General features: G+C 49.0%; 1 protein-coding gene across 1 annotated transcript; it reads right to left on the bottom strand.

Annotated features, from left to right (window-relative positions):
* Positions 1–41,569: 41,569 nt before the first annotated feature.
* On the bottom strand, positions 41,570–88,268 carry TMEM154 (transmembrane protein 154). Its single transcript, XM_055144960.1, has 7 exons — positions 88,164–88,268; positions 71,716–71,958; positions 71,593–71,631; positions 63,779–63,806; positions 62,182–62,261; positions 60,234–60,291; positions 41,570–44,911 (listed from the first exon to the last, which is right to left on the bottom strand). Exons 1-7 carry the CDS (start codon positions 88,231–88,233, stop codon positions 44,902–44,904), a joined length of 528 nt encoding a protein of 175 aa, XP_055000935.1. The 5' UTR covers positions 88,234–88,268; the 3' UTR covers positions 41,570–44,901.
* Between the last annotated feature and the right edge of the window lie 21,328 nt (positions 88,269–109,596).

Below are 109,596 nucleotides of genomic sequence, written 5' to 3'. Positions count from 1 at the left end.
GCAATTATTTTTTTTTCTGACTACCAATTACCCTATCTTGGCTAATGAGAGTCTCTTCAGATTGTTGAATCCTTGAATCCTCTGACATGGCCTCAGTACCTTGAATTTCTTCACTGTTCTCTGGGATGACAAGGAGCTCTTGCCCCAGATCTGTAATCAACATATATTCCAAGGAGCCCTAGTTCTTTTATTGGCTGTTCAGGTTGACTACCCTATTGCCTCATGGCCAGTTTTCCCAATTCAGTTCAACTTTTCCCCTGCCCTGCTTACTCCACAAAAAAGCTAGGATAGTTTTCAAACGGACATCCAGAATTGTGATTTCTACGTACCATTTCCCTATAAAGGGCTCCTTGGAGACAAGATAAACTCAAGAACAACTTTTTCATTTTGGGTTAAGATTGATTAGGAAATATCAGAATAATGCACATTCTGGGAAATATTTGATGTGGGGTATTCAAGTTATTATTTCACAATACCAGTGGTCCAAATTTTATTTCGAAGATGTTGTATAAATAATGTTTCCCCCAAATCCCACATACTCAGTAACTGTTTACATTTCTCTTTCAGTCCTTGTTTACTAAATATGTAATTTTAAAGTTGCAAACAAAGCACTTATTCATTTTTATGGCTTGCATTTTTCCATGTAGATAATTTGAAGCTTTATCATTTTAAAAGTTAACCTACCAGGCTATTATATAATAATCAATCATTTTCTTGTTTGGGGTTATTCTAGTTGCTTCTGGTTGCTATTATGTCTTACCAAAGCATAAAAAGTACTTTAAACTGAAAAGTATAATTTATTATAAAGACAGGAATAAAGATAGGTATGAAGTTGAATATGTGGAAAAAGCCAACAGTTTGCCCATCTATTAATTGCCTATTTCTGGGTCTATTGATGAATCTGCTTCCATCTTCTTTTTCTTCCCCTGACTGTCTCTGCTTATAGAGGGAAAAGAGTTTCCCAGTAGGCTAAGATAACTTTAACACCCTGACCATATGCAGAAGCAAACTTGTAAGTTTCTGGCCCAGTTCCATTTTCTAGCTTGCTTTAGATTCATTCCTGGTTGAATTGTAGGTCAGGAAGTAGAATTATCTAATATAGACATGGCTGCCAAAGCATGTGTGTGTGTGTGTGTGTGTGTGTGTGTGTTTATAGATGTTTATATATGTAGGTGGGATGGAGGAATTCCTAGAGAAGGCAGGATGGCTTATTGGCTAGGCTTAAACCTAAAAGATATCCCTGCAATTTAAGTATTGCTGCAGTGAAGAACCTGGCAGAAGTACACATTTTCTTTGTCCTTGGAGAAGGTTCTTCAAAGTGGAATGACCAGGTAGCAGAGGAGGAAAAGTTCATGACATTTCTTAGACAACATGAACTGGCCATGCTGGTAGCAGGAGAGGAAAAGGCTATTGGGTAATAGTGGTCTGGTAACTCTCAAGAAACCCTTCCTTAACTCCATGAGATTCCCTGACAGTCATTGTCTGTTTCACCCTTGGTAAACACTAAAGTGAGTACAAGCTCTGCATATTGCACATTTTTTTTGTTACGGTAGTAGTGCTTATTAATCAGAAGAGATGAGAGATTGGTAGAGCCTGATGTTTGTATAGTAATAGCATCATCTTCTTGGGAAGGGGCAAACCCTGCCAAGCCCAGGGACTATTCCTGGCGCTGTGCTCAGGAGTGACCCCTGGTGGTGCTTGGGGTGCCATATGCGGTGTCAGGGATTCAAAGCTGGGCCATGTGCCAGGCAAGCTCCTTAGCCTCTGGACTAAATCTGTCACTGAAATGTCACATTCTGAAAGAAAATTAGGAAGTTGTGAATTAAGTTCTCCCCCACAGACAAAACCCCTTCTAACCTCTCTCATTCTTCGCCTGGATCCAGTTTTCCAAGATTTGTGCTTTTTGTTGTTGTTATTGTTGCTTATTTTTTATTTGGGGCTACAATCAGTGATGCTCAGGGCTCACTGCTGGCTCTGAACTCAGGAATCACTCCTGGCAGGACTAATGGAACCAACTCTGGTGCTGGGAATCTAAGTGAGGTTGGTCACGTGTAAGGAAAAACGCCCTACCAGCTGAACTATCTCTCCGACCCCAGATTTATGTATTTTTTGTGCATTCCCTTCCTTACTCTCCTTTCTCCCTTTTCTGAAGATCTGAACGCATTCCCTCCAGATACAATAGTAGAAATACTCAGCGGCTTTAACTATTAAACCCTTGGAGTGCATGATGGCTTTCAAGGATATTGCTTACCTAAGTACAATTGCCTACAAAATTACATTGTTCTTTTTCAGTGGAGGCCCTTTCATCTACATTTCAATTCTTTAATTTGTGCCCTTGGGAAGTGGGCACAGTCAGAGTAGGTTGCAGGGCCCATCAGGACTCATGCTCTCCTGGCAGACGTGGCTTAGTAGCTACTGAAAGAGGCGGCAGAGAGAAGGATCGAGAGGTAGGAAACAGCTGACACAAGGCAGAGGCCCTGATGGGCCTGGAGGACATGACCGATGTGGTCCTTGAGCTGGCAAAGGGACCAAGGACTGTGTGAGAAGCCCTCCATCTCATAGGGACCAAAGGATTAAGAGAGAGATTCGGTGCTAAATCCAACACAGAGGGAAAAATGTGCCATGGGTTCTCAACACGCTATAGTCCCAGCTGTCTTTTTATCCTTTTTCACGTGTGGCATGTTTGTTTAATTCTTAAAATTTCATGCTGTATGGGTGCTTGTGGGGGCCGGGAGGCACACCAACAGTGCTCAGGGGCCACTCCTGGCAATGCTCAGGCAATATGCAGTGCTGGGATCAAACCCAGGTCAACTGCAGAGCAAGCACCTTACCCCCTGCACTATCTATTGGGCCCTTGTGGTTTATTTACATTTTACAATTCACCAAGGCGTAGTCCAAGTCTGAGCCCTGGTTTTGCAACAGACATCTTTCTGTCTGTCTTATCTGCTTGTTTTTATTTTTGTTTGAACTGGACTTCCCAAGCTGTGCTCAGGAGGTGGAGCGGGTCGTGGGGGTTTCTTAGCTCACTGGAAAGGCAGCTGGATGTGAGGGCAGGAGGATGAGGTGCTACAGGGAGACCCCAGTCACCTGAGGGTGCTCAGGGCTTCAGGGCTGCACCCAGCAATTCTGGAAGGCCCGTATGGTACTGGGATGAAGCCTCCACCCTCACGGCCATGCTATTTCCCAGCCTTTGAAGCACAAGAGCCTGCACACACTGCCTGGCAGCTGGAGACTGGCGGGGCCAAGGCAGTGAGAGCTGGAGGGTCCCTATGTCCTCATAAATGTCTTCCCTAGGGACAGCGGGAGGGAGGCCCTGTCCATTTCTCATTCACTGCTCCTACCCGCCTCTTCTGAAAGTGTACAAAAGAGAAAGGCTACTGCCGCCTGTGTCCACAGGGGAACACGCTACTAGCAGACACGCAGCTGGGAAACTGTCTAGAATGTCCACAGGAAGGGCGGCCACACACATGTCACTGCTCTGGGACATGTGACCAGCATGCTGAGAGATGGCTGGCCCTTCGCTTTACAGAATTCAAAGACCAGATGCTAGAAAGATGGTACAAGGGCTAAGGGGCCGGCCCTGGCTCAATCGCGGGCACCATAAGGTCCCTGAGCAGTGCTGGGGTGGTGGAGGTAATCCTCAGAATCCAGGGACCTGAGCACCACTGCATCCTGGGACCCCACCATTGAAGCGTCCTCGCCAGGAGGGGCCATGAACCCTGAGCACTGCCGGGACAGGGGCCTCTCAGGAAAAGAACATTCAAGGACTAGTGAAAAGCTCCGTAACCAGTTTGTGGGGGGAGTGGGTGGGGAGGCTGGGGGGTGGGAGTGGGGGAATAGGTGGTTCTGTGCGGTTAAAACCACAAAAAAGAAAATAATTCTGTGGTCCACACTTGGTTCACTGAGCAGCTGTTAGGGAGTATTTAATTTAGCAAAAAGAAGCATGCATTCACCCTAGAACAGTCACTGCAGCATTTTTATCCCTGTGTCTTACATTGCTGTTCTCAAAATTAGCTAGAATGTAAGCTGCAAAACCAATATGAAGCTTGGATAGAAAACAACTTGATCCAATTCATTAGGTTGAGGGAAGTATTTTGCATGTGGTTTCAATACATTATAATTTCTTCAAATCGCCTCTTTGCTTCACCCTATTGTAATTTCAACACCCCCTCCTCAGGTTGCGTTATTTAATATGGTATAGTTCATCAGAGATGAAGGCTTGCTCCAAGAAGATGGATGCATGAATTTCTCATTTGACATACCATCACATGTGCTCCCAGTGTGTTGCTGACTAACCCCCTCAGGGCACTTAATTTTTAATCAATATTAAGTGATGTATTTGCTTTTATGTTCTCGACTAGAAATTAAATGACCAAGCATACGCTCAATGTTTGAGCCTTTTTGGGTAATGTGCTTTTAGTAATAATGAATCCAAATGGATTTGTATTCAAACGGCCTTTGAATTCTAAGCAAACAGAACGGATTCAAGGAACTTCAAAACACTAGGGAAATCAGGCTCCACAATGGAATTGTGTCTGGCGAAACCTTCCAGATAAACCAAGGAATGTTCTGTTTACCACGTACTCGGGAAGTCGAAAGAGACTTTTTAAAAAGAGGACTATCTCAAATGAGATGCGATTAATAATTATCACAATTATTTCCATTATTTCAGGCAATGCATAATGACCCTTGAACCTAATGGACTCTGATTTAACTGGCCCAGAATGTGGTTTTTCAAAGCACTGAGCTCCGACTTGTAGTTAGCTGAATTTTTTTCACTATGCTGCTGACCTAGTTTCAGATGTGGACTCATGAATCGCAGGCCTCTATGAGAGTAGAAAGCAAAGTTACGTGCTTATATTCTGCAATTTATTACACTAATTTATGGTCCTTCAAGTCTGGGCAAGGGATGGGCTGTTCTTGTTTTATAGAAGAACCTTTTTGTCCTTTGTTGGGGATGTTTCCAGCAATTTAACAATCGACTCTAATAGAATCTTATGAATAAAACTAATGAAAACATGAAGAAATGAACTCTAGAGACCAAACATACAGTAGCTTATTGTTCACTCTCTGGAGAATAGAAATACCTTCTCTAACAAGGTACAATGATGCAAACAGGAACTAACACTCAGGTTTCAATGAACAAGGCATTCAGGGTCAGGACAAGGCCAGTATTGCTGACCTTAATCTGGAAGAACAAACTCCATAAACGGGCATAAGCCAAAAGGTAAGGGAGTTTCAGCTTCTAGATATGCTCAGATGGTTCTTAAACTTCTTTGAAGACTGTAATAAATTACAAAATCTAGTTGTTTGTCTTTTGATCCATTTCAATGTGTTCTGAAAGAGTCATTGATATAGTAACTAGTTGGGTTTTTTTTTCTCATAAAAGCCAATCCTTATTTTTTCCTATGCTCTTGGATCTTGGGCACGGGGTGAGGCATAGGCAAACAAGGAAAAGAAGAGGGGGTCCAACTGAAATACCTAGATGGATTTTTAATTACCAAATTCTTCAAAGGATCAAGCCTCTTATTAGAGTGGCAATCAAAGGAAGTTAGGGCAAATCACTTTACTTCCTTGGCGTTGCGTGTCCTTGTTTAGCAAACAAGGGCTGTCTGTGACCAGTGCTTTTCCGGGTGCGCTAATGACTGGTGGTCCAGAAGACGACTTTAGGTAGTACTTAGATAATTACTTCGTTATTTACTTTTCTAGCCTATCAAACATGTGGTATTTATGGAAAATGCTGCTTAAAAGTAACATGGTTGTTAAGCTCTTTTAAAATAGTCAATGTTTAGCACATGATATGAGGATATCACAAAATAGTGATTCTGCTTCTAAATGTGTAACATATGTAAGGTATCTAACATTCCAATAAATATGCTAGATTGACTATTCCCTAAAGTATGTGTCACCTCTAAGTCTAATACGGGGGAGGGGACTTGAGTCATGCCATGGAGTGCATCAGTGATCAGGGGACCATGCGGAGCTCCAGGGACCGTGTTGTTCCAGGGATCAAACCTGGAGCTTGCAAGACATAGCTCCTTAAGATTTCTCCCAAGATGTCAATAATTTTTAAGCCATTGTTGCCAATCTTATTTTCTCATTAAAATTAATAGAGAAGCCAAAATTCTAATAAAACAGACACAGTTTAAATAGCAGAAGTAGAAAAGGAGAAAAGTGTTGGGGTAATGCTTAGATGTAATGCATGCACACTTGATGCATGCCCAAGAACTGGAAGGAGATATATTTCCTTGGGTTTGAACTAGAATTTTCATAAAGCTGTCAAAGCAACCTTATGCAGCACTTTGATAATAGCTCTGAAAAGATTCCAGGTTGAGTTGTAAATTCTGTCAATATGCAGCCAGATAGTAGCTATTTCTCCCAGAAGCAGTGCTGGGGATTCAGGAAGACTGGCTAGTTCTCCCCCACCTGCTTCTTGGTGTAGAAAGCTAATGCTGCACAGACTCCTTTAGTTGTAGAATGCCTGGCCGTGACCTTGCGCTGTATAAACTTTACCTTACGTGAGCCTCGCTTACGCACAAAAGCAGTGTATTCCCCCTATTTTCAGGTGAAGAAACTGCAGCTCTGAGCTTTCTGATGTGTTAACCACTTTCCCCAAGGGCTCACAGCTAGTCTGTGGTGAGCCCTAAAACAACATGCTGCTGCGGTCTGCTTCAGTGCTAAACACACACTTTTTCTGACAACATTTTGAGGAGGGGTGTTTGGTTTCAGCACCACACCCTGCGGTGCTTGAGGGCAACTCCTGGCTCAGTGCTTGGAAGACCTGCTGGTGCTGGGCGTGGGGGGTGAGGGGGAAGCACAGGGTGACCCAACCAGCACGCAGAGCATATGCTCAGCCCCTTGAGCTACCTCCCTGGGTTCCGCGACAGCCGTTTATGTCAAAGGGGCTGGAGTGAGAGTATAGTAGTGAGGAAGGCATGGCTGACCCGCATCGCTGGCAGCCTATGGGGTCCCTGACCCCTACCAGGAGTCAGCTCTGAACACAGAGCCAGGAGAAAGGCCTGAGCACTGCCAGGTGTGGCCCAAAGACCAAAAAAAAAAAAAAGTTATGTCAGGGTTTTAAAGAAACTTCTCTCTCTCTCTACATGTGAAATAAAGAGACCTTTGAACTTGAGTAGAAGGATTCTCTTCCTGAGGGAGATCAGAGACTTCATTACTACTTCTACTACTACTACCACTATTATTATGACTTCCCAAGCAGTGCTCAGGAGTCCCCAGGCCCCTGCTGACAACCTCGGCCAACCGGACCAGAGATTCAGTACAAGGCCACGAGGATGCCATGTTGCTTGGTGCCCTGCGATGCCAGGGAGACCCAGGTTTCCCAGTGGTGCTGGAGCCTCCAGGACTATACCCTCGCCATGCTGGGAACATGTGGCACCAGGAATTCACACCTGGGTCGGGAGCATGCTGGGCCATGCACCCTAACCACTGTGCTATCCCCAGACTTAGGCTAAGTGGTGAGGCTGAGGACATTCCCAGGATGCGGTGTGTTACCTCAGAACCTGTGATGTCTCTTCCCAAAGTTGGCTCCATCCTGAGCTCTTGGTATTGAGACCAACAGACACGCTCCCTGGGCCAAGAAGAGAGTCGGCCTCATTCATCCCTGCCACAGCTCCCTGCACCCAGCTCACTCTCTGCATCCCCGGCGAGGACGCCCTGCACATGCCACCCACTTTCACTCATAGTGACCACACTCCCGCCAAGCTGTACAGTCTCCCTGGACCTTCCTCCCTCTCTGAGCATCAAGGAATCCCACTGCACTTCCAGAACCCTGCCAATCCCAGCTCTTCATTGCCCTCTCCTTCCAATTTCTTGCTGTCCTCCAGAAACAACACAGGAAGTGTGAAGTTAGAAATTTCATCCAGGAGCCGGAGAGACAGCACAGGAGCACTTGCCCGGTGTGGGGCTGCGGCCACTACCCTGGCTCAAATCCCCATCACCACAAACGGTTCCCTGAGCTTTACCAGGGGTCACTCCTGAGCACAGTGCCCGGAACAGCCTCTGAGTGCCTCCAGGTGAGGCACAAGTCTCCCCCCCCACTCCACGAAAGGAGAAAATTATGTCTACACATAAAAGACAACCTCCCTGGCAGGGAGCTAGCTCAGGGGCATGAGCGCCATCTGGGTTCAATCTCCAGACTCCTCGAGCACTGCACTTCTCAGGGGGTGGCCCCCACTGACCCCTGAGCCCCACAGAACCCAGACAGCACTGCACCCTCGGGTCCTAGTATCCATGTCTGGTTGGCCCAGTATCACCTAGAGTGGCCCGACGTGCCCTGGGCACCACTGTCAAGTTCCTTCTCTAAAAACATATTAACATTTTAATATTTTTGAGAGGAGAAAAATTCCAATAAATTAAATCATTTTGATTGAGGGAACGTAGTGCTTTATCAAGTGGCTCAAAAGAACCCACACAATAAAATGGAAGACTCCTGCAGTATTTGGAAATGGCTCCATCCTAAAGGAGCTGAGGAGAGAAGGAAGTTCCCTCACTGAGTGTTTTATTTTCAAACAACAATGCAATGACCTCAGCTACCACAGCTGGTAGGTGCCAGTTCATTTGCTCCAGGGCAAAGAGCCCAGCCGAGCAAACAGGCTGCGAGCCCTGGGTTTGATTCCGCCTGCAATTGTGTCTGTTATCAGCTCCTTCCCACCCACCAGTGACACGTTCACAGCAGCCTCTCCAAGGCAGCGACCCACCTGGGAGTTTCAATATGATGTGGCCATTTTTCTAGTCAGACAGGACCAAAGAGGAGCAACTCCCCTTTGTGTGGAGTTACAAGTGGCTGCTTGGCCGTGTTTATCCTCTTGGCCCTGCGCCTTCCCTGAGGGGCTGTTTCCCTGCAGTGCCAGCTCATCGTCCTCACTGATCCCCAACTGCGGTACAGGGGCAGGTGGGCTTTACCTGGAGATCTTATCTCTGGCCAATTTGCTGAGGGACCGGGCTTTAACCATAAAAGGAAACAACCTGAGAACACAGAGGGCCTGGGATGCTCCTCAGGGCGTTTCCCTTTGGAACAGGCTCTGGACTCCCCATCACTCAGAATTCGTGTCAATGCCCAAACACAGGTGATCTCATCCTACTTAGATAATGCATATGGGTCTTTTATCTTTTCTTTTTTCTGTTTTGTTTAAAAATGCTGGTGGGGGACTAGAGACAGTACGGGGGAAGAGGCTTCTTGCATCGCACACACCAGTCCAGGTTCAATCTCTGGCATCCAATAGGGTCTCCTCAGCCCTTCCAGAAGTGATTCTGAGCACTAAGCTCGAAGTGAGTCCTGGGCACAGTTAAGTGTAGCCCCAAATCCAGAAATTAACAATAAAACTGCTGTTGGACTTCAAATGACCTACCATAAAGTTAGAGTGACCAAAACAGTGATATTAAAGTTAGATGGACACAAATCAATGGAATAGAATTGAGAACCCAGAATTAAATCCACCCAAAAGTCTGCACACCAAAATAAATAATCCTTAAGGTGTAGACAGGGTTCAAGTCCCAGTACCTCTTGGCCCCTTGCCCCTAAACACTGCTGGGAGTGCCCCCACAATAAACAAAACAAAATAGAACAAAAACAGAGGCCTCTTACTAAATGGGAGAAAATGTGTGCACACCACATATCTGACAAAGGACTAACATCACATATATATGGAATTCATGAAACTCAGCAACAAAAATACAAATAACACTCCTAAAAGTGGAAAGAGCTGAGAGCTGAACAGATGCTTCTCCAAAGAAGACAGACAGATGGCAAATTGGCACATGAGCAAAATGCTTAGTCTCACTATCTGAGAGCTGCGAATCTAAACAACACAGAGGTATCTCCTCAGACCAGAGAGAATGGCCTGTAGCAAAAGGCCACAACAACCAGGGCTGTCATGGGTGCAATGAAGAAGAATGAAAAAGGACCCCTCATTCACTGTTAGTGGGTTTTAAACTGGTTCAGTCTCTGTGGAAATGGTATTGTGCCTTCTCACAAAATTGAACATAGATCTGCCATATGATTCGGTAATGCCTCTCCTTGGCATATACCCCCAAACACAAAATAATCAATTCAGAGTAATATATGCATGTCTGTGTTCATTGCAACACTCTTTTCTTTTTTGGCTAGGCATTTCATTTTGCCATAATTTCTTTTTCTTTTCTTTTTAATGAATCACTGTGAGGTACAGTTATAGACTTGCAAACATTCATGCTTATACTTCAGTCATACAATAATCGAGTAATCATCCCTCCACCAATGCCCATTCTCCACCACCAATGTTCCCAGTATCCCTCCCATCACCCCCTCCCCATCCTCTCCAACCCCCCGCCTCTGTGGCAGGCACATTCCCTTTTACTCTCTCTCTCCCTTTGGGTGTTGTGGTTTGCAATACAGGCATTAAGTGCATCGTGTTCAGTCTGTAATCTACCTTCAGCACACATCTCCCATCCCTATCGGGCCCTCCAAGCATCCTTTACTTGGTGGTCTTCTTCTCTATCTGAGCTGCCTGTTCCCCCAGCATGTGAGGCCAACTTCCAAGCTGTGGAGCAATCCTCTTGCTCCTTATCTCTTCTATCCTTGGGTGTTAGTCTCCTATTCTGTTATTTTATATTCCACAAATGAGTACAGTCTTTGTATGTCTGTCCTCTTTCTCACTCATTTCACTTAGCATTGTACTCTCCATGTTGATCCACTTATATGCAAATTTCCTGGCTTCCTTTTTTTCTAATAGCTGCGTAGTATTCCATTGTGTAGATGTACCAAAGTTTCTTTAACCAGTCATCTGTTCTCGGGCACTAGGTTTTTTTTTTTTTCCAGATTCTGGCTATTGTAAACAGTGCTGCAATGAACATACAAATGCAGATGTCATTTCTACTATACTCTTCTCATTGCAGTACTCTTTATAACAGTCAAGATCTGGAAATAAACCAGTGTCCTCTCACAGATGAGGTGATAAAAATCGAAAAATGTTGTTCTATAAGCTCAATGGAATACCAACTCAGTTATAATAAAAGTGAAGCCTTGTCTTTTACTATAACCTGGATGAAACTGGAGGAAGACATGATAGTTGAAATAAGTCAGAAGGACAAAGATACAGTATGATCTCATTCAAATGTGTAATATAAAGAAATACAGCAAGGACATATACAAAATCAAATGAATACAAACTGAGGTTACCAGAGAGAGCAAGGAAAGGGAAATAAAAGGATATTGGGATTTTGATGGTGGGAGTGGGGTGGTAACATTCACTTTGAATAGATGTGAGATTGTACCTCAAAAACATATACAGTCCTGGGGCTGGAGTGATAGCACAGTGGGTAGGGCTTTTGCCTTGCACTCGATCGACCCGGGTTTGATTCCCAGCATCCCATATGGTCCCCTGAGCACGGCCAGGGGTAAGTCCTGAGTGCAGAGCCAGGAGTTACCCCTGAGCATTGCTGGGTGTGACCCAAAAAAGAAAAAAAAACATATACAGTCCTTCCTTCATTCCAATGTTGCCTCGATCAATTAAATAATTAATTAGCAGTAATAATAATAACTAGTTTTAAAATACTGGTTTTGGAGAGATAGTACTGCAGGCCTTGCACACAGCTGATCTGGGTTCTATCCCTGGATCCCCATACGGTCTCTCGAGCCCACCAGGAGTGCACTCTGGGCACAGAGCCAGGAGTAAGACCTGAATACCACTGATTGTGGCCCCAAAACCAAAAATAAAATAAAATTTTGATAGGTGTTTACCAAATTTAATTTGTGATCCATGAGTGACCAATAATCTGAAAAATATTTCTCCATAAGGAAGAAGGGGAAGAATGCCCTCTAGATAGATAAATTCTCTTGATATGAAGTGGACCCCACAGGGGCCAGATTTTCTGGGTGCCATGAACTGTTTGTTCATACGTCTCCCTCTGGCTCCAACTCTGACCTACTTTGCACAAAGTGTCTGCAAGAAGAAAGTGGGATTCAGAGGAGCAAGTTTTCTGAATTTTACAAAAGAAGCAACAATTTCCATTGCATTCCTGAGCCATCTGCCATCCTTAAGAACATCAGGAGTTTACTGAGGATGGACTATTGGCCTCTTCCACATTCCTCCTGCCCCTTTGCTCAATCGTATCTTTGATTTTCAGAAGTGAATTGAGACTTTTTCGCTGGCTCATGTGGGAAAGTACCAATAATCAAGTGTTAGCTGATAACATTATGGTCACTTGCCTCTTGATTTCTTACAACACCTTGTACACTTGGGGCTCCGATAGCAGGCAGGAAAGCCATGGAGGAACACTCCACGATGGGGACAAGAGGGGGGAAAAGACCCTGGAAACAAGTTTAGGTGTTTACATTATTATGGAAAATGACTCAAATAAAGCATGTTGCTTTCAGTGCCAATTTTAATCTTGTCACTGGAAGAAAAGGAATCACAGATCATAGTATTTTGGGGATTGAGTAGTTTGTAATCCTAAAGGAACAGTGGAGTAGAGAATTACAGGGAGAGATTTTAGAATAGGAAGACTGGGTTCCCATTTCCACATGTTGCCTTTCTCTGCGGCCTGGGATCATTTCAGGTGAGTGCTCACTGTCAGGAAAAAAAAATGTTTGTGTGTAAAACAGCAACTACAGTAACGAGGATTCCTATCTCTCGATGGCACATGAAATACAGCTTTTCTTTACATACTATTTAGTAAAGATACTATAGGTGCAATATGAGCATAACTTTAAAAAATATGTTGAGATCACAACTCTCAGAAAACTTCATTCTTGCATGCTTCCACCCACGCGTGTGGATCAAATATAGTAGCACTCAAATGTACATATACTTTCCACGGAAATGTTTAACAGTAAATAAATCCACCCACTTGAACAGAAACCTGTTCTTTGATCTGTTTACTGAAATTCACTGAATACATTGCCACGTCTCTCATGCTACACATTCTGCACAACTACTTCGGTTGCTCCTTGCATCCAGGAATGAAGCATCTTGCAGACCTTAGATGTTCTGCTTGTCTTTTGTGCTGTGGAGTTGGACTCCAAACTACTCTTTACATACAGTTGCTCTCAACGTAGCATTTAAAGCTCTTGTGACCTCTGGGGCTCTCCTGAGTGTCCCTGCGGCTTCAGCCTCTCCCATTCCACTGAAACTTATTCTCCATTAACAAATGTGGGTTGCCCTATTCTCAAACACTCCCTCACCCCCCCCCCCCCCACTTTCTGGACCACACTGTCCTGGCCACCCTCTGGCTTCGATGGCACCCTCTCAGGCTTCTGTGCTGACTCCTCCTTTTCTACAGTCGCTAAGTCTGCAGGTTGGGTTTTTCAGGGAACCTCCTTCTTGTTTTTTCCCAAGGGCAATCCATCTATTTCCATTATCGTAAATACCTCTGCAAGCTTCTCCAAGGTCCTATACCGCATATTTTCACTCCATTCTCAAACTGCCTCCTGACCACTTCCCATGTTCAGCTGGAGACTGAGAGGCCGGTGGACAAGAGCATAGTTGAGTGAGTGCTTGCCCGTCCTGGGGCCTAGGGATAGTACAGGGGCTGAGGTGTTTGCCTTGTATCAACTGACCCCAGTTCCATCCCGGGCACCATATGCTTCCCCAAGCACCATCCAAACTGACCCCCAAGCACAGACTGGGAGTAGCCCTTGAGTGTGACCCAAAGCCCCCAACCCCAGTTCAGAATCTACTCACAGGCACCTCGAATTCATTCTCTCCAAAACGCTGGTCCTATCCGGATTTTCATCCCAGAACATCCTTCTCTTACTGTCCCTCCATCCTATGAGTGGGACCATCCTTTTCTCCCCCTTATGGCATCAAGAGCCCAGTCATAACCCCTCCCTCCCTCTTTCCTCTCACTTCCCATCACTTCTGCCATTTCTGTGTCCTCCAAGGTATCTCCTCTCCCACCATTTGTGGTCCTGCAGGAAGCCATTGTCCCTCTGTCCTGCATCATTCAGGGACAGGCTGCTCTGACTCTAACCTGCGAAAGAAAGCAGAGTGATGCAGAGCAAAGCACAGATGACGATGCACCAGTGCCTGACAACCTTAAGTGGATTGTGCTTCCAGTAAAACCTAAACTTCTTTAATGGCTTTCAAGATCTGGCCTCTGCCCCCTTTCCCAACTTTTCTCATCTGTTCCTCTACTCTTTACATCTTGCCTCATTGAAATCCTATCTCCAACTGAATGTCACAACCCCTTTTCTGCTTCGAGCTCTTGTACCTCCATTTCCTTTGGCTTGAGCCCCTGCTCCCCTCACCTTTGCTTGTCTGTTGTCTGAACTTTCTGTTCATTCTTCAGGTCTCCTTTTCAATGGACTTTACTCTCCCCAACTACACACACATAACAGGTAATGTATGCTACACCATACAGAGCACATACAATATATATGCATATATATTGCATGCAACATGCACAATACATGTCCTTTCACTTAGAATGTTTATTACATATTTGTTTATTTTTCTTTATCTGTTTACTGACCATGAGCTACTTCTGCCATTTACCTGTCTTCCAATCAGCTGATAATATTAATATTTGTTGAGTGAATAATTTACAAACGGTGGGCACAAAAGATAATTAGCTTTATTTTATTGCTTTTGAGTCACACTCGGTGATGCTCAGGGGTTCTTCCTGGCTCTGCACTCAGGAATTACTCCTGGCGGTGCTCTGGGGACCATATGGGATGCTGGGAATTGAACCCGGGTCGGCCGTGTGCAAGACAAACACCTTACCTGCTGTGCTATCACTCCAGCCCCAAGATAATTAGCTTTAAAATCAGGTAAGAACTCTAAAATTTCAGGATTGAAAAAATTTTTAGTTGCTTAGAAATCTTCCGTTTTATCATCATTTAAACACAGAAGCCAATAGAAAAATTTGAAATAACAGTACTCTTCACAAACTAGCCTTGAGGAAAGAAAGGTGTTAATTTATGTGTTTATTTGTTAGGAATGTTCAAATGGAGATTAAACATACCGGAGGATATAATTCTAGAACAGCCATGGGACATGGTCCTCCTAACGGATTCAGAACTTTACTCTGCTCGTATTCATGGGAAAGGATCAATGTCAATACCAGTGTGAGCCAATTGTTCTTGCTCAATTATCAGGGAAAATAAAGAGGTCATTTGAACTGACAAAATGAGTCACAAGAGGGTTTTTATCATGCTGGAGCTGGTGCAGATTAAACTTGCAAACATCTGGAACTCCCTTAGACTTTGGGCTTCGTTCCTGGTCTGGGAAGAATGCATTTTCCTGCAAACATCTGGTTTGAATTCCTTCCATCTTGTTAATTTGGTAAGACATTAAAAATATCGCAGAGTGCAAATTAGCCAGTCTTCACAAATATTGAGCAGCAGAGGGAGAGGGTGGCTTGGGAGGGGGGGAGGAAGCTTTAGAGAGTGACACTATGGAACTAGAAAGCAAGGGGATTTTACAGTATCCTCCCATTGATCTTTGTCTGTAACAGTAAGTGAGCCAACTTCTGATGATCTGTCGTGCCGGTACAGATGGACAAGAACATTTATGACTTTGCTTAGCTGCAACTTTTAGGTGATAGCATTATATTAGCATATATCAGTGGATCAAGAAAGAAATAAATTTGGTTACAAAATCAGGGCTAAAGAGACCTGAGGCCAACCATCCCTTCTCAGAGCCATACCCTCCCTTTTCCTTAACACAGAATCATTTTCTTTTTTTTTTCAATTATGATACTTTACTCATGTATGTTTATGTTTATGAAAAATATTGCATTATGACATTTTGAAATCTGTGCTTCTCAAATTTGTTTTAAATTTAATCTTACTAGTATTGAGGTAAGAAGGTTTATGATTTTTGAGTAATACTTAATTTTTTAGGCACTGTGATTGACAAAGCTCTTGACAATAGAGTTTCAGATGTACAATGTTCCAACTTCATCCCACCACCAGTGTCCACATAACAGAATCATTTTCATACAGAAGTGTGTGTGTGTGTGTGTGTGTGTGTGTGTGTGTGTGTGAGAGAGAGAGAGAGAGGGTGGGGGAGCCTTGCTAAGATGCACTCTGGCTAAGCACAGCCAATGTGAGAAGGTGGACTGGGAGACCGGGGTGTTTCTTGGAAGGACAGGGGATTTTTCAAAGGTCATTGTAAGATGGCAAGTTGTAAACATTCTCTTTACTTCACAGAGAGCCTATGGGACAGCTCAAGGTGAGCAAAGATACCCTGGATACCCTGAGAGCAAGGGGCAGAGGGGAGTTCCCCAGGTGACAGTGGTGTTTGGGTGTGGATAGAAGCATCTCTTTGGTACCCTACATATGCACAGGGTCTCCTGCCCCAGCCCCCAAACAGTCCATGAAGATGCTGATCTTCAAGGGAGCACTTTGGACAACAGCAGATGGGAAACAGAAATGAACGAAAAGTGTTCACGCAAGGAAATAGCCATTTTGAAAGCAACAAGCATAGACACAGGACAGCATGAAGACTAGGAGAGGACTGTCTTATTTTGGGGGGTGTGGAAGCCACACCTGGTGCTGCTCAGAGCCTACTCATGGCTTTGTACTCAGGCATCACTCCTGGTAGTGCCGGGGATCAAACTTGAGTCAGCTACATACAAAGCAAGTGCCTTAGCCTCTGAACAATCTCCCCAGTTCCAAGGGACAGAGTTCTTTCTGTTTTATTTTGGTTTGGGGGGCCAACCTGGCTGTGCTAAGGGCTTACTACTGCCTCTGTGCTCAGAGATCACACCTGGTAGGCTTGGGGAACTATTTGGGGTGCTAAGGATTGAACTGGGGTTGACCATGAGCAAAGCAAATGCCCTACCCACTGAATTATCATTTCGGCCCCAGAGAAAAATTCTCAATGAAAATATCTGGAGAAAGACAAAAATCCTGGTAGGTGACAAAGATATTATGACCTCAGTGAAATACGGTTTAAACATCACACAAATGCTCAATGAAGAGAAAGTAAAATGGACATTGAAATGGTTTGTGTGTGTGTGTGTGTGTGTGTGTGTGTGTGTGTGTGTGTGTGTATAGTCCCTGAGCAGCATCACCCTGGATGACCCTGAACATTGCCAGATTAGTCTGGCTGATCCCTAACACCATATGGCCTGACAAACATGTCATCCTCAGGCCTTACATTGGGCCAAGTCAGCCAAGAATTACAAGGAGGGGGCCCTGGACAACTTCCACTATACCCCTTAGGAGGGGCTTCTCTGATGCTTTAGATGAGACGTAATCCGAGTGTTACATACTTGACAATTCCACCTTTATAGTCTCAGGCTTGTGCTACAATCACTACATTCTCCTTTTTAGAACTTGTGTCACTCCCAAGAGAAATTTTGTCTACATAAACAGTCATTCCAACCGCCTACTCCCTCCATCCCTGGCCACTGGGATGTACTTTCTTTCTCTGTAGACTTGTCTCTTGACATTTTATGTAAGCTGAGTCAAGCAATCTGTGGCTTTTTGTGATCTCAGCTTTATGCATTTGCAACATTCAGACATTTTTCTTTCTTAGGGTTTTGGAGCCACACCTGGTGTGCTTGGGAGCCACTCTTCCCAGTGCTCAGCAGATCAGGGATTCAACCAAGAGCCTCTGCATGCAACCAACGCACATCAGCTCTTTGAACTATCTCTCCAACCAAAAAGATCTTTCTATGGAAAAGGTTGTCTGGGGGTTGGGGAGATAATACAGGAGTAGGGCAATGCACACTTGAGCCCGGTTCCATCCCCAGCACCACACAACCTCCTACACATCACTGGATGCAGCCCTGAGATCCCTAAGCATCACCAAGTGGTCCTGGTGCTCCCTGGAGTGGTCCAAGTGGCCCAGCAGCATCTCACTCAACTAACTGAAGGGCTGGTTAGCTGAGAATCTCCAGCAGTGGCCCCCGGCCTTCTTAAGCATTGCTTGGAAGGCCCCAGCACCCCCAGACTTAAATAAGTAAACATACAAAAGGATGTATTCTTTAAATAAACCTTCCACAAACTCTCCTCCAGAAAAGAGAGATCATTAATAAAGCCACAAGTAGCGAATGAGCACAGTGAAGACTCTGGTCGATGTCAAACATGGGGCAGTTTCCTGGGCCTCTCAGAGGCTGACTCTCATCTGCGGAGCCTTCCCTGGAGGCACTGTCGGCTTCTTCGAAAAGGCCAGCATTTCCCACAGCAGTTTGTCACTGCAAGGGAGAGGTGCAATTTTTCAATCATTCTTGGAAGTTTTCCTGAGACTTAAGCCCATCCTCTGAACAAAAGAAATAGGAACCTTTATGACCAATTTCAGGGGTGCTAAGAGGCACCATTTTGACATTTAACCTTGAATCCCATCAGCACGTAGCTTACAGTTGCCCCTGGCCGGCCGGCATTCAAGAACAACTTGTCATTGCTGTCCACAGGGCATTACTGTTGATGTGTGTGTGTGTGTGTGTGTGTGTGAGTGTGTGTATTGTGCATGTGAGTGTGTGCATGCATGTGTGTGTATTGTGTGTGTATGTGAGTGTGTGTGTGTGTGTGTGTGTGTGTGTGTGTGTGTGTGTGTGTGTGTGGTACCGCCTGTGTTGAGTCCCTAGGGCCATTTGCAGTGTCTGCAGAAAGCTGATGTCCCCAACATTAACATTCTAGGTACTCGTGCTCCTGACAATGCAGGAAGTGTGACCTCCTAAAGGAACATGGATATTGTCGACCAGAGGCTGCAGAGGGAGGCAAGGCAGAGGGTTCATACTCTCTTGCATGCCAAAAAGCTGTTGGAGGGTCTGGAGAGATAGCTCTGGGGTTGTTGTGCAGGCCTTGCCTTTGGGAGGCCAGGCCTCGGCTTGGGCACTGCCGGGGATTGGGGGGTGGGTGGGAAGGGACCAGCACTGTGTTGAGAACAGAACCTGAGCAACCCAAACCCAAAACAAAGTTTTAGAAAGAACTTCCTTTCCATCTTTGCATAAAGGCAGCCTGTGATGCTTCAAATCTCAGCCAAGGAGCTGGGGGTGTAGCGCAGTAGCGGGAATGGAAGAGGCAGGCTTCACATGGACGAGGCCCTGGGTCCGCACCACCCTCCAAAGCCAAACCAAAATCTCTGTTAAAGTATGACGGAACATTTTTGAAACTCTGATATTTTAAGTTTGTATTCGAGTTTAATTCACGGGTATATGTTTCTTCCTTACGTACAGTCATGACACGTTTTTCTTGCTTACATTCTGCATTTTCAACTTGGCTTCTCCCTGGCATCGGTGCATTGTGCAACCCCTTGGGAATTGGGAAAGGAGCTGAGGAACAGCCGGATTCTCAGAGATTCCAGCCGGAGGGCCAAGGAAAGGAATCTTGCACAAAGAACTTTGGACATTTGTTCTGGGACCTCAAGCGCTTGTGCAGAGGACAACAATCGCACTAGAGAAGATTCCAGAGCTTAGTGCTGACCAGTCACCTGGAGCTCTGCTATAAGCGCCTGGACCCCCCAAGGACCTCAGAGCTCCATAAACTTGAGGCTGATGTCATTGCTGTCTGGGCAAGGGCAGGACCGCAGTCACCCAAGAAAGGCCTTTCAGAATCCCTAACGAATTACTCACCAGCGGCCAGAGCCAGAGAGCGAAGAAGCACTCGGGCCTCAGTCAGCTCTGCCAGGAGCTCCCTCCTTCCCCGCCCCCCAACACACGCACACACCACTCACCAATTAACTTTACAGTTGCATCTGCCTTCCCTGCCAAGCTCGCCCATAAAGGAATTTATCACCTTCTGTTCGGCTTTTCTTCCCAAATGTGAATCAGAAACCAACAGAACCGTTGGAAAAGGCACTTTCAGTCAAGCCCGCGACTCGGCTCTCTCTGCACCTTCCCGGGGCCTGACTGGAGTCCTGTGTCTCCTTTTGTGGCCTTGTCGCCATGCTGTTCCAGGAGCGCCTGGGCACGCTGGGGCCAACAATAATAAGAATCTGGGGCCCGTGCCAGGCACTGTTCTCAGGGCCTCGTCCCCATGATCTCATCTAATCCGCACGAGACACCCGGGAGGCAAGCCCCAAGGTTCCATCCCCGCTCTGGGACAGGAAACTGAGGCACTTGGCTCACTGAGATGCTAAGACAAGAGAACACAGCCCAGGAGAATGCAGCTCTGGACAGACGTGATGGGGGCTGAGCCCAGGCCAGCTGGCTGGAGAGCCCAAGCCCCCCCCTCCCACAACTCTCCCCCAGTTCTGCCGTGCCAGGAAGAGGAGCAGCCTTTCACAGGTGATGACCAGCTAGCCCTATGGGCCACCCACCTTTAGAGTCAGTCTTGCTAAACAGCATCAGTCAGCAGTGCCTGTTTGGAAGGAGGAGGGTGTCACCCCTTCCAGGGTCTCCTGGGGACCACCTACCCTACGCATGGCTTGGGGACCTCCTGGAACCTCTCCTAAAACACCCCTTCTCATGAACCTGTGACTCCAGGTCTCAGGAGAGCAGCAGCGTCCCTTGGGCCTGGGCAATCTGGGCTCTGGTGATCCGCCCCCCTGGCTCGCTGGCCCTGCCCCAGCACGCCGCCTCTGCTGGGCAGACCGTCAGTGCCTGCTCAGGCTCTTAATAAACAAATGCGCTCATCGTGGGGAGCTCAAGTGTGGATGATGTGATGGCTCTGGCCCTGCTTGGCCATCCTTCCTCGGGGAAGATCCCCGACAGATGTTGCAGATGCCTCCAGGATCTCCTCGCCCCGCCGCGGCCGGCCTGCTGGCCGAGAAGGCCTCCAGACTGGAATCCATGGGCGTGCGTGGCCCCATGTCCTGTGTCCGCCTGCCTGGGGTTTCTGGTGCTGGATTGGCCAGCCTGCTCACCCGGCCCCCGCAAGAGAGCTGCAGGAACCCTACGCCACCTGCGCAAGCGGAAAGGGCTCCTTCCCGTTGGTGACCTCGTCCTGGGAGGACCATGCCTGGCTTCTCTTGGAGGGATGGCTTTGTGCTTGAGACACGAGCCCACAAAGCCGCCTTGTCTCCCAGAGATGGGCCTCTTGGAAATGAACCTGTGTGTCCTTTGCTCCGTTGCAGCCGCTACCAACTCCTCCTCTGAGAGCTCAAACGGTGTGGGGGGGGTGTTGGGGGGCGGACGGTGAATGGCAACAAAGCCGTAGGCTCAAACAATCAGCTCTGTGTGTAGGAGTTAATAAAGAAATGATTCTTTGATTGCAACATTCTCCTCGGTGCGAATGGAACTTTTACTACCTGATAGAGTCATTTCACAACTTTTTCAGAGCCCTGGTCACAGGCACCAAAAGTTAAAACAAAACAAAACAGAGCATAGTACAGTGGGAGGGCTCTTCTCTTCCATGTAGCCAACCCAGGTTCCATCCCCGGCATCCCATATGGTCCCCTAAGCCCACCAGGAGTGACCCCTGAGTGCAGAGCCAGGAGTAAGATCTGAGCACCAAAACAAAAGCAAATAAACCCGTCTCACTCCACCCTTGTCTGAACATTTTCATGACTCCCCCAAGAGTGTGAGATGTGATATAAGGTAGAAGAAAAGGGGAGGGGTAGGCAGAGCACATTTTTGTACAATACCAAGTGTTTCAGAAGTGCCACCCTCTTGTATGGGAAGAGCCAGTTCAACCAATGGCAGGGATCCACCCGACAGCTCCTGCAGCCCCCTACTGCCTGCTTCCATCTTTCACACACTCGAACAAGGTAAGTATGTATTTGTCTATACATTTATTTGGCTTGGGGGCCACACCAGTGGTCTTCAGGGGCTACTCCTGGCTCTGTGCTCAGGGCTAATCTCTGGTGATGGTTGGGGCTGTGGCAGGAGGGAGGGAGAGGACCGTATGCTATGCTAGGGATTTGAACCAGGGTTGGCGTGATGCAAGGCAAGTGCCTTAACCCGTGTACTCTCTCTCTGTTGGCCAAGGTATTTATTCAGGCTGCTGCTTCATTTTGCTCTAGACATGAGGCTGTGGGAGCCAATGAGAGAGATGCAGTCTACCTATTCCTGGCTTGAAATCAGGGAGTCCTCAGCTGCAGCTTGCAAGGGTGCGAGGGAAGCGAGCTGCTCCATTTTGATAGACATTCATGTGCAAGGATAATCCTGCTCAGCTAAGGTGGCTCTCCCTCAAATCTTCACCTGCAGGAAGAATAAGCAATGGGCAGCCGTCTTCTTGTCTGGCCGAAATCAAGTATAAGAGAAAAATGATCTGTGCCATTCTTCAGAAGACAAGCTGTGAGCAGTAAGTGCAGTCGGACCAGCCTCATTCCTCCCAGTAACTTTTCTCACGTGATATCTCCTTGGGGCAGCCTTTCTCCACACAGGTCTCCAGCCTCTCCCCAAGACCCACGAGGTCAAAATCTTGGGGGTGAGACCCACCCACTATGTTGCAAAGTCTTTCCTGCTGTCCTGCTGTTCCCACCCTCCTTGGTGATGAGTGATTTCCTGCAATGGTTCAATTTTGAATTCTAATGTTTGGGTGGGGGGGGCTCCTAAGCAGAGCTTGAGATGACTGTGGGGACAAGCCAAATTATACTTGGACACTTTGGCCCTGGTTGGTGGCTAGGACCCAAAGAGGGAAGAGGCCTATGTGTCTGCACACTGCTGGCATTGCAGTCAGCCGAGGACTACCGGAAATCAGGGCCCCGGTGGGGCCAGGAGAGATTCACAAAGACAGAGATCCAAGGTCAGGGGGAGGGAGATGGTGTAGAGGATAAGGTATTTGCCTGGCATCCTGCCGATCCTAGTTCAAATCCCACACGGACAGCCAGGGGCTGCTCCTGAGCACAGAGCAAAGAGAGCTCCTGAGCACTGCTAGGGGTGATCCGCCACTCCCCACCCCCCAAACAAAAGACAGAGAAGGCAGGAAAGTTGGTGGCAAGCTCAGACGCCTGGAGAGTCCCTCTCCTATGTATAGGAAGTCTCTTCCCCAAAGAGCGTTTTTCTTTTCAAAATAGCCAGAGGTAAAATAGGAAAAACTCACGCTAGTTTAAATCTGCTTTGAGCTCTGGATTTCTCTGTGCAGATGCCCATCGTGAGTAGCTTGTAAAATCAGCTAGTGTGACTGCTGGCACATCAGCTCTGCTGATTTCACAAATACGAGCACTGCTACTGCCTCTCCCAGGGCAGGCTCCAGCCTGACGTTTGCACAGCCAGCAGAAATCATTTCTTGCAGGAGATAGAATTTCATTGTTTGGCAAAATTCTATCCAAGGCAGCAGTTGCGCATGCCGGCAGCCACACATGCAGTCTCTTTGGGGCAGTCGCTGCCTCTCCCTGTTGGCTCCCTTTCCCATCAACATGCAGGCAGCAGCCGCTCGGCACCTGGGGCACAGAATGGCAGGGAAGATTCTGGCGATCTCTATGCTGCAAATTCTCATGGGAGGCTCACTCATGGCTTCACAGAATTATGTGCTGTGGGTCTCTTGGCTCTCCAAGTAACTGGCACCCATTACAGAAATACTGTAACATGAGAGCCGGGGGGAAACTCATTCTTGAGATCCAGCATTTGAGAATAACGACACTAACATTCCAGTGTCCTTCCCAGCCTGCGATACCATGAGAAGCATTCAGCCTGCAGCCTGCTTTTCAAGACCCTCTTGTGCGTGCTAGGCATTTTGCTGTTTCTCTTTTACGTGCTGAGAAACAGTGTGTCCATGAATCTCCTGACTGTCACTTCGGTCTCTGCCACAGATGCTTCAGGTAGACTCCCTTAGAATGACAGCTGTAGACGGAAAGAAATGAGCATCCTGGCACTTAATTATAGAAATCCTAGGGTGACTGTGGACACACTGGAGTTGCGAACAGCTGTAAGTGACTGTTTCCGAGGGGAGAAGGGCAGCATTTTGTGATCCAACCCGGTTTGATGTTGTTCTTGGTGCTTCCTCGAGAGAACAGATGCTTGAAGCACGCCCCAACCTTCCTTCTGTCCCCTGGATCGTCTTCCTTGTCTCTTTCTCCCCGCCCTGGTTCCTGCATAGCTGAGCCCCACGAATCCTTGCTCGGTGCTTTACCAGTTGGGTTTATCCAATGGGAGACTCCAGCCAAGGACAGGGGCAGGAGCGAGAAGCTGGTTCTCTATTCCCCAGGGTACTCCCTGAAGGATGGCTGGATCCAGCTTCATTTCCTTCTCCGCATTTTAGAAATTTGTGGCAGACGATCCGTATCAAAACATTTGCCACTGTGACCACCTTAGGTGTCCTGCCTCGTGGACTCGTGGAGGTTTACAATGAGCCATAACTACTCATTCAGTTTACGGACATTTTTATGGGCCCAGGAGAGAACGCAGGTGGTGGGGCACAGTCTTGCACACTGAAGGCCCTGAGTCCAGTCCCTGCACTGTTTCTCCCCCTGATCTCCATCCCCAGCAGGACAGCGTCACCCAACACCCCCCCTCCACCCCTGCACCACTGAGGGTAGCTCCTTTGTAAAGAAAACTTTTTGTTTGCTTATAGTTGAGAGACACTTCTGGGGATGCTCAAGGCTTACTCCTGGCTCCGTGCTCAGGGATCACTGATGGTGGGCTCGGGGCAGCAGGGATCAAACCCAAGTCAGCTGTGTGCAAGGCCAGCATCCTACCTGCTGGACTCTCTCTCCAGCGCCAAACTTTTTAATCATTTAAACAGAAAATAATAATTCTTCATTCTCCAGTCCCTGCCCACCTCCCCGCCTTGCCCCTGGCCTCTGGTAACTTCTCTCCTGCCTTTTCTGTGACTTTGCCTACTCTAAGAACCTCTGGTAAAAGGAATGTGCTCTATCTGTCCTTGTCTTTTCGTGTCCGGCTTACTTTAATTATGAAAAACTGATTTCTAAGTTGTTCCTGGTGTATCATGGGTCAGAATGTCCCATCTTGCTCAGGGCTGAATAGTATTTCATTGTATACATAGACAGAACTGTGGTTTTTCGCTCACTGTCTGTGGGCCTTCTGGTTGCTCCACCTTTGGCTATTTGTGAGTGGTACACCTAGGAACCTGGGTGTAGGCTGGCCACCCATCCTGTCAGCGACCCTTTCCATTGAGACTCTTGGTTATTCTATTTTGGGGACACACCCACTGATGCATGGGGGGTGGGACCATATATGGTGCTGGGGATGGAACCTAGGTCAGCCACATGCAATGCAAATGCTTTAACCCATGTGCTCTCTCTCTCTCTCTCCAGTATGACCCTTTTCACTTGAGAGTCTCATTGCAGTCGTCTGCTTTAGCCCTTAAGTTTATGGGGTGAGGCCTCCTGATAGCCTCTACCCTTGAGGTACTATCCCCTTTCCTGGAGGATCTCCCTACACTCTATCCAGAGCTTGATAACTCTTGTCTTTATCAGGATTTCCTGCAGTTACTCTGTGTGAGTGTGCAACCTGGCCCCTGCCAGGAATCTGCAAACTGTCCACCTGAACAACAGAGTCCCTCTCAAAAAGCACCCCAGTCTCTGGCTAGTGACCTTCCACTAGTGAATACCAATAAACATCTGGAAATATCAGCGTCCAGTTGCACAGGCCCCATCCCACTTCAGCTGACTGAAATACCCAGAGCTTGGACCTGGGAACTCATTTTTTCAAAAGCTTCCCAGTGAATGTTACACTAACATCTAATAAGAAACCAGGACAGCAGGACTCTTGTTTGTCCTTAGCCAGGAGGTCCTTAGAGCACTGCTTTGGGGAGGCAGGCCAGCATTTGGGAGGAAAATAACCCAAGTATATCGAAATGAAGGGCTCTGAAAATTAATCACATTTCATTCACAGGCACTTCCTAAATTAATTTTGTTTCTGTATTGACTTTCCTTCCAAAATGACCCAGCTTTTAGAAAGGCCAAAGGGAACGATTTTCAGGCCCAGGAATTGTGTTCTACATTGCCAACTTTTGGTCCTTTTGTGCTCCAGGCACCGACGGGCTCGATCAATACACAGCATTCTGCAAATCTTTCATGTTTAGGATTCTGTAGAAGTAGTGAAAGGCCAAGACGGAGAAGTTAGTGGCATGGAACTTTCATATTTCTGAAAATTGCTTAATTGACAATACTTCTTGTAGTGTGTGTCTACAAATACAGCTGTCCTGAAGTACAATGCCAGAAGCTGCCCTGGCCAGGCTATGATTGCATTACCAGCCCCTCTTGGCAAACAGTGGCTGCAAATTTAAATGGTTTTCAGAGATAAGTGGAGAGCTGAAAGGCAAGATAAGTAAACAGGCTTTATCTGCCTCGATATTTTGCCAAAGGCAACTATGAATTCAGGGTATTAAATATGTTAGGCTTTGCTTATTACCTCATTTTTATTCTCACATCTATGAGATGGTCATTTCAGGCAATTCATTCCACTCTCCTGATCTTCAATTTCTCCATCTGAAAAAAAAAGAGAAAGAGGAAAAATATGTTTTGCTATCCTAAAAAGCATCTAAGATCTCACCCAGTTAAAAATTCTTTAGTTTGTGGGTTCCTTACTACCCATGAATCTCAGAAGAGTTCAACTGGCAGCTCGAAGTTCAACCACTATGTAATGGCAGGATTAGCCACCACGCTGGGCCTTCCGGTTCTGAAATGAGGAGGTAGGGACGAGATAAATAAGACCTAAGATTGGTCCCTATTTCCATATATTATCCAACTGGGGTGTGTGTGTATCTGTGTTTCTGTTTCTGTGTGTCTGTGTCTGTGTGTTTGTGTCTATTTGTGTCTGTGTGTGTGTATGTGGTGGATGGTGTGGTGTGGTGTGTGTGTGTGTGTGTGTGTGTGTGTGTGTGTGTGTGGCTGCTGTGTGGGTGGTGTAGGCATGGATAGTGTTTGGGGTGTGTGTATGTGTGCGATGTGGAGTGTGGGGAATGTGTTGTGGGGGTGATGTATGTTAGTTTCCTTGGCTTCTTTGTGAGTTCTTCAGCCATGGAGTCTGTGTTCGAGGTCAGAGCCAAGGACAGAATGTCTTTATTCCATTGCGGGAAGGGGAGCCTTATTAGGACTTCCATTTCCATCCAGAATCCTGAAGAGCCCCACTAACGAAGGCGGTGGGCCAGGAAAATAGTAGTTCTGGCTGGTTTCGGGCTAATGACACCCCTCCTGGGGCCTGGGGCAGACAGGTCTCCTGACCCAGTAGGCTCCTCCTGGAGCAAAGGAGGGAGAGGCTCAGAGTAGTGAAAATGTCACAAGGCAGACCCAGAGGGCAAGGAACCCCTCGCCCGCCCACCCCACCTGTCCCTGCCCCCAGTGAAGCTCTGTATGCACTAGGTGGCCGGTTCCCTTTGCTCTTCTGGTAGATTTTCCAGGTGTCGTGCACATGGTGTCACTCACAAGCTGCTTGGGGAGCCCTCTCAGAGTCACCTGCTGCCACTGGGGTGCGGGCCTTGTGCCAGGTGGTGGCTTGCCCTGAATGACACTAGGACAGACCCTCTCAGTGGGAGAGATGGCAACGACAACCGCATCTGCTCCTGCGCAGCCCTTGCCCTGCCAGGCTGCCCCACCTTGGTGGGACAATGGCCCCTCAGCCTCAGGCCCCACCAGCAGGAGGAGGAAGGCCCTGGCCCAGAGAAACCACGAGTGTTTCCCCACTGGCCCCTGCTTCCTGCTGGCCCTAGCGCCTGCCGCCCTGTAGGCAGGAAGTGTCAGGGGGAAGCTAGGAGGACTTGCCAAGCCACTCGATTTGCAAACCCAGCCCTGCATTCTCACCAGCTCTTAGCCATGGCTCCATCCCTTCCGGTGAGCGCTGCCATCAGAGAAATGATTGCTCAGCAGTCTCTCCGCCTGACAACTGTAACCAGACCAGATGGCCGGCACATCAGACACTGTCGCTGTGTGTGTGTGTGTGTGTGTGTGTGTGTGTGTGTGTGTGTGTTTCGGGGGAGGGGGATGTTCAGAGGTTCAGAGGATGGTACAGACAGGAGTTTGTCACCTGGACTGGTCTACAAATTGTGGCTGTCCAGTTGTCACCTGACTCCATGAGCCATAGCCTGGACCAGTGACAAGAAGCAGTCCCAGGAGACCCAGCGTAAAACCCAGCACAAAAGAAGCCCCCAGCCCACACTGTCAAGGCGGAAGGCCCTTTGCAAGTTTCCCCTGTCCCCTGTCGTGCCGTGCAGGCCTGGGAGTAGGAAGAGACATGCATCCAACCTGTGTGTCTTCTGATGCGACGACAGAGAGGTCATCTGCAGTTGCTCGTGTAGACACAAGCAAAAAGCCCAACACGCTGGCACTTAACACTGGGGAGGGCGGCGGGAGAAGTGGCTCCGTTAAAGCCAAGGAAAGGCAGCTTCTAGAATCAGTAGCAGTGGCTTTTGGAAGCCGATGGAATTCAGCAGTCTCCCCTATGTCCCCCGCCACCTGGTCCCTTTGGAGCCCCGGAAGGGGGCACTGAACACACCGGGACTGTTTTACTTGTTTCCAGACTCCCATGATGGAGCAACGCACCAGGCGAAGCTGCCTCATTATCATTATGGCCAAGAGAGCTGCTCATTCCAGAATGGGTGGTTTAAAGTTAATCGGAGATCAACTGAGCAGCCACTAAAAAGATGATGCATTGGCTTAATTCCGTGTTGTTACAGAGCCCAGCCGCTGAGTTAATATCAACGTGGAGCTCTTGGCAGACGGCTCCTTCTGGTAATAATATTCATTTTTATGAATGGCTCATTTATTTTTTATACTTTCCTCTTTAGCCTCACCCTCGTCTCTCCCCTTCTATCGGAGTCGGCTCCCAGGACTGGGATGGAGCTGAGGAAGGATGCGCCTGCATTCAGATGCAGACAATATGCAGCACGGAGCCACCGGCACACATGAAAGTGGGATAGGGTGGGGGGTGGGGGCAGGAGAAACGCATCTGTAGCCAAAATGGGCTGCAGAAGTGGCAGTCAGCTGGTGAGTGCCTGGGTAGGTGTGTTTGTTCCAAATCCAGGGGGGCAATTAATCACTAGAGGGTCCAGCTCCTTCCCCCACACAGAAAAAAGCAGGAAGAGCTTTATATACAGAAGGTGTTTTTATCTTCCTCATCTCATCACGCAAGGAATAAGAAGAACATACTTACTTGGGGGTAAAAGGCAAAAATTACAGCTCTCAAAGGAAAGGAAAATGCAATCGTTCTCAGAAGAAATTGGGTCAGGAGGGGAAAGCTGTCTCCAGCTTCTCTTGTTACTCAGGGTCCCTGAGGATGAGATTCCTGCTGCTTCTTGGCGCACCAGGGACCTGCCTCCCCCCAGTTTCTGAGTGTCCGTGGTGAAGCAGGATATTGAGGCTGTAACCCCCAGGTCCCCAGCCTAGTCTCCAAACCATGTCTCCCTCTTTGGTACTCAGCACCCCCCACCCCCCCCCCCCCGCCTTTCCACAGAACAGAGATGAGAAGGAGGAAACTGGGAAGGGAGGCCTTCGGAGTGGCAGGCCTCCGCAGATGGAGAGTGGAGGCTCCTCAGAACATTCCAGGTGCAAAACTGCGAGGGTCCCTTGCTCCGCCTGAAGTCCAGGTCTCTGCTTCGTCAGGAGTGATCCCTAGACAGGTGCTCTGATTCTTCATGCTTCAGTCTCTGGAAAAATGACTATAATCGTGTCTCTTCCTTGCTCAGAGGTTTGCTGGGAGGTTTCAATGAGACAGTACAGTACAATTACTTAGATCATTACCTAGCACAAGATGCACGTTAGCACCATCATTTCAATTGTACCAAACAGTTGCATCCCTGCTTTGAAGTCCCCCCAGTGCTAACTGTACCTAAGGGAGCAACCGGCCGGCCACATCAAGAGAACTACAATACCCCCACCTCTCCCCGAGCTCCATAACGAAGGAAGCTGGTCTTTGAGGAGCAAACCCAAGACCTCACAGGTGCAAGGCCTGGGTTCAAACTTCGAGCCACCGCCCCTGCTCTCAGGGAGCTGATCTTTGAGGGGGAATTGCCTCTGGGCACCGAGAGACAGATGTTTGAAGAGGGTTTCCCCATTTTCCACAAGTGGGGAACTGATGTCTTCTGGGTCTCGAAGTTGGTTCTGCCTCACTTATAATGGGAGTTCCTTGCTTTTTTTTTTTTTTTTTGCGGGGGAGGGCGGGGTTCACTTGGCACTGGGCAGAGACTGCTAAAAAAATGCCCAGGAAATCAAGGCAGGTCCTGCAGCAAGAGAACTCAGGTTTCCAAGGAGACAGCTCAAAGAGAAGGCAGCTGCAGACACAGCTTCCCCAGGCAAGGTTGCCACGGAGGCCTGAGGTCACACATGTGCTCGGGTGGGGTGCTCTCACAGGAGGGTGTGCCGCTTGCCAGGGTCACACCTCTTCACGGTGGTGCTCATATGTGCCTGGTTGCCATGCAAACAGAAGTCTGCACTGCCGGGGGTCACAGGCAGCAGCTGAGGGAGATGCTGGGGAGTAAACTCAGGACCGCACACTTACAAGTAAGCACTTTAGCCCCTGAGTCTTCTTTCCCCTTCGCCCTCCTCTTCTTTCTCTTTCTCGCCTCTTTCTTCTCCTCCTTCTTCTTCTGATATATTTGTTTGCAGTATATTTCGGAGGAGTATTTGGCACACTGAGGCTACGAGAGAGAGAGCTCACGTGGATTTCCCCCCAGATTCCCTGCTTGGGAATGCCCGTGATGCTGCTCGACACCCTGACTCCTTGGCCGGCCCTCTGCCTGCTAAATCAGCCTCTGCGGCAGCTTCAGTTCTTTCCGGGGCTTCAGTTCTTTCCAACTCTGCTCAGACGCTGTTTCGTGCATGCTTGACTGTAAGCACTGTTAACTTACGCCTGGTTTAAGCTAACATCTTTATTTTGTAAGCAGGAAACCCGAGGCAAGAGTAAGCAAAGCCACATTCTTGGGATCGCCTTGCTAGTGGGTGGCAGGAGAGGGACGTCCACTGCACAAAGAGCTTTGGGCCTCTGGAATGAACACCTTGCCAGGCCAGCAAAGGCCAACCTCCGTTTCCTCTCTCACAGGTATGGGGACCGGATCCGGCCTGACAAGGAAGGCTTGATCCAATGCATTGTTTTACAACAGGCATGAATTCTTCGCTTCCAAATGAAACTGAAATCTGACGTGTGCCCAGGGGAAGTCAATTACTTGCATTATTATTTATTATTATTTTTGTTTGTTTGTTTTGCTTTGGAGCTACAGCTACCTGCTCAAGGGCTTCTCCCAGCTCTGTGCTGGGCTTCTCCTCGGCAGTGCAGGGTCAGAGCTAGAACTCCCGCACGCAAAGCACGTGCTCCAGACGTCTGAGTTATCACTGGCCCCCGAAGTCTTCTTTCCTTCCTTCCTTCCTTCCTTCCTCCTTCCCTCCTTCCTTCTTTCTCCCTCCCTCCCTCCCTTCCTCCTTTCTTCCTTCCTGCCTTCCTTCCTGCCTTCCTTCCTTCCTTCCTTCCTTCCTTCCTTCCTTCCTCCCTGCCTCCTTCCCTCCTTCCTTCTTTCTCCCTCCCTCCCTCCCTTCCTCCTTCCTTCTTTCTCCCTCCCTCCCTCCCTTCCTCCTTTCTTCCTTCCTGCCTTCCTTCCTCCCTTCCTCCCTCCTTCCTCTCTCTCCCTCCTTCCTTCCTTCCTTCCTCCCTCCCCCTCCCTCCTTCTCTCCCTTCCTTCCTTCCTTCCTTTCTTCCTTCCTTCCTTTCTTCCTTCCTTCCTTCCTTCCTTCCTTCCTTCCTTCCTTCCTTCCTTCCTTCCTTCCTTCCTTCCTTCCTTCCTTCCTTCCCCTCTCTTTCCCGCTTTCTTTCTTTCTCTCTTCCTTCCTTTATTCATTCTTTCTCTCTCTTTCCCTCCTTTCTTCCTTCCTTCCCTCCCTTCCTTCCTTCCTTCTTTAATTTAAACACCATGATTTATAAAGTTGTTTATGATACAGTTGTTTTAGGCATTCAAAGTTCCAACACCAATCCCAGTTACTCCTGGCTCTTCACTTAGGAATTACTCTACTCCTGGCGGTGCTCAGGGGACCATATGGGATGCTGGGATTAGAACCTGGGTCGGCCGCGTGCAAGGCAAACACCCTACCCACTGTGCTATCGCTCCAGCCCCTCACTACCATCTCTTTTTAAAATAAGAAATAAAATACTATTTGAAAGCCGCGTACCAAAAGTGGACTATAGACCGAACATGATGGCCACTCAATACTTCTATTGCAAGCTACAACATCCAACAGGAGAGAGAACAAAAGGGAATCCCTACCACAGAGGCAGGGTGGGGTGGTGGGGGTTGGGGTGGGGGTGGTGGGAGGGATACTGGGAAAATTGGTGACAGAGAATGGGCACTGGTGGAGGGATGTAAACCGAATACAAACATGAAAGTTCATAAGCTTGTAACTGTACCCCACGGTGATTTACTAATAAAAATTTTAAAAAATACCATCAACATACCTGTTTCCTAGACTTTTAAAATTCCTCAAAGAATTACTAAGAACACAAAATTATGTTAAGTACTAAGGAGCGTGTAATGACAAAACTAGAGAAATGCTCAATGATAAAGGGCAATGATGAAGGAGGAGACAGAGCTAGTTCTGGGTGAAAATGTAGAGACACTCCACAGAATGCTTAGAAAATGTCAGTATGGGGGCTGGAGCGATAGCACAGCGGTAGGGCATTTGCCTTGCATGCAGCCAACCCAGGATCGATTCCATCTTCCCAAATGATCATCCGAGCATCACCAGGAGTAATTCCTGAGTGCAGAGCCAGGAGTAACCCCTACGCATCTCTGGGTGTGACCCAAAAAGCAAAAAAATAAAAAGTCTGTATGGCTCAAGCATATATCTTCCTAGCAAAGGAATCTCAAGGCTAGAGTTTATGTCTCTTGTCTTCTTTGTGCTTTTCCAAAATACCTAACTCAGTATTTTGCAAACACTTAAAACAGGTTGCCTGATGAATATGAGTAGAGGAAAGGAAAAGGCAATCAAATCCTTTGAAAATTCAAAGCAAATTCCTTCCACGGGTAAGGACATTTGTACATCTTGAACATCATTCAGAGGCCATTCAGTAGAGCAGATGAATCTCGGGCAGTTGGCTGAGCACCTGTGTCTGTCCTATCATGCACAGGGGCCCAGGCCACTAGGTCTCATGGCTGGCGTTCCCCAGAGTTTGCTCTACAGGCTCAGTGTGGGACAGGGGAGAAGGTGTCATGGGGACAGCAGATTGGTTGGCTGGTTGGCCACCAGCAGTGAAGGAAGCTCAGCTATTACCAAGGAAAATGAGAAAATAGGGTAGAGGAAAACACGCCCCACCCCCATCTTGCTTCATCTTAATACACCAGCGGCCCGACTGTCAGAAATGAGTAGGTGTTGGCGGTCTGGTGTGTGGCACCGTGGTTGAGCACCTGCCTTACATATATGAGGCCTTGGGTCTCTCTGTCCCTGACGCTGCATAGCCTCCTGAAAACCACTGGGTAAGTTTGGTGGTTAGTTACTCAGCACAAGTATGGTGTTGCCCCTTCTCTCTCCCCCAAATAAGGAAACAAACAAGAATGGTGCAGGGAGGAGAATGCAGCTCACAGATGACCACAGTGACACCACACAGCCCTGTGCTCCCTGCCCCCACCCAGCTTCCCATCCCCTCTCCCACCCCTGCTTCTTTGGGGTACATAAAAATAAGCTCTTAAGCCAGAGATTTAACACAAGGATTAAACCAGTTGTATGTCTTGCACAGGGCCAAGACATGTGCTGATTTGGTCACCAGTACTCCACATGGTCCCTACGCTCTACTGTGAGTGACCCCTGAGCACCGCTAAGTATAGTACAATAACCACACCTCACCCCCACAAAAAAAAAGATAAAAGAAAGCTCAGCCCTTACCAATTATTTCTCACAGACTTTTTTTCTTTATGCAGATAAAGTAATTCCCATTGGCAGACCTATAAACTCGTTCCTCTTTCTTTCTCTAGATATATTTCCTCAAATTGTAGGGCTAAATTTGTCCTGGCTGTCTGAACCAAGTGACAACCTCATGATGTCCCTAAATCAATTTGTCCAACACAGGATCAGAATCATCCCTGGAAAACAGTTTCCCGGAGCGCCCTGTTCCTCCTCTTGCGGGTATTAAAAGCCTGTTGTTAGCTTTCGTTCCTCTTATTCAATCAATTTCCAAATCCGATGCATTCTCTATTTATTGATCTAACATTCTGAGGGCATATTATCTCGAGATGACTGGTGCTGAGGGCCCGAGCCTAAGCCAAACAGGTATTTATTTCAAGAAGCTGACAACCCCCAGGCAGGCATTTATCTGTTCTCAGGAAGCTCAGAATAATCAAAACAGGCACCGGTGGAATAATCGCACTAACAAATGTCAAACTGCAAAGGCAGCAAGTTCTACAAAGGCGAGGCGCAGAGAACATACCTCGCAGTGCAGTGGCTTTGATGGAGCTGAGTCAGAAGGATGAATGGCACCGAGTGTCGCCTGGAGCAGGGAGGGCTGCGAGGCCGGCTCTCATCGCAGGCAGCAGGAAGAAAGGACCAAGGTGTATTGCTGTGTGATTTGAAAGAAGGCAATTGGCTGGAGTGCCAGAAGCCGCTGGGGAAGCCTGAGCCAAAGGCAGAGTTCAGCCCGTGTCAGGACTCGGAGCTTACTTCTAAGTCACTCGAAAGCCTTTGCAGGCATTTCCGTGGAGCGGGAGCATGGCCGGGACTGATATTATTTCCCGCATGCTCTGTCTTCTCTCTGACTCCTCTGCTGCTTCCTGGGCTTTCCTTCCTGAACTCGCTCCCCAGGAACGGAAGTTCCCCTTGCCCATTGCTCTGGCATTCTCAAGTCTCCCAGAGCTCTTCTTTCTCAGCTCCATGAAATCTAACTTTCCAGAAGGCTTCACTCTGCCTCCTTCCCTCGCACACCCCACACTCCAGCCTCCTGGACTGCACAGAGCTTGCACCGCACTGTGCCTTTCGTCTTGGGAGTGTCTCCAACAACGCTTTGTCAAAGGCTCCGACCTTGAAGATGCAGCTCTGCCTCACTCTGTAGTGGGGCGCACTCTCCCCAGCCTCATCACCGGTCCTGCTGCTCTCTGGGCCCCATGCCTGCTCCCCATAGGAGCTCATCACCGCACTGGAGCCCAAGTCTTCACGGCTGGGACAGTTGGCTGAGAGGATCCTGGCTTCCACCCTGCACCTCACATATCCTGCTGGGACCACACCAGATTCTGCTTCACCCTGTTGGGGTCACGCTCCTTCAGGATGTGACCTCGTGGGACCCCTTAACTGTGGCCCATTCCCAAACTTCTCACTTTCCTGGGAGAAGAAAGGTGGAGATGCCAATGCCCTAAATACGAAAACTGCTTTCCTAAGGTGATAGAATTAAGAAGGCTGCAGGCGGGGAGAGGGATATTTCAATTGAACTTTATTTTTAATAGTTTATCTTACTCTAGGAAAGATTTCTGTTAATAATTAAACTTTGGCAATTACAGGTATGTACAAGGAAGACTATCAAGGGTAAGGTTTTGCTCTTTATTCAAGATTCCTTTTTTTTTCCTTTTTGGGTCCCACCCAGCAATGCTCAGGGGTTACTCCTGACTTTACACTCAGGAATTACTCCTGGCGGTGCTCAGGAGACCATATGGGATGCTGGGAATTGAACCCAGGTCAGCCGCGTGCAAGGCAAAAGCCCTACCCTCTGTGCTATCGCTCCAGCCCCCATTGAAGATTTCTTTAATGTTAAATGGTCTTTATTGGGTTTTTTTCCTTTTTTTAAGTTAAATCACGAGATACAGTTACAAAACTTTCATGTTTGAGTTTCAGTCATACGATGATCGAACATCCATTACCCATGCACATCTCTTCACCCATGCACATTCTCTACCACCAATGCCCTCAGTATTACCACCCCCCTTTTGAGCCCTCCCCCTGCTTCTAAGGCAGACAATTTCTCCCATATTCTCTCTCTACTTTTGGGCATTATGGTTTGCAGTACAGATACTGAGAGGCCATCACATTTGGTCTTTTATCTACTTTTAGCACACATATCCCATCCCGAACAAAATGGTCTTTATTGTAAAAAGTAAAAAAAAAAAACAAAAAACTTAAGTGATTAGATTTAGTGACTTAAGCTGCAGGGGTTGAACCTTTTTTCTCTACAAGGGCCTGTTGGCTATCTAGAACTATCTAGAACATCGTTCTGGGCCACACAGTATGGCAGACTGACTGTGAATGACATCCACCTGTAACAGGGTCAGCCACAGGACTTCAAGGGCTTTCTATGACCCCTAGACCAGATGTGTCCTTCCTCTTAGGAAGGGGAGAAATTCAATTCTGCCTTGCTAATCTGCTTAGTTCCTCAAGGCCCTGACAACTACCTTAGTACTCACCACTGAAGCTTTGCCTGGTGAATTAAGCCATAAGGTAAACAGAATTCCAGAATCTTTTCTGATTCTTCAATAGTCCCTGAAGGAAAATAAGCAAAGTGGGCCTCCCTTCAGCCTGAGTTGCACACCCAGCAGTACTCATGGGCACCATGTGATGACAGGGATCAAACTCAAGGCCTTCACTATGCAAAGGTGAACTCCAGCCCTTCAGCTATTTCCCAGTCAATGGAACCACACCCTGGAGGGTTCCTTCACTCTCCTGTCAGAACCCTTTCTCCTGCCTTAGAAAAAGGACCCAGATTATATTTTGGTCAATGTCGTCACTCAGTTTTTCAACTAAGATTCTAAGGACATTTGTGCCTAGGAGTGGCAAAATACAAAACAGAACACTTGCGTCTATAGAATATTAAAACTAAAATGAGGATTGTTTTGTTTGGCTCTTCCTGTAGGTCTTGATTAATGAAAACTGACCTACTCTGCACTTGGACAATGATTTCAAAGGGAAAACAGATTGACTATAGAACATTTAGAAAATATGAAAAACCCACAAGAAGGAAATGAAAAGCAACAATAAGCTGCACCCTGACAACCCAACCAACCTATTCTATAGTCCTGACCACAGTGAAGGGAGAGAGGAGGTGGGAGGAACTAGGTGTACGTGCCAGTGGGCATGTTGGTGGCCATTCAATGGGCGTGTCCACGGGCGTGTCTGTCAGTGGGCGTGTCTGTCAGTGGGCGTGTCTGTCAGTGGGCGTGTCTGTCAGTGGGCGTGTCTGTCAGTGGGCGTGTCTGTGGGCGTGCCCATAGGCCTCTGTGCTCTAATGGGGCCCAGGGCTCTCAGATTCCCCTTAGAAACTGCCTACGCCCTTCCTTTTGTCCACAACCACCCACCCACCCACAAGGCCAACAAATCAGTGTATATTCTACACATACACACACACAAAATCATGATACACATATTACACACCCACACCTACAACACACATACATAATTCCCCACTTTCATATTCCCGCACACATTACACACACGACACACACATATTACACATACAACACACCTCATCTTGCCCACACTTTACACATACCACATACACACAGCTAGTCAGACAGTATAAGTTCTACACAGACCTCCCCACCCCCTACCCCCCCACACACATACTCCACATTTCCCCTGGGTTCTAGATGGAAATATACTTCAGTCAGTGCAATGCCTGTGTTCTTAGGCTTCCAACCTGAAGCTCATGCTCTCCAGGGGACATTCTGTCATTTGCTATAGGGAGAGTCTCCCCAAGACCCCCACAGCTTCCTTGCAGCCTTTGAAACAGTCCTTGGGGAAGGAGGAAAGAAAGTCTAAGAAGCCAGATGGGGTCTGAAGACGCCTCAGACTAGCGGCATGAGTTCTGGGGTCCCTGGGAGCAACACCTTCCTGTCCTCACATGTGCAAGTCATGTGCTTTGCCGCTTGGGCCACATCCCTGACCCAAATTGGGAGCATTTACCTTCTCCACCTCCACTCACTAGTTAGCTCAATGATGATGGTACTTTGCTTCCTTCCAGACTGGATTTAAGGCAGCTAAAAATAACACACAGAGATAAGAGGCTAATGGAAAAAGAAAGAGCAAAAGAATGATACTGAGTTCCATGGGATGGAAGGTGAGTGAAACACAATCAAACCAGAAACCTTTGGCAGATAATGGTGAAAGGAAATGAATAACTCTATATTTGGGTCCTGTGCACAGGGATTCCACTTATTAAACCACTGGGGAAGAGGAAGATGGCGACTCAACACAGTGGGTGACTGTTTTTGCTGTAATAATTGAGCCTCTGCTAATGCCAAGCCCATCCAACAGACAGAGACACTGAAGACTTAATCCTTATCCTCCCAGAGTTCACAATGTCATTGTCCCATTTTAACCTGATTCTAGAACAGACTCAGAGACTCCAGACTGTGACTCACCCATCACCTGTTCTCACCATGACTCCTGCCTCACCCATTGAGTGAAACCAGTCGTGCCAACCTGCCCAGGTTACAGGACTGGAGATCAAGGTCCAAACCAAGGACAAATGCATAAGTTCTAGACTCCAGGTAGGCCAGACATTCCTTAGGACATCTTCCACGATCTTTGCTCACACACCAGCTTGAAAAGATTCTATTGACCCCAAATGCCTGCCACCCATGGCCTGGATCACTTGGACTCACAATGGACCTGAGTGGAGGTTTTTGTTCTCTCCCTCCTGAACCTTTATACTGCCTCCAACCAGGGCACAGTGGAAGAGCTCCTGGCACAGCTGCTACGGGAGCCCAGCTCCCAAGCTGCAAAGAAGAGACCCATGGCAAAATCCACAGGGTCAGCTCAAAGGCCTGCTGATGACAAGGCTCCAGCCTCACTTGCCAGGTGTGTGTGTGTGTGTGTTCATGTGTGTGTGCATGTGTGGGTGTTCATGTGAGTGTGTGTGCATGTGTGGGTGTGCATGTGTGTGGGGGTGGGTGTTCATGTGTGTGTGTGCATGTGTGGGTATTCATGTGAGTGTGTGTACATGTGTGGGTGGTCTTGTGTGTGGATGTGCATGTGTGTGTGTGTATGCATGTGTGTATGCTGTTTAATATCATCCTTCCAGGGGCCAGAGCAATAGTACAGCAGTTTGGGCTTCTGCCTTGCAAATCGCCAACCCCAGGTTTAATCCCCAGCACCCCATAGCGATCCCTGAACCCCACCAGGAGCGACCCCTGAGTGCAGAGCCATGAAAAAATCTTGAGTGCCGTGGGGTATGGACCCAAAAGAAGAACAGTAAAGAGTTCTTTATTGTGCTGGGTGCTAGAGACATAGTACAGGAGGCCCTGTGGCTGCAGTGACCTTGACCTCAGTGTGATTCCCTGGGACCACATATGGTTCTTAAAAACACCATGAGGGGTCACTCCTGACCACAAGAGGCAAAACAGCCCCTGGCCCCAATACTCCAAAACAAAAATCGAAATAAGATAGATCTTCCAGTCCCAGCTGAGCTGCCCAGCGGACGCTGTGTGGAACAGAGAAGGGCTGTGTTTACGGGAACCCCCGCCCAAGTGACAAATCCAAAAATAAATAATGGTGGCTGTCTTAAACTACTCACTTTCGAAGTGGTTGGTTAGAGAGCCGTAGGTGGTCAATCACCAATTCAATCAAATGCTTTCTCTCCTGGGAAGGCTGAACGTTAGGTGCACACAGAGGGCTGGGGCCCCAGCTGGTCCCATGTGCCTGCTGGGTTTGGCTGGCCCGAAAGCCAGAATGACTTACAGCTGGAAAAGAGGTGCACATTCAGGCTAAATTGCTTTCCTGTTGTGGCACAGAACGCCGGTTGATGGGAATCTCTGGGCATGCCTCTTTGTTGCAACCTCAAGAGGACAACCACTGTCCTGTTAACTTAAGCAAATTTAAAAAAATTTTTTTAATTTCTTCACCAAGTGACCAAACTTTTCAGCACCTCAACCCCAAACCCAGCGGTTTTCCGTATCACTTGTATTCCAGACCTACTCTCCCTCAGCCTGCCAGGCCCTTTCCATCCCACCGGCCCTGAGATCTCTCCCTCGTGCCAGTCTGCAGCTTCCATATTTCTGTATCCCAGGCTGGGGTTTAAGAAGCCCCTGAATGATCATCTTCCTGAGGAAGTAGGTTAAAGCATGAGATTTGGAGTTGGGGGAGCGGGGCGGGGCAGGGGCCAATTTTATACGTTCTCTGAAACTGCCTTAGAAGTATACTGAGATTGCTAATGAGACGATCTATGTGAAGCGTTTAATGGCCAGGATTGCCACCTCATTTCCTACCCAGGGGGTTTTGCCACTTTGTGAAACTGAGCCCTTATTTTTAGGCTGTCCTTAGAGGCTCAGATTTCCTGCTCTCTTGCAACAGGGGGGCTGGGGGGGGCCCCTTGAGACCCAGCAGAACTGGCGGGAAGGATTTGTTTTTCAATGAGGTTCAGAAATCCTTTTTCAGCCCATAACTGCTGAAAAAGCAATTTTGCATACAAATGTGTGTACTTATTCATGTTTATATATATATATATTAAAAAAAACCATGCAGCTAATCATTTATATAGGAGCAGATACGTGTAACTGTGTAACTGATATTTATAAAGCCATAAAAGAAAACTATTGTTAAGTCTAACTCTCAGCATGCCTGGTAATTCTTATGTATATAACTCTAGCATGCCTACAACCTGTGTTCTTACAACTTTGGTACTTCCAATTCTAATTCTAATCAATTCTAATCAGTAGCAATAGGGCCATTGCTCGGATAGACTTACAAGGTAGAATTTATATGTTATCAGGGCAAGAATTAAGAGAGAATATGGCATTTGATCTTGCTGACCTTCTGAGGAAATACTTCATATTACCCATAAAAATGAAAGAATATAGTAATTTTTAAAAGATCATTTCACTTGACTTTAAAATAGCCTATACACCTATACAGGACTGGCAGTAGCTCAGTGGCAGAACATTTGCTTTGTATGTGTGAGGCCCTAGGAGCGATAGAACAGTGGGTGGGGCGTTTACCTTGCACGCAGCCGACCCGGGTTCAATTCCTCCATCCCTGTCGGAGAGCCTGGCAAGCTACCGAGAGTATCCCGCCTGCACAGCAGAGCCTGGCAAGTTACCCGTGGCTTCGGGTATTCGATATGCCAAAAACAATAACAAGTCTCACAATGGGGACGTTACTGGTGCCCGCTTGAGCAAATTAATGAGCAAAGGGACGACAGTGCTACAGAGCTACAGTGTGAAGCCCTGAATCCAATTCCCAGCATCACACAAACAAAAATCATACACATGCTTAATTACTACTAATTGACCAGATTATTTTTCAACTTGCTGAATACAATACATATTCTTTCTATTTATTAGACATGTGTTATATTTTAGGGCCAGGGATTGACTCATGGTAGAGCACGTGCTTCAAAAGTTTAAAGCCCTGGGTTTGATTCCTGACCCTGCAGCATTCAAAAAGAAAAACAGAAAAACTGAATAAATGTACAGGTTTTTCACATTTTTCTGATACTACTTACAACGTCATAATCTTCACCTAAGTTAGAGTTATACAGAGATTACTCTCAACGGATCTTTCCCTGGAGAAACTACTGCTTACTGTTTTTATTTTCTTATTCATCTCCATCCAGACCAAAAAAGTGAACAGAACTATGGTTTTTGAAAAATGTTCAAAGACCTATCTGTAAAGTACAAAAAGCCTCTAAAAATTACATGAAGTAGCCTGAGGCGAATGAACAACCGAATCCTCCATCTCTAAGTTTCAATGACTAAAATCCCACCCACCCTTGATTATTAAATAGTTCGACACATTATTTCTAACCTCGAATTACACTATAACAGAAGTCTTCATGTTCCTGTAAGCAATTCAGCCCAGGAACTGCGCTTAAAATAACGCCTCAAAGAAAAGCTTAGAGCATCTTTAGAGTTGATTACAAAAACGACTTTATTTTGTGTAGTTGTCCGGATTGTTCTTTCCTTAAATACGTGCTATTTAGAAAAAGTAATAAAGCAAAACAAACAAAACTCTTCACCAGATAATGACAAAAACCATCTCCAAGAGTACAAAGAGGAAGAAGATAAATTGCTAGACAGGGCACTATTGGCTGAGACGTTGTCAAAAAGCTGTTAAAACAGTGATTTAAGCAACTGGTGGTGTGAAAAACACAGGGATTAAAGACCAACTTCACACACACACACACACACACACACACTCACACACAGGAACACTACCCAGGACTTATCTCATTATTGCAACAATGAGGCCATGTGACATAGAAGCGAGACTGCCCTGGACAGCCTGTGTGACTATTAGGGGGAACCTCAGAGGCGCTTCTTCTCAGGAGACACTAGGCCTTTCGAGTAAATGTAACTCATGGCACTGCTTCAAGCTTTTTCCCACAGCTGCATCATCCCAGCATGAGACCGTGTCTTCCCCTGCCACTAATCTTCAGAGCTGGAATGAAATCTGACAGAAGGGAAAGTGGAAGTCCTGCATGTTTTCTCAGAATCAGGGCCGAGGTGCCGATGAACGGTTCCAACAACCCCAGGAAAAGAACAAAGGATCTTCCCAGTGTCATTTACCTTGCTTGAGCTCCAGGATGGGGTGAGGGGGCCTGGCAGAAAGATCTTTCCCCCCTCCTGGATTTTGGGGTGTCAGCCCTCTGGGCTGGTGTTAGAATAACAGTTTTGCATTCCCAGAGAGGAGTCATGTGGCTGGGTTAAAAAGTCCCAGACGGCTATTTTCAGATATTTATAAAAACGAGTTTCCTGAGGAGTTTTGACTAGTACAATGAGGTTAGACGTCTCATTGGCTTAAAAGGTACCAAAGTGCAATAAAACTATATCGCTTTCAAATATTCTAAAGTCAGATTTTTGCTCTTCATCACCCACTTAGGACAAATGAATAAGATTTTTATAAGCTATCATCTGAACCCAAATTTAGTTTAGGCTTATAAGCAAGCCTTAAATTTGTTAAGTATAGCCTGTCTACTGATTGGATAGTCATAAAAAGGTAGATAGTGGTAGGAATGACTACCTTTACTGTCTTGATTTTCAATATCTTAGATCATATCTCTTTAAAAGAAACTATATCTTTAAAAAAGTACCATGCACAGACACTGTGTAAAGAACAGCAAAATTTTCAGATATGCACTCAAGAGAAAGTTGATGGAGCTTACTTCTCTTTTGCAGGGACAAGGGGGAGGGGAGTCCTTCCCCTAAGTGGTGCTCACTGGCTATTCTTAGCCAACCAGGCCGCTGGTTCAGTGCAAGGACCCAAGGATGAGATACCACTCGGGCCCTGTATGCTGGAGATACTCAGGCCTCTAGCTACATCCAGTGATGCTTGGGGTGGACCATGTGGTACCAGGAAATAAATCCAGGTCAGGTACTGGCTAAGTATGCACCATAACACTGAACTACCTCCCAGCCTCTGGAGCTTACTTCTTGTGGAATTTGAAGTTTTTATACTGAATGAGAATAGTTTTATGATACCATGACATATTGCTTCCTCAAAGCGAACCTTCGGACTTCCTAACACATCTCTGAATTCTCAATTACTTGAGGGGGTTGGATGAAGCTTGTGGGATTAAGCATTCAGCGAAAGTCTGGATACCCAGAGGGAATGAAGGAAGCCGAGCCTTTTGTGAATCAAAATGATAAAGGGAAACAAACTTTACAGACCTGACTGGGCAGAAACAATGATTTGGAAAATGGTGGCATTGACATAAATATTGGCGTCACTGTAAAGCACAAGTTGGATCAGAATCTTCAAAACAGCAGTGAGAACAAAGATGCCATTCTAGGCCGTACTAACGAGAATCCTACAGATCAGACTGTCCAACTTATGTAGCATGAAGACTGTTTTTCATCAAGGCTCTGAGCAGTCCCCAAACAGTGGAACCTTCCAGCAGCATAAAGTCAGCCAGAGAATCCTCTCTCACTGTGTAGAGAGATCTCCCGGCTTGGAACTCACCCCCTAACATTATCATCAGCTTATTTCAGAGGCAAGTACTAGATAAAGGAATTCTGGAAAGGGACGGAAGGGACTTTTTCTGATACACACTCAGGCTGCTCTTTGAACCCAAGACCCCCGATTCAGCAGCTACTATTTGAGAGCCTCATCAGCCCTCAGTCTACATGTTGGAATAAAAGAAAGCGCCCACTCTTTGTTCCTTTCTGGGCATAAACTAGCAGGTGTCAGAGAAGCGCTGCGGGCCCCCAGCACACCGGAAGGCTTTGAGGGTCAGAATTAGAAAACTCTGGATGAAGTGCAGCCTGGTTTTATGTGGGGGGAGTGAGCAAGAGGGCAGTAGGCGCCACAGTGCATTCAGCACTGCTCCAGTTCCACACAGATGTCACCTCTGACAGACTGATGGTGTGTGGACGGCCGTGTGCAGGGGGACACGAGGCTCCACCCAGCTCTGTAAGAATGACTCTGCCCATGATTTCTGCCACCAGAGCGGGCATTTCTTGTTCTGATTCTGCCCATTTCAAATGACTATAAAGCTCTCCAAGAGATGAGAAATCGGCTGGGGACATGCCCCCCGACTCCTCACCACACACACACCTGCCCACACTCTCTCCTTCCCCACAGCGAAGGAATGACAGGAAACAAGAGTGAGATTTGGGGGCATGGGACCAAGCAGGTGATTTAGCTGAAGCGGGAGACACTAGCTCCTCAATGCATCCTATTCCTCTGAGAAGTTTCCAAGGGTGACTGGAAATAGCCAACACGACGGCCTCGAATCACAGAACAACACTTCCCCAGCACTGTGGGCTCTTCATCATGTCCTCTTGGTCCACCTGGGATCCGTGTTTGACTCACTGCCTTCTCTGCGACTCAACTCTTCTGGAGAGAAGAGCCCGTGGTCTGCCATGACGTCAGAGAGAAGGGCTTGGATAATCTAAGGGACTGATCCAAAGCCAGCTAGGGAAGTGGGTGACTCCCCCAAGGAAACAAGAGATAAACAGCTTCCTGACAGGATGCCAGAAGGTGAGAAGGCCACAGCAAGCTCAGGTGAGCACGGTCAGTGGGGGTCAGTGGCTCCTCCAGGCCCGAGGGCCGCGGTGGAAGTCAGTGCGGCCTTTTCTGAGCGCTTCTGCATCACGCATCCTTCAAGCGCAGGTGCCGCCGGCATTGGGAAGAGCAGGAGTTGGACAGCACAGCCAAAGTGTCTGCATCTGCATGGATGGGAAATTAATAAAATTCAGGTCCTCTTCATCCTCGGTTGGCAGGCCAGCAGGCTCCCTCCGGGGTGGCCTCTCTTGGAAAACATTAGCCCCAGTCAGTAGTGGGCTTAGTGGTCACTGAAAAACAACAACAAACAAACAAACAGTGAAACAGGAGCAGAATTCCACGAGCTCCAGGGCTTGGGTCAGCCCTCCCCAGAGCTGCCGGGAGCCCCCACATGGGTTCAGGGTACAGACCCACAATAGAGGCTGCTGGGGGGCTTGTTTGCTTGCTGAGAAGGAGACCCGCAGAAGCCAGGAGAGACGCCGAGCTCGAGCTCAGCGCTGCCCAAGCAGATGGAGCTGGGGCTTCCCCCTTTCATTACACCCAACCCCACTCGGGTATGAATAGATGCTAAATTGCCTTTTTTTTTCCCTTTGAAGAAAGTTCTCCATGTGTTGTTTTCCCTCCAGAGCGTGTGGCCCTGGCCTGTTCTCAAGAGCCTGTTTTTTTTGTTCAGAGCCACCAGGGATCTGGAGATGCCTTGGAGTGTCATTTGGAATTCAATGGCCGGGCGGCGCGGTGTGAACAGGCAGCAGTGATGGACGCGGTGTTTGGACAGGGCCGAGCTGCTGGCCGATGTGTGCTTTTGTGTCTCACTTGGCAGTCTCTGCTGAGTGTCTGGCGCGGCGGTTTTTCTCCCCGTGAGACCACACACCCACCCACGTGTCCCAGAAAGCCGGCAGCCCCAGCTCTCCTCCTGCTCTCTCGTCTACTTTTGAGCCCCACCCCTTAGGTCTCTGACTGACGTGACCCCAACCTCCCAGGACTGTCTGACAGTCAGAGTCGACACAACCTGCACCCCCACTGCCCTCAGCCAGTGCTCTCTGCCATCAACCTTGTCTCCGATTCCCAAGCGCAGGAGCCCCAGGCTTCCACAGCCACTTGACGGGATGGATCCACCAACAGATGGAGCGCCTGGTCGGTGGATGGGCAGATGGAGAGATGAAGGGAGAGAGGATGAAAGGGGAAGTGATGTTGAGCACATGTTAGTGCATCTGTGTTTTGTACTGTGTTGGGGAGAAGCTGAGCGAGGAAGCAAACTCCCTGGGAAAGGAAGAGCAGAAGCGGGCATGCTCTGTAGCAACCTTCGCTTTCCATGGAAACAGTTCCCAGAGGCAGGCTTCTCACCTAAGGAGCCATCAGACGACTCAGTCCACTCAGAGAATGGCGTTAGCCTGATCAACTGAACTGGGCAAGGCAGGTTCAGTTCTTGGAAATGGGTGGCAGCCAGCTAATAGTTCAAAGAGCCAGAAGTCCATCACCATCAAACCGAAGGCTCCAGACTGCAGGTCCCTTTCTCAAGGGCATGAAGGCTCATACTTCCTAAGCCACTTGACAGATAGAACTTTGACAGTTCGGCTCTTCCAAGCAGAGGACAAAGCTGAAGAGCAGCGACACAGTCCCTCTCCTGTCCATGGCACTGCTCTGCACCCAGCACTGGTCTGTGTCCAGCAGAAGTGATTTTTTTTAAAAGGTAATCATTATAATCACTATACAGCCAATTAATGTTCGTCACTTTAAAATACAAAATACAAATCAGTGGCAACAAAACTACTACCAGTCTTACCATAGCCAACCTTTGGGCATCTGTTCTTCTAAACTCCCTTCTTTGATAATAATATATATTCCTTTACAAAAAGTTTTTTGTATAAAAATAAGTATCTGGTAAGAAGATGCGAGCTCCCTGCCTCAGGACTAGCCTTAACCAAAATATGGTAACATCTGACTGCCTTAGGTTTCAACAACTTTGTCATGGTTTATTTTGCCAGCTTATATCAACAAAAGCGCTTTCATGACCCATTTTTAACAAGCAGGAAACTGGCTGATCAGGCTGGGAAACGAGGAGCAATGTTCCCAATCGGCCAACAGGGCTTAGCTTTGCCCTGGAGACTGCCCCTTGCTTTCTCAGTCCATCAGTTTTCTCCCTGCCATTTTTGAAGGGTCAGATCGATCGATCAACTACAGATGTGTGCACATGGACGTGGGTGTTTTTAATCAGTTCATTGTCTGTCTGTCTGTCTGTGTGGAATACTCAGTGTTGGAGTCATAGTGAAAACCAGTAGTAGAAATTAGACCTGGGGAAGTAGAATCATCATAAGAGATCAGAGTGATATGCAGTCCAGCAATTTAAAGGGTCTAGGTGTTTTTGGAACTTGTTAGAACAGGTTTAAACAAAGATTTCTTATCAGAATGTTGAGCCTTCAGAGAAAGCAGAATTCTCAATCTAAATTTCTTATTGGAAGAACATTAATGGTTATTAACAGTTGAAATTCTTTCGAACTTAAGAATCTGTACTATCTAGGAAGAGCTGCGGAACGAGAGCCTGAAACTAAAGTGAAATGTTCAGAGAATGCAAGGCTTTATCTTACAAGCATCAGCCAATTTTAATGAAAAAATTAGGCTGTTTTACAAACAACAGAGGTACAGAAAATCAAGTTTCCTCATGTTTTCATAAACATTGGCAGTTCACGTGTATTTTTCTATGCTGATATCAAAGTTTGGTAAAAACCAAAGGGCTTTCTCTGTCAACATGTTTATATTCTTGTAGAATTGCTAAAAGTATCTGTTGTAGAATGGCAGAGTCTGGCAAGCTACCCATGACATATTCAACATGCCAAAAACAGTAACAATAATGTGCTCTTCATGTTCCTGGAACAAGCAGATGCCATCGGGCTACAGTAGCATGTGAAAGGGATGAATGGAGACATTACTGGTGCCCGCTCGAGCAATCAATGAGCAACAGGATGACAGTGATACAGTGATAAAAATAAGATAGGGTACTGGAGTGATAATGCAAAATTAGCACCAGAAGGTGTTAACATGTTTGGATCACATGTGGCTGGCTGCATTTTAATCCTCGGCATCACATGGTCCCCCACGGAGCACTGCCAGAACTGTCCCCTGAACCCAAAGCCAGGAGAAGCTCCTGAATACCATCAGGTATGGCCCCCAAAACAAACAAAAAGAGATCCGGGTTGGGGAGATGACTCAAAGGTCTGGAGCACATGTGTGGCAGGCTCAGGACCCGGGGTGCAATGCCTGCATGGCCCTCTAGCACTACTGGGGGCTAGCTCTGCTGGACGCTCATGCTGCTGGGAAGAAGCTCCCCCGGGTTAGATTCTATTCATCCCACACTTTGTACGAGAGTCTTCTCTTCTCACTCTCCTGGACAGGTAGACACCTTTCCTTGCCAATGAACAGGACATCTTTCTACTGGTGACAAAGTACTTCATTGTCTCAGTAGGCCAAAATCAAATTTTAGCTATATTTTTTATGATTAAACATTTAGGCTCTTTTCAATTGTAGTTTCTAGCTATTAGAAAAATTTCTATATCTTAGAACACTTCCAAATGTTACCTTTGTACAAATATCTAGAGGAGGAAATGTTAGACTAAAATCTGTGCATTTGTAAAGCTAGAGTAGCCCTCAGTCCGTTATGCCTCTTCTTCAAAATATCCAGACAAATACCCAAACACTTGACTTTAGAGAAATGTCCTTTCTTTCTCAGTCTTTCCAATGCAGAATATTATTATTTCTGGTATTTACTGGACTAGAGCGATAGCACAGTGGGTAAGGTGTTTGCCTTGCACGAGGCCAACCTGGGTTCAATTCTTCCATCCCTCTCAAAGAACCCGGCAAGCTACTGAGAGTACCTCGCCCACACAGCAGAGCCTGGCAAGCTCCCTGAGGCATATTCAATATGCCAAAAACAGTAACAAGTCTTACAATGGAGACGTTACTGGTACCCGCTTGAGCAAATCAATAAACAATGGGATAACAGTGCTACAGTGCATTTATACATTCAGTAATGATGAATTTACCTTTACATTTTTTTAAAAATGACAAGAATAGACATTTTTCTCAAAGCTCTTCTGGTAATTTTAATTTCCTCTCTCTAGCTAAATTGCATATTGATATTCTTTGCTCATATTTAAAATGAGAGACAATTATATTTTTATTGGCTTATGTATTAAATTTTTGTTCATTATATATATTATAAATTCTTTCCCCAGTTTATCATTTAACTTCTAATTTTAGTTATTGTGTGTTTTTTAAAAAATATTTTTGATTTCTATTTTGGGGATGAGAGGGTTGAGAACTTTTTCCCTTTTGGCAGAGCTGATGATCAAACCCTGAGTTTTATATGTATGAAGCAAACATTCTACCTCTGAGGGAACCCCCAGCCCCCCGAGTGGGTTTAGAAGTATAAAATGTTTTAAGTTAATGTAAATTTTTGCTTTTCTGATAATGGTTTCTGATCTGGATGTCTTGCTTTCAAATAAATCTCCACCTTAAAGTTATATAATACTTATCTATAGCAAAAAAAAAAAAAACATTTTTCAGAATTTCTTTTAGCCTAAAGTGTGAGATTCAGGTCTTGTGTGTGTGTGTGTTTGTGTGCATTTGGGGGGGGGTATCACACCCACTGATACGCAGGGGTTACTCCTGGCTCTAAACTCAGGAATTACTCTTGATGTTGCTCAGGGGAGCTTATGGGACGCTGGGGATAGAACCCGGGTTAGTCGCTTGCAAGGTAAATGCCTTCCCCACTGTACTATTGCTCCAGCCCTATGAGGTCGAGTTCTAGATTTTCCCCTCCTGTGTTTATGGCTGTTTATACATCTTCTAGTTTGTTCTAATCAGGAGTAAGTCCCCGCTGGTCCCGGGTGTCATCGTCAACACTGACACAAGTTCTTTGCTCATCCCTCTTTCTGCTCCATCTTACAATTGCTCTTTTTCCTTTTTTTTCTTTTATAAAGTATCCTAGCCACTTTCTTACAGTTATACTCCCCAAGGAAACGTTCATTAGGCTCTTTAAGTGCCAGGATTGACTATAAAATGATAATTTTTTTTACATTATTGTCTTTCATTCAGACAGCGCATGTCCCTTTCCAGTCATTTAAATCTCTCTGTCCCTCCATAAAAACTTGAATGATTTCTTCGGTTATTACCCCCCTATGCTTATGATGAAGTGCATGCCTGGGTCTTTCTCTGTTTGTAATTTACTTTTCCTTTCTGTTAGTTATTGCAAAGGGCACAGCGGGTGGTGCCTGAGGGGCCCAAGCTACTCCAGGTGGTTCTCAGGGGTCACTCGGTATCGAGAACCCACCCAGGGCCTCACATATGTGAGACAAGTGGTCTCCCACTCTGAGCCACACCCCTGCCCCACACCTAGGGGCTTTCCTGTGTCACTTTTGCAGTGGTACCAATGTTGGTATGGGCAATTTAGTAGGTTTGATTTTTGCAGAGTAGAAGCGAATAAAGGGGCAGGTAACAAGTTCGCATCAGGCCTCAGCCACTTCCTTGATCACACCTGTTAACCTTTCTTAGCCAAGTTTCCTGTTCTCCCCTCACCTGCCAAACACATCATGAAACCATGTGCCTGTGGGGTGGTACATTCTGCATGAGAAAATGAGGGGGAAGCACAATGCTACAGACTTGACCTAATACGTGGTATTCCTCCTGGAGAGAATCTCGAAGGTGTCTGCAGGAAAACATTGCTCCGAATATCGAGAGGCTTTCAGACACCACCTTCTAAAACAAACTTGAAATTTCTAAAGAGAAGATTCCTCCATATGGCTCGTTCAGAACATTCTAGGAGAGTTTTGGAAAGTTTTTGTGTACTTAAGTCACCACAGATCCTAGGAGCTCAGACCTGGTCCCTATTACTATGGCCCTGAGAAGCAGGAAATGCATGTCACCACCGCCAGACGAGAGGCATCCCAATGTGGGGATACGTTGCTCCAACTAGAGCAGTCCTCACAGGTCAGTGCTCACTGGCGGCACTGTGACCCGGCTGCCCGCGGCCTACTGGTCGGTTGGCTGAACCAGGGCGTCCTCTGCCCTGCACGTGCATTTCTTTATTTAGTTAGCCCTTCCCGGCTGCCTCTGTGGCTATTTATCATCTCTGCTAAATGATCAAATAAACTCAGACGTTAACTCTGGCAAATCCTCGAGTTCCCTGTTAAAAATACCTTGGCACACTGCCACAGAACGACAACAAATAAAATAAGAAATCCCACTTCAAACCTCTATTGCTCGTCTCAATGGTAATGCGCGTGGTTTTAGCAACTTATCTCTGACGGCGGCTTTAATGAGTCATTTTCTCGGAGTGTCAAATAGATAATTTAAGAAAGTGGGCCGCCCTTCCCCGAAGCCCGTCTGGTAACAAGCCTGTGAACTGTGAAGCCTGCGGGGTGGATGGAGGAGCGACTCCTTCTCTGTCAGAGAGCACCGCAATGCGAGGCTCCCCGGGAAATGAGGACAGCTGAAACTCTGACACCTGGTTTCATAACTGCCCCTTTGTGCTCGCACCATCAGATAAGCCATCTTTGTTCTCCTGTCCAGTTTATCTTGTAACAATCCTTCTTTATGACCACAGCGAATGCGCCCTGGCTTCGAGCGGGGAGATAAACCTCAGCTGAGCCCTTCTGTGTTAGGGAGACTTGTAACTAGGTTTGGGGGAGGGAGGTTCACTTTCACACCAAGTGACTTAGCAGTTAGGTCCTGTGGTCCTGGTGTGTGGCACCATGTCGTTCCTTCCCCTTCCTGAGAGGGGCCTGGCCAGGTGGGACAAAGGAGGTCAAGCAGCTGCCCATGGCAGACCCAGGCCCAGAAGCCCACGGTGGTATGTAGTCGGTGTCATGTGGGGTGTGTGTGCAGTGGATGGTGCCATTGTTGGGCCTCATCAGGGCCTTTGTTCACACAGTGCTGCAGCTTGGCAAAGCTCATAGGCCTTCTCTTACTCACCGCATACACACAGACACACACACACACCACGCATAGACCATCTACACACCGTCCACATAGCCCACACCACACACTGTACACGCACCTCACACTATACACAGGCATCATACACACGCCACACATGATACATACTACACACATACACAAGCCACACACCACACACAGTAACACACACATGCCATACACACACCATACACATACCACATACCACTCGCTGCACATACACCGCACACTACACACACACCACACATGATACAGACTACACACCATCCACACACCACACACTGTACACATCACAATATAATTCACATATCACACACAATAAACATACTACACATATAATACACATACCGCACACCACACATAACACACACACAAACTATACATACCACACACATGCCACACACCACTTCACACAACACACACATAACCCACACACAAACACACAGCACACACAGCTCTCCCTCCCGCCCCAGTGCTGTCTGAGGCTCTGGCCCTGCGGGTTTCTAAACTCCCTTTGTAATCCTCCTAGCACTGAGCTCAGGTTTGAGAGAAATCAGTTGGCACTTCATCCACTTTAAACACTCAATACTTGTTGACTTTTAGATGACATTTGAGGGACGAGAGAGGAGAGGAGGAAGAAGCCTATAAACTAAGAGAGCACCTGGGCGTGGCCGCAGGATCTACTCAAGCAGAAAGGCCAGAGCTGTCCACACGAAACTGCCCTTCTCGCGCGGGGGCTGTGCTCAGTGCTCAAACACATATTTCACGTGGCAGAGGCCCTGGCCCCCACCCCCCCAAAAAAAACACCTCATGATTTATTTCACTTTGGCAATGGCAGCACACCCTACTCCAAATATTTAAATATATTAGCCTCCAGACTCATGGCAGTTTTCTCACTGCTAGATGCATTGTTTTGGGGAGGGGGAGTGGGGGGCTGGGGTGCTTTTGGTTTTTAGTCTCCAGTTTGCCTTGTAACTGGAGTATCTCTTTTATTTTATTTATTTGTTGTTGTTGTTGTTGTTGTTTGTTTTTTGGGTCACACCCGGCGATGCACAGGAGTCACTCCTGGCTCTGCACTTAGGAATTATCCCTGGCGGTGCTCAGGGGACCATATGAGATGCTGGGAATCGAACCCCGGTCGGCCGCGTGCAAGGCAAACACCCTACCCGCTGTGCTATCACTCCAGCCCCATATTTTATTTGTTTTTAATTTTAATTTTTGTCTGTTTTCTTGGGGGACCTACCAGCAATGGCCAGAGGTATGCCTGCTCTACACTCGAGAATCACTCCTGGTGGTGCTCACGGGACCATACAGGATGCTGGGAATTGAATCATGGTTGGCCTTGGGCAGAGCAAACTTCCTACTCACTGAACTATCCTCCCAGGCCCTAATCTCTGTTATTTTGACTAATGAAAAACTATTAAAAGGATAAAGTTTTTAAAGCAATTCTTTTAGAGTTGAGTTATCTCTCTCCCTCTCTCTCTCACACACACACACATACACACACACACATACACACACATGTGTTGCATAAACTTGGACTGGTCATTTAACCTCTCTGAGCTCCAGGTTTAATTACGACGGAGAATTTCACTTTGAACTGGCTATCTTGGCATGCCACTGGCCGAGTGAAGCGCTGAGTAGGTGCTTGCTCAACAAATAACTTTGAAAGAAAAAGACACCAACAATGGTACTTCGTAAAAAAAAATAGAGAAGGGAAGAAATATGGGGTGGAGAGATGGTATAGCAGGTGGGCACTTGCCTTATACACAGCTCAGTCCCCTGTATTACACATAGGCCCCCAAGCCCCGCTGGGAATAATCCCTGAGCGCAGAGCCAGAGTAAAACCTGAACACCGTTAGGTGTGACCCCCAAAGGAAAAAAGAAATAGGAAAAATTTCACAAAATACCCCATTAACCTAACTTGGACTTCTCTGAGAAACAGTGAAGTAATTCATTTTTATAGTGCCCTAGATGTGGGCACTGTAACATATGAATCATCAAAAAAAAAAAACAACAATCACATGAGGGGTAAATACTTCATCCCCTTCTCTGGGGTAGAGCTAACTTAGATCATCCCTCAGGTAATCCTTCCTGGTTTAGAGAAAGGCTCTGTGACTGCCTTCTAGCTGTTACTACTGTCCTTTCAAAATTTGAAATCCACTCGGATGGAGCCAGATCACAGTCTTTCTTCACTCCTTGCCACTGTTGCCACTGGCTCGAAAACCATTACTGTGACCAGCCACCGGCATGAGGGAAAAGAGGCAGGCGCTTGGCTGAGACAGGCCATTCCTCTCCTGGGCTGACCCAGCAGGGCTTCTAGGCTGGACGCAGGAGACTGGCGGGGCCAGCAGCACCCCATGAAGGGGACGCTGCTCTGCTTGCTGGAACCCCTCACGACCTGCGGGCATCGGGAAGGTGCTGCCAGAGAGCATGGCAGCCGTCAACAGGAAGCCCCGTCTTGACAGAGAAAGGACATGGGAACAAATCCAGAGAAATGAATCTGTGTGTTGTCACTGCACCAACAAGACTCAACAACGTCATCAGGAACATTTCCGGCAGCTGAGAGCAGGCCTCTCTTTCTGCCCTACGCGCCCTTTGGACTCAGTTCTCTAGTGCCACCCCCAAGGCTCCAAGAGGGAGAAATTATAGGAAAAGTCCTAGTGTGGGAAATAAGAATATGAAACGCGGGGCTGGAGCGATAGTACAGCAGGTAGGGCATTTGCCTTGCACGCGGCCAACCCGGGTCTGATTCCCAGCATCCCATATGGTCCCCTGAGCACCGCCAGGGGTAATTCCTGAGTGCAGAGCCAGGAGTGACCCCTGTGCATCGCTGGGTGTGACCCAAAAAAGCAAAAAAAAAAAAAAAAGAATATGAAACGCCCTTTTCCCTGCATCTCCCTTGTCTTTTCCTACTAATTTTTTTTCTTTTTGGGTCACACCCAGCCATGCACCAGGAGATACTCCTGGCTTTGCACTCAGGAATTACTCCTGGCAGTTCTCAGGGGACCATATGGGATGCTGGGGATCGAACCCAGGTCAGCTGCGTGCAAGGCAAACACTCTACCCGCTGTCCTATCGCTCCAGCCTATCCACTAAATTTTTGGAAGGTGGTTCCCATGCTCAAGGCCCCTCTCCACATGTTCGGACAGGCCTCACGCATGAAGGTGCCGTCAGAGGAACCCAGGTGTGTGTAATCCCATCAATGGCCAACATCCAGAGACTTAAAAGCAAGCTCCCAGATATCTTATAACCTACTTCTCCCTCTGGGATAAACTCACAAGCTTCCCATGGTGTATCCATATGCCAAAGCCAGTAACAAGCTGAATCTCATTCCCCTCACCCTGAAAGAGCCTCCAATGGGGCATCAGGCTTCTAAAATCTCAGGGATAGGACGAATGTAGAGGTTACTGAGACCGCTCAAGCCACTCCACGATCAACGGGATTTCGTGATCGTGATCGTGGTTCCCAGGAGGCCCAGGGGCCCTGCCACTGATATTTGGCCAACCCGGATAATGGTTTAATGCAAGGGTTTCAGGATGTGACACTGCTCAGGCCCTGCAATGCCAGGAGACCCAGGCACCCCAGCGGTGCTTGGAGACCTCCAGGGCTTCATCCAGAATCGCTCCGGGACTCAAAGCCAAGCCAGGCATATGTCAGACAGTTCCCTCACTGCTGGACCGCCTCCCAGCCCCCTACTGAACTTTTAAAGCATGAAAGTCATAGTTCAAACTTTCTTTGGCAACATCCCTAATTAAAATGTGGTGCCACTGTTTCAATTCCACAACTCATGGACAATGTCCAGGCAAAAAGCAAAGAATTGACTACGAGTCAGCCAGTGGGAGATGGGAGGAAAGAGGGGACCTGAGAGCTAACGGTCCTCATTCAGCCAGAGAATGGGGCGAGGGGGTCTTTGCACCTGGGGTGCTGAATTCAGCAATGGCCATCCACAGACTACCCAAGAGGACTGATCCCTGTAAATTGCTTCTAGAAGTTTCCATTTAGCAGGAGCTATGTGTTTCTCCTAAGTTCCATGGTGGTTGCTCTGTGAGGCTCAGTGTTATCTGCTTGCACGGTGAAGGAAGGGGACGGGCAGAGGGGAAAGCCACTGGTGAAACCCACGGGAGCTCAACCTTGTGTCCAGGCAGGTTCTAAGTCCAGGGGCTGTGGCGGGGCTAGAACCTTTGGCAACTTCCCACTTGATTTTTCTGTGAATGTAAAACTGCTCCCTCCAGAAAAGTTCATCTTGTTTTTCTGTCTAAATCCACGGATAGGAGGTGGGGAGGACTCCTGCGGGAGAAGAAAAGAGTTTCTAGTTTCATTTTCCAGGTGCTTTAAAACATACACAGTGGTTTATTCTCTCCTGGGGGCCTGTGAAACTAGAAAGACAGGTGCCATTATTTCCATTTCCAAGAGGGAAAAAAAAATGGAAGCTCGGAGATTAAAGTGACTTATCTTAGAATAAAGAATCAAAAGGCAGCTGTGTCTTAGAACCAGACTCCTGGGCCAGGGACAGAGTTCATGTCGGGGGGCGTGTGGGGACCCTGGGCTCTCTCCAAGCATCACACAGTCCCCCAACAATGCCAAGGTGGCTCTGGAGGCCACCCCTCCCCCTAAGGCACCCAGGGCCAGAGCAGCACCACCTTCCTGCTGGCATTAAAACATCTGGCTGTTTGGCCCCTACAGCAGGTTCCCTGAGCATTGATGGGGAGACATCCCACAAAAGAAAACCCTACAATCATACAGTCTTCTGGTTCCTGTCTCAGGGTACACACCACCCATGTTTCTATAGATTCACCAGGTTTCTTTTTTTTCTTTTTGGGTCACACCTGGCGATGCATAGGGGTTACTTCTGGCTCTGCACTCAGGAATCACCTCTGGTGGTGCTCAGGGGACCATATGGGATTCTGGGAATCGAACCAGGGTCAGCCGCATGCAAGGCAAATGCCCTACTCGCTGTGCTACCGCTCCAGCCACTAGATTCACCAGGTTTAGAGAAGCAAACACATCTCTCAATTAGATAAAATACTAAAAGTCTGACCAAACAACGTAATTAGGATTGGAAGTTTTTTAAAATTTATTTTATTTTTAATTATTTTTTATTTTTAGTTTGGGGTCACACCCAGTGATATTCATGACTTTCTCCTGGCTCTGTACACAGGAATTACTTCTAGTGGTACTTGAGGGATCATATGGGATGCTGGAGATTGAACCTGGACCAGGTACACACAAGTGGCTTACCCACTGTACTATCTCCCCAGTCCCCCAGAGCTTCTTTAAAAATATCTGTGTATATATTTTGGCTTGGAGGCCACACCCAGAAGTGCTCAGGGCTTACTCCTAGCTCTGCTCAGGGATCACACCTGGCAATGCCAGAGATCAAGCCTGGGTTGGCTGCCCTCAAAGCAAGCACCTTCTACACTACAATCCCTGGCCCCGTGACCAGAGAGTCTTAAACTGTTTCCACTTAGATCCCTTTTCACCCAAGAAACACAACATGGACAAGTATTGCCAGAAATCCTGGGTTCATGCCAAGGTTGATTTCTAATTAATTTTTGGTCCTTGTGCATTCAGAAACATCTTTCTCTAGCCAAATTTTTCATGACCTTTCCACATTCAGCTCTGAGTTGTGACCCACAGCTTTAGAAATTAGAGACCAAAATAATAGGAGAAAGAAATTAAAAAGAAATCATTAGAGAAAGATTATTCAAGCCGTGAGAATAACCTTTCCCCAAATCCCAGACTATTACGAGGGTTACTCTGAAATTGCCGACATGAAAGGACCACGATGGAGAGAAAGTTCCCAGATTATTTCTGGGAGATCAAACATATTCCTGATTTCTTAGATTTATTCCCCATCTCCTTCCTCCCCAAATCACTGGGGAGACCAGGAACAAACATAATGTTCCCCCTCCCCCACTATGGATGAACCTGGGACATAAAGCACATGCTCATTAGCCCGAAAGTCTGATATGTGAGTTTTAGTCAAACAATAGCCAATACTTGCTGAGAGCTTGTTTGAAGCAACGCGGTATTCTAAGTGCTTAATCCTTTTCTGAGATTTTCGTGAATAAGAAGCAAACTTGCTTTGCAATATTAAAGCATCCTTAGAAGCAATTAGAAATGGCCCGAGGCACCAAAATCTGGTTCTAACCCCTGCTGCTCCTCTAACATTGCTGGCACCCCACAAACAAACCAGCTGAAGAACCACCAGTTATCCTGGGGATCAGAGCCAGATGGTCTGGGCCAACACAGGCACACACAGACCCCCTTTATTTCACTTGTTTCTTTTTTGGGGGGTGAGGATGGGCCACACCCAGTCAGGCTCTGGGCTGGCTCTGCACCAAGAGGTCTCTTCCGGTGGTGCTCAGGGCACCATCTGAGATGCCAGGAATTGAACTGGGGCTGGCAACATCCAGCCTCAAACATCCCCTTGAAAAACATTTTAGCATACAGCAGTTCTTCATGTAGATGACAGCCTTTTGTCTTTTTCTTTTCCTTCCTTCCTACTTCCCACCTTCCTTTGTTTTCTCCTTCCTTCCTTCCTTCCTTCCTTCCTTCCTTCCTTCCTTCCTTCCTTCCTTCCTTCCTTCCTCCCTTCCTCCCTTCCTCCCTTCCTCCCTTCCTCCCTTCCTCCCTTCTTCCTTCCTTTCCTTCCTTCTTTAGAGATCTATAGGAATGAGATAGAGCTTATTTTGAAATCTAAACTCTTAATATTATAAAAAGTAGGATTTTTAAATAGATTACTACTAGCACCCTGTGATTCTACAATGTTAAACAGCTCCTATGGTGCCAGCAATTTCAAAAAATAAGATGCAGGTAGATACGATCTCCCGACAGGGGCCAGGAGACTGCTCAGAGGGCTGAGTGTAGGCTTCATATTCAAGAGCCTTGGGGTCAATCCCAGCACCACATAGTCTCTGGGAACCATCAGGAAATAACCCCCAGGCACCAAGCTGGGAGTGGGCCCCAAACCAAATAAATAAGTTAATAAACAAAATCACTGTCACTTGGCATCACTTAAGGGCACCCATTAGAGATGTGATAGAAAGACATCAATAGGGGTTTGGTGATCTCAGCCTGGGTGTGGATATCCAGAACAGCTCATTGCAATTACGGTTAAAAAAAAAGGAGGGCCAGAGCAATAGGACAGCAGGTAAGGCGTTTACCTCGCACACGGCCCACCCAGGTTCAATCCCTGGCATCCCACATAGGCCCCCAAGCACACCCAGGAGTGATTCCAGAGCCAGGACTCAGTCCTGAGCATTGTTAGTTTTTTAGCAATTACATTGCCTCAAAAATTTTTTTTTAAAAAAAGGAAGTAAAATATTCCTTTGGAATGTTCTCTACAATATGTCCCCCCCCGCCCCATCCAGTATTATTTTCCTTCCATTTACTTGTCAATATGTAGAACCTGACTGACACGGGACAGGATCACGCCTGAGCCAGTGACATGGATCTTCGCAAGCCCAGGGCAGCAGAGGCGACAACAGGCGACAACAGCCGACACCGGCCATCGGGTGTGGATTTCAGCATCAGAGGTTCGTTTCAGGAGGACGGTGTGGTGTGACATGGGGAGACTCTTGGGTAAGTCTAGGGGGAGGGGTGGAAGGTTCTGGAAGACAAACATCTGACTGGTCCAATCAATCACCATCGAATCACCTTCCTTTCCCTGCAATTCTTAGCCTCAGGGACAGCCTGGTGGCAAGTGTCCACACTCTGGAAGCTTTTCAGATGATTGGCACAGACCGAGGTGCACTACTGTGGTGAGGGCGTGGGGGGCGTGGCCCTGCCTCACGCTCGCGTCCTTGTTTTCTGGGAAGTGAGTTCAGTCATGGGCTCGAGTCCTCTGCGCCCTGGTTGTGTGGGTCTCCCCTACCACCCGGCAGTGCCCCTCACCCCCAAGTCACACCGGTGCCCTAGGAAACAAGTTTTGGACTCAGTGCACCAACCTTCCAACTTCCTGGGTGCACATCAAACATCTGAGCAAATAATCGCTCATCAAAAATGACCCAGAGATGATCATTTCTCCCCTCACCAGAGAGAGCCTGACCGGGAGCGACCTTGGCATCTAACGCGCCGACATGCTCTAGCGAGCAGAGCCTCCTAGTGGTGGGATGGAGTGCTTTCAAAACTGCTTCCCTCTTCTAATCATGAGTCCAAGTGGGGTTTGTTTTGTCGTGGGGTGTGTGTTTGTGTGCATGCGCGCGCATGTGTGCAGGCATATGTGCATATGTGTTCCGTTTACTTTTGTTTACTGGCCCCCTCGGAGACTGTCACTTCCATCTGGTTTTCTTAGCAATATCAGTTCATCCAAGGTAACAAACAGACCTACGGTTTGTGTAACCAGAAAGTTCTAGGATGAAAACAGAAGCCCACTCAGCAGTCTCTTTCAAAGGGCAGGAAAATGTCAATAGCAATTTCTTTCTAGAGATTTGGATATGTGCTTTGAAATACTTGTCCTCAAGTTCCTTTCCTCTGCCTCACATTTCCCCGTATGGATGTGCCATTCAATTCACAGGCAAAGAGCAGGTGAAGCAAGCCCCGCCCCCTGAGGCCCCCCAACACACACACACACACACACACACACACACACACACACACACACACACACACACACACACACACAGCTAAGGGGAGTACCTGGGGCTGAGGTTGGGCTCCTTTTCTTCTTTTAAAGGAGGCAAGCACCCACAGTCCTCTACAACAGAACAGACACAAACTCATTTTAGCCACTGAAATCCTGTCTCCATCCACAACCCTCAAGTAGCTGAACATCACCTTCCCCCACCTGCGTGGCTGCCGGAGCAGGCAGGAAACCAACGGAGAGTTCCGAGGCTGAAAGAGGCAGTGTGGTCAGGCTCTGGCAAGAAGAAGGGCCAGCGCCACGGGTACAAGACTTCCTTCCATGGGCCTCTGGCCCTTCGGGAAAGGGCGCCACGGGCCACGGGATGGGAATCCTGCTTTTACTCCCAGAGCTGGAATTCCGCACGTTTCTGGACGTACTCTGGAACTGAATGGCTTCACTGGAGTTCCTGAGCTCTCGGCAGCATCATATTGGGACTGCTGGGTGTGGGGACACTTTGACTGGGGAACCACTGACCGCCACTCTGTTTGGGGAGGGAACACGCATGGCAGTGCTGAAGAACAAACCCTCGCTGGCCCCATGCAAGGCAGGGGCCTTAATTCCTGTGCCCCCTCTTTTGTGGAATGTAAAATATAATATGAGACTAACACCCAAGGACAGTAGAGACAAAGGCCAGGAAGATTGCTCCATGGTTGGAAGCATGAGCAGGGTGGGGGGAGAAGGCAGCTGGGATAGAGAAGGGACCACTAAGTCAATGATAGTTGAAGGGATCGCTCGGGATGGGAGATGTGTGCTGAAAGTAGATAAAGGACCAAAAATGATGGCCTCTAATTTTCTTTATTACAAACCATAGCACCCATAAATAGAGAGAAAGAGGGAAATTGTCAGCCATAGAGGCAGGGGAGGGGTGGGATGGGGGGGCAGAGAGGGATACTGGGGATATTGTGGTGGAAAATGTACACTGGTGGAGGGATGGGTGTTCGACCATTGTATAGCTGAAACTCAAACAGAAAGTTTTGTAACTAGCTCATGGTGATTCCATTGGGAAAATATCCTATGGATTTTTTTTAGATGGGCTCAGAGCCAATCCACCATTATTTGTAAGTGGGGAGGGGGAGAAGTTCTTTCTTTCACCTACATGTCCAAAGAGAAAAATGCCTTTTTCAGCTTTCTGATTTTAGGCACTACACTAGCAGCATAATGTGTGTTTTAATGATCTCAGGTAAATCAAAATATTAAGAGGCTCATGGGACTTTCCTTTCTATTTTGCATTTCCCAAATTTTATTGTATATGTTTGTTGCTTTTAAAATGAAAAATAATTCGTCCTGGAACCACAGTACAGGCAATACAGGGCATTTGCCTGGCACGTGGTCGGCCTGAATTCCATCTCCAACAAACACTCCACCTGGCTCCCTGAGCCCCACTAGGAGTGACCCCTGGGCACCAGTGGGCCTGACCCTCAGCCGAAACTCATCATCATAGTAATCATTAAAATGAATCTACCTTAAGGATGAGCCGAGTGACCTGCCCTTACCCTCGAAGGCTTACTCAGCGCTATCCTTCCCTCAGTACTGGACCATAAAATCTAGAAATTGTACCAGTTAGTGCAAGAGGTCTAATCTTTTGGAAAACTGATCTTGACAAGCCTTTGGCACCATCCCCTAAACCAGTCTCTGGAACTGAGAACTCTGTTACAGGGTGTGACTGCGCCAGCCCTGGAGGGCTTTAAAAGAGAAAGGCCAAAACATCAACTAATAGGGAAATATTGTGGATTTCATTCAGTCAGTCTGCACGTTAAAATAATGTTTTGTTTTCTAGAGGAAGAAAACAAGGAGAATGTTGTCGTTTTAAAATCCAAGGGGCCCGTGTGGTGTAGTGAATGGGTAGTTACGGAAGTCCATGAGCACCACTGGCCGGGCCCCGGGCGCGGGGCAGGCTCAAGCTCTCACCAGCACTCAAGAGTGTTTGCAAATTCGCCGATGAAGGAAGGGGCAGGGACCCACCGTGCATGGGGCTCATCCACTTGTCCAGCTCCTCCATCTCGATTTCCATGACAGACGGAGTGTCTTCCTCAAAAATCGGGCTAGAGAGAGACAAAGCACAACAGCGTAAGGAAAGCGAGTGAGGCTGGCATGGGAAGCACATGGGGGAGCGAGTGCCCAGACGTGGGCTCTTGTCCACCGAATCTGACTCGGTGTCTTACGCCAGGAAGGCCTGGAGTGTTACCCTGTCCCAGCGCCCCGCCGGATGAGGAAGGGAGCCCCGAGGACCTCCATGTGTCAGGAATCCAAGCTCGGCAGGGCTGTCTGAATGGAGTCGGGGGAGAGGGGGGAGACTATGGCAGGGGGGCCAGGTAGGGAGGCGGAAGGGGGCAGTCCCCTCATGTGCACCCCGGGCCTCCTGCTTCTCGCTCTAGTCACCACATTATGCATATCAGCCTCCCCTAATTTCACTTCCCCTTTTGGGGGCTCTAGACCCAGGGCTGCGGGTGGAGAGACCACAGCCAGGGCAACCGGCCTCACCCTCCAAGCCTCTGGTCCTTCCTCCAAACTGACGACATGGAGCCCCAGAACTTAAGGGAAGGAAGCCCCAGCCACTGCACTGGGGGGTGGGGGACCATCCCACTGAACCCCCACATAGGCAGCACGTGGTGCAGAGGGAACCCAACAGAATCTAAATGACTAAGGCTTGGGGCGTGGAATGGGCGGGGGACAGGGCCTCAGAAGACTCTTCCCTGTAGATCCCCTCCCTCCCCTTCTCTCCCTCCCCCCTTACCTTTCCCCTATCCCCCATTCTCAAACCTCCCCAACCCCTAACACACACACACACACACACACACACACACATAGTTACACACACCACTACTTCCACAGTTCTCTAGCATGCAAACTTTAGGTTTCCAACAGGGATCTCCACCCTCGTACAGGAGAGAGCATCTCGTCAGAATCCCATGTATCTTCTCTACACGCACGCCCTTCCAGGTGCACAGGGCCTGCATATGACCTCTGTTGCACTTAGAATTAATTGGTGGCAGCGAGGAAGATTCTGTCGTGAACTGAGGACCTGCTCCTCATTCAGGGGTGAATGCACACATGCACACATGCATACACATGCTCTCACACACACACGCACATGCACACACACATGCTCACACACACACTCACACACACATGCACACGCATGCTCACACACGCTCACACACATGCACATGCACACACACATGCAAACATGCTCAGACACACACAGGCACATGCACACTTGCACATGCACACACACACGCACACATGCACACACACGCACACATGCACATACAAATGCGTGTGCACACATGCACATACAAACACATGTGTGCACACACATACAAACACATGCACACATGCACATACAGACACATACATGTACACATGCACACACATACAAACACATGCACACATGCACATACAGACACACACATGTACACATGCACACACATACAAACACATGCGTGCACACACACACACGCACACACACTGGAGCCCGCACTTCTGAAAAGGCCTCCGCTCAGCTCCTGTCTTTACCACTCTTACCCTCGCCAACTCTGAACTGACGGGGAGGACTTACACTTTCAAGTTCTCACTTCCCAGTTCATCTAAAAGAGAAGAGATATAAAGGTCAGGTTGCATTGACTTGTCTGTAACAACATTTTTTCCACATCAGTTGAAATCTTTATTCTCTTTTATTTGCAGGCCACACCTGCTGTGCTTGGGGGGCAAGGGGGGGGGCAGTGTTGCAGGTTAAGGGGAGGATCTAAACCTGCTAAACCTGGGATTCGAATCTGGGATTCCACATGCAGAGTATGTGCTGCATATTATGGCTTCCGGCCATTTCCCTGGGCCCCGAGACCCCCTTGAGAAGAAAGCCAGGGCGAATCTGGGACCTCACGCGGGGAGTGGGAGCATGTGTCCACAGCTGACACTCAGCTCTGGCCCCGCCGAGTGTTGGAGAGAGAGTTTAGCATGTAGGGGGCTTGCCATGTACGGAGCCAACCTGGGTTTGATCCCTAGATGGTCTCCGAGCACAGCCAGGAGTGACCCCTGAGCACTGAGCACAGATGGACGGCCCCGCTCCCCCGGGACCCACAGCATATAACTAGAATAACCACCCGGAGGCAGGTTCTTCCCGGGGCGTTACTAAAGGTGGTTGGGGCTTACTTCCGGCTCCTTACTGGGGAGTTCTCCTTACTGGGGAGTGCTGGGACCCAGGCCTTCTGAGTGCAAAGTCTGGGCTTCCAGCCTCTGAGCCATCTCCCTGGCCTCTTCAGAGCGTTTAAAGGAGCGAAGCGAAACTAATCTAAGTGGAACAAATGCAGATTGGTCCCTAGCAGAGTGAAATCAGTTTTCTTTTTGACAGGGCGGCCCCCTGGGAGCTGCTCACTTCCTCCCCACCCCCTTCCGTTCATATCTCTGTGCTTTTGTTATTCACACAGAGAAGGGACAAGCGGGAAGTGAGAGGAAAGGGGGGGACCAACCACAGGGGCCTCCAGCCACATGGACCCCGGTTTAGAACACCGCTGCTTCGTCTCCCGGTGATGCAGTCTCAGTCTGCAGAAAGATGCAGGGACCCCCTCCGTGGGCCCCTCGGAGCTCCTCACCCTGCCTCTTACATGGCTGGATCACTTGCACCTTTGAGGTCTATCTCTCCCCGAGGCCTTGGGGCCATCAGGGCACCCTACCACCCACCCACTTAGCCCAGCACCTGGTCAACACACTGTCCCCATTCGCTGAAGAAATGAATGAGCCTTACTACAGTCTGGCCTGGGCTTAGATTTCAGAGGCTCTTTCCCATCTGCTGGTACCTCACTGTGAAACTGACAAGCCCACCCTCTGCTGTGGCTGGAACTAGATCAGCAGCCCTCTTCTCGGAGATCAGAACCCAAAAGAACACGAGCCCAAAATCCAGTCCAGAGACCCAGCCCAGGCTCGGTCTTGCTGGCAAGGAGCCCAGCACCCTCAGAGAAAGGATCCCTATGATAAAATATGGGGGTGGGGTGCGTCAGCTCCCCCCAGCACCTCCTCAGAAAGAAGAACCATCTATGGGGGCTGGAAAGACAGTCCAGTGGGTAAGGCGTGCGCCTTGCATGTGGCCAGCCCGGGTTTGATCCCCAGCACCCCATATAGTCCACTGAGCACAGCCAGGAGTGATCGCTGAGCGCAGAGCCAGAAGCCCTGAGTAACTGCCAGGTGTGACCCCCAAAACAACAACAACAACCACAAATTATGTTTTTCAACGATATTCTTTCTTCTGCCTGTTTCAGGGGCCACATCCGGTGGTGCACAGGGTTTACTCCTGGCTTTGTGTTCCAGGTCACTCCAAGCAGGGCTAAGGGGACCACACAGGGTGCCAAGGACAGAACTCTGACCAGTCATGTGCAAGGTAAACGTCCTGCCTGCTGTGCTATCTCTCCAGCCCCCAAAGCAGGCCACTATGTAGAAGTAATGGTGGGTACCCGTTGGGTGGGGGGCAGGGGCTGCTTGTCTTTGTCTGGCCTGCAAAAATGCAGGTTCCCAAGAGGGAACAGAGGCAGCAGCACCTGGAGCTGAGCTGCTGACGGCCGGGAGCTGCTATGATTTCCTGTGGGTTGGCAAGGTTGGTGGATCCAGGAAACCGGGGCGCAGATGTAAGTTTCATGCCATCACCTGGCTGTGGCTTTTATCTTCCTGCCACCTAGCAGAATCCGAGGCTTCCTGCAGAAGCTGGACTCCTCAGAAAATTTGAAGGGGGAAATGGGGAGCCTGTACACACCACACACACACACACACACACACACACACACACACACACACACACACACACACACACACACACACACACACACTGGCCAAATTTTACGGACTAGTTCCTTAAGCTATTTTATTTCAAAGGTCCTACTCTTTAACTCCTTCCCTACAGGTGACCCATAAAGATCCCCCCCTCTTCTCCCTCTTTCCCGGATTAATAGTCTCCTGCTAATTCCCAGCAAGGAGAGTCCCTCATGCACCCCACAGGCGAAGGCATGGATCTATCTCAATACTCTGGATGCCTGCCGTGAGTCCAAGCAACCTTGCAGGCAGATGATGGATAAACTGGAAAAAAAAAAAAAAGAACACCACAACACTCCCTTGCCCAGACCAAACCATTACAGAAATGGTCCGGGATGCACAAATGCATGCGATGCCCCTGTAATCAGTATTCAAACAGAGCCAAAAGCCTTCTGTGGCTGCGTCTCCCATCTCCTGGCCATTACCCGGGCCCCAGCGGCCATGGCAACAAAAAAACATCTGGGCGCTGGGCAGAGCAGCGCATTAGAGCGGGAGGGAGCCAATTACTGGTGCTGGGCAATCAGGCCGCAGCTCCTCTCCACCTGGCCTCCATCTCTTCATTAATAGCACCTACTCCCCTCGCAAGTGGGAGTAAATGCAGCTCCCCCGCAGCCCCCGCTGGAGGCCACTCTCCCCAGATGCGGCCCTTCCCATTTCATCTCCTCCCACCACTTTGCCTCCTTCCCCCAGCACCCACATTCCGCCCACTCAGCTTGACCTTGCACCGCCCCCCCCTCTTGGTCGGGCACTTGCCAGCGGGGTGTGGGGAGGGGCGGGGCTGGAGGCCAGCAGGGGCCCCGGTGCCTACGTCCGCGCGCGCGCTGTGCGCTACAGTCTCTCTGGAAATGACAAGGCAGAGCAGGTGTCCCGGAGCCGCCTATTTATAGGGATGCGTTACACCAGCTGTGCGCCCGCAGCTCCCTCAAACACACGACAAGTACAACGACAACAGCTGCAAACGGAGAGCCTGCGGGTCTGGTTACAAAGGAAGCAGGCCAAACTGTGGACACCCCGCGCCTCTCTTTCCTGGACAGAGGAAGAGGCACAAGTCGAAAAAAACCGTGCTTTCTTGAAAACGCTGGCTGTTGGGGCTGGAGCAACAGCCCAGCGGGCTCGGGGCTTGCTTGCCTTGCAAACACCCCGCGTGGTCCGCCACCCCGCCACCCCGTTGCACCTCCTCCAGGAGTGATTCCTGAATGCAGAGCCAGGAATTAGGCCTGAGCATTGCCCGATGTAGCCCAACCCTCCTCCCCCACCACCGAATTTTTAAATAAATAAATATAAAAATGTTGGCTGTTGGCTAAGTCTCAGCACTGCAGGTGGTTCCGAACACCGCCAGTGCTGGAGTAAGAGCCAAGAGTAAGAGCCCTGAGCACTGCTGGGTATGATCCCCTTCCCAATTTTTTTTTCATTTCAATTTTAAAAATAAAATTAAAATATTGACACTTTGTGGTGATGGGGTGCAGTGACTTTGTATATCAATAGCCTATACTTTGGCATTAAAACACCTCACCCAAATGATAATAAAAGGTTTCTTTTTTTTTTAATGTGGACCATGTACTCCCCTACCCCAGTCTAACTGGAGGACTTATTTCCTGACACAAAGAATCTCAGGCTTCGTGCTCAGGGACAGGAAATGAGGCACCAGTTTCTATTTCTAACCTTCTGAAGTTGGGGCCGTGGGGGCACCATTGACACCTGCACACAAGATTCTCCTCCGGGAAGCTCCCAAGCTAAAGGCTGGCCTGGTCCAGGGAAAAGGTTTGTTTTTTCTCTGGGAAAAATTATTCAAAGCATATTTTGTCCTGTAAAATATCCTCCCTTCATCGTCTTACCTAACGGTGTTCCACATGAATGGGTAGAACTTGGTGGACAGTGGTTATTAACCCTTTGGCATGCAATTTGTCTAAAGAAAATTCTGTTGCTTCATTTCTCTGTGAAGTATTAAAGGGGATGGTAATAGAAAATGTTCAGATAAAGCTGCTTTTTTTTAAATCAAACATGTGTGATCAGGTGCAGGGACAAGTTTCGTAAGCCCCAGGCCCAGAGTTGGATCATGAACACCAGCCCAATTGCTCATGTGATTCCCCAACAACATTGCTGGTGTTATCTTCCATACCTACGACAATTGGAGGACAGGATCGGGGAGTAAAGAGATAGTACAGTGGGTAGGGCGTTTGCCTTGCATGCAACCAACCCAGATTTCATCCCTGGCGCCTCATATGGTCCCCTGAGCACTTCCAGGAATGATTTCTGAACACAGAGCCAGGAGTAAGCCCTGAGCACCATTGTATGCCCCTCTCAAAGAAAAAAAGGCATTGCGACCAAGTATGTGACCCCCAGACATTGCCACTATGACAAAGGGAGGGAAAAGAGAGAGGGAAAAAAACCAACCCTGTGTGGGGCTGGAGTGATAGTACAGCGGGTAGGGTGCTTGCCTTGCATGCGGCCGACCTGGGTTCGATTCCCAGCATCCCATATGGTCGCCTGGGCACCGCCAGGGGTAATTCCTGAATTCAGAGCCAGGAGTGACCCTTGTACATCGCCGGGTGTGACCCAAAAAGAAAAAAAAAAACACTGTGTGATAAGCAGATATTTTGAAACTTTTCTATGTTGCAGTTCCTAAAACTGAGCCATATTTAAACAAAAACATGCCAATTTGTAGTAAGGATAATGTGCAAGTTTGTTTTTACCTTTGAGGAAAGTGCCTCATTGCTTGTCTATGAGCACAGAGTCTGACATACTTTACATCAGGAAGTAAGTCCTCAAATTAGACTAGGGTCAGGAGAGGACTTGGCCAACATTAAAAAAGAAAAAACTTTTTATTATAATTTGGGCTAAATGACTTCATTAATGCCAAAATATATATATATATACATATATATATATATATATGCACTTTGCAGAAAAGCACAGAGAACATGGTACTACTAATTTGGCCTGGGGAGTTATTGTCTAAGACCCCATAACAATTGTAGAATTTGGGCCTGAGTGATAGTACAGTAGGGAAGGCACTTGCCTTGCATGTGGCTGACCCAGGTTCAGTCAGCACCACATATGCTTCCCTGAGCACCACCAGGAGTGATCCCTGAGCACAGAGCCAGGAGTAAGCCCTGAGCATTGCTGAATGTGCCTCAGAAACCCTAAATACAATTTCTAAATTAAAAAACATGTAGAGAGGCTGGAGCGATAGCACAGCGGGTAGGGCGTTTGCCTTGCACGTGGCTGACCCGGGTTCAATTCCCAACATCCCATATGGCCCCCTGAGCACCGCCAGGGGTAAGTCCTGAGTGCAGAGCCAGGAGTAACCCCTGAGCATCACCGGGTGTGACCCAAAAAGCAAAAATATAAAAATAAAAAAAAAAAACATGTAGAGCTGGCCAGAGAAGAATGGAGTGTCGGATTGCCAAGCAGATCAGAAGAATGTTCCAAAAGACGAAATAACGCATCCACCAGGCATGGAGGAGGCACCAGGAACATGCGCCGGGTCCTTCCAGGTGGCTGTGCTGTGGAGCATGCCTGTGCTACAACCCAGGAGAGAGCTGGCTCTACTCGCAAACCACATTTGAACTTTGAGATTCTCACAAGGTTCTATTAAGCACTGTGTTCTGGATTTAGATGGCAAGAGCAGGTCCATTTCGACAGCCCCAGTCTCCCTTCTTAAGACCTGCTGGGGGCGGGCTATGGTTTAAACAGGAAATTCTTACTTTCTCTGAGGTTTAAAAAAAAACTGGGGGTCCGGGCAGTAGGTCTGTTTGCTTTGCTTTCCTTTAGCTGACCAAAGAGCCCCCGTGCGATAGATGTTTATAGGTCACTCTGAAATTACAAACAGTAGAGAAACATGCATTTCCTCCTTGCTTCAACCCTGTTCTATCAGCTCCTGTCATAAGAGGTGATGCACATCCGTGTGCCTTGCCCGACTCCCATTTGCTCTTCCTGCTGGCAAAAGAGAAAATGACCGTTTGTGGCTCCAGCCAGTTGCTTAAAATCTCTCCCGGGACAATGACAGTCAGCACTGAGAGATGCCTGGCTGCCACGGGCATGATTTCAAAGCCATCACTGCGCTGTTTGTGGGTATGAAGGACACAGAACGAATCTTGCCTGCGCATATGAATCAGTATCTATCAGCCATGTCCTCATCCCCTGGGTGATGTAGGAGATGACTTTAATGTAGCGGTTCCCAGCTGCAGGTCCGTGGACAGCTGCTGGCCCACAGGTGCAGAAAGGTCGAGAACCAGTGGTTTACTGCAGTGGCTGTAATTGCCGGCCCACGGGCCAGTATGTGTGTGCACAGGTGCGGGTTATTGTTGTAAAAGGCTGAAGGACTCTTGCTTTAAAGGCTCCCTTCAAACCAACGACGTCATTCGTTCCCAGCTCAAGGCCAAAATGCCAAGAGAGCTCTGGACTGAGAACCACCCTAAAACTTAGTATTAGAATCGTCCCCAGGTCCTTGCCGTGTGTCACTCTGATCCGGGGAATTTGCTCTCAGCGTGGTGTCAGCCGGGTGACAGCAATTGCTGGCCCCCTAAGACATTGGCTGTGGAAGCTGGCAGCACCGTAAGAGGAGTCAGTTCCATGTCCGCCACCTTTCCAAGCTCCCCCGGGGAGGTGGCGTGAGGGAGAAAGCACAGCTGTGAGCAAGGGAAGGGTGGGACATTTCTCTCCCATTGGGTGGGACACGGGTGTCCCCAGCCCTCCCACCCCAAGCCCTATTCGAATCCCGGGCTCTGCCAGTGTGGACCATGATGGAGCAGCAGCTTTGTCCCCACACTGGGTTAGGCTGTGGCATAAGGCAAAACAGGAGGACCTGGGGAATGACACCAGGGAAAACAGTGCCTTCCCCGCTGGACTCTCCCTCTGGCCCTGTCTTTTTCTTTCTTTGTTTCTTTGTTGAGAGGGGGCCCACACCTGGTGGTGCTCAGGGAGACAGACTCTGAACAGTGCTCTGGAGATATACTGTGCTGGGGACTCAGACCCGGGCTCCTGCGTGCAGAGTATGCGTGCCAGCCCTTTGAGCCATCTCACTGGCTCCCTTGTCCCTTTTTTATTGTTTTGGTTTTATTTGGGGAGCCACATCTGCTGTGCTCAGATTTACTCCTGGCTCTGTGTTCAGGCATCACTCCTGGGTGGGACTCAGGGGATCATGTGTGGTGCCAAGGGTAGAACCTGAGTTGGCAGTGTGCAAGGCGAGGCCCTTCACCCCTGCCCCATCCCTCCAGCCCTGAAAGCAGTCTCTTCACAAACAAAGGGGAAAAGAAAAGGAAAAGAAGGGCCTGGAGCAATAGACAGCAGATAAGGCGTTTGTTTGTCTTGCACGCAATCGACCGGGGTTCAATTCCCAGCATCCCATATGGTACCCCCAGCATCTCCAGGAGTAATTCCTGAGTGCAGAGCCAGGAGTAACCCCTGTGCATCACCGGGTGGGACCCAAAAAGAAAAATAAATACAAGGAAAATAAAAAAGAACAAAGTGTGGTTCATCTCTGGAAGACTGTGTTCATCCTTCACTATTTCTGTGGTTTCATCTTGAGGCCTCTCCATCGTGCCCCATCCCCGTGCAGGCAGGGGTTAGACTCACGTGTCTGGAGAGCACTCTGTGATCCTTGGCTAGAAGGCTCTGTAGAAGCAAGGACGAGCTCTGTTTAGTTCATTATTCATCACCACCCAGGCAACTGGAAATGGGAACATACAAACTCTTTACCTTGTTTGGCTTTTCTCTTATAGTATATGACAAAGAAAACCACTGACAAAAGCAGGAAGGCCGCTAAAACCAATGGTATCAACAGTATTAAAAGGAACTCCAGCTGATTCGCAGCCTCATCGCTGTCGGTGGAATTCATTCTCTGAAGGGCCAGGTCTGTGGTCTTTGTAGCAACCGTGCTGGGGAAAGTCATTTCTTCATCTAAGGGCGTATCTCCTGACTGCTCTGTGTCCTCCAAGGGACCTGCAGGAACACACACACACACACACAATTGAGATTGCCATGGAGACCAAGCTAGTATGTCAGGTGCCCAGTGATCTTTACATTTATCCCGCGTGCACCCACTGCTAAACTCCATCTGCCGTATTTGGTCTCCGGTTCAGTGTGACCTAGAGCACTGATTGAACATAAATGGAGCTCAAGCTGGGAGCGTATCGAACACGGAATCAGAGTCCCGAGATGAATCTCCCACCACGGCAGACGTGTCAGCCTTGACCGGCTGGGTGCCTGCATCAAAGGGCATGGAGAAGCTTTGTCATGTTGAGCAAGAGATTCTGCAGCGTCTTTTCGGGCATATCATCATATTTTCAGCATATTTCCCACGCAATTGAGAGTCACATTTACGACAAGTTAAGTACTTGCCACATAACTTATGTATAAAGGAAGGCACTGTAGTCTCATTTTTAAGAAAAATTACCTAGCATGGAAAAGAATGTTTTGAAAATTGGGGCAAATGCTTCAAGTTCAATGGCAGCTCTCAAGGCTCCTTCAAGAACAGAATCTGCCAGAAACCTGCGTGGATGCTAAATAGAAACACAGTGTGCATTTCATTTGTAAAGTGAAATTCCCAAAGGAAGTTCCCTGAGGAGGCAAGGAAACCACATCTTCAGAGAGTGGGAGCACGGGACGGGTCTGTGTGAGGCTGTGGGTTGGATCCTTGGCACCAACCCTGGCATCCCTTTAGATGTGGCCCCAAGAAAAATAATAGCAACAAAAATGTAAATTTATGTGATGAGGGACATTATTAATACTTTTCTATAAACAAGCAACAAGCAAGTCTAGCCATTCATTATTGAAATCTGTTTGACTTCAGAATCCATCGGAAAATCATCCAGCGGTTTATTGTAGGACAGGAAAGGGCATCCGCATGGCTATTTGGGGGAAAAAATATTCCTCATTAGCTGTGAACGGTCAGGGTAAGTTGAAGGGTTTTGTCTTTTTTTTGGGGGGTGGGAGGGTGTTGGTGGGGGGCAGCACACCTAGCTGTGTTCAGGGCTTACTTCTGACTCTGAGCTTAGGGATCACTCCTGGTAGGACTCAGGAGGGCAGGGCTCGAACCCAGGTCTGCTGCATGCAAGGTAAGCGCCCTGCTAGCAGTTCTATTACTCCAGCCCTGAAAGTTGTTATCTTATCATGGTGTTGCCTGTTGTTCAGATGGCCCACTGCAAACAGCATGTGTTAGTCTCAACGTATCAAATGAGATCATATTCGAAAGTGCTTTCTAAGGGGAAAAGTGCTAAGGGAGGAGTTGGCTGCTTTGGCAGGTTAGGGGGCGAGAGGGGCAAACCACACCTGGTGGTTTACCTGAAGAGGCTACTCCCCTGCAGTTCTGAATATTGAACTGGGCTCCTGCATGCGAAGCATTGATGGCAGGCTTCTGAGTCCTCTCCCCACCCCCGGAGTCAGCTTCCTTAAATCTGTTCCTTTGCAACAGATGGGCCAAGGCACCACAGAACTGCCAAACTGGCAACTGCAGAGCCAATTTAATACCTGATTATCACCGTGACCTTCCAGCAATGAATCCCTTCCATTTGATTTATAAGAATATCTGTTAGATATCACAGTCTCATTTCTGGGTTATCTAGATAAACATTTCCATTTCCTCCAAGAGAGGGAATCTGCGTGATAATCACTCTGGCAAATGCCTCCCCAAACTATCGGAATCAATTACAAACTGCAGAGTGTCATTAACTGCTATTCTTCACACAGCAAGGCTTCGAAAATAATTTACCGTGTATTGGCCTCTGCCTTCTGGATTAAGTGACTCTGTCCTATATTTATGTCTTTCAAATAAGATGCTTCCAGGACTGGAGCGATAGTAACAGTGGGTAGGGTGCTTGCTTTGCATATGGCCCACCTGGGTTTGATCCCTGGCATCCCAGATGTCCGCTGAGCCCTGCCAGGAGTGATTCCTGCTTGCAGTCAGGAGTAAGCCCTAAGCACGGTTGGGCGTGACCCAAAATAGAAATAAGATGCTTTTGAGCTGGGAAGACAGCTCAAAGGGCTAGAGTTCAGGCTTTGCAAGCGTGATGCTGGGATCCCACCCCTAGTACTCATGGTTTCATGGTTCCCAAACCACGGCCAGCAGCAACCTAGGAACTACATACTGGGGGTAGCCCCGGAGTACAGCAGGGGCTGGCACAAAACCAAAACAAATGAAAATGAAGTAAATACAAGGTGTTTCAATAATATTTCACACATGTTGGAAAGCTCTGCTGGGTCGTATATCACCCTGGGCCGGGACAAGCTATTTACCTTTCAAGACAACCTCCTCATTCAAATGATCCCACTTTCAGAGCGTTGGAACCAACAACAGTCTTCACGAGGACCCAGGCCAGCCCTCGTGGATCTGCGTGTAGGAGAGTGCAGTACAGTGAAGGGTGTTGGGGACAGGCACACATGGGAAGTTGGCCGCAATGCCCCTTCGCTGTGAGCTCGTGGTAGAAGGGTCTTTCTCAAACACCCACACTTCCCCATTCACGTCTATTATGGCAGCTGCTACTCTGCTTTAAAGGAACCTTTAGAGACAATTTCCTAACAGCCGTCACTCTGCCTTCCCACGCTGGATTATTTATTTTTCGGATCAGAACTGGGGCAAAAGGATGCCTCAAATTTGCTGGTGATTGCAGAGCCATCTCATTACTGTCATTGATTTTCTCGAGCGAGCACCAATAACGTCTCTATTCGTCCTAGCCCTGATATTTTAGCAGCCTCTTTTTACTCGTTCTTCCCAGTGGTGCTGCCTTGGAGGCTCTTTCAGGGTAAGGGGAATGAGACCCACCATTGTTACTGTTTTTGGCATATGGAATATGCCACGGAGAGCTTGCCAAGCTCTGCTGTGTGGGCAGGATGCTCTCAGTACTTTGCCAGGTTCTCCTAGAGGGAGAGCTAGGCTATAAAAAGGTTGCACGGCTTCTATGGAGAAAATACAGACACACAGACGTACACATAGAAAATACACACACACACACACACACACACACAAACACACAGAGGAGGGCAATTTGAACCTGGGGGCAGGGCCTATGCTCAGATTCGAGCGTGGAACATCCTTCTGCAGAGGCAGGAAGGGATGAAGCCCCAGGAGGGGACTTCCCTGCACAGAGAGAAGAGGCTGAGGGAAAACTGGGGACACTGGCTGATTGCCAAGATCCAGGGGTCCCTTAGCAACCCCCCAGGGAAGTCAAACACGGTCCCAGGGGAGCACTCAGTGCTGAACCCACTCCCCCCACTTCTTGTCCCATTGCCTGGGGGAAGGGGAAGGAGAAAAGGAAATCAGCTCCAACAAGAACGAGGGCTTGGCCACTCAGAAGGGACAGGCTCAGAAGGAAGCTGAGCCTGTGGTCCTGGGGGTACCTGTGTGATTTTTCATGGATTTTTCAGCAGCGGAAACAATCTCTGATCCAGGGGCCACTGGTGGCATTTTTGGGTAAAAAGACCAGAGATTGGTCCACATTATCTTTCTCACCCACACTCTGGTATGTATTTTTCACACTAAGCATCATTTGTCTCATATCTGGTGACTAATTGATGAGAAGCCACGGTTCTGTGTGCTTCACTTTCCTCTATCTGACAATCCTTCACTGCCAGATTTGGACAAATGTCTTATGACAGCCTCTTGCTGACCTTCCAGGCCTAGCCAGTGTCTAAGAGCCTCCACGTCACTCAGACCCATAAATCTGCCCACAGTTAGTGACTGGCATTTGTCAGAAGCTTAGTGGGTAAGAGATAGTTGAGGAAACACCTATTGTCCAGTTTAATCTTCTCCTTATTGTTAGTGTTTCACAGATGGAGAAATGAGTCCCGGATGTCTGCCCTGGGGCTCAGCCCTGTCCTTTATGGAAATATTCTGCTGACAGAGGGTTTGGAGATGTGTTCACTTGAATATAGGGAGCGGTGATGGTGAGGGGCTTAGTAATTGTAGGAAAGCCAGACAAAATACTCCTAAGGCTTAATCTGACGTGCACAACCCCGCAGTCCCCAAGGTCCCTGCTAAAACGTTTTTAATGGGAATTTTTGAGTAGATTCTCTGCACATGTACTGAACTCAGGAAGGATATTGACTGAAATCCTTCCCGTCCTCACCTCGGTGCCCCCACAAAGGTAACTGTTCTTTCTCAGCCTTTCAGAGAAATTTTGCACAGACACCAGTGACTCCTACTTCCTGCTCTCGTTTTCTAGTGCAAATGGCAGCAAAACTTAGAGACTGTTCTTCCCCTTGTTTTTGCCCCTTCACATTGGGCTTGAGGGGGATGGTTACTTGTGTGGAGGGAGCAGACGGTCCCCAGGGCTGCTCTTTCTTGCGTGGGTCCTGGTTATTCTTTTTGATGGAGATCTAGGCTGCTGCCGGTGTGTTTGTTACATTGCTGCAGCAAGCACCCCTGGGTGCTTCAGTTTACCAGGGGCCTGCACAAGCTGCTGGGGGTCTCAGGAGCTGGTAGAGCAGAGACAGTGGCCACAAAGGAGTGGGCCGGCGCCCAGCGCCCCCTAGTGGTCTGATGGTAGGCTCCTAGGAAACTGCCCAGGGAAGGGCGGCTAAGGCAGAGGGAGAGGGAGAGGAGTGTTGGCCCCCAGAGTGGTACCAGCAATCTCAGATCGCAACAAAAGGAGAGCTGATGTGCAGCACCGTGCTCTGGGACCAAGCAGTGGTCAAGAGTGGGCTTCTGAGGATCAGCATCGAGGCAGGAAGAAATGGAGGGATGGGCAAAAGCAGGGGGAAGAGAGACTACCTGGGGGCTTCTCTGCAGAGGGCAGCTGGGGGGAACCCCCCCAGCATGACGGAGGCTCTTCCCAGGACGCTGGGGACCACATACACTCTGACCCCAGCTGACATAGAGCCCTACCAGCTCCCCCTAAAGCCCCCAGCATCTGTGGGGCCTTCCTGTCCCAGTCAAGTCATGCTTGGAGGGGTCAGAGCGGTCTTCTAACACCTGGCAGATTGAGCCCCACCTGGCAGCACCCCTCCCCCCAACACCACTCTTTCAGGAAATGAGCCTGGCATGTGCATCCCCAAGCAACCAGTGGGTGCTTCTGCTTTGGGGACCTAGGCACAGTGGAAGGAGGGTTTGGAATTCGGGGCTACGGAGTGCTTCCCGGCCCCTCCTCTTCTCATGGCCACAGGAGCTCCCCAGAGCACACAGGTAGGAGCCAGGGAGAGGTGCCGTGTAACCCCTCTTGGACCCACCAGGGAAGGTGTTGGAGACTCAGTGGCTTTCTTTGAGCTTGCCCACTCTCTGTTCTGTCCCCCCACCACCCAACCCTCTCTCTGTCTCCACCCTCCCTCACCCTCACCCCCAGACTCTGTTTATTTGCTGGGCCCCAGGAAACTCATTTGCCCGGTAGAACCTTCTCATTGAATGGTTGTATTGTTCCATCAAACATGGATACCTTCCCCCCAAAGAAGGATGGACGTGTAAAACCCATGAAGCTGCAAGAAGAGAGGTGAAAGGTCAGAGAAGGAAGAAGGACCAGGGGGTTCGGCACGGTGGAGGGCAGGAGTCCTGCTCCCTCCCCAAGGTCCAGGCACACTCCCACAGACATGGGAGCAGTCATACGCCACAGTGCGGTGCTCACTCACTGTTTATTTCTGGGGGGTGGAGGGAAGCGGTCACACCTGGCTGTGCTCAGGGCTGACTTGGGCTCTGGGTTCTGAGATCACTCTGGGTGGGGTTCGAGAGATTAAACTCAGGTCAGCCTCATGCAAGTGCCTTCAGCCTGGACTATCTCTTGGGCCCTGCTCTCCTTCACTTTTAACTCCATGATCCTAAATCACAGATAATTGCACAGACACACACAAATGCTTGCTGACAATACCCACTCAAACACACCTGGGACTCCTATTTCACACATCTGGAAGAGCCGGTGTGTGAGTTGGGGGGGGGGGGAGACCTTGTGAGACAGGCAAGTGGGGAGATGCTGGAGCGAGCCCCGTTGCTCCAACAGCAGATCAGGCGAGACCACCCAACCAGAGCAGCTCCCACCACCCTCACTAGGTGGAGACGACTCAGCACTCTGGGGCAGCGACTTAGCCAACTTCTCTGTCCACAAAAGTGGAGCCGCTTACAAGCAAGCACTCCGCTTTCAAGTTAAAACTAAAGTGTTAATGCCAACGGATTTAACCACCATACTTATCTCACAGGATACACAAAATAAAACATGAATGCATGTCACGGAACTCAGAATATCATAAAGTGAGGGGACCCCACCCATCCTTTCACTGATTGTGTAGACACCACACACCACTGAGGGGTTGGTGGTTAAAAGATTGAAATAAAACGCCATTTAGGGGGTGGATACCCAAACTCTCTGGAGTAACTGGCTATGTGAATTTCAGGAAGCTCAAAAACCCAAACTCAAGAAGTCAGTACAAAGCAAAACATGTTCATGTGAAGTTGACCGAGAAAAAACAAGATGAAACTCAAATAAATTATGAGGGTTTAAGTATTTGATTTACAAGTCAAGGAACACAAATGCAGGCATTACCTCCAATTAGACTTCTCTTTAAGAAAAAAAGATGGGGCAAGAAAAACAGATCTGACTAAGAACTAGGAGTGGCTATTTGTTCCTTAGAAGTCAATCACTTTTGGTCAAGTTGGTCTTATGTATGAAGAGAAGGGAAAAATTAAAAGCAGTTCTCTGAGAAGCCGTGGCCAGCTGGTAAAGAGTTCATGCAGGTCAGTGAAGCCATTTGTTCTTTGCTTCCCGCTGTATTTTAATACCATAGTTGACAAAGTTGTTCATGATGTGTTTGTTACAGGCTTTCAACAACCCAACACTAGCCCCACACCAGTGTGATCTTTGCTTGTGCCACACCCATATTCCACAACCGCTTGTTTGATTTTAATAAAGAGTTCATAAAGGTGATACCTTTTAAAGAAATTTTTTTTTAATTTTATTTTTGCTTTTTGGGTCACACCTGGAGATGCTCAAGGGTTACTCCTGGCTCTGCACTCAGGAATTACACCTGGCAGTGCTCAGGGCACCGTATAGGATGCTGGGAATCGAACCCGGGTCAGCCACATGCAAGGCAAACGCCCTACCTGCTACAGCCCCAAAGGTGGTGTCTTGAGCCCTAGTTGAAGTCACTCCAATAAGCCCGAAAATCATCTTTCTCGATTAAGAGATCAAAACAAACCAGGAAGTTTGCCAGTGGTTCTCAGCCTGGCTTCATGAAGCTCACCTGGGGTCCTTTGAGCACTGCAGAGGCCCAGACTGCGTCTCAGACCATTACTTCAAGCTGGTTGGGAACAAACTGGGCCTCGTCATGTTTGGCAGCTCTGCAGGTGACTACAGAGTGCAGCCAAGGTGGGAAACCCTGGCTGGACCTGACGCACATCTGTCCTGACCAGACTCACCCCCCATCCCTCCCCCTCAGGGTTCATTTGAGAATCAGAGCCAAAGGAGATGGATGTTTAGCAACTGCTAACTCTGTTGCCAGGACAACAAACCCTTAATGAAGCCGGGATGCTTGACAGCCTCTGGGTTAGATGTTTAGAGAGACACTGTGTCGGGGGGACACCGAGTGAGACTAAAGGACAGGGAGAGTCTGGCATGTCAGACCCATCTCTCCAGCCAAGGCCACAGCTTCGAGATTGCAGCCAGCGGCTCTGAGCCCTTCGCGTGCACTGCACTCACCTGGAAAGCTTTATGTGCACAAATTACCAGGCACCGTTCCCAGTGAGCGAGTCTTGACTGAGCAAGCCTGGGACGGGGCTCAGGAATGTTCACTTTGGACGAACTGTTGATGCTGCTGGTCTGCAAGCAGAGCTGAGGTCTGCGGGGTGAGCCCAAACACCTCTTGGCGTTGTGTCCAGTGGTGCCTCGTGCCTATCGTTCTCAGTGCTCACTGTGTCCATCCCCCCGCCTGGGGAGGTTAGGGTCCATCCGAGTGAGTTCCTTGAGGGTATCCAAGCAAGGATCTATTTTCAAAGCTCTGGCTTGAAACTTCCTGACCCGTCGACGTGATTGGATATTCAGGCATGAACTATTCAGGAAGAGTTCATGCTGGCTTCCAGGTGATAGGAAAAACCTCAGCCAGAAAGAAGGCGTGAGGACTTTCTAGTTCCACGGGTTGAACCCAGGGTGTCACACATGCAAGACAAACACCGTGGCGATACATCCGCTCTTCTCTGGTAATTAAAAAGACAAGCCCCAGTTGTTCAGTATCTGTGGGATCTGGTTGGGACCAGCTAAACCATGGGCCAGTGGGACGCCAGCCTACAAGGCCTCACTAGAGCTCAGCAACGTTCTCCCTCTCCCCAGCGGGCTTCGGAAGCAGCACGAACACATTATTGATTGTCTGAGTCTTTCCACTCACACACTTCATTATTGCCGGCATGTGCCACTATTTGCGCTGTAACTCCAGTACCCGGCCCCCATCTGCAGCCTAGCAGCCATTGATAAATAGTTTTAAGCGAGGTAACCGGGACAGAATGTGAGGCCGAGAAAGAACCCCACATGCGCCATGACAGGCAGAACAAGCAGGAGGCCTAAGTTTCTGTCTCCCCCACAAGGAATTCCCTGAAGCTGTCCTTGGCCAGAGCTAGAAATCCCCTAGACGCCTCTAACCAGTTCTACGACATGTAGGATATCTCTGGGCACAGCAGGTGGGCATGACCAATTAGCTCACAGACTTGTGACTGCTTCTTGTGACTGCTTGGTCGCAATTCTTGGGAAAACTGCCAGTGTTGCTTAGGTAATGATATGCCTTATGATGTTCCCGGGAATTTGGGTCGGGGTCCTTGTCGAGACTCCACTGTGTTGGATGAGACTCGGACCCTAGCTCGAGCTAGCAATAAAGAGTGTCTTGCATTTGCATCCTCGCGTCCTCTGGTCAATGTGCGAGCGAAACTCCCTTCCCGGGACATAACAAGAATAGTGTGAAGCCCAATGCCAGTCCACCTCTTACCTTTCCTCAGGATTCTGACCCCCTCAGCCCTCCCTCAACCCCCTTCAAACACAGTCTTAGTCTTCAGAAAAAAAAGAGCTTTAAGTTGGGTTTTCTTATTTTTTGTTTTGTTTTTTTTTTTTTTTACTTTTTGGGTCACACCTGGCAATGCACAGGGGTTACTCCTGGCTCATGCACTCAGGAATTACTCCTGGCAGTGCTTGGGGGACCATATGGGATGCTGGGAATCAAACCCGGGTTGGATGCGGGCAAGGCAAGCGCCCTACCTGCTGTGCTATTGCTCTAGTCCCAAGTCATGTTTCTCTTGAAAAGCTATTTGAATTGATCTGACAGCACGGGGGAATCTAGGGTATTGTCGGACACACATTTTCCAGTCCCCAACAAGGAAATTTGCCATTTCTAGTTTTTCCAGGTTTGTATTTGGCAGTAGGGGGAGCAGGGACAACCTGCCTCTAGTTGGGAGCACCACACAGGAGCACTCAGCAAGAAGCTGGAGGGAGGTACAAGGAGGAGCAGGGGCTGGTGGATGGTGGGGTTTCAGGGAGGGGGTGGGGCCATCAGCATTTTTTAATCATCTCCCCACGAGAATTTCACCATTTGGGGGTTGTTTTTGGCAGGGAGGGCCTGCCTGGTGATGCTCAGGGCCTACTCCCAGCACAGTGCTCATGAAACTATTTTGTGTCACCCAAATCCAATTTTCGCTCTGGATTTCAGATCCATTTTGCTTGGTTTGTAATTTAGACTCTTTGTAACACAGTTCCCCCACATGCCCAGCACTGCCTGGCCTTTCTGCTAATGGGACGCTCACAGCCTGAACCTCCATTCCCGAGCCCCACAGAAGGTGGGTAGGGAAGTTTTCTGTGCATTAAAGGCACCCTGCAGCCTTTTCTCTAAGGAAGTGATTTTGCACAGAATGAGCTTTGCTTTGCAAGTGGCCCCACCTGGAGCTGGTACACACAAGCTCCTGGCTTGGAAAAGCAAGGAAGAGCAGGCCCCGGGGGAATGACTGTTAAGTAGGAACACGGACACACAAATAGCAACATGGGAGGTTCATGGGTGCCCCAAATGTTTGTGACTGCATCACTGTGAGGACACCAAGGAAAGACAGGTGGCACGTGGTCATGTTTCGCTTTCCATTCCTTTCTCAGCACCTTGCAGCTGGCTCTATTTCAGGCCGATATAGTGACGCTCCGCGTGCCATAGTGGCAGTGGAGACCCAGCACAGAGCCAGGCAGATGCCCCGCTGAGCTGGGCATGTTGGAGAAGCCACATCACAGGTTGTGTGCGGGGCGTGCCCAGGTTACATGGCGAAACAACTCAGGGTCCTGCTCCTAAGGGGCCTTTGTCATGGTGCTGAGGAGTCTGGAATCTAGCCCCAGGCAGATGGGGTGGGGTAGGTGAGCCCCACCCTCAAGTCACAAGAATAAAAGAAGAATTCGTTTTTTGGTTTTGTTTGGGGACACCCCAGTGGTGTTCAGGGCCATTTCCTGGCTCTGTGCTCAGGAATCACTCCTGGTGGTGCTCAGGAGGTTGTATGTGGTTCCAGGGAGGGAACCTGGGTCATCCTCATGCAAGGCAAACACCTTACCCACTATACTATCTCCCCAGGCCCAGGAGAATGATTTGTATTGCATGTTTGTTACAGAGTGAGCACTGTCTAGGGGCTATGTGGAAATGGGCTGGAAGTAAATGGGAAGGTGAGAAAGGAACACAAGAAGGTAGTGAGGGAACCCAGGTCAGTGCTGGCCAGAGCCTGAAATAGTCTTGGACATGTTAATCTCTGGGATGTCGCCAAACCTGTGACAAGTCAGATGGAAGGCTGGCCAGAGATCTTGTTGGAAGTGGTGTTTGGGGAACCATCTGATTAGGAGGGAGAAGAAATTCATTGTGAGCTGGGAATGATAAACGAAGGGAGAAGAGAAAAGCTGAATGTTAGTGTGAAATGGCCAGGTGGAAGACCAAGATTCATGCCCCAGTGAGGAGGAGACTAAGAGGAAAAAGGCATCGGAAGACACTGGGAAGGGAATTTCCGCAACTGATTACTAAGAGCTGCAGAGAACATGCTAAAACGAGGACAGAAATAGGTCTTTGGGGTTGACCGTTAGGTCCAGGAGAATGAGACAGAACAGAGTGCTGTGCCTGACCCCGGTCGACTGCAGGGTGCTGAGAAATGAAGGGAAAGTGCGCAGATGAAGACGAGCAGACTTTTTCGTGTTCTTAAGCGGGTACTGGGGGTGGTGTCTGGGTCCCCGATGCAGGGCACAAGCTTGCCTGCTGAGCCCCCTCCCCAGGCTTTGTCTTCCAATGAGACGAGGAGCTGGGAAGATGGAGAGAGCGAGGGAAGATCCGGAGAGCTGGGAATTACCTCAGATTCTCTCGTTGTTTCACCATGAACAGAGCGGAGAATAATGGAACGCATCACCCGGTACACACTGCTGTCTTTCATTTTACCACACTGAATAAGGGTCATTGCCTGCCCCCCAATTATGTATTTTAAAGAGAATTTTCCAGAAATAAAAACAGATTTCTAGAAATGAGGCGTGTGTGAAATAAAATGCCCAACAGAAGGGTTAACAGCGGGACAGACCAGGTGATGGCACTGAGTTCCTGCCCCTTCTGCCACCACCACACACGCATATACACACATGCACACACACTCATATACATACATACATGCAGGCATATACACACATGCATGCATATACACATATGCACACACATACATGCACACAGGGATACATACGTATGCATGCACATACACACACATACACACAAGCATACACACGCATACATGCACAAACACACACACACACTTGCATGCACTGTGGAGTTCTTGTTTTTCCACATTTTTGCCAGCACAAAAGATACCAAGGCACGTAAATTGCAGGTTACAGTATTTCTTTGCAGAACCAAACCCAGCCCAACCCAGATCCTGCCCTCTTAGGTTTTTCTGGAATTCAGATTTTTAGACTCAGACTTTTAGACTCCTCCATTGCTCTTTACCTGACTTTTCCTTTTCTTTTTGGTCCCCAAAGATGTGTGGTTCTCGGGTCTGTTCCTGTCACCAGGCTGGGCTGCTTTCTGCTCCCAGGTCACACCCTGAAGCCTCTTTCTTAATCAGGGCCTCAACATTTCCTGCTTCGGGTGTCAACTATGCTAATGCCCAGATTCTGTTACTCACGTCCACACCTCTCAACCCCACCCTACCCCTCAGAGATGGAGTTTAACCCAGCTCTCACCCAGTCAGACAGCCCTTTCCCTGATATCCAGTAGCCTTCGAGCCTCACCTTTACTTCATGATGCACCTTCCACTGGGAAAGTACATATTTTCCTAAACCCGAGACCAGACAGTAGCATGGCCCAGCCTTGAATGGCCTCTCAGCATGGACTTTGAGGCTGGATCTCACTTGGGTCTACACATAACTGTGTGACTTACGGGGAAGTCACTTAACCTTTCTATGCCAGCTTTCTCATGTGAAAGAGGGATAAACAACTGTTTTGTAAGGCTGTAATGAGAATTCAGTGAGTTGCTCTATGTAAGTGTCTTCCTCTCTACATACATAATGCACATTCAATGCTATTCATTATGCATAACATAATGAATGCTGTATGTGATCGGTATTATAACTTGAAACCAGAACTGCTTCAGGAAATGACATTCATTCAAACCATATCAGTAGCAGAAATTGCCAAGTCATTTTATACAACTGGCACTTTCCTTTATTCCTTTTCTCTGAATTAACGTTCACCCACTAATTCTATGGATCTGGCTCATCTTCAAGCTCAAAACCTCCCAATCCTCTCTGTGCAGCTCGTGTGGGACTCAGGCCACCAAACAGTTACGATTGTCTCGTTCCTGTCTCACATGTCTAGAAGCACCCTGCTTTTGGTACCTGGGAGGGTATGTAAGCAACTCCAGGGTTCTGCTGAACTGACGCCCACAGAGCGTGAGGGGCAGGAGGAGGGAAGCGCATCTCCTCTCCCCCTCGGCAGAGAGGCTGCCAAGTCTGGACTTTCTTAGCTTCCCTCACTGCCCAAGAAAGCCAGGCCCAGAGAGGTTATTTTTTCCCAATCAGCTTCAGTTTGGTCAAAATCGGGGAAAAGCTTTGTCTCCTCTCTCGCCTGGTGCCTTCTAATCTAAACGGACGGTTTCCCTGGGAGGGCAATCAATTCTGCGGCAGACGCTTTCCATCTCAGTAACCGAGGAGACGCTGACTCAGGTCCAGGTACCGGTGGGCAGCAGATACCGATGCCTGTTTGTGGCTAATGACTGCTGGGCTCCAGACACATCCTGCAACACGTTTGCGAGGGAGGGAGTCTGCAGCCCAGCAGACTGTGTATCTCTGAGACAGTTCTGGGAAGAATTCAAGGAAATACAAGCATGACACCTGGAAACAGTCACATCCTGAAGCCTCAGGCACCCTAGCTCCAAAGCCTATCCGTGAGTTTCCAAATACATTCTTAACCGAGAACAACCTTCTCCTGGGCCAACCTCATAGCGATAAGCTTTCATCATACAACTTCTGGGAAGTGGGCATTCTTGCACTTTTCAGGGAATCCAGGCAGAGCCTGGTATTAGGGCTAGATTACAATGGGGCTAGAGCGATAGTATAGCGGGTAGGGCATTTGCCTTGCATGCAGCCGACCCGGGTTTGACTCCCAGAATCCCATATGGTCCCCTGAATACCGCCAGGAGTGACCCCTGAGTGCAGAGCCAGGAGTAGCCCCTGAGCATCACCAGTGTGACCCAAATAGAAAAAAAAACCGCGGGGGGGGGGGAGTTGATTATTGAGAGATTTCTAAACGGCTCTGGCACACACTCCCCCCTTCAGGAGAAATAAAAAATAATAAATAAAAAAAAACCAACTCAGCAGCCCCCTGGAGATCTACCTCTTATAAGGGAACAAGCGAGAGTGCTCCAAGTTGCACCTAAGGCTACAACCCCTCCCCCAACTTGGGCTGGGGTGGGGAGCTGGGGGTGGGCACCCAGGACAACACTGATCTTGGTGGCATCTGATGTGAACACCGTCTGCTTTCACGGCTCACCAGTTCTCAGTGATCCGCCTCCTCTCCGTCCCAGGATGATTTTAGTATCAATCCAGGGTGACTGAGCACGGGGTAATTTGCGATGCTTCCTCCAGAGGGTCTGGGGGAGTGGGCGATGAACTGCGGAGGATGTGCCCCACAGGTGCCCTTGGACAATGAGGACGCAGAGTGCCAAGCTGTGCTAGCAGAAGGTTAGACCCGAGGGTGGGGGCCCAAGAGGGAAGCCGCACGTCGGGGGGAGGGTCAGTGGAAGGAGGCTGCCGGCCCGGCCTGGACCGTTACAGCCCACTCATGAGGTAGACATGAGAACCTTTCCATTGCTTCCATCCAGACCCCCGAGATCTGAGCGCCTGCCGCACTCGGGGGGCTCCGGGGAGCACAGGCAGGAGGTGAGGGGGCTGGAGTCCCGAGCAGCTTTCCCCAACTGGGGGGTTCCCAGGAGATTCCAAGTCTCCGCAGGTGAGGAGCACATCAATGGGCGCACACGACTCAGGGGGCCACTGGGTGGGGGGGAGAGGGGAGGCCCAGACAGGAAACTGGGTCTGAAGGGGGCAGGGGTGGAAAAGGGGGGCCGTGCTGTCCAGGCTAGGAACCTACCCAAGGAGCAGCTGTGAGCGGAGGCGCCCTGGTGCAGCCCAGGGCAGAGCGTTCACCAAGGCCCTCCCCACCCTGCAGCTGCGCCTCAGCCTCACACACAGTCAGTTTTTCCAGAAGCTCCAGAAAACCCGCAGGAGAGGCTGGAGACCTAGAACAGACGGTAAGGCACTGGCCTCGAGTGCAGCGGTCACCAGGCCACCCCGGAAATGCCAGGCGTGGGCTCAGAGCAGTTGGGAGTGGCCACAGAGCATGGCTGGGTGTGGCCCCCAAATGAAATGATTGGTGTGGCCCCCAAATGCCACCACCAGCCCCTAAAAGAAAATCCTTGGACAAATGTCTATCTTACTCGAGGGGGGCTGTCTGCGGCCTCTGGGGTCCGTGTTGGGAGAGTTCAAAGAAGTGGACGGGGAGGGTCAGGCTCAGTGCCTGTTTCTTCGCCTGCATCCGCTGCGCAGAGGAAGCGCCAGCATCTTTACGCTCCCTTCCAGCGGCCACACTCTGTGCGTAAAAAATACCGTCACCTCCTCCGTTCCTCCAAGGCACGGAGCGCAGTTCCACCCCAGCACATCTCCACGGAGGTGGCTTGCTCTGCACAGAGCGGGGTTCAGAGTCACGACTAGGTGAGTTCCCAGGAAAGGAGAACTTGGGGGGCAAGGGCGGGGTGCTGCTGTGAATCACCGGATGTGGCCACATCTTTAGGTCAGTGCTGGGCCTCTCCACACACCACCCGAGGTAAACAGCTGCGTCCGGAGAACCTTCCAGCGGTTGGAGAGAGACTGGCCTCTGCTCCAAGCAGGCTGATGGAGGGAAACTCCCGCCCGCGTCTCCTTACCCCAGGGCAGGTCAACACAGCCGCAAGAGGCGACCAAGGCGGAACGCGCATGTCCTTGTAGCAACTGCCAGGGGGATAAATCAATCGCCGCTCTCAGCTCCAAATACCGAGATTTAATATTTGGTCTTTTCCAATGCCTGTGATTTGTGATAATCCCCTCACCTTTTCAAATAACACTTCACCCATAACAATCAATGCAAAGCAAATCTCCCCAAGTATCAGAATGAAAGGAAAGAAGATGAAAGTCTTCTCTTGAGGAGTCAGAAGGATGCTAGGAACTCCTCAGATAATTTCCTGTTTACTTAAAAAAAAAAAACAAAAAAACCCCGGGTTTTGTTCTCTTTAGTATTTTTCTTTTCAGTAGTCAATTTCCAATCCCCCACATCCCCTTTATCCAGGAGATTTGGGAGCGAGCAGAACTTCTCAGCCCACATGATTAAAAACAAATGCTTTTATACGAATTGCCGGACGGATTTATGGTTTTCTTAATATGCCCATTAAAGCCGGTAAATTACAGGGACCCACCCCTTTCAGGAGCCGGAGCAGGAAAGGTTACATGAAGCGAGAGAGCACGGAGCCGGTACCAGCCCGCTGCAGGGCAAGCCACGACCACCCCCTCAACCCCGCTCCCGCCCCCGCCCCCCAGACAGTTCTCATTTTCTCCCTTTCTTTCACAGAAAGGTTTAGATCTTTCTGGAGATTTCCACTGCCCTCCCCAGTTCTGTAGCCTCGGGCACGGGTGCAGCGGGCAGCGGGCAGCCGTGGAGAGAGCCTGCAGGTAACTTACCCTGAGCCTGGCGGGTGGGCAGGAGACAGAGCAGCAGGGCAGCGGGCAGGGCGGCCCCCGGAGCCCTCATGTCGGCGGGGCTGCTGCCACCCCGAAGCACCAACATTTCCTGTTTCCTGCTCGCTTGGGTCGGTGCTCACTTGAAGGAGAGGTGTTTGCCTGTTTTTTAGGAAGTGATGTAATTCTGCAGGAGCCTGTCAGACCAGCAAGGATTGCAAAAGAGAAGTCGCACTTCACCGCTGATTCAGTGAGCTCTCCCAGCCTCTGCAGCCCCCGCCCTGCCCTGACCCGCTTCCCCCACCTCCAGGCCCCCCCCCCCCATAAGACTCCCTGAGCCAGCAGGGTTCAAGCCCAAAGGCCGCCTGGCGCTGGCACTGCAGGTCCTGGGACACAGCCTTCTCGTTTGTGAGTCTCTGGGGCACCGAGCAGCACTTAGGGTCATCGGGAAAGTGCCCCCCCCCCATCTGCACAAGTCACCCCAGAAGCTGTTCCCCTGCAGAGGCTGTGGCACCCTGGGCTTCAGGCTTGTGGCCCCCGTGGTTTTTAAGTGGACCAAGCCACTGCCTTGTCCCTCCCCTGCTGCCCTTCCCTTTCAGCAGTGGCGGCTATGGTGACTGGAGCCCGCAGACTGCTAGAGCTGGGGATTGAACTCTCGACCTCACACTCGCAAGGCAGGACCTTCCACGGAACCATCCTCTGCGCCTCTCGAACTACATTTAAAACCTTCTATTAATTGAAATGAAGAGCACTCCGTGTGGCTGGTGGCTACTGGACTGGACTCAGTGCCAGGTGCCACCCAGCATTGCTCATGCTTTGCCCGCAGAAGGCCTGGGGTTGAATACACCAACCCCCCCCTCCCCGACCCCCGCTGCTGTGAAGCAGCCACTGAGTGAGGCACTCCCAGAAGCACCCACCACCCCGACCCCACAAAGCTCATGGGGAGGGACAGGGCTGTGCTCTGCCTCCCCAGGGAGAAATGATCTTTTCATGCTGGTTTCTGTTGGGTTTGCTTTTTTTATGATAAAGATTTAAATTTTTTTTTAAAGATTTGAATTTTTGAGAATTTGATGTTTACAGAAAAACTCCAGAGTTTTCCCATCTGCTCCCCCACCCACACCCGTTCAGAGTGGTTTATTGGTTACAAGCCGCTGACACCAGAGCCAGTAAGGCCGAGATTCTTACTGGAATCTGTCTGTGGGTTTGGACATGAATAATTAAGACACGTCGAAGAGTTGACTCTTGAGTTCAGGGGCTTGGACCATGTGTATCCTGTGGATTTGTTCTGATGGTGAGTTTTGTCTTCATGAGTCCACCACATGCCTGTGTCAAGGGGTTGGACCCACACGTGCAGAGGGCCAGCTGTAAGTGATACTTGGATTTTCAATTTCAAGGAGAGTCCATACCCCTACTGCACTATAGTTTTATTGCTTTTTTGTTACTTTGCATATTGACCTCTCCACCCACTCCTACACACACACACACACACACACACACACACACACACACACACACACACACACACACCTGATAACTACTGCTTTTTTCCCCCAGGTACTGGGATTTGAACCCAGGACCCCACACATGCAAGCCAGACACTCTACCACTGAGCCACCTCCTCGATCTTGATTCTTAATGTCTCCCTAGAATCTCATATTGTTGGCGTCATGAGGTCGTCCTTTTTAGATTGGCTCCCTGCACTATGTAACGTGCATTTACAGTTCCCTCCCTGTCTTCTTGTGGCTGGATGGCTCATTTCTGTGTAGTGCTGAGTAATATCTATTCTTAGAATCCCACTGTTTACTTGTCTACTCGCCCACTGAAGGGCATCTTGTCTGCTTCCAGGTTTTGACAATTATGGGGGAAAATCTGCTATCCTCTCTGTGTACAGGTCTTTGTGGTACTTAAACTTATAATCCTCTGGGAAAATAGTGTGGAGTCTGAGTGCTAGGCCATGCAGTGAGAGAGAAATGAGTTTCAATTGAAGAATTTAGTTTGGGGGCCACACCCAGTGGTGCTCAGGGCTGACTCCTGGGTCTACACTCAGGAATCATTCCTAGTGGGCTCGGGGAACCAGGTGGGGTGCCAGGAATCAACCCCGTGTTGACCTCGTGCAAGGCAAGTGCTCTTGCCACCATGAGAAATGATTTTTTTCTTTTTAAAGAGCTGCTCCAAAGCAGAATTTGCTGGAGGGGACGGGGGAGTAGGATCTACATAGCACCCTTCTTCCTTCTTGCAGGACAATGAATTCCCCAGAAGTTTTAAACAACAACAACAACAAAATAGTATAAAAGGGTTGGTTTAGATGGGGCTTGGAATTCCCACTCCTTTGGGACAATGTGAGGAGGAGGTGCCAGACCAGTTATGTGGGGAGATTAGCCTGCTTTTGGTCTCTGTGTTCTCACTGAAATCTTTCCCTGGGTTTGGGCTGAGGGCTTAGGTGCTGCACAATGCAATTTCACAACCATGTTTGCTGTGGTTCCAAGAGGGCCAGGCTGAGAGAGGCTTTGAACCTCCCCCTCCTTGCCAACCGCATGTAGGCTGGTTACCATGAGTTACCTCTGTCCTGGTAACCTGGTCTTTAGTGACCAGTTGGTATAAACTGCCAAGCGTCTGGAATTCCTCTGCCTGCAACGCAATCTCCATATAATTTCTTTGCTTGGTGCATGCGTGCTTTTCAACGGATCATGGTTCTTAATCCACCAGCAATAAGTTGGTGATTCATATAATGATTGCTTAGTTAATGGACTTCCAGTAGGCATTTTAATGTTTCAAATGGGCAATTAAGTCAACTCCAAATACGCTTTTACACTTTCAGTGACAATGCAGAGCAAACAGCAGAAGGAAATAGACAAGTTCAAAACTGGGTGATGGATTGGAAAATCGCAGGGATGGAACTGTGCCTCCAACTCTCGCTGGGCAAGTGAATAGACCCGCTCTTGGAGACACTCAAACACCGGGGTGGGTTGGCAGTTGTTCCCAGTCCCCGAAGCCTTTCCCCAGCTGTAGCCCACACATACGAGAAGGCGGGTGCGGAGTCTGGCCTTCTCCCCACTTTGCCATCTCCGTCCTATTAAAAGCATCACTGGGCTGGAGGCTCACGCTGGCAGGGGTCGGGCCTGGCTTTTCGACTTCTTATATCCCACATTGCAGGAGGCTTTGCAGAGTAGGGATGCTTCCTCGGTTTCCACAGTTGGCACCATTTCCCAGCAGCCGCCGTGCCTGACAGCTGAGCCATGTGTAGCAGAAACCAAGTGGGTGAGCAAGCTTAGACCTTTCGGGACTCACACTCAAAGAGCCGGGGCATGAGGAAGCTGTTGTTTGGTGGTTAGAGAATCAGCACCATTGATCAGGTCGCGCCAGGGCCTAGAAGGACTGGTCAATGGTTGGAATCAACCACAAGCGGGGGGTGGGGGGGCGGAGGGTAGGCAAGATAGGGAAGGGACCAGGATGACAATAATAGCTGGGAATGACCACGCTGGCCAAGAACTGAGGGTTAAAAGTAGGTAAAGAGATATTCCTGATAACCTTTCAGTATTGCAAATCATAATGTCCAAAAGGAGACAGAGAGAGAGAGAGAGAGAGAGAGAGAGAGAGAGAGAGAGAGAGAGAGAGAATCATAATGTCCAAAAGGAGACAGAGAGAGAGAGAGAGAGAGAGAGAGAGAGTGCGGCGGGGGCGGGGGGAGCTTGCTGGCCATAGAGCATGGAGGCAGGCTGGGGAGGGGGGGTGATAGGAGGGGAACTGGGGACACTTGGGGGCACTGGTGCTTGGACTGGTGGAGGGGTGGGTGTTGGAACACTGTATTATTGAAACCTAATCATGAACGACTTTGTAAGAATATCTCATGGTTATTCAATAATAAAATCTTTAAAAATAAAAAAAATTAAGGGCCATGCATTGGTGATCTGAATTGCGGTACTATCGGGGAATGGCTATGCAGGAGGTAGAGGGCTATTTAACTGTTTGCTCTAAATTTTACCAACACTCATGTGGGCAAGGGGCCACCTGGCCTGAGATTGCTCATCTGCATCAGGAGTGCCCTGTGGTTAGGAGTGAGGGCCTGTGGCAGGAAGTGAGGGTCCATAGCCAGAAGTGAGAGCCTGTGGCCAGAAATGAGGGGCTGTGGCCAGGAGTGAGGGGCTGGGGCCGGAATTAAGGGTCCATGGCCAGGAGTGAGGGTCTGTGACCAAGCGAGTGGGTCACTCATAGGCCTCGGCAGGTGGGAGGGAGCCTGAGGAGCAGGCGGCAGTCCTGCCAGCAGGGCCGTGTGCCCAGGGCCTCCTGGGGTTTGGGTGAAGAGAGGCGGCAGAGGGGGTACTGGATACAAAGCCAGGAAGTGCCCCAAGCGTGGTCCTTCTCACGAGGGCAGGAAGAAAAGCCCTGAGGTTCTGGGAAGGCCTTACTGTATATCTGGTTTACAGCCAGCTCCCTGTGCTCTGGAAGTGACTCCCACTCAGTTCCAGAGGGGAGACTTTCAGGGGACAAGCTGAGAAGTGACAGATCTAAGAGTGAGGGCTGGCGCCCCTCGTCAGGTTCCTCAGAACCAGGCCCACACACTCCACAGGGACCCGCCACTCCCGCTCACACGCTCATCTTCTCTCTGACAGGAGGCAGTTCCTGAGAGAGGCTTGGTGGGACAATGGAATCACCACCTCACCTCCGCCTTGGTGGGAACTTGGGGGCCACGAACTGGGGACTGGAGGAAAGGAAAGACTTGGTGGGGAGGAGTGAAGGGTGGAGTGCCTTGACAGAGATGTGGGCAGGGGTGAAGGGTGGAGTGCCTTGACAGAGTTGTGGGCAGGGGAGACTAGAATCGAATTGGCTCTTGGTTCTAGTGATTGATTATGGACACATTTGTCTTCTCCTAGGTAAGAACCGCTGAGAGGAAGGATTTAGAACTGACCAGAGCTGATTCTTACAGAGATTCCTGTTTGGCTTCCCACTGGCTGCTAGAGACAGGTTTTGACCTCCTGTAAATCTGATTTACGGCAGACTGGCTTCCCAGCTGTTTCTGTTTGCTGCAGCTGTAGATCAGAGTCTCTCTCTCTCTCTCTCTCTCTCTCTCTCTCTCTCTCTCTCTCTCTCTCTCTCTCTCTCTCTCTCTCTCTCTCCCTCTCTCTCTCTCTCTCTCGCTCTCTCGCTCTCTCTCTCTCTCTCATTTTCTTCCTCCCTCCCTCTCCCCCCTCTCTTTCTCTCTCTCCTCTCTCACACACCTGCATTTGCACTCTCTTTCTCTCCTTCTCTGTCCCTCTCCCCTTCCCACTTCCCTACTTTGTGTGGTAAGTGTGTATGTGTGTGTGCGCGTATATGCGTGAGTACAATATAGTTGGCCATTGTCCAATTGTACAGCAATCTCTTCACACACGTCCACATGATTCACATTCTCTCTCTCCCTCTCTGTTACACACACAACACACACACACACACACACACACACACACACACACACACACACACACACACACATACTCATATGTGCACTGACAGACCCACGTTCTGCTATTTCTTTCTGCCCATGCCAGCTGAGTCCCCGTGTGTGCGGGCCCTTAGGGGAGGAATGGGTCAGGTGGGGCCTGTACCTCATTCCTCACAGTGACGAGAGTCCTGGGAGGTGGCAGTTTGGAATCCTGGGCTTGGCAGGAGAGCTGGGGAGAGAAGGGGCGGGGCAGGGACTAGGAAGGGTCCCGTGGGCCCCAGAGTGTGCAGGAGGAGAGAAGCCCCAGAGGGGCTCACGGCACTTGCACTGGCTCAGTCAGCCCTGCTGCCACGAAAAATGCCACAGACCAGAGGCTTCACCGAGGGACATTTCCTCTCCGCGCTGAGGCGGTCAGAGGCCGCACAGCTGAAGTGAGGCTCGTCTGAGTATATAGATGGTCGCCTCCTCACCGGTGCTCGCATGGCATCTCCGCTCCCTCGGGTGCTTCTCTCAGCTGAGGGCCTCACCCTCACCCCGGTGTCACTCTGATTGCCCGCCAAGGCCCTTGTGACATGGCATTAGGGCTTTAACAGCTGATCTTGGATGAACATCACGCGAGGTCGTAGGTGCTGGATGGAGAACTCACTGGCCCCCTCCCTGACCCTGCCTCTGGCCCTCGCTCCGTCACACACTTCTCAGCAGGTCATTTGCTTTTTATTTCTTTTGGATCACACCCAGCGATGCTCAGGGGTTACTCCTGGCTCTGCACTCAGGAATTACTCCTGGCGGTGCTTGGGGGGCCATATGGGATGCCGGGGATTGAACCCGGGTCGGTCGCGTGCAAGGCAAACGCCCTACCCGCTGTGCTATCGCTCCGGCCCCTCAGCAGGTCATTTGAAGAAGCTTCTGGTTGGCTCCTGGGCCCCGGCCCAGACCTCCTCCCTGCGACAGACTCCTGGGCCTCCATGTCCAGGGCTCTGGCAGAGGACCTGATACTAGGACTGAAACTGGGCAGAAAGGGTGACGGGCAGTGGGCAGAGTGCAGAGCTCTGGGCTGGAGGCCCCGTGGGGAGTATAGCTCGGAGAAGAGTCCGCAGGATTCTTCCTCTAACTCACCAGAAGCTCCCTGAGGCCAGGAGATTGTGTTTTCTTGTCTGTCCTCATCATTTAAGACCATAGTTAGTACTTTTGGAATGAACACCTGAATAAGGGAAGAAATTTTTTTCTTTCTTAGCCAACCATTTTGAAGTCAGCTGGGGTAGAGGGATGGTACCTACATCAGAATGATTTGGGGAGTTTATTAAAATTTGTTTATCCCCCACATTCTGGAGCTAAAATCTCTGGGATGTGTTTTTTATGTCCTTTGGAAGATTTCTATCATGATAAAACTTGAGAATCATGGGGCAGGGTTTGGGGGAGTGGGCAGGGTTTGGGGGAGTGGTGTTAGCTCATAGAAAGGTCTGTTTCTTTTCTTTTTTTTTCCAAATAAAAGTAAAGAGAACATCCTATTACCCCTTTCCCCCATATTTTCCAGGAAGCCCAGAACTAAAAGTGAAGCTTGGTTATGTGACCTGCAGTGAGTCAAGTGTCCTTACTGCTGCTGAAATTCTTTTCCCTGGATAGTGCCCGTTCATCTGTCAGGACTTAGGTGACATCTGCACCCAGAAGCACTCCCCAAAACCTCCCCTTCCCCAAGCCCACCCCAGGCGAAGTCTCCCTTCTCCACCCCCCCTAAGAAATGCAGAGGCCACAAGGCTCCCACCCATGCCCCAGGCCTGCTCATCTGTGACCTCCCACAGTTGTTTAAAGAAACCAACTTCCTTCCACTTCCGTTTCATGAAATGTTCCTTTTTAAAAAATAAAATCCCATCTAGATGCATTTTAATTTCCTAAATCTCATCCACTAGTTTTAATTGAAATAATTGAAGAAAATGAAGACATGCATCCATCCCTACAAAATCCCCTCCCTGGGTCAGGGAGATAGCAAGCTTTGATCATAAGTCTGATCCAGGTTTGATCCCTCGCACCATCTGGCCTCCCGAGTCCCTCGCCAGCACTCCAGGGAAGCCCTGGTGGTCTCTGGCACCCGAGAGCTCCACATCATCAGCTCTGGCATTGAACCGTCAGCCTGGTAGTCTGAAGATGGCCGAGAGTAGCCTCTGGGCCCTGAGGTCACCAGTTGGGAAGTACGGGACCACCCCCCCCCCAAAGGAAACAAAATCACCCGGATCAGAATCCACTTTGGAATGAGAAACACAGATGAGAGGCCCCAGTGGCTTTTCTTTGTTTTCCTATTTAATTGGAACTACTCACACTCAGAGTTGATGGGCTAAATCATCCCCACCAATGAAACCTGAATAGGCAAAGGCACGGGAGGTGTGGGAGAGGTAGGAAACGGCAATCGAATTAGGAAGGATGCTAAAAGGAACAACTCCAGTGCCAAAAAGAAGCCAGCGTGGAGAGAATTTGTACCTCAGAAGAATATGTATTGGGGAAGAATAGAGGCTGGAGAGATAGTTCGCTGGACTAAGCACCTGCTTTTCAAGTACCTTTGAGCACTGCTGAATGGGGCCCCCAAAGCAAAAACCAAAAGAAGAAAAAGAGAGAGAAAGAGAGAGAGAGAGAGAGAGAGAGAGAGAGAGAGAGAGAGAATATTAGTAGGGGGAGGCAATTATGTTTAAATCAAAAGAACATTCTCTTTATTACGAAAAATATGTTTTTATTTGTAGAAAAACAAATTCATATAAGCAAAACAAAATTATTGTTATAAAATTCTTCCAGGTCCTCCTGCACACTTAAATAGCAAGAAGTATTGCTCCCACCTTGATTTCCGGTACTAGGTTTGGTCTGACTAGCTTGCCAGAGCTCGGCAGCTATGAATTCCCAGCTATGAATACTCAGGGTGGGAGAGTGGGAGATCCATTTTCTACTGTGGCTTCCACTTCGACTGTCAGTGCTGGGAGTGGTAAATTTGAATGTCACCTAGAATACAACCAGCCAGCTGAGCTATGGTGCAGTTATACAGAGTGAGCGTCAGTGGGGCTCTCTCCCGGCCCCGCCCCTCCCCATTTTGCTCTGAGACTGCCTGGAGTGTCCTGTCTCAGTGGAGAGGACCGTCTTTAGGAAACAGCTCTGAATCTTGGGCCCTAAGAGGAGCAGTAGCAGAGAATTAACTCTCTACGTCTTAGCCATGAATTCCTTTTTCTAGATCAAAGTGTCCAGTTCGTTAGTTGGGGGGACTTTCGATTGGTATGGAAATAGACTTCCCAAATTCATATTTTGATAGAATTTTACTTACCTGTCACAAGTGTTCATGTCTATTTTCTTTCCCCTTTTTTTCTTGGTTTTGAGGGGCACCCCCAGGGCTGCTCAGGGATTACTCCTCCCTCTGTACCCAAGGGTCACGCCTGGTGTTGCCTGGGGGCCCATATGTGGTGACTTGGATTGAACCAAGTTTGTCACATGCAAGGCCAGTGCCTTCCCCCTTTTACCCTCTCTTAGGCCTCCAGGCTAGTTTTCTCTGTTTTGGAGCCATTATGGCCATTTGGATGGCAATGCCTATAAGCCCCTGGAGAAGGCTGGATGAGGTGAGAAGTCTTGGGTTCTCAGGATGGAGAATCAGAAGTGCCAGGTCCCAGCCTTCTGGAGGCCTCATTTTCTGTATGTTACACTATGATGCTGGATAATCTCCAAAATCCTCGGCATTAATTTCCGTGAGTCTCTGAGGCACCTTGGGGGGAGATCCATATCTACTTCTACAGAGGAGAGAGAAATCCCAGCTTCTAAAGACGAAACTTCTTAAAGTCAGCTCAGCCAGTTTCTTGAGCCTTCATTTCTTACTGTAATTCTGAAATGTTGGCATATCTTTATTCCATATAGCAGCCCGGGGCTGGATGGAGGTAGGGAGCTTGCACAACTGCCAATCAGCTGAGCATGACTGAGTTTAAGTGCAACAGCCATAAACATGGTGGGCTAGAGAAGTATGACCATTGTGGAGTTAGTGCAAGGGAAGGAAATAAATACACACACTTCAAAGGAGAATGAATGGATCTTTCCTTCATTCTTTGTAGAGAACAGGCTCAGTGTGTGGCTGAAGCCAAGAAGACAAGACTTCAAGTCTACAATGGCCATCATTTTAAGCTCCAGCCACTGGGGACACTAGGCAGTGGTTTCTGTTACCATGGACCAGTAGTCAAGGGTCAGCAACATAGAAAGGTCAGTACATGGAAATAGGCCTTTAACTTACATATATCCCATTGTTGGATTCTCCATGAAAACTGGAGGTCTGTTAGAGTGGATTAGATCATTGTTCCTTGTTCTTCCTGTTTCTCTGACTTGCATGGAAAATCCTTAGGCCTTTGTGACTCAAGCAAGCAAACTTTAACTCTCTGCCTTATCAGCGATAGATCAGACTAGGGAGGATTTGGTCTGTCCAAAGAAATGGGGATGAAAGGAACTGCATCAGGGATGCAGAGGTCTTCGTGCCTTCTTGCATACCTGGGATTATGTGTTTCTGGGATCTGAAATCATGACCTCTGCAAGATCAGAGCCTGGAATCCAACCCAGATGAGCCAAACTTCATCTGATTTACAGACCCAGGAGTGAGGAAATACATGTTTACGACTGTGAGGTACGGAAAGATTTTGGGTCGTTCATTAGCAGTTATGTCACAATAAGAGATTAAAAACACCTCCTAAGAGATTTTACTCACAAGTTACATGGATAGAGAAAGGAAAAACAACAGAGCTGCTTTTGACCAAGCAGTGAAAGCATTGAGGTATCTGACCACCAACACCAGATAGTGAACAGTCACAATTTTAACTGGTCACTGTCCCCGTCTTCCCTCTTCCTGCAGGGATCACGGTTGACTCCAAAGTTAACAAGTAAAATCCAGCTCAGAGCTGCTGTGGCGCCCCCTGGTAATCCTGGTCGTGCTGGACACTCTCCTCATGGCAGTGTTTATGGGAGAGGAAGGACATTGACAGGCATCAATGGAACTTCCAGGACCTAATTTCAGAGTGATTATGCCCGGAAGTCTTATACCCGGAAGCAATTCTCTACACCAGCAAGAGGTCTGAGAATTCACTCCATTCGGTTCAATTTGGAACCATCTACCCAGACTCAGCATGAGATTTTTCAGTTTAAGAACTCAGTCTGCCAAGACGCTTCTCACGCTGAACTCCCAAACCCAGGTTCTTGCCTATACTTCAGATCCACCTGCTATAAACCAGGTTTCCACAGCCCCTTCCTTCCTTAGGTCCAATGACTCTGCTAGCTTAGCTCATGGAGCTCAGAGGAACATTTTACCTACTCGATTATCAGGATGGACTGGAGCGATAGGATAGCACAGCGGGTAGGAAGTTTGCCTTGCATGCAGCCGACCCAGGTTCGATTCCCCCATCCCTCTCGGAGAGCCCAGCAAGCTACCGAGAGTATCCCGCCCGCATGGCAGAACCTGGCAAGCTACCCGTGGCGTGTTTGATTTGCCAAAAACAGTAACAACAAGTCCCACAATGGAGATGCAACTGGTGCCCGCTCGAGAAAATCGATGAACAATGGGACAACAGTGCTACAGATTATCAGGAAAGAGCCTGTTAGAATTACTACATGGGAGTGAGAAAGGCTCGGAGCTTTCATGTCCTCTCCAACACGACCTTTGTGTGTATTCACCAACCAAGAAGCTCTTGAAAGTTCCTCCGTTGGGGCTTTTTAAAAAGACCAATGCAGAGACATAACCACTGAATTCATTGGTCGCAGGTGATTGAACTGAACCTGAGCCCTCTCTTCCCTCCCTGGAGGTGGTAGGAGACTGGAAGTTCCAAGCTTTGAATCAGACAGATGAGGCTCCTGACAACCAGCCCATCCTTAGGTGCTTCCCCAAAGTCAACTCATCAGCACAGCAAGAGACAATCTCAGCATTCTCTGCACCTAGACAATCCAAGATCACTTAGAGCTATGAGTCAGGTCTGTAGGTCACAACATGTAGACAAAGAGAAAATATGTATTGTGTGTGTGTGTGTGTGTGTGTGTGTGTGTGTGTATTTCACAGTAGCAACAGCATCTTCACCATGCTCCAGACCCAGGATCATCTCTACGGGTGATAGAATTTAGACTGTCCCCTTCCTGACTCATTGACTTTGTGCTTCTAGAAGGCAGGTTTCCCATCAGCATTGACTTTGTGACTTCCTCCCCCTCAAAGCCCTGCCCAATGAGAGCCTGACATCAATTAATACACTAAAAATCATGAATCACGAAATCCCCGTTAATTGTCGATTTCTCGAGCAGGCTCAGTAACCTCTCTATTCGTCCTTTCCCTGAGATCTTAGAAGTCTTTCTCAGCTCGGCCCTCCCAATGATGTCACACTGCAGGCTCTTTCAGGGTCAGGGGAATGAGATCCAGCTTGTTACTGGCTTTAGCATATGAATACACCATGGGAAGCTTGCGAGGCTGTCCCACGTGGGCAGGAAACTCTCAGAAGCTTGCTAGTTTCTCCCAGAGGGAGAAGTAGGCTACAAGATCTGGGAGCTTGCTTTTAAGTCTCTGGATGTTGGCCGTTGATGGGATTACACACACTTGGGTTCCTCTGCTGGTACCTTCATGCGTGAGGCCTGTTCAAACATGTGGAGAAGGGCCTCGAGCATGGCTGTAGCTAGGTTCCCATGGTCTTTGGCCGCCGGGAGCTCTCCTCGGGGTGGGGAGGGAAGGTGGAGCCCATCCCCTCCAGGGGGCCCCGGGGAAGACAGCCAGGCGTGCGGGCAAGAGACTCTCTGCTTCACTGAATAAAAATTAAAAAAAAAAAGAAAAAAGGAATGGGGGAAGAACTAGCCCTGTTCAAAGGGAACTGAAAAAAGACTCTTCTTTGCACCTGGGATCCCTTATTTGTAAGTGGCTCAAGTCGCCCCACCCCCAAATTATTCTTACAGTCTCTGCCCAGAGCTGAAGTCTTGAATCTTTTTTCGAGAGAGATCAATCCATGGAATGGGCCCCCAGTCCACCCCTCTAAATTCAGCCGCCCCCTCCCCCCCCCCCACTATCAATTAAACCCATCTTTTACCTGGTGTGCATGTGGAAGGTCTGAATTTCCTCTCCAGCACTCAGACCCTTAGGGCAAAGCAGCCCCAGGGCAGCACCAGGTGTGGCCCCCAAACAACAACAGGGAAGAGCTCTTCCTGTTTGTATGCGGACCCCCTGAAAAAACTGGCTTGGGGAACGACTGGAGACTGGCTCAGTCTGAGCAAAGCTGGCCCTTGGGGACGCTCTTTTGACTCTTGCCCATCAGACCTGCAAAGGCCCTCGTGAGCCCCATCCCGGCCAGTTTTCAGGACTGAGAACTCTTCAGGCCAGGAGCAGAAAAGGGAGGGGAAGAGATGAGGAGACAAATTTCCTTTCATACATGTCAGTACCACAAGTCAAAAAAAAAAAGTGTGGATTGGGGAGGGAACTCTCATGTATCATTGTCTAAATGTTTTTGTAAAAGAGCCAGAAAACATCTGAGGAGACATGGATACCCGCCTCCCTGGGAATGGCTTTTCAGGCCCCAGGGAGACTAATGACATTAGCGAGAAGACAGAGATGATTCCACTGAAAGCCTGAATATTTAGGGGAACTCATAGCCCAGTGGAAGTTTGTCTAGTCAACAAGTATGGAAGGAAAGAGAAGGAAACAAGAAACAAAGGTTCAGTTTTGTTTGGAGGCCATACCTGGCAAGACTCAGGGCTGACTCCTCACTCTGAACTCAGGAATTACCCTGGCGGGGGTTAAGGGACCACATGGGATGCCAGGGACCAAATCCAGGTCTACCAAATGCAAGACCGGGAATATCGGTGCTTTTGCCACACAAGGGCCAGCAGCCTTCCACCAGTGAGCACTCTCCAGCAGCATACCCAGGCCTAGAAGGGCAGGGACTTCTAGGTGACCAAGGTGCTCCACAGAAGCAATGGACAAAGTGCATCTGCCTGCAGGCTTCAAGGTTACGTGGGGTTACATCCATTTGCTCCTCACCCTGAAGCTGGGGAGGAAAGGGGGCCCAAAGATAGAACAGTGGGTGGGGTTGCTTCCAAGATAGTTGCATGGGTCACTGAGACTCCTCCCCAGCTCCAAACCTGGGTATTTTTCAGGGTAGTGGCTGACACGACCGGACGCACACTGCTTCCTTTGGAATCACACATATTCTTCCTGCCCACAATACAAGAGAGGCTTCTTGAGGCGGCTGGCCTGGGATGTATTTTCATTGAGGACTGGGGACTTTGTGACAACTTGGACAAAGCAACTTGCTGGGAAACCAGTGAAAGGTGAAAATAGCACTGTGCACAGCTATTTAAGGACGCAGCGAGGTCATGGCACAAATAGCCACCAGCTAGCACGAACCCAAATAGGTTATTACCACAGATCTAAATTCAAGTGCAGGGAAATAGGCTGCCATGTGCTTCCAGGTTGCTGCAAAATCTTTACTTGTTTGCTGACACTGCCGAGTGCCCTGGCCACATGTGGGACACCAGAATCAGCCGTGTGACCCTCAGTCAATGCAGCAGCAGCAACAATGAAAGAAAACGGGGTGGGAGGTGTGTGGATAAAGGACCTGGAATATCAATGGTTCACAGAAGCTGGAGGTGGGGAGGGAGGCTGACCACAGAGGGGCCTGAGAAATTCGGGACTTGCACCTTGCAGCGCTCTTAACGAGGCCCCCCTGGATCGCACCCACCATGCACTGGGCGGGGCTGTGGAGCCTTCAGTTCTGTGATCTCTGCCGCTCTCGTAACAGAAGTGCTGGGGGAAACTACAGAAGCCCTGCGACAGCCAGGAGGTGCCTCACAGATGGAAACGTGGAGCGTTTCATTCCCCCGGCTCTCCCCGACAGTCTGTAGCAACCAAGACAGCCATCAGGCACCAGCCTGCAAGCCAGACCCGCGGGCTGGCGGGAGGGGGGCGGCCTTTGTTCATCCCAAGGGGTTGTCTCGGGGCTGCACTTAGAGGATGGGAGCCGGGCCAGCAACCGCTTTCACTCCCTCTGCGCGGCTCATTTGCAGGCTTAGCGATGTCCCAGTTCCAAGTGATTCCCCTCGCGCAGTGGCTGGTTTCCATCCTCCCGCAGCCTTCCAGAAACTTACCAGCGGGGAGGCGTGTTCTTTCCCTCTCGGGCTGGAAGGGCACCGCCGGGCAAGGTGGTTCTGTTCTGGAGGGCCTACGGTGCCCTCCTGATTTCTTTCACGAGGCTGACGACCTGACCCAGGAAATCACCCCTGTTTCATGGGGAAGAGAAATCAGGGGACGAGCCCCAGGTTCCTTCCTCAGGACTGGGACTTTGTAGGCAGCACCTCCTTCCCAAGTGCCCGGTTCTGAGCGTTCTTGGCTGCGGACCTGCTGGGGCAGAGAATGGCTGGAGAATTTACGGCTCTATCGGGGGCTTTTAAACACTGGCCGTTTGTTTTTATGTTGTTCAGGCACTGTCGTCACAGATAAGTCTGTTCATCGATTCCTATAAGCACTTATGACGGTATTCTTGGGGCTGGTGTAAACCGTTCAGATTTATGAGGCGGAGTTGCTGTGTTCCCATCGGCAGCAGCCCGGCAGGGCCCAGCACCCGAGGCAGGAATGACGGGGACACTCGGTTCTGGGGAACCCCAATGTGCTCTTGCTGTGCCAACAACAGGTGAGCCCCGAAGGCAGGCCGGTCGCCGCCTCGCTTTCTCTTTGAGCAGGGCAGGGGCGGGAGGCTGGTGTCTTCCTTTCACTCCCTAAGAACGCTTGCTGGCTGCTATGGAGGAAAACAGGCCATTCAATATTTAATTAAAACAAGCGCGGGAAGAATTCAGCACGTGGGGGCGCTACGAGGCCGTGAAGGATGGGCAGAGGAGGCCTTCTAACACAAAAGGACACGCACCCGTCGGCCGCTTGACCTCATATCTCTTCATTCTCAGCAATGGAAAACAAATTATCAAATGCTTACTTTTCAGCAAGTCCGTCTTTAGAGGGGAGAAACTCCAAACAATAATAGTGAGTTTTTTGTTGAAATATTGAATGTAATCAAAGTAAAGTGAAGGTAAAGTGAAATTTATCAGTTACACAGGCGGGGTGGGGACTGGGGAGGTGGGGGGTTGGGGGGAGGTATACTGTGATTCTTGGTGGTGGAATATGTGCACTGGTGAAGGGATGGGTGTTTGAGCATTGTATAACTGAGACTTAAACCTGAAAGCGTTGTAACTTTCCACATGGTGATTCAATAAAAAAATAAATTAAAAAAAAAACAGTCATAGCCGATAGTATAGCACTTCTCCTAAAGTGATGATAAGTACTTAGATTGACTAGTGTTTCATTAATAAATCAATGTTTTATAGACTTCAAAAAAAATTTTTAAATAAGCATAGAAATAATGACCAAAAAAAAAAAAAAGGACACGCACCCGCACCACCATCATTATAAAATTTAGAAAAGCCAATTGAAGAAAAGCAATTTCTTTTGATGAGTCTGAGGTGGCTAACGTCTGAGGATGCGAAGGAAGTAACATCTCTCAAACACTGAGGACAACGGTGAACCTGAATAAATCAGCAGGCAGCGAGACCAACCCCCCCCCCCACACACACACACACAACACCTGTTCCAAAGCAGCTCACTGCCCTCCTGCTGGGCAGACACAGTCCTCTCGCTGATTCCTCTTCCGGCCCCTTGAAAGCCCTCCACCCCCTGCTTCCCTACCTCACTGATTACCCATTTTTATCCCTCCAAAACATGCTTATAATTCATATAACAATATATAATTTTAAGGTTTTCCAGGTGATATATGTTCACTGTAAAAACTATAAAAAGGAAAAAAAAAGTGGTGACTTGTTTGGCTTGGCCTGGTACCAGACTAAGGCCAGCTGCATGCAAGGCACAGAACAGTTTTGAAAACGGGAACAGAGCTGGCTATGCTTGGGGGGTCACCAACACCACCCCAGGTGCTCAGGGGGCGCCGGGGCGTCTGTGATCCAACCCCCGGCCTTTGAGCACTAGGCGGGCACTCTGCCGCCTGAGCCATCTCTGCTGCCTCCCTGGACATATTGTAAGAGGTCCCCTTAGGTCATCCACAGCGATGCTTCACAGACTTTCCCGAGAGCACCCAGCGCCATCTGACCGTGCCAAAAGGCAGCCTGTGATTCAGCGGGTCTGGGACGAGGCTTTGCATTCTGCATTTCTAGCAAGATCCTAGGGCGGGAGTGGGGGGGGGAGGAGGGGGGCCTGCGGCATTCTTTAGACCACGCTTGGGGGCTGGGTCAGGCGCAGGTGTTTAATTACGTCATAATTGCTTTTAAACAAGTGTTTAATTACTGCTCATAAAACTCTCCTGAAGTCGGGCTTATTCCAGGCTGTCAACTTCCTGGAACCCCCCAACCCACCCCCGAGACCCCCCTCAGCTCCGCCCACTGAGTACTTCTGTGCGGCCCTTAAAGCTGGACTGTGTCTGAGTTTAGGGCAGCGCCTCCTTCCGGCGAACTGTCCACATCACATCTGGTTTTCTGCCTTAGCCCTCACTCCCTGGAAAATACTGAGGTCGGGAACCAGGACTGCAGAAATCGGATGTAGGATAGATGGAGGGAGGAAAAAACGAGAAAGGAAAGAAGGGTGGTACAGTCAAAGGGAAGAGGAGCTGCTAAGTCTGTCTCCAAGGCCTGGCAGCTAAGGCCCGAGGGTGAAGGTGAGATGGAAAATGAGCCTGCACTTACAACCCACAGCTGCAGGGAAACATCCCCAACAAGCCCTCCCCCCATTCATACAGCACGGTTTGCAATCCTGTTCATGTTTGTGCTTGGGTGGCAGGGGGTTCGGGTATGTTGGGGCCACCCGGTGTGGCTTGCTAACCTTAGTTCTGTTGTCTGAGCCCAGGAATTCAGGTTCGTTTTTGGTTTTGATGTTGGTTTTTTTTTTTTTTTTTTTGTGGTGGTGGCGGTGGGGGAAGGGGACATACGTCACGCGCTCAGGGCTTATTCCTGCCTCTAGACTCAGGGACTCTCCTGGAGGGCTCAGGAGACCACATGGGATGCCAGGGATCAAATCTGGGTCAGTCACATACAAGGCAAGTGCCCGACCCACTGTGTTCTCGCCCCAGGCCCACGATTTGCTTTTATTGTCCATTTTCTGGCTTTCTTCAGATACCACAGATAACGAGAACATCCCGTCTTTGTCCTTCCTGCTCTTGACTTATTTCTCTTAAACTGACCCCCTTCTGGTTCCAACCATGTTGTAGCAAAAGGCAAGATTTCCTCTTTTGTTGTAGCAAAGGAGTATTCCACTGTGTAGATCAATCACACTTTCTTTATCCATCATCCACGGGTGGGCATTCGGGTTGTTTCCAGGGCGCAGCTGCTGTCTAAGCACTGCATGAGCAGGGGTGTGCAGACACCTTTTGGAAGGAACGAGTTTGTGTCCTGGGGGTACTACCCTCCTTCCCAAATGGTCCTCAACACTTCCTGTGTTTGAGGACTATTCACCTGGCTCGTGCTTGAGGCAGTGAACACTTTGCCCAGAACCAAACTCTGGATTGTTTTTTCCGGAAGGACCAACAACCACAGACCATCCCGGGGTGGAAATGAGCTGGTCAGGCTAACTTTGGCATCTCCAGCATGCTATAGGCGGGCCCCGAAGGGAGAAAGGTGGGGTCTTACCCTGCTGGGATTCTCAGCAGAGGATGGGGAGGAAGGCTGCTCTAGCCGTCCAGACACAGGAGCGGGGCTGAGGGGGGTCGGCAGGCAGGTGGGCACACAGCACACGGCAGGGGTGGGGTTTGCCTGTGCTGGAGGAGAGCGAGAGCGGCCAGACAGGGGCAGGGGTGGACGGGCCCTTCCCCCCCTCCCCCCGTCAGCCTTTTCCCCTCCCCCAGAACTCAGAACACAGCCCCGAGCAGGCCCAGGGTGCACTTGCGCCCTTGACTCGCTGCCCCGTGCTCTGTTGCCCGCGTTCTGCAAACAAAGCGTGAAGAAGGAAGGGGGCACCAGGGTGGAAATCAGCAGAGGGCAGTCCTGCCCCCCCTGTTTCATTCAAGCTTCTTGGCCCGTTTTCCCCCTCTCAGTGGTGGTGGTGCAGGGGGGGAGGGGACTCCAGCCGGCGCTCGGCCACCGAGCCACAGCGGCCCCTGTCGTTTCTTTATATCACTGAGGAGAGTTAAAAAAAAAAAAATCCTGGCCCGAAGGCGCTGACCCAGACGACATTTTTCAAGGCCCCCCTTCCATCAGACATTGTTTCATGGCTGTCGCCGTTTCCAGGCACGCATCCATGTTACGTGAGGCCTCCGCCGCCTGACACGTCCCCGCAGACAGAGCAAAGCCATTTCCAGCCCCGGCCATGGTCATCAGTGTCAAACAGCCCTTGAGCACGCAGCAAGGCTGGGACTGAACTGTGACAAGTGATTTGGGGACACAGAAGTCACCGTGACCGGTGGGAGCAATTTTAGCGGAGAAGTTTCAGGGAAAATTGCATCGAAAACATCCTGCACTTCTTATGAGTGAGTGCTGAGGGGTGGAGGAGCTCTGGATATGGATGTCTTTGGGGGAGAATGGGGGGTGGGGGGTGGCTAAACCTAGCACTGCTTTAGGCTTACTCCTGGCTCTGTGCTTGGGGTCACTCCTGGTGGTGCCGGAGGGACATTAAGCCCAGTGCTGCGATGGCCGCCATGTGGGTCTCCAGCATGATGGGGGGAGATCTTAATTGTGAAAGGGAAAGGAACGGCGTGACTTCAAGGAGAGAGCCCGAGGCTGGCTGGCCTTTGAGGGAGAAAAGGGAGCGGGAGCTGGCAGGTTCCCAGGGGCTCCTCAGAGGCTTTGCCTCTCAGACCCCCGCCCCCTCTGCGGGGTAGACCAGGACCCCAGGTGGGTGACTTCACCCTTAGCTGAGGTTGTGAGTGACTTCGGCACCAGCACCGCAAGCCCATGTTCCCAGCAGCTGTGCTTCTGCCTTTCCCCCTGTCCAGGAACCCTCCCCCCTCCCCCAAGGCCCCCAGAGATGTTTTCCTAACCCTGCACACAGCTGGTCCAGAGCCCAAGAACCAGAAAGACGTCTTTGAGGGTCCAGCCCTCTGCCCACCTCGTACCTGCCACCGCGGCCGGGGCTTGCTCTGGGATGCTTGCTGGCTCCCTTCTTCGGAGAGACATTAACTGGGACAACCTTTGAGTTATTCGCATTACATGGGGACCACCTTTGAGTTATTCAGTCTGGTCATTCTTTTCTTTGCAATTTGGTTATTTGGTCAGCCCCAGAAATGCTCACGAGCTATTCCCGGCTGGGTGCCCAGGGGACTGTGTGGTGTCAGGGATCAAATTCAGAGTTCCTGCATGCAAAGCAAGAGCTCCAGCCCTTGGCACCATCTCTCTGGCCCCAATAAAATACCATAATATTCCGCATGTATGTATATATATGTACCATATGTATATATGGTGACTTCAGTTAATATACCATATATATGCATACACATATACCATGTGTATACATATACATTTCATGTGTATACATATACATATGGTATATTAACTGAAGTCACCATATATGTATATGTATACATGTGTACATATACACATAAGTATACATATATACATATATACATAAATAGACATGGTATATTAACTGAAGTCACCATATATGTATATGTATACATGTGTACATATACACATATACATATATATACATAGACCTATGGTATATTAACTGAAGTCACCATGAGATACAGTTACAAAGTTGTTTATGATTGAATTTCAGTCATATAATATTCCATCATCCATCCCTTCACCAGTGCATATTTCCAACCACTAATGTCCCCAGTTTCCTTCCCATCCCCCTCCCTCTAGCCTACCTCTACGGCAGACACTCTCTCTCTCTCTCTCTCTCTCTCTCTCTATATATATATATATATATACACATATATATATATCAGCATCATGGTTTGCAATACAGGTACTGAAAGATTATCATATTGTTTCTTTACTTCTTTTCAGCATTCAGCTCTTGCCCAGAGTGATCAGAGAAATACCTTTTAAACCCAGAGCTACCATGCGGTCTCTCTGACCCAGGCCCCCAGTATGTGGCTTGCCTCTGTGTCACTGAGGCTATTGTGACCTTAGCAGAGACTGTGATAGCAGCAGATTGGGGTGGACACTGAGAGGAGACACAGGGCTCAGCAGTAGAACTCATTCTTGGCACTGAAGCTGTGGGTTCGATCCCCAGAACTGCCAAAGAAAGATCCCACTGAAACTAGCCTGCCACTGACTCAGAGGCCTGGGCACACCCTCCGCTCTCCGGCTTTTGGCCTTTGAGAAAAGGAAAAAGCAGCGGGATTCCCTTTTGTGCATGGGCTGAGGCCTAGTGAGTGTCTCAGGAGAGCTTGTGAGACTCCCAAAGGCCTCTGCTGTGTTTATTTGTCTGCAAAAGCCAGTGGGCTACTATCTTTTCTTCTTTTCCCCCATTTTCCTTTGTTTCATTTTGGGGGGCCATTCCTGGTGTGCTCCAGGTTTACTCCTGGCTCTATACTCAGGAATCAGCCCTGGAAGTGCTTGAAGGGACCATAGGGGGTACCGAGGATCAAACCCTGGTTGGCGGCGTGCAAGGCAAGTGTCTGATGGTCTGTACTATCTCTGCAGCCCCTTAAATGTCTTCCATAACCAGTGTGCTACCTCCCAGCCCCACAGACTATTTTCACCTCTAACTCCTTCAAATTCATTGATCGTTCCTTTTAGACCGTTCCTATGTCCTCTGTGATTGCTCTTGTCCCTCGGGGCCATCCCCGGAGATGCTCCTGATAAGCCCAGCCTGCTGACCTCTCTCCCCACCCCCTCTCTGATGCTTAGAAATATCTTCCTGACCTAGGGGGAAGAGAGACAAGAGCCTGTTTGCTGGCGCTTCTGTCTGAACATTGTCCTTCAGCGACTTTCTGATCCACGAGCGGAGCTGCAGCTTGCCGGTGACTTGATTGATTGTCCGGCTCACTATCTATCGTGCTGCCACCGAAGCAAGGTCTGGCGAGGGACAGACAGGGTGCAGGGCCACGTGGCAGCTCC

The sequence above is a fragment of the Sorex araneus genome, chromosome 7, assembly GCF_027595985.1.
Source record: "Sorex araneus isolate mSorAra2 chromosome 7, mSorAra2.pri, whole genome shotgun sequence".
NCBI classification, from domain to species: domain Eukaryota; kingdom Metazoa; phylum Chordata; class Mammalia; order Eulipotyphla; family Soricidae; genus Sorex; species Sorex araneus.
The sequence above is the reverse complement of the archived record's forward strand: the minus strand, read 5'-3'. Positions and strand labels throughout refer to the sequence as shown.

What these genes read in the sequence shown, in the direction of transcription:
- TMEM154 (XM_055144960.1), bottom strand. Translation starts at nt 88,233, where the DNA reads ATGAGGGCTCCGGGGGCCGCCCTGCCCGCTGCCCTGCTGCTCTGTCTC. An exon ending in ACAGAGTGCTCTCCAGACAC is followed by an intron (nt 63,807 to 71,592) that starts GTGAGTCTAACC and finishes CTTCTCTTTTAG; the next exon opens with ATGAACTGGGAAGTGAGAAC. An exon ending in GGAAGTGAGAACTTGAAAGT is followed by an intron (nt 62,262 to 63,778) that starts GTAAGTCCTCCC and finishes GTCTCTCTCTAG; the next exon opens with CCCGATTTTTGAGGAAGACA.